This window comes from Dromiciops gliroides, chromosome 2, assembly GCF_019393635.1.
Source record: "Dromiciops gliroides isolate mDroGli1 chromosome 2, mDroGli1.pri, whole genome shotgun sequence".
Lineage (NCBI taxonomy): Eukaryota > Metazoa > Chordata > Mammalia > Microbiotheria > Microbiotheriidae > Dromiciops > Dromiciops gliroides.
In genome coordinates this window covers 287,291,724-287,435,902 of record NC_057862.1, presented here as the reverse complement: position 1 = coordinate 287,435,902, position 144,179 = coordinate 287,291,724, and the positions used below count along the sequence as shown (strand labels likewise).

The 144,179-nt window shown below is 43.4% G+C and overlaps 1 protein-coding gene across 2 annotated transcripts; it reads left to right on the top strand.

Moving 5' to 3' along the window:
• Positions 1-30,102: 30,102 nt before the first annotated feature.
• On the top strand, positions 30,103-140,175 carry CEP170B (centrosomal protein 170B). Of its 2 annotated transcripts, none has more exons than XM_043981574.1 (19): positions 30,103-30,423; positions 38,266-38,401; positions 70,771-70,860; positions 71,834-71,912; positions 81,996-82,054; positions 84,496-84,634; positions 89,232-89,345; positions 94,239-94,721; positions 98,671-99,428; positions 99,700-99,894; positions 102,554-102,689; positions 105,142-106,944; positions 110,184-110,322; positions 116,334-116,493; positions 119,499-119,642; positions 125,770-125,858; positions 128,277-128,370; positions 134,551-134,602; positions 136,025-140,175. In XM_043981574.1, exons 2-19 carry the CDS (start codon positions 38,297-38,299, stop codon positions 136,267-136,269), a joined length of 4,884 nt encoding a protein of 1,627 aa, XP_043837509.1. In that variant the 5' UTR covers positions 30,103-30,423; positions 38,266-38,296; the 3' UTR covers positions 136,270-140,175. The 2 variants fall into 2 exon arrangements, with proteins under 2 accessions (XP_043837509.1, XP_043837507.1); XM_043981572.1 differs by having other exon boundaries at positions 110,079-110,322.
• The last annotated feature ends 4,004 nt before the right edge of the window (positions 140,176-144,179 follow it).

The window sequence follows — 144,179 nt, the reverse complement described above, 5'->3', positions numbered from 1 at the left end:
CTTTCATAGTTAATTATCGTTACAATATTGCTGTTACTGTGTACAGTGTTCACTTTGCTTAAGGTCATATGTCTTCCCTGGTTTTTCTGAAACCATGGAGCTTGTCATTCCCAGAAGTCTCTCTAAATCAGAGTCTGTACTTCTTCACTCAATCTCCTTGAATCGAGGCTCATCTCAGACTGGGATAGGGGCTGGGGAGAGGGGAGAGAAAGAGGATAAAGTCATTGGGCTCAGGAAATATAGGTGGATAGTTATGTCTTTATTATGTATGTCTGTAAACTTCCAGTATTTATGAATGTTGACACCACCCTAAATGATGTGTATATTGACTTTTTTTTGGGGGGGGGCAATGAGGGTTAAGTGACTTGCCCAGGGTCACACAGATAGTAAGTGTCAAGTGTCTGAGGCTGGATTTGAACTCAGGTCCTTCTGAATCCAGGGCTGGTGCTTTATCTACTGTGCCACCTAGCTGCCCCCTATATTGACTTTTACATAGCAATACTCACTTTATCTATGACTTTGGAATCTCTTTTGATCTTTGTGGTATATGTAACATGGATTTTATTATTATTATTGATGTCTTCAACTCTACAGTTGTATTGAATATGCATATTAATTTAGTTTTGATGTCTTTATTATCTTTTACTTCTTGAATTCTTTATATTCATATAGAATTTCTATATCCTAATTTGGTAATTTCCCAATAGATGGACACCTACTTGATTTCTGGGTATTTTTGTTGTTGCTGTTATGCCTAAGAATATATTTGTACAGATAGGTCTTTTTTCCTGTCAATTGCATCCTTTGGGTATAGCCTTAGAAGTGGGATCACTAGGTCAAAATATAGGCATATTTGTAACTCATTATAAAATTCCATATAGCCAAAAAATTGGACCAAGCCACAACTTCACCAACAATGGAATAGTATACCTGCTTTATCAGAGTTGCCACTTGCCTGTATTTTGTCATCTTTTTATTATCCTTGACAACTTTTTTGGGTCAAATGAGGTGGGGGGGGAGTTGTTTTAATTTGCTTTTCTCTGATTTTGAGAACTTTTGAATTTTTTCCATGTGACTGTTGACAACTGATGTTTCTTCTTTTAAGAAATATCTTTTTATAACCTTTGACCACTTATCCAGTGGAGAGTGGAGCTTACTTTTAGTTTGTGTTCATATCTTGTAAATTTTGGATGTCTGAATTTGATCAGAAATGTTTGACACAAAAGATTTTCCCTTCCCCAAAAATTGTTTTGTTCCTTTTAATTCTGTAAGTATTGTTCTGGTTGTACAAAATTTATTTCATTTTTGTAAGTGGACAGATCTGATTGAGGATACCTCCATGATTAACCTTGAACTTCATCTCTTAAAAGACTGAACAGCTTTTAGTGCTCCTGGTTTAAAGGGCAAATACAAAGGTTTGGCATGGCTACAGATAAGGGGGCTGAAAGAGATAGGGAAGATGTGGTATTGGGAAGCCAGATTTCTAGACTGATACTGCAAGAAGAAGCTAGGAACTCCATGCTGCTTCTACATTGAGAAGCCAGCCACTGAGAGCCAGGGTGGCAGGGGTGGTGGTAAAGGCTAGAACAGGGAGGAATGATGGCAGAGGTAGCAACTGAGGCTAGCCTGTTGGGAGATCCCCTAGCACCTTCCACTAGTGACTAATACAGCTTTCTTTTGCTGTTTTGGAAGACCAAGGGCTTAAGAGGAGCAAGACTAATGTTCTCTGAAAAAACATATTTGGAGGGATGAATGACAGCCATTTGTGAATCAGTGCTAAAGCGTTAATACTTGATTTAATTCCATGTTATTGCCTGTACAGTTTCATTAAATATTTTCACTTTGAATTTATAGTCATCTGGTTTGGTTAAAAAAAAAACCCACACCGATGGGGGCTCATAAGTAGTGGTTTTAAATTACTGCCTACCTCAATAGTATCAGGATCTCATGGACATCTGGGAGAGGGAGGGCATAATTAAGAGGGATCATAAAGTTCTATTTTAATATAATGAAAATTATAAATTTTGTTTCATTTTCTTTCTAAACTAAGGCTTGTTAAGAATTTATTCACTTTCACTCATGATAAAACATACTATCTGCCTCCAGATTGAGAGGTAATGGACCCAGAGCACAGATGGAATCATATATTTATTTTTTGACAGGATTAATTGTAGGAATTTGGTTTGCTTGATTATAAGTATTTGTAATGGGTTTTGTTTTTCTTGATTTCTCAATGGGTAAGGGATCGGAAGATAGGAGGGAAAGAATTTGGAACTGAAAATAAAGTAAAATGGAAAAAAAAATATATATACATACATACACACATACATAAAGACGATTCCATTTCCACAGCTGAAAAATAGATAATAATTCCTTGCCCTCTAGTTGTTTTTATGGTTTAAAAAATATTGTGGGGGGCAGCTAGGTGGCACAGTGGATAGAGCACTGGCCCTGGAGTCAGGAGTACCTGAGTTCAAATCTGGCCTCAGACACTCAACACTTACTAGCTGTGTGACCCTGGGCAAGTCACTTAACCCCAATTGCCTCACTAAAAAAAATATTGTGGGGGGCAGCTAGGTGGTGCAGTGGATAAAGCACTGGCCCTGGATTCAGGAGGACCTGAGTTCAAATCTGACATTGGACACTTGACACTTACTAGCTGTGTGACCCTGGGCAAGTCACTTAACCCTCATTGCCCCACAAAAAACAAACAAACCAACAAACAAAAAAAGGGGCAGCTAGGTGGTGCAGTAGATAAAGCACTGGCCCTGAACTCAGGAGAACCTGAGTTCAAATCTGGATTCAGACACTTGACACCTACTAGCTGTGTGGCCCTGGGCAAGCCACTTAACCCTCACTGCCCCACAAAAAAACAAAACAAAAAAACCATTGTGATCAGTGACCCATTTGGAATTTAGTGTGCTGTATACTATGAGATTTGGGGTTGTTTCCATTTTTCATCAAACTGCAACCTAGTTTCCACAGCAATTTTTGTAGGATGAATAATTTGCCTAATGATTTGTGATTCCAGGTTTATAAAACAGACAATATTGTAAGCATATTGTTCTAGCTTGTTATTGATTAAGCTATTCAACTAGTCCATTTTCTATATTTTATCTATAACCACGTAGTTTTTATCCTTACTTCTTTGTTATATAATTTAAAGGGGAAGGAGAGAATAAGCCACACACTGTGCTAAGTACTTTATACTTTATACAAATGTAGCCTCATTTGCTCCTCATAACAATACTGTCAGGTTTTATTCTCCCCATTTTGCAATTGAGAAAACTGAGGCACTGAGGCAAACAGGTTAAATGACTTACCCAGGGTCACATAGGTAGTAAGTATTTAGGATTAGATTTTGGGGGGTGGGGTGGGGCAATGAGGGTTAAGTGACTTGCCCAGGGTCACACAGCTAGTAAGTGTCAAGTGTCTGAGGCAGGATTTAAACTCAGGTCCTCTTGAATCCAGGGCTAGTGCTTTATCTGAAGTTCTACCTAGCTGCCCCAAGGATTAGATTTGAACTCAGAGCTTCCTGACTACAGGCCCAGCACTCTATCCCATGCTACCAGTTGCCTCAAATTTGAGAGCTAGGAGTTCAAGCCTCCTTTCTTCCTTTTTCTTTTTCAAAATTCTCCTTGATATTCCTGACCTCTTATTTTAATTCTTTTTTGTTTGTTTGTTTGTTTTGTTTTGTTTTTGGTGAGGCAATTGGGGTTAAGAGACTTGTCCAGGGTCACAAAGCTAGTAAGTGTCAAGTGTCTGAGTTCGGATTTGAACTCAGGTACTCCTGAATCCAGGGCTGGTGCTTTATCCACTGCGCCACCTAGCTCCCCTGTCTATATGAATTCTATAGTTATTTTGTCTAATTTTATAAAATGTGCTATAGTATTTTGATCAGCATAGCTTTAAATGTATAAATTCCTTCAGAAACTATTGATAATGTTAACTTATCCTAATTATGAATATTGAACATCTTTCCAAATAGTTAGTTCTTCCTTTATTTCTTTAAAAATTGTTTTATACATGGGTAAGGCACATAAGTATAATTAGCACTATTATTTCATATAATGCTACATGATGGCTATAGATAAAAGACAAGAAAAAGAAACAGGGAAATTGAGGGACTTGACTAAGCATAGGCATAGAAGAGACAAAACCATCATTTCTTGCAGATAATTTGATGTTCTATTTAAAGAACCTTAAAGATTCAATGAAAAATGAATTGAAACAACAACTTCAGTAAGGTTGCAGGATACAAAATAAACCCATATCAATTATTAGATTTTCTCTGTACTACCAACAAAGTTCAGTAGGAAGAGATAGAGAAATACCATTGAAAATAACTATCGAAGGTATACAATATTTTGGAGTCCTCCTACCAAGATACATAAAAGAACTATAGCAATACAATTATAAAATACTCTTGATAGAAGTATATATACCTAAAGAATTGGAGGAAAATTGATCTTCATGATTAGGCTGTGCCAATATAATAAAATTACAATCCTGTCTAAATTAGCTTATTTAGGGGGGCAGCTAGGTGGCGCAGTGGATAAAGCACTGGCCCAGAATTGAGGAGGACCTGAGTTCAAATCTGACCTCAGACATTTGACACTAGCTAAGTGACCCTGGGCTTAACCCTCATTGCCCCGCCCCCTCAATTAGTTTACTTAGCCAGTGCCAAACCAATCAAATTTCATAGGATTGTTTTTTTAGAACTAGGAACTGCCCCACCCCTGCCATTTTTTTCTGTAGAAAGAAAAGGTCAAGGATTTCAAAGAAATTGAAAACATGGGAGGGCAAAGACAGGGGGCTAGTACTAGTAGGTCTCAAACTATACCACCAAGAAGTAATCATCAAATCTATTAGGTACTGGTTAAAAAATTGAAAAGTTGATCATAGGAATAGTTTGGCAAATTAACAGTGGCAGGTGAAAGATGAAATGACTGAGGAAACAAAGGTTTGAGCTTCCAAACGTTTCAATTTATTGAGTAATGCATGGCAATTATTCAACAAACTGGGACCAGGACCCCTCAGGTTGGACCCTGAATACAGGGGTAGACAGATGTTTAAACATTAAAAACTTTTAAAAAAAAATTTTAGTGAGGCAATTGGGGTTAAGTGACTTGCCCAGGGTCACACAGCTAGTAAGTGTCAAGCTTCTGTAACGATTGGAATGACACCACCTGCTGGAGACTTACTGTAGAAGAGTTCCACCCATGAAGCGAAGGTCTTTGAGGGCAAGACCAGGAGTCTTTTCTTTGGCGTCAGGAAGTGACGCGGGCTAGTGGGAGGAGGAAGGAAGAGACTGGCGCTCAGTCTCGCTCTCTTTCCTGAGGACTCTGGTGAAGGGAGCTAGAAATGTGCTCTTTCTTTAATAGATAGGAATCTAGGCCTTTCTTCTCTCTTTATCAAATTCTTATTCTCCTTAATAAATGCTTAAAAGTCTAACTCTTGCTAAAGCTTATAATTTATTGGCGACCACTCATTAAATAGTTTAGACAGTTTAGCTAGAATTTTAGCCCTTAACACTTCTGAGGCTGGATTTGAACTCAGATACTCCCGATTCCAGGGCCGGTGCTCTATCCACTGTGCCACCTAGCTGCCCTCATTAAAAACATTTAATCAAATAAGACCAATTAGTTAAAAGGAAACAATATAACATTAAGTAATATGATTTCTATTAAGAGGAAATATTAGGAACTTTCCAAGTTGAGAGGGAGAAAGTTCCCTGAATTCAGGAAAAGGGGTGTCCCACTCCTCCCAAGTGTCTGTAAACAATCAAAGGAACATTAGTATCAAAGAAACAATAACTGATTGATCATTATGGGGCCAGTTTTCAGATAAGAAATAAAGGTTGCTCGAGATTTACAATTGTGAGAAAACTCCTTGTATCACTCTTCAGATCTGACTGGTTTTCTAGGCAGCATAACCTAGACCCTTAGTTAAGGGTCCTCTAAGCAGCAGGTAGAGGTGGTCCAGTTTCCCAGCTACAGCAGTGTTAGGTTCAAACACTATAATAAGGTTTTCTCTCAGTTCCCACAATTGAATAAAGTTGTTTTTTGTGTTTGTTTTTTTTTACAGGACAGAAGTTGGACTAAACCCATAACTGAACAGAAAGGGAACTGAGCTAGCTCCAAAATTGAGTCACAAGAGGGAGTCAGTGTGATTCACTCAATCACTACAACTAACCACTTGCTGTCCTAATCTTTTCAGTTCCCTCACTGTAAACCCCAATACCCCAGCTATTGAGGGAACTGCTAGGGAAACTGGAAAGCAGTCTGGCAGTAATTAGGCTTAAATAAACATCTCACACCTTATATCAAGATAAGCTCCAAATGTATACAAACTGAAATGTAAAAGGTCATATAATAAACAAATTAGAGGAACAGGAAAGGAAATACCTTCCATGACTATGAATTGGTGAAGAATTAGTGACCAATTAATTGTTGGGTTTTTTTGTTTTTGTTTTTGTGGGGCAATGGGGGTTAAGCGACTTGTCCAGGGTCACACAGCTAGTAAGTGTTAAGTGTCTGAGGCCGGATTTGAACTCAGGTACTCCTGAATCCAGGGCCGGTGCTTTATCCACTGCGCCACCTAGGTGCCCCTAGTGACCAATTAATTAAAGAATTAAAGGATAGGATTGAAGAAGGGCTATTTTTGTTACATAAAATTGAAAAGTTTTTGTGTAAACAAAATCAGATAAAGTTAGAAGGGAACTAGTTAACTGGGAAAAAAGTCTTTGCAGTCAGTTTCTTTGACAAAGGTCTGACATCTAAGGTATGTAAAGAACTGAAGAGCTTCAAAAGTAACATATTGAATTTATTATATACTTTTTTTGTTGTTTTGTGTTTGTTTGTTTTTTGCAGGCAATGGGGGTTAAGTGACTTGCCCAGGGTCACACAGGTAGTAAGTGTCAAGTGTCTGAGGCCAGATTTGAACTCAGGTACTCCTGAATCCAGGGCCGGTGCTTTAACCACTGTGCCATCTAGCTGCCCCTCTATTATATACTTTTTTTTTTTAAAAAGCAAGCTGTACATCTGAGATTCACAGTTATATTTATACCTCATTAACTGTTTTATCCATTACCCCTAATTCTGCTCCCTGGGGGCCAGCATAATCACTCTTCCTCCCATAACATGATAGCCCTTCAAATATTTGAAGTCTGCTATTATGTTCCTCTGTCTTCTCTTCTCCAGGCTAAGCATCTCTGATTCCATCATCTGATCTACATATAGCATAATTTCAAGGCCCTTCCTAGTGGTGCAGTAGAAAGTGTCCTGGAATTAAAGTCAGGGGACTTGGTTTGAAATTCACCTCCTATTATACCTTTACTTACTCTCTGACCTCATGCAAGTGACTTTCTTCTCTGCCTCAGTTTCCTCATCTATAAGATGAGGGTGTTGTACTAGAGGATCTCAAAGATCCCTTTTAGCTCTAAATCTATGATCCCATGAACAACCTGGTTGCTCTCTCATGGGAAGTATCTAGCTTTTTAATGCTCTCCTTAAAATGTGTCATCCATGAGTGAACACCATACTCTAGTTGTGGTCTTACCAGGGCAGAGTACAGTGGGACTATCACCTCCCTTGGTCATGGTGTTATCCTCCTCTTCAGCCCAAGATCATATTAACTTTTTTTTTTTTTTTTTTTTTTTAGTGAGGTAATGGAGGTTAAGTGACTTGCCCAGGGTCACACAGCTAGTAAGTGTTTTAAGTGTCTGAGGCCGGATTTGAACTCAGGTACTCCTGAATCCAGGGCCGGTGCTCTATCCACTGCGCCATCTAGCTGCCCCTATATTAACTTTTTAAGCTGCTTATTGCTCATGTTGGGCTCATAGTTCACCAAAATCCATAGATCTTTTTTCAAACTGCCACTTAGCCACATCTCCCCGGTTTCTACATATGATGTATTTTTTTTTAAGTGAGGCAATTGGGGTTAAGTGACTTGCCCAGGGTCACACAGCTAGTAAGTGTTAAGTGTCTGAGGCTGGATTTGAACTCAGGTACTCCTGACTCCAGGACCGGTGCTCTATCCACTATGCTACCTAGCTGCCCTGATGTATTTTTTTTAATTCAGGTATCAGATTTTATCTTGATCGCTATTATATTTTCCTTGACTAGATTCAGCACAGTGTATTAGTCTGTAGAGATCTTTCTGGATCCTGTCATCTTGGCTATGCCTCCTGGCTTTGTGTTGCCTGCAAATTGCCATCTATGTCTGTTTTCAAGTCATTGACAAAAAAAAAAATTAAAGAGCATAGCACCAAACACAAATCCCTGGGACACTCCACCAGAGCTCTCCTCTGACACTGACTCAAACCTTTAATGACCCCTCTTTGGATCTGGCCACTCAGTTGGCTCCAAATCCAAGTAACTTTATTTAACTGTTTAGTTCACATCTTTCTAGCCTATCTGCAAGAATAGCATAAGGAACTTTGTGAAATGCTTCGGTGAAATCTAGGTCAACTATACCTACAGTAATCCTTTGATTTACTAGTATAGTAATGTTGTCAAAAAAGAAGTTGGGGGGGGCAGCTAGGAGGTGCAGTGGATAAAGCCCTGGCCCTGGATTCAGAAGGACCTGAGTTCAATCCGGCCTCAGACACTTGACACTAGCTGGGTGACCCTGGGCAAGTCACTTAACCCTCATTACCCCACAAAAACAAAACAAAATAAAAACCGAAAAAAGAAAAAAAGAGAAGGTGAGGCTAGTTGGAAGACTTCCATGAATTGATACTGAGTGAAATGAGCAGAACCAAGAGAACATTGTATACAGTATCAACGACATTTTGTGATGATCAACTGTGATGAACTTGGCTCTTCCCAGCAAAGTGATGATTCAAGACAATGCCAAAAGACTTATGGTGGAAAATGATCTCCACATTCAGAAAAAGAACTATGGAGTCTGAATGCAGACTGAAGCATACTATTTTCACTTTTGTTGTTGCTATTTTTTTATTGTTATTTATTTTTTCTTGTGTTTTTTCTTTCCTTTTGTTCTCATTAATGTGGAAATATGTTTAACATGACTGTAATGTATAACCTATATCAAATTGCTTACTGGCTTTGGGGGAAGGGAGGGGAGGGTGGGATAAACATTTGGAACTCGAAAAATATCTTTACATGTAATTGACAAAAATTAAAATAATTATATTTAAAAAAGGAAATGAGGTTAGTCTGGCATGACTTATTCATGAAGAAGCCATGATGGGTCTTTGTGATCCCTACTTCCTTTTCTAGATAAGTAGTTCTCAAAGTGTGGTCTGGAGACTCCTAGAGGTCCCTGAGACTCTTTCAGGGAGTCCACAAGGTGAAAACTATTTTCATAATAATATTAAGATGTCTTAATTTCTAATATGGTAAATACTGATAGATATAATTCACATAAACAAAAACTCTTTGGGTTTTCCCCTCATTAAAAAATTTTTTTTAAATTTTACTTTTTTTGTGAGGCAATTGGGGTTAAGTGACTTGCCCAGGGTCATACAGCTAGTAAGTGTCAAAAGTCTGAGGCCAGATTTGAACTCAGCTCCTCCTGAATCCAGGGCTGGTGCTCTATCCACTGTGCCACTTAGCTGCCCCCCTCCTCATTTTTAAGAGCATAAGATGGTCCTGAGACCAAAAAGTTTGAGAATAGCTGGTCTAGATATTTACTAACCATCCCCCTCAATGAAATAACCTCGGGGTACTACTATACTTTGGGGGTAGTGCTATGCCTCTGGAATATTTAATGTATGCCACATTTTAGTGTTGGGGGTTGCTAGGATAGACTGAAGCCCAGTGAAGTTGCAGATTCTGGAAAGTGGCAATGTCTAAACCCCTGTGGTCCTGTTTGCTTGTGCAGATGCAACCAGAAGACTTTCGAATGCTCTTTTAACAGTTAGAAGTTAAACATATGTATTCAAGCTTTATTTTTCTGGGAGCTGGAATATTTAGCAGCAGGTACTCTCCCAAGACCCAGACTGTGGATGAAGGAGACGGTGGTTGGGGGTGGTGGAGAAACAGGATTTTTCTCCCTTATTTGGGTTGGAATTGTGTATTGAAAGTCTCAGTATATGATGCCTGCTGTTATTGCTTTGATATTAACATACTTATGCTTATGTTACTGCTTTGATTAAAGTTTTTTTTAAAGTAATGATCTTGGTAGAGAGGATTCAATGAGGCACAGCTTGAAGGTAGGAGTGGGGCAAGGCTAGAAAGTGGGTACCACCAGCCAAGTGATTTGATTATCAGAGACACAAGCACATCCCTAAAACAAGAAGTTAACCCAGAACCACCCATACAAAGGACAGAGATATGGAGAGCTTTCCTAAGCTCCTGACTGGCAGGTTGGCTGAGACAGTATCCTTGGGTTCTAGGTAGTATCTAGGAACTGAAGTAAAATTTACTAGTCTATAGTTTGTAGAATACATCCCCTTAACTCTTTCTTCCTTCCTTCCTTCCTTCCTTCCTTCCTTCCTTCCTTCCTTCCTTCCTTCCTTCCTTCCTTCCTTCCTTCCTTCCTTCCTTCCTTCCTTCCTTCCTTCCTTCCTTTCTTTCTTTCTTTCTTTCTTTCTTTCTTTCTTTCTTTCTTTCTTTCTTTCTTTCTTTCATCCCCTTAACTTTTTGAAAACTCTTTACCTGTCTCCAGTCTTGTTGTACCTATTCTTTTTTAAAAAAAATTTTTGGGCGGGGCAATGAGGGTTAAGTGACCTGCCCAGAGTCACACAGTAAGTGTCAAGTGTCTGAGGTCAAATTTGAACTCAGGTCCTCCTGAATCCAGGGCTGGTGCTTTATCTACTGTGCCACCTAGCGGCCCGTCTATTCTATTCTTTATCAGTCTTTCCAATATCACTGAGAGTATCTCCCCAAAGATCTCCGCCAGTCCTTTCAGGACCCTGGGATTGAGTTCATCAGGGTTTGGGTAACAACTTTATCTTGGATGGCTAGGTGCCTTCTTATCTCCTTACTTAAATATTAGACTTTTCTCAGAGATATTTGATTCCAAGATTCTCTCCCTGCCCCAATTACTAGAATTACTAGCTTCTCTTCTTACTCTGTTCACATTGATTTTGTTCACGTGAACCCTTTTTGATGTTATAGAATTAGTCTTTTACAATCAGCTTTATACCTTATTTAGTTAAATCTATACTTAACTACAGGCCTGAAAGACACCTTCTTTCATTCCCCTTTAACTTTTCATAATGTAACCTTTTATATTTAGGTTGCTTATTCATTTGGACCTTATATGGTATAAAATAGTATGTGATTAGCTTTAAACTTTAGAGTCTAAAGGAAATTTCTGCTAAACTTCCTTTCTGTTTTCCCAACAGCTCTCGCCTAAGAGGGAGTCCTTCCTCCAGTACTTTATGTTCTTTCATTTATCAAACATTGGGCTACTGTTTTTGATTGCTTCTGGATCTTGCTTATCTAATCTGTTCCACTGATCTGTTTTTCTATTTTTAACTATTACCAAGTAACGTTGATAATTACTGCTTTGAAATTAGAGATCTAGTAATAGTAGAACTCCTTACTTCCTATTTCTTTGTGTTCAAGTTTCCCTCATAATTCTTAGTCTTTTATTTCTCTGAATGAGTTTTGTGATTATTTTGAACAATTGTATAAAAAGTAACTTCCTGGTAGTTTGATTTGCATAGCAGGAAACTTTTAAATTAATTTAAATAACATGATTATTTTTATTATATTAATTCAGCCTGGCCATGGACAACAAATCTATTTATTTTAATAACTTTGGTGTTAAAGCTATATTTGCATGTCTTGATCATATCTTGGTAGGTTAATGCCCAGATATTTTATGCATGTTTAGTCTGAATGAAATATAATCTACTGTTTTATCTTTCCAGGTTTTGTAATAATATATTGAAAATTTTTTTGGCAAAATATTATATATTCTGGGGCAGCTAGATGGTGCAGTGAATAGAGCACTGGCCCTGGATTCAGGAGTACTTGAGTTCAAATCTGGCCTCAGATGCTTGACACTTACTAGCTGTGTGACCCTGGGCAAGTCACTTAACCCCCATTGCCTCACTAAAAAAAAAAAAGAAAGAAAAAAATGATATATTCTGTTAATTTATTGAAGTGATGAATTGTTGTTGTTGTTTTTTTCTGGTGGTGTTAAGAGCTAAAATTCTAGCTAGTCTGTCTAAAATATCTAATGAGTGGTTGCCAATAAATTATAAGCTTTAGCAAGAGTTAGACTTTTAAGTATTTATTAAGGAGAATAAGAATTTGGTAAAGAGAGAGAGAGAGGCCTAGATTCCTATCTATTAAAGGGAGAGCACATTTCTAGCTCCGCTCTCCACCAGAGTCCAAAGGAAAGAGAGTGAGACCAAGCGCCAGTCTCTTCCTTCCTCCTTCTACTAGCCAGCGTCGCTTCCTGATGCCAAAGAAAAGACTCCTGGTCTTGCCCTCAAAGACCTTCGCTTCATGGGCGGAACTCTTCTACAGTAAGTCTCCAGCAGGTGGTGTCATTCCAATCGTTACAGTGGGGCAATGGGGGTTAAGTGACTTGCCCAGGGTCACACAGCTAGTAAGTAAGTGTCAAGTGTCTGAGGCCAGATTTGAACTCAGGTACTCCTGAATCCAGGGCTGGTGCTTCATCTACTGTGCCACCTAGCCACTCCACATGAAGTGATTAATTGTTTTAATTGAGTTTTTCATTGATTCTCTGAGGTTCCCTAAGTAAGTCATCATAGTGCCTACATATAAAAATAATTTTGTCTATCCTTACTTTCTTTTTCTTGTCTCATTATCATGAGGAAAATATACTTTAAGGTGATATTTAAGTTGAGTAATTACCATTATTACTATTTAGTCCAACCTCAATCTGATTGCATGTATTCCCCATTATATGAGAATTTTGTTAGTGATATTTTGGGTGATATTTCATCACTTTAGGGGGGCTCAATATGGAAATTCCTGTGTACTACCCTAATTATTGTTGTTGTTCTTTTGTTCTTCATTCCCAAAGAAGACCATGACACTGGGAGGTGATATCATGACTTGCAAGTGAATTGGATTTAAATGAAGCAGGACTGTGCAAAGTCACCAACCTTACTAATGTCCTCCAGAGCCATCACGGTCCAGTGGCAAGATATACAGCAGGATGACTGGAGATGGCCCCAGATGTTTGAAGCAATGGGAATTAAGTGACTTGCCCAGGGTTACACAGCTAGTAGTGTCAAGTGTCTGAGGTTGGATTTGAACTCAGATCTTCATGACTCCAGGTTCAGTGCTCTATCCACTGTGCTACCTAGTAGCCAAGGGCTTTCTGGTCCCAGTTCATACTGGCTCATAAGAATGAATTGTTAAATTTTCAGTGTGAACATTTACACCCCAGAAATCCATAAATGTTCCAAATCAGGGCTCAAGCTATTTTATTGATTGTCTAGATTTAAGAAAGCAAAGGATAAAATATGAATAATACAGATTAAACTTAAAAGTATGTCATGGGGGTATCTAGGTCACCCAGTGGATAGAGCACTGGCCCTGGAGTCAGGAGCACCTGAGTTCAAATCTGACCTCAAACACTTGACACTTACTAGCTGTGTGACCCTGGGCAAGTCACTTAACCCCAATTGCTTCACCAAAACCAAAAAAAGTATGTCATGTATCTATTTTCCCCACAGAGTTGATTGTTAAAAGCTTGAACATTACCAACAGGTGTTCATCTCTTTTCTCCATCAAACAAACAGTGATAGGGAGTTTACTTCCTCCCAAGACAACTCATTTAATTATGGAATCACTCTAATTATTAGGACACTCACTCTTCCTTATATGAAGCTGAAATCTGTCTCCTTATGATTCCTATACTTTGGTCCTACTTGCAGTCCCCAGGGGAAAAGTGGGATAAACTTTACTATTTAGTATATACAGTTTAATGCATGCGTATATATGTGTGCACACATATATATGGATGGGTGTGTGTATGTATATACACACATACAGACATATACATAATATATATACACATACACATATATTTAATGTTTCTTCTAATCTAGATGATAGCCCTTCAAAGCCATAGTATTTAAAGTTATTTGGAACTTAAAGATTGACCCATCCAATCCCTTCTATTTTGTGGGTAGAAAAATTAGATCCTGCAAAGGGAAGGAACTTATAAGGTCATTCAAGTTGTAAGTGAGAGATCTAAGAGTAGATTAGAGCTTCTGGCCTCTTAATCCAGGGTCCTTCCTTCTATACCATACTGTCTCTCAGCCCAGGGAGAAAAGTTGGATGGGAGGTCCTTTGAAGGCCTACTCACCTCTGGGAAACTGTGATTCTGTGGATAAAATAAAAATAGTTTTGCTGCTTCCTGAGATTAATCATCAGTCCCTAGGAAAATTCAGTGACTGAAACAAAGATTTTTATTATGTTAGATTTGCCTAAGGTTGGCCCTATTTGAGTTACTTTCTAATCTCCTTTCTCAAAGTAAAGCAATCAGGACTCAGTGTTCCCAAGGGTCACTGGTCTACTCTGAGTCTCCTCTGCCCAAAGACACTCACGGCAGATGGTAGCAGCATGTTTCTTAGGCAGTTAGGTGCTAAGCCTGGAGCCAGGAAGATCAGGTCTGAGTTCAAATCTTACCTCAGGTACTGACTAGCTGTATAACCCTGAGCAAGTCACAACCTCTGTCTGCCTCACTTTTCACAACTGTAGAATGGGGATTGGGTAGCTAGGTGTGGTATATTGGATAGAGTACTGAGCTTGGAGTGAGCAAGACTTATCTTCCTGAGTTCAAATCTGACCTCAAATACTAGCTGTGTGACTCTAGGCAAGTCACTTAACCTTGTCTGTCTCAGTTCCTCATCTGTAAAATGAGCTGGAGAAGAAAATGGCAAACCACTCCTGTATCTTTACCAGGAAAACCCCAAATGGGGTCACAAAAAGTTGGACATGATTCAACAACAACAACAACAGAAAGGGTTTAATAATAGCATCCATCTCCGAGGGTTATTGTGAGGATGAGATAATATTTGTAAAATGCTTAGCACTATGCCTGGCACATAGTGGGGGCGCTTAATAAATGTTTTTTTTTTCCTTTCTTCTATCCCATAGTCACAGAATGTTAGAGCTGGAAAGGCCTTGCATAATAACACTGGCTCCCTGGTCCCTGAACACCCTGAAGCTGACTCAACAATTTGGTGAGTTGCTGGTTGGGACCTCCATATGGTAATAAAGCACAGCCACAGTGCTTACTTTCCATTACAAGTTCCCCCTCAGGTCTGCCCCAGCATCAGCCTGGCCCTCTGGGCATGATATTCTACTTTAGCTGATTCTTTTTCTTCCTGTTCCAGTGATTCTGTACCATGGGTTGTCACTGTACAAACCTCATTCCATTTCCCCAGCCTGGGCTTTATGGGCTAGTTCAGGGAGTGGGACCAGCTCATACCAATGTGGACCAAACCACAAGTGAGGAGTGTCCTCAGACTAAATACAGGGAATTTTAACTGCACCCCAACAAACTAGTCAAATTGGGAAATTCTAGCATGCTGGGCGTGGCTTTACTTTAGGTAAACATTTATTGTTCTATAGGCCAGGGAGGAAAGTGCCAGGGAGGACCCACCCACCCTTGCCTCCACATACAACCTATGGCTACTCAATTTCGAGACTTCATGACTCCATTTGGGATTTTCTTGGTAAAGATACTGTTGTGGTTTGCCATTTCTTTCTCCAGCTCATTTTACAGATGAGGAAACTGAGGCAAGCAGGGGTAAGTGACTTACCCAGGGTCACACACCTAGTGTCTGAGGCCAGATTTGAACTCGGATTTGAAGATGAGTCTTCCTGACTCTAGACCCAGTACTCTATCCGCTTTGCCACCTAGCTGCCCTTGCCTGGCATATAAAGAAAGGTCTAGGGGCAGCTAGGTGGCGCAGTGGATAGAGCACCGGCCCTGGATTCAGATGTACTTGAGTTCAAATCCGGCCTCAGACATTTAACACTTACTAGCTGTGTGATCCTGGGCAAGTCACTTAACCCCAATTGCCCTGCTCAAAGAAAGAAAGAAAGAAAGAAAGAAAGAAAGAAAGAAAGAAAGAAAGAAAGAAAGTCTACTACAGTTTGCATATTGGAAATTTATATTATAGAATATATTTACTTTACCTTTATTATTATCATTGAGAAAATGTCAATCTTTTCTTTTTGCTTAAGCACCTTTTGAAGTACATTGGCACAAGAAAGCCCACATATTCTTTTACTTGATGACCTTATCAGTGGGTCTAATTTTCATCCTTTTGCAGGTCTAAATATCTGGCCCTGCTCTTTTTGTTTTTTGATGAGGCAATTGGGGTTAAGTGACCTGCCCAGGGTCACATAGCTAGTAAGTGTCAAGTGTCTGAGGCCAAATTTGAACTCAGGTCCTCCTGAATCCAGGGCCAGTGCTCTATCCACTGTGCCACCTAGCTGCCCCACTAGCCCTACTCTTTCTCCCAAGCTCCCATCTCACATTGCAGTCTCACTACTAGACATTTCAAACAAAGGAATCATCAGTAGATAGGAAACCATTAAATGTGTGTGTGTGTGTGTGTGTGTGTGTGTGTAAGAGATACGCAGGCATCTCAAAATCAACATGTCCAAAACAGAGCTCATTGTCTTTTCCCAAAATCTATTCTTACAGACTTCCCTTTGTCTGTTAAGGGCATCATCATCAGAGAGTTAATGGACTGGATATGCAGACTAAGACTATTTACGATTATGGGATATTTAGACCTGCAAAAGGATGAAAATTGGACCCATTGATAAGGTCATCAAGTGAAAGAATGCAGGAAGAAAAGAGGGCCCCGGGTAGAATTCCTTAAGGAACACCCATGGGGACATGCTTTGGCTGAACACATAGCAGAAAAGCACAAGGAGAATCAAAAGAGAGTTATGAAAACCCAAGGTGAATGTCCAGGCGAGGGTGGTCAATAGTGACAGATGTGACAAAGAAATCAATAAGGATGAAGAGTAAACAAAGGCCATCAGAGATGGCATTTAAGGGGTCACGGGTAACTCAGTGGAATGCTGAGGTCAGAAGCCAGACTGGGAAGAGTTTAGAAGAGAGTGAGAACCACCTCCTGATAGAGACATGCTGAACACAGTGTAGAGGGAGACATTTTTTGGACATGGCTAGTGCAGGAATTTTCTTAATTACACTTGTTTGTAATAGGGCTCTTGTTTTTCTTATTTTCTCCATGCTGGGCTTGTGGGGAAGAGAAGAAAGAGGGAGACAAAACAGATCTTTGAAAAAAATTAAAGAGAGAGAGAAGAGAAATTGGAACAATGAGCATAGACAGTTTTTCATGTTTAACTGAGAAAAGGAGGAAAGATATAGGCAGAAAGGCAGCATGGTATTATGGAAAGCACTAGTTCTGGAATCAGAAGCGGACTTGGGTTCAAATCCAGCCTCTGGTGTTTACTACATAAATGACCTTAAGAAAGTCACTTAACCTCTCTGGACCTCAGTCTGCTTATCTGTAAAATGATGGGGTTGGATTGTTGTTTTTGTCCATCATTTTTGAAAAGGACCATCACAGCAGGGTGATGTCATGACTTGCACTGAATTGGATTTTTTTTTAAAGTGAGGCAGGGCTGTGCAAGGTTACTAACCTCACTGTCTCCTCCAGAACCATCTGGGTCTAGTGGCAATATGTGTGTGTATGTATGTCCAAGGAGTCACAGATGTATGTGTATGTGTATATGTATATATCTCAGGATGACTGGAGATGGCTCTGGATATTTAAGGCAATTGGGGTTAAGTTACTTGCCCTGGGTCACACAGCTAATAAATGTCTGAGGTGATATTTGAACTCAGGTCCTCCTGACTTCAGGGCCAGTGCTCTATCCATTGTACCACCTGGCTGCCCTGGGGTTGGATTAGATGGCTGCTGAGGTCCTTTCCAGCACTAGATATATGTTCCTCTGATCTAGGGAGGATTTTTAAAAAAGGATTCAGAATACCTATGCATGTTTGTAGGTAGCAGGAAAGAAACCAGTATGTAGGAAGATATTAAATGATTAAATGTTAGGAGCAGCTAGGTGGCGCAGTGGATAGAGCACTGGCCCTGGATTCAGGAGGACCTGAGTTCAAATCCGACCTCAGACACTTGACACTTAACTAGCTGTGTGACCTTGGACAAGTCACTTAATCCCAATTGCCTCAAAAAAAATGATTAAATGTTCAATTGCTTGTGTGTGTGTGTGTGTGTGTGTGTGTGTGTATGTGTGTGTGTGTGTGTCACAGAGAGAGACCTAGGTTTTATTCTGGCATTTATCATTTGCAGAGTCCAATGTAGTTTTCCCACATTCTGCTATTTTCATTTTTAAAATACATCTATGGGGCAGCTAGGTGGTGCAGTAGATAAAGCACTGGCCCTGGATTCAGGAGGACCTGAGTTCAAATCCGGCATCAGACACTTGTCACTAGCTGTGTGACTCTGGGCAAGTCACTTAACCCTCACTGTCTCACAGAAAGAAAAAGAAAAGAAAAGAAAAGAAAGAAATAAAGGAAGGAAGGAAGGAAGGAAGGAAGGAAGGAAGGAAGGAAGAAAGGAAGAAAGGAAGAAAGGAAGAAAGAAAGGAAGGAAGAAAGGAAGAAAGGAAGAGAAAGAAAGAAAAAGCCCAGCCAAAAAGTAGAAGCAGTATGGTTCAATCTGCATTCAGAATCCAGTTTTGGTTTTTTTCTGGATGTGGAGAACAATTTTTTATCATGAGTTCTTTGAAATTGTTTTGGATCTTTGCACTGTTGAGAAGAGCCAAGTTTATCACAGTTGATCATCACACGATGTTGCTGTTACTGTGTACAATGTTCTGGTTCTGCTCATCTCGCTCAGCATCAGTTCATGTAAGTCCTTCCAGGTTTCTCTGAAATCCTCCTGCTCGTCGTTTCTTACAGCACAATAGTATTCTATTACATTCATATAGTACAACTTGTTAAGCCATTCCCCAATTGATGGACGTTCCCTCAATTTCCAATTCTTTGCCACCACAAAGAGAGCTGCTATAAATATTTTTTGTGATGTGGGTCCTTTTCCCTCTTCTATGATCTCTTTGGGATACAGACCTAGTAGTGGTATTACTGGGTCAAAGGGTATGCACAGTGCCATAGCCCTTTGGGCATAGTTCCAAATTGCTCTCCAGAATGGTTGGATCAGTTCACAGCTCCACCAACAATGCATTAGTGTTCCAATTTTTCCACAGCTTCTCCAACATTTATTATTTTCCTTTTTTTGGGTCATATTAGGCAATCTGATAGGTGTGAGGTGGTACCTCAGAGTTGTTTTAATTTGCATTTCTCTACTCTATAGTGATTTAGAACATTTTTTCACATGGCAATAGATAGCTTTGATTTCTCCATCTGAAAACTGCCTGTTCACATCCTTTGACCGTTTCTCAATTGGAGAATGACTTGCATTCTTATACATTTGATTTAGTTCCCTATATATTTTAGAAATGAGGCCTTTATCACAGACATTGGCTGTAAAAATTGTTTCCCAGCCTTCTGCCTCCCTTCTAATTTTGGATGCATTGCTTCTGTTTGTACAAAACCTTTTCAATTTAATGTAATAAAAATCATCCATTTTGCATTTCATAATATTCTCTATTTCTTGTTTGGACATAAATTGTTTTCCTCTTCATAGATCTGAGAGGTAAACTACTCCTTCCTCTCCAAATTTACCTATGGCATCACCCTTTATGTCTAAATCATGTACCCATTTTGACCTTATTTTGGTATACAGTATAAGATGTTGGTCTATGCCTAGTTTCTGCCATACTATCTTCCAGTTTTCCCAGCAGTTTTTGTCAAATACTGAGTTCCTATTCCAGAAGCTGGAGTCTTTGGGTTTATCAAACAGTAGATTACTATAGTCATTTATTACTGTGTCTCCTGTGCCTAACCTATTCCATTGATCCACCACTGTATTTCTCAGCCAGTACCAAATAGTTGTGATGACTGCTGCTTTATAGTATAGCTTCAGATTTGGTAAGGCTAGACCACTTTCCTGTGCATTTTTTTTCATTGGTTCCCTTGGTTTTCTTGACCTTTTGTTGTTGTTTTTTCTTTTTTTTTTTCAGGGCAATGAGAATTAAGTGACTTGCCCAGGGTCACACAGCTAGTAAGTGTCAAGTGTCTGAGGCCAGATTTGAACTCAGGTCCTCCTGAATCCAAGGCCAGTGCTCTATCCACTGTGCTATCTAGCTGCCCCTATAATACACTTTTAAGATGTCATTTTAATTTATTATATTTCATGTTATTTGTAGATAAAGCATCCATAAAAGCAAATATGGTGATAACAGTGAATCCTGATGATAAATATAGTGAAGTATATTTCTGGATTTGGGTTTTTTACTTTGCATTCCTGCATTTCTACTATATAAACTGTCATTTCTTTGTTTATATTAGTTTCAGCTGCTCCAATGGATTTTTCTCTTTAAACCAGTTACCTTTTATCAATGACCAAAGGATAGCATTTCACTTACAAATTAGGAACAAAAATTTAAGTATTAAATTGAATTGCCGAATATTTCAAATGATTATAACTATTGTTATTACATTTTGTAAAAACTGGAATTTAAAAAAATGAAATCAGCTTATTATAGTGTATCTAACAAAACAAATGGTATTGATGAATATAACAGATATTTTAAACTTATACAGGAAAATCAATTGATAAACATTAATTAATTGCCAACTGCCAAGGCACTGTGCTAAGTACTGGGGAATACCAAGAAAGATAAAAGACTATCTTTGTTTTCAAACACTTCACCATCTACTGGGAGAGATAATATGCAAACAACTATGTACAAACAAGTTATATACAAAATAAACTGTAAATAATCAACAAAGGCAATGAGCTAGAATTATTACTGTAAGAGTTTACCCATCACAGTTAAATTCAGTGAATGGTATAAGGCAACTTAATTCATCTCAGGCAGAATGAAGTGTTCATTCAAGAAGAGAAGACATGCTTTAAAATAAAAATAAAGAAGAAAAGGGATCTATAGAGGAAGTGAGGAGTCCTGACCTGTGTCAGAAGGTTGAAGAATGGGAGGAGACAAAGAAGACTATTGACACCTGGATCTTTCTGTAGATTGTTGGGGAGAGTAGTGTGGTTAGCCCAGGAGGGAATCATGGAAATCTGAAAAGCATTTTTTTTTTTTTTTTAGTGAAGCAATCGGGGTTAAGTGACTTGCCCAGGGTCACACAGCTAGTAAGTGTTAAGTGTCTGAGGCCGTATTTGAACTCAGGTACTCCTGAATCCAGGGCTGGTGCTCTATCCACTGCGCCACCCAGCTGCCCTCTGAAAAGCATTTTTTAAACCACCAGGTGGCACTGATATCTATTATCCTGATTCTGTTCAACAGAAAGGTTCTGAAGTTGGGGGGGGGTGGGATCCTCCCCTTGGGCTTAGTCCCTGAAGAAGTCCTGAGATCTCTGTTCTCAGATTGTAGATGACTTCTATCCCTCAGCTCCACGTTTTTCTTTGGTGCAGCAGTGCTGACTCCATATCCACAGGGTTTGGATCATTGTGGATCTACCCAATCAGAATTTGTTTTTGAGTCCCAGTTCCCCCCCCCCCCCCCCCCCCCCCCGCAAACCCCACCTCTTCTCCAGATTTGCTATGTTTCACAGAGCTCTAGCCTTGTAACCACAACTCACATGAACAGACAAAATATGCTGTAACTGTTTGGCTGCTGGGATGCCACATGGAGAAGGCTGTCACAGAGACAAGAGATTCTGCAGATGGTCGGTGGAGTTTGTCCAAGGAGTCACTAATTGGGTGACATCTTTTTTTAAAATCTTCATTAGCATTTTATTTTATTTTCCAATTACATGTAAACATTGCTTTCAACATTCATTTTTGTAAGATTTTGAGTTCCAAATTTTCCTCACTCCCTCTTCTCCCTGCCCCCTCCCCAAGATGGCAAGCAATCAGATTTCAGTTATAGACGTGTAATCAGTGACATCTTTTTAAAAAATGATTCTTATTGGTATCTATTTTTTATCACCACAATTTCTCCTAGTATCCTTCCCACTCCCCCCCCCAATAGCTGTCCCATATTAAAAATAATATTTTAGGTACCAATTTCTACATGATTTTTTTTGTGTGTGAGGCAATTGGGGTTAAGTGACTTGCCCAGGGTCACACAGCTAGTAAGTGTCAAGTGTCTGAGGCAGGATTTGAACTCAGGTTTTCCTGAATCCAGGGCCAGTGCTTTATCCACTGCACCACCTAGTTGCCCCTTATCATTTACTTTTTTTTTTTTAGTGAGGCGATTGGGGTTAAGCGACTTGCCCAGGGTCACACAGCTAGCTATTAAGTGTCTGAGGCTGGATTTGAACTCAGGTACTCCTGAATCCAGGGCCGGTGCTCTATCCACTGCGCCATCTAGCTGCCCCTATCATTTACTTTTAAGAACAGCTAGGTGGTACAGTAGATAGAGTACTTGATCCAGAGTTAGGAAGATTTATCTTCCTGAATTCAAATCTGACCTTAGATACTTAATAGCTGTGTGACCCTGGCCAATTCACTTCACCCTATTTTCCTTAGTTTCTCATCTGTAAAATGAGCTGGAGAAGGAAAGGGCAAACCAGTCTAGTATTTTTGCCAAGAAAATCCCCAAATGGGGCCATGAAAAATCTGACACAATGAACAACAAAATAATTCAATTTTTATTGTTTTGTGTTTGTCCTTTCCATTTATATTGTTGCATGTTGTTTTTCCTTGGCTCCATTTACTTCATTCTGGATCAGATTGTATAAATCTTTCCAGATTTCTCTATATTCATTCTATTAATAATTTCTTACAGCATAGGCATATTCCATTACATTCATGTAACACAATTTGTTTAGTCATTTCCCAGTCAAAAGTGTCAACTCAACTCCCCCATCTCTGCTATCACAAAAAATGCTGCTATAAAAATTTTAGTGTATATGGGGACTTTCTTCTTATCAATGACCCTCTTGGAATATAAGCCTAGTAGCAGAATCCCACAGACATACACAAACTGCAAAGGGGTACAGTCAGGAAGTAAATAATGTGAGTGCACTGGCTGCTTTTTGCTAACAATCATGAGGGACATGACTTAGTCTCTCCTTCCGTCTCTTCCTTCCCTGACTGACCAAGAATTGGGATGGGGTTGGTGAGGAACACCCCATGAGTTCTGAAGGCTGCCACCAACCTGCAGCCAAAGCTTAGCAGAATCTTGGGGGAAGCAAGGAAGGGAACAGAAATGCTGCTTCATTTTTTGTTTTGTTTTGTTTTTTGCAGGGCAATGAGGGTTAAGTGACTTGCCCAGGGTCACACAGCTAGTAAGTGCCATGTGTCTGAGGTCATATTTGAACTCAGGTCCTACTGAATCCAGGGCTGGTGCTTTATCCACTGCGCCACCTAGCTGCTCCTGGAAATGATGCTTCATTATCTGCCAGATTGATACAAACAAGAAAGACAAATTCTGGTATCTCTTTCCCACAAGACTCCAAGGGCCAATTAATAAAGACATCACCAAATTGGCAAACTCTGAGACAGAATCCATGTTCCATTTCTGGAGTATGTCTCTGTGGCAGTGTTCTCTAGGTGGTAGCCTGGGAGCCAAGGGTTTATGTTCCTAAGCTGAATTTTACTTTTGGGCATAGAGTCAGTAAAAGCAAATAAACAATCTGTAACAACAATAAAGCAACCAATAATTAAACATCTTCCAATCAGCCTCACTCCCACCACTGTCTAAAACCTTCTATGTTACCAAACTCCAAACTCAGGAGTTCAAAGAAATACATGTTTGAGTTTGCATTCCTGCTATAAGTGGGCAAGGGAGTGCATATAACCCAACCAGATTACACCTTTATCAAGAAGTCTCCCAGGTACCTCTCCCATCATGGACTGGGGTCTGGTGTGACCTAGAACTCCTGAAGGCTAGAGTTTCCTTAGTCGACATTCTGTCTCTAGGACCTATGATCAATTCTCCCTGTGACATTGAGAATCAGGGTGAGTAGACCTAATGCTTGGTTTCACTGAGGAAGCCTGCCCCCACCAACCATCTCTTTGACCAGATAATTTTATTCAAGCAAGCAATCTCAATCTCAATCTCTCTCTCTCTCTCTCTCTCTCTCTCTCTCTCTCTCTCTCTCCTGAATACTTTTCTCAGATACTCCCTCTGTCACACTCCCCAACCTGCTAAGGCACACCTACTGAGAGAATTGCTACACATTGAAAGGTGTCTCTGTAGGCAACTGACCTTAATTCACAAGGCCTAAAGTGGGGTGGTGGTGATGAAGCCTGGAACCTTCAACAGGCCCCAAGTTACCTTTTTTTGGAATGAAATGAACATTTATTAAGTTCCTACTATGTGACAAGGCACTGCGCTTTACAAATCTTATCTCATTTAATCCTCACAACATCTCTAGGTAGATGTGATGACTATTTGCATTTTACAGTTGAAGAAACTGAGGTGGAAAGGGGTTAAGTGGCTTGCCCTGGGTCACACAGTAGGTAAATGTCTGAGGCTGGATTTAAATTCGAGTCTTCCTGACTCCAGGCCCAGCAATCCATCTATTGCATCACCTAGCTGCCTTGATTTTAAACTACTCCCCAACAGGAATCCTTCCCTCTAATTAGGCTGGTATTCTTACTGAATACAGTAGGTTCCTTTCTGCTTTTGCTCCTCTGCTCAGCCTCATTGGAAATGCTCCCGTCCATCAAAATGCTATCCTTCCTTCAAGGCCCATTACCTTTAGGAAAACTCTTGGGATCAGTTCAGCCCACTCTTCCCTCTCCTTCCTCTGAACCCTCAAGGATTTCAGTCTGAACTATAGGATTGAGGCATAGGTCACAAGCTTTTTTGTTTGTTTTTTGAAATCTTGAGTGTGTGAATATAGTCTCCTTAACCAGAGTGTGAACACCCTTAGGACAGAACATGTGTCTACCCCTTCTCTTTCCTGTTTTTTTTTCATGGATTAAGAGGTGGAAGGTGTTTTTGGACATTCTTTAGTACAAACTTCCCTTTTTTTCCTGGGGCAATGAGGGTTAAGTGACTTGCCCAGGCTTATACAACTAGTAAGTGTCAAGTGTTTGAAGGCAGGTCCTCCTGAATCCAGGGCCAGTTCTTTATCTACTTCACCACCTAGTTGCCCCCTTAAACTTCCCTTTTGACAGGTGAAGAAATTGATATGTAGATAGAAGAGTCTTGCCCTAGCTCCATCTAGCTAGTAATTAACAGCAAAGATTTAAACCTACGTCCTCTTGGGCAGCCAGGTAGAGCAGTGCATAGAGTGCCAGGCCTGAAGTCAGGAAGACTCATCTTTCTGAGTTCAAAACTGGCCTCAGACACTTAGGAGCTGTGTGACCTAGGGCAAGTCACTTAACCCTTTCTGCCTCAGTTCCTCATGTGTAAAATGAGCCGGAGAAGGATATATCAAAACCACTCCGGTATCCTTGCCAAGAAACCTCCAAAATAGGTCATGAAGAGTCAGACATGACTAAAAAAATGACTGAACAATCTCCGACTTCAAATCCACTGCTCTTTCTACTATAATACATTCTACTATACTATATTACACTATAATACATTGTCTTTGAGACTGTAGGACCCAGATCTGCATCTTCTTTGTTTTCCCCAAAAGCTGTGTTTCCCTTATCATATGACTGAGCTCAGGACTGGCCACTGAGGAGCCCTAAGGAAAAAAATGAGCTGAATGAAAACCAAGCAAGATCTATAAAGATGTCATAGGCATAGATTAAGAAGCTCGGATATGAGGGTATTTACTCAGTTGCTCGTGCTTGAATGAAAACCCATCCTCAAGTTCCTATCCCTTTAAAAATCAGAGATGCAAATATTATTCTGGGTAGATTAGAACTAGCTCTCCCATCTTTGTTCTGGGGGTAGCCCCAGGCCTTTGATGTGGTTGCTCTCGGTGCCCTATCCCTGGGAATGAAGCCTCTCCTCCCCAGGGGCCCTTTTAAGATGCTGGTCAGGTCTTGGAACAATGCCTCATCTGGGATAAATAATTAAAGATCTCAAAGCACAGCTGCGTCTGGGCACACTACCTTCATCAAGCAAGGATAACCCCACAAGGTTCTATGAATTTCCCTCTTCCCTCCCGCAGCTGAGGTATTGTGGTAAGAATCTGGAGTTGTAGAGATCCTCTATCAAGGTTTGGAAAGGACTTTAGAGATCTCACAAGGATCTGAGTTCAAATCTCGACTCTGCTTCTTTTCACTTGTGTGACCTTAAGCAAGTCATTTCCCCCTCTGGGATTTTTTTCATCATCTGTAGAAGAGGTAATGTTTAAAGTCTCTTCTAGCTCTAAACCCTATGATCCTGGGTGAATGATGCTGAGCATCATGATGCAATATAAAGAGTCCTGGAGGTGGGGCCAGAAGCCTTGCTTTCTTATCCTGGCTTCAACACTGACAAGCTCTGTGATGTGGGCAAGTGACTTCATCTTTCTGAGACTCAGTTTCCTCTTCTCTAAAATACTATCTAGCACATAAATTTGTTGGATGGGAAGTTTTTTGTAAACCTTAATGTGTCAAAGAAATGAGAGCTATTATTATAATTCAGCTAGGAAAACAAACCCAACCCAGTCAGGGACAGAGACCCAGGCTTTTTTTTTTTTTTTCTGAGGCAATTGGGGTTAAGTGACTTGCCCAGGGTCATACAGCTGGTAAATATCTGAGGCCAGATTTTAACTTAGGTCCTCCTGACTCCAACACCTGTGCTCCATCCACTGCAACACCTAACAGCCCTAGACCTGGGCTCTTCTTGCAAAATAAAAATATCCTTAGATGTATAATATTTAATGTTTCCTTTCCCATGGATTGATTTTTTTCAGGTGCTCCTGGTGACTGCAGACCTGGATGGAGGAAAATAGAGCAATGAATTATTCTTTCCTCTCTCCAACAGCCACAGCATGATGGAGAACTAGGGTGCAAATCTTGCCTCTGACATTTACTACCTGGGTGTCCTTGATCAAATCACTTAACTTTTCTGGGCTGCATTTTCCTCATCCGTAAAATGGGATGTGGGGGAAGAAATGGACTAGATAGATAGCCTTTAAGGTTTCTTTCTTTCTTTTTTAAAGTGAGGCAATTGGGGTTAAATGACTTGCCCAGGGTCACATAGCTAGTAAGTGCTAAGTGTCTGAGGCCAGATTTGAACTCAGGCACTTCTGACTCCAGGGCTGGTGCTCTATCCGCTGCGCCACCTAGCTGCCCCTAAGGTTTCTTTCTAACTCCAGAGTTATAATGCTATGTATGACCAGTCACCCTGACCTCACATGATCAGAGTTGTAGCCACTCTTAGTTGATATTATCCTTCTGGGGAATGGCAGCATTGAAATGACTGGTTGGGAAATGTGCAAAGAACTCCACATTTGTGGAGCCATGTGATAAGTTACAGAGCAGAGAAAACTTGGAGGTTCAGAATGTGAGGCCTGGTTTTAGTCCCAGTCTCTGTCCCTGCATTGATATCATTTGTGGAAGAAGGCCAGGTCTTGAATTCTAGCCAACAACAGAAAACCCCAGTAGACCATTTGGATAAAAATCAAAGGCACCCAGGCCCTCTGAATCTGCTTACCATTTTTGCTGGCCAGACTATAAAATTCAGGAGCAAATTCAACAAACATCTATCGATCAATTCACAAGCATTTATAATATACTTATAATGTGTCAGAAGCTGGGGATACAAACACCAAAATAAAATGATCACTGGCCTCCAGACACTTATATTCTATTGGAGGAGATGACTCCTACAAGGTAAGGCAAAGATAAGCTTTAGAAGGAATTAGGGATTCTTAGAGGTTGAGAAATGAGGAGAGTTTATATTCAAGGAATGAGGGGTTTGTGTGTAAGATCTTGGGCTAAGGATCTTGTAGAAACTATCGGAGAGGCATAGGTTAGGAACCTAGAGCATCAGGGTTAGACATCATGATGTGGTGGAAAAACTACCAGTAGAGTACAAGCCAACTAGACTTGGATTCCCATCCTGGGTCTGCCCCCAACTAGCTAGGTGATTAGTTTAGAAAAATTTCTTCACTCTTATGAATCTGTTTCTCATCTTTGAAGTGAGGGAGGGGCTTAGATTAAATAATCTGCAAGGTCCCATTCAGTTCTAAATATTCTGATTCAACTCTAAAAAGTGAACTTTCTTCTTACATTAAATTTCTTACCCATTTTATTATATTTTTCTTTTCTTAATCTTTTTTTTCTGGGGAATCAGTGCTTTATATATGGGAATGAATTGTTTGGTAAAAATATACTATGATTTTTTGTGGGTAATTTTCTCTGACTGTGAACCTTTTCCCTTGTCCCACTTCAGTCCTAATTCTGGACTGCAGAGAATAAAGCCAAGTCAGTCCGAGTTTAGGTTAGTCAAGAAAAGGAAATGTGTCATAACTTGTCCTGCCACCTCCTCCTTGGAGTCCTCCCTGACTACTTCAGCTCAGTCTCTCCCTTTTTTGAACCCCTCTGGCACTTAACAATCTGAATTACACAGTCTAGCCCTGATTCCATTTAGTCTGGCATCATTCTCAGTTTCCTGTGAGTCAGATTTATCAGTGTCATTTGAGGGCAGAGCTTGTATTTTATATATATTTTGTTTCCCTCCCGGGCCTTCACAAGAGCCCGCCTACCAGCCTAGCACCCAGATCACTGCAGGGGCTCGGTGTAAATGCCTGATTGATGACGGCTGATCTTGTTCTAACCAATCTCTGCAGGAGCAGTGAGGACATCCATGTGGGAAAGCCTATACTGTCTTTGGAAGCCCGGCCCGGCCCAGGCCCAGTCAGAAGAGCTATTTGGGAGGTGCCGTAATGGGTGTGTGAGGCCCTTCTGGGTCCTAGCAGGATTAGGAATGAAGGAGGGGCGGGGCTTTGGGCTCCGTCTAAGCAATCAACCAGCAAAGAAATGGCTAGGTTTGCAGCCATTTAACAGACTTACTTTGAGCAGAGGCCAGAGAGCAACTAGAGTTAATAATAACCGGTCTAGGGCTGGCCCCGCAGAATCCTCGAACGTCAGAGCCTGGCAGGGCCTCTGGGAGAAGGGCAAGTCAAAACTCCATGTCTTATAACTGGGAAAACCGTGAAACTAGAGGCTCCAAGAAGTGAGGAGGCTTGCCCGCAGAGCCGGGGTTCAAACCGAGTCCAAATTCAAAGCTCCTTTTACTCCGCCACACTGGCTCTGCCCCACATGTTTTTTGCCCTTCTCCATTAGGAGACTGGGAGGGTGGAGAAGGGAAGGGCCAAATGCCTCAGGACACTCTCTGCACTGAGCAGAACACAGCTGGCACCCCGCCAGGCCCTGGGCCAAAGCTGGGGCTGAAGTACGGGGTGGAGGGGCCTTGGTTAAGCGTTAACCTGCTTCCCTTGGATAGGAGCCAGGGTCACCCTGAGCCCTATTAAATAGGGAGTCCTGTCCGAACCTCGGCCCCGGGCCCACTGAGAGGGTTCAAGGAGGGAGCGCACTGCACTGCTCTCTCTCGGGAGAAGATGGGGCAGGACGCACAGGGATGGGGCGACCGGGCACCCAGTCTCTCCTCATTCCATTTCGTTCCCTTTGGGACTTACTAGGACTCCTGGAGTTAGCGCAGCGTTCCCTTTTTGGAAGGGGGGTTGGGCCGTGGAGGGATCGGGGCGTCGCTAGACCTCATTTCACCTCTGCCACCAGCCCAGGGTCCCTAACCGTATCCCTTCAACTCTCTGCATTCTGGATTTGTGCGCTCCGGAGGTGGGGCTGGGCTGCAGACTGCGGGATGGAAGGAGGGGGCAGCCCCGGGTTTCATCTCAGGCCCTGAATCCGAGCTAAGACCTTCCCATCCCCATCCCCATCCCCATCCCCATCCCCATCCCCATCCCCATCCCCATCCCCATCCCCATCCCCATCCCCATCCTCTCAGCCTCAGCCTCTCAGCTTCAGCCTCTCAGCCTCAGCCTCTCAGCCTCAGCTTCTTTCCCATCCCCCTGGGCGCGAAGCGCACACCTGGCTCCCAGCTCCCTCCGTCCTAACCTGGATTTCCTGCTCTGGAAGAGGCGGGGGCGGAGAGAGGGAGGGAGAGAGGGAGGGGCTGGAGAGGGAGCCTGGAGGGGGCCGGGCCGCAGACAGAGGGAGGGGCGGGCCGGGCTGGAGCCTCCTGCAGACGTCAGGAACCTGCTTGGCGAGGGCCGCCAGCGGCGCTGCTGCTGCTGCTCCCCGGGCCACTGAGGTTGAGCCGGGGCCGGGGCCGGGGCTGGCTGGCGAGCCGGCCCCGCTCAGCCGGAGCCATGTCCTAGTCGCCGAGCCGCACCTCCACGCCGCGCCGAGCCGGGCGGGCCGGGCCGGGCAGGGCCCGGGCTCCCGCCGGCCCCGCTCCTGGAGTACAGGGAGGAGGAGGAGGTGGCGGCTGCGGCGGCGGAGCTGCTGGCAGGAGCCCGGGCCCTGGATTGGGGGACCCGAGGCCGGAGCAGGTGAGTGAGCCCCCCTCCCCCCTCCCCCGCGTCCGGTCTCCTCCCGCTGCCGGCCCCGGCCCGCCCCGCCCCTCACCTGCGTGGGCACCAGAGAACCTGGGCTGGGGAAGCCTGCTCACTCGGGCGGGGGGCGGCCCACCTGGGCGCGCGCTCCGCCCTCTCCCCAGCCAGACAAAGGCGCGCGCCCCTGGTGGCCCCAGGTGCGGGGCCGGGGCCAGACCCTCCACCCCACCCCCAGCCTGGACTGTCAGCGCAGCGCGGGCGCGGCGGGGCTGGGGGAGGGGAGTGGCTGTCATCCTGTCGCACTGTCCCACTGTCCCACTTTCAGACTTGGCCCGGGGTGGGGTGGGGTGGGGGGGCCGGTGTCCCCGGGGATTGGGAAGACGGACTAGGCTTGATGGCTCGGGGTGTGAGTGTCTCAGGCTGTCGTCTCTGAATCTCTGCGGGGCGGGGATGGCTCCTAAGGCCGCAGCCATTGCTGCGAGAGGGGTGAGCGCTGATTCAGGAGAAGGCCTCTTTTCCTCCCCTCCTCCCTCCTTCCCTATCCCTGCCTCTTCCTTCTTTTTCCTCCTTTCCCGTTCCTGCTCTCATCCCTTCTTCTTTCCTTCCTGCCTTCCCCTTCCCCTGTCCCTGTTATCTTCCCTTCTTTCCTCCCTGCCTCCCTCTTTCCTGTCCCTGTTATTTTCCTTTCATGTCCTCTCTGCTTTTCCTCTTCCCTTTTCCCCATTTTCCTTCTGTCTCTCCTCTTTCTTCCTCATCATTTATTTACCTGTCTCTTCTCCAGCCCTTGTCTCTGTCTTCCTCACTTCTGCTCCTATCTCTCCTCTCTGCCCTTGTGTCTCTGCTCCCCACCCTTTTGTTTCTCTGATTCTTCACCTCCCTATCTCTCTGTCTCTCTCTTCCCTGCTGTCTGTCTCTTTTCTCTCCCTGTTCTGTCTTTCTCTTCCCTACCTACTGTCTCTGCCTGCCTTCCCCTTTCTTGCTATCTCTTCTTTCTCTATCTGCCTTTTTCTCTCCCCCCACCCCCACCTTCCCTCGGCCAGTCAGCTTGCCTCTCTCAATCCTTGAATTTAGGGGTTCTGTAGTTTCTTCCAGTGGAGGCTCAGTTTTCTCTGAGGGAGGAGTTCATGATGTGGATTATTTTTCCTTCTACTAGCCAATGCCAGTGAAGGTCTGAAACCACAAGTGGGTGGGATGGGACTGGACAGGACAGGATTGCCTGCTGGGTAGTGAGAAGTAGCTCCCTGCTTTGGGTCAGCATTGTGTGTGTGTGTGTGTGTATATTGGGAGTACACCTTCATACCTTCCCTCTACAGCATCCCAGGCAGCCCAGGAGTTTGCCATTAGCTTTATCATCTTAGGCAAGTCACTTAATTTTTTTCAACTTCAGTGTCCTTAAGCTATAAAATGGGGATAATGATACTCAGGCTACCTACCTCACTGAGTTATTGTGAGGAATTCATGTTAAAGTTTAAAAAGTTCTACAGGAGTGTAAATTAGTATAATTATTATGTGGCTTCTTTGAATACTTCCAGGAACAGGGTGCTCACTACGTTATAAGGCAGACCATTGTGTTTTTGCACTGATTGTTAGGAAGTTCTTTATTTTAGATTGATGTTTTTCAATAACTTGTCTCACTGATCTTAGTTCTCTTTTGTTTTCCATTGGCTGCATTTTTTTTCCTACCAGATTTGATGTGAATGACCCCAATTTCAGGAGCAGTAGTGCTTGGGAAGACCCTCCTGCTCAGGGAGGGCTCTTGGGTTGTTCTAAGGAATGTGTTCTAGGACTCCAGGATTCTCCATGTGAAGGTAATAAGGAAAAGAGAGAAAAGTCCTGAATGAAAGGCAGAATCCAGAGCAGAACTAGAAGGTACCCTAGGGATCATCTCCCCCAGTAGTTTCATTTGACAGATATGATCTTCAGTCCTAGAAAGAAGTGACTTGTCCAAGGTCACAAAGCAAATTGGTATGAGGTCAAGGTTTTTCTTTTTTCTCCTATACCTCACTGGTAGAATTAAATGGAATAGACTGCCCCCAGAGGAATAGGTCTGGTTTCAAAAGTCTTATTTGCAAACATATTGGGGGTTGATTGGCAAGTACCTGAGAACAAGGAAGGGCCTTTGGAATAGGTATTCGAAGGAGGTGAAGGAGGGAGGTGCACAGTTACCCAGATGCCCAGAGGACAGAACTGGGGCCATCTGGAACAATCCTCCCTCTGACACTTGTTATTCCTGTGAAAGTTCCTTAACTTCAGTTTACTCATGTGAACTATGAACAGTTTGGACTAGATGACCTATGAGGTCCTCTTAGCACTAAACTTAGGACACTCAGGTGGAGTAATAAGATATAATCTTCCTAACTCTTAGAGCAGGACAAGAGGACAAAGATTGTCTCGTGAGACAGTAGATTTCTCTTTGTTTGAAGTCTTTGAGGAAGTTCCTGGACGACTGTGCAATAAAGAAGAGATTCCTGCTCAGGAAGGGGTTAGTTAGATCGATGCCTTTGTACAGCTTGGCCATTCTGAGATGCTATGGACTCCATACCCCACCAGGTGAACAGATTCGAGCAATATAAAAACTGAGCCATATAATACAATCTAACAAGTATTTGTTAAGCACCCAAATGTGTACTGTACAGCAAGACAAAAACAAAATGGTCTTGCCTCCCCTCCAGGAGACTACTTTCCGGAGTAGGATGCTTACATGTAATCTGAGGCAATAGTGCTAACAATTAACGGCTTCCTTAGGACTTCAGTTGTTCAGTCATTTTTCAGTTGTATCTGCCTCTGTTACCCCATTTGGTGTTTTCTTGGCAAAGATACTGAAATGGTTTGGCATTTCCTTCTCCAGTTCATTTTACAGATGAGAAAACTGAGGCAAACAAGGTTAAGTGACTTGCCCAGGGTCATGCAATTGAAAAGTGTTTGAGGCTGGATTTGCACTCAGGTCTTCCTGATTCCAGGTCTGGTGAGCTATCCACTGCGCCCCCTAGCTGCCCTTTCCTATAGGAGAGGGAACACAAATTGAGCCTTGAAGAAGTGAGGCCTGGGACAGCAAATCACCAGTTTGGCTGGAACATGGAATATGTAAGAGTACTGGAAAGGAGCCTGGAGACATATTGTGAAGAAAGAGGAAACCCAGGCCCTGTCCTCTGAGAGTTCATAGTGCATAGGGAGTAAGGAAAGAGCCCTTATCCTTTTTTTTTTTGTGTGTGTGAGGCAACTGGGGTTAAGTGACTTGCCCAGGGTCACATAGCTAGTAAGTGTGTAAAGTGTCTGAGGTCAGATTTGAACTCAGGTACTCCTGAATCCAGGGCCGGTGCTCTATCCACTGTGCCATGTAGCTGCTCCGAGAGACCCTATCCTGATTAAGGCCTGCTCTGAGTTGCTCTCCAACAAGCCCCTGAAATTTCATTGCCCGTTGTAAATCTATCCTTTAAGCTAACGTGCCTAGACTTACCAAGTCTGTCACATGGTATATTTTCCCATGTAGTATGATGCTTGGCATTTCTGTTATGCTTTGTGAATCACAAAAGAATCCAGGCCTCCTGGAGTAGTGGATATCGAGTCAGTCAGTCAATAAGCATTTATTGAGCACCCACTACAACCAGGAATTGTGTTAAGTACTGAGGATCCAAAAAGGAGGTCACAGCAAACAGAAATGTACAGACAGGCTGTATAAAGGATGAATAGGAAATAATTAACATAGGGAAGGTGCTGGAATTAAGAAGGGGCGGGAAAGGCTTCTTGCAGGAAGGAGCATTTTAGCTGGGACTTGGGAGCCCAGAGGCAGAGATAAGAAGGGAGAGCATTCCAGGCATGGGGAACAGCCAGAGAAAATGCCTGGAGCTGAGAGATGGAGCTCCTTGTTTTGGTTTAAGCTGGCCATAGAACCAAGCTCCACTTCTGACACACAGTGCCTGGGTGACTCTGGACAAGTCACCTAATGATGTAGGAGGCAAAAAAGGGTTAATGGAAAAACCCAAGACCCAACTCTAATTCACATATTAGCTCCAAAAGGGAGTTAGATCCCAATTAATGGATAACTTATGTTAGGTTCTCATACCCATAGTGATCAACATCCATAACGGACCAGAACGGGTCAGGTCAAAATAACAATAAAGGAAAAAGACAACCTATAGAAATTCTAATGAAAAATGGAGATGTTTTGAAACTAGCCATGAGAATCAGAAAGAGACATGTGCAGAAAAGGCCAAATTTGTCCCCAGATTCACCTTATGACGCGTAAACCCCCAAAACACACCTCCACTGAAAAAGGTACCCGCCTTGGGGGTTGGCTTAGGACCCCCAGGACCTCCAAATTAGGATAAACCCTCCCCTGAAACACCCATAGGTGGAGAATATTATAATGAGTAGGACAGGCCCTCCCCTGTACTTCCCCAAGGTGGAGATTATTATAATGAGACTGATGATCAAGTTATCCATACTATAAATATAACTGTCTTTCCTTTCCTTATTTGAGAGATACCTTTCCAATATTCTGGTTCTCTCCCTGTGGTCACCCACAGTATTGCAATAAAACTTAGGAAACTGAGTCACTGAGTCTTATAATTCTTTTGGGATGACTCACAAGCAATTTGACCCTAAATTCTAGCCCACATCACTAGGACATTCTCTAAATCTATAAGCTGAAGAGGTGGTGCTGGCCTGCGTAGCAGAGGGAGTTCCTCACCAAGGCTAGTGACATTACAAGTCCAATTCTCATTCTGCCCCCTTTGTAAATCAAAGCACTGTAGAAATGTCAGTTACCCCCATGATATAATCAAGTGATCTCTGGGTCCAGGCTGGCCTGGAGCCAGGGACTGGGAAGGTGTCATGTCACTGCCCTAGTGATGGAAAAGCTGCCTTGCTCTTAGGGCCAGGGTATTGGCCCCTTAGGAAGTGTGGGATGGGGTGGAAATTTTCCTGGGCCCTGAATGATAGGCAGCTGAATTGGCAGGCATCATAAGTCTGTTGTGATGACTTCAGTGCTTGCTCCCTTGCCTCTCCTGGCTTTCCCAGAGTGAATTATCAGATGGTATCAGTACTGGACTGCTCACGGTAAATAGGAAGGCCTGTATTCAATGAAGTTGTATTCTTGATAACCTCCAACCCACCCCCCCTCCTGGACAACCGGCCTGACCGCGCTTATCAGCCGATGTCCTGTGGCAGGAGCTAGTGTTACCCCAGCCCTTGGCTGGCTCCTGATGCTGGGTGTCTCTGAGGCTTGAGGCCCTTACCCAGGGTGTGTGGAGCGGAGAACAAGGTGGCACCAGGCTTAGGGGCCTTCAGGGAGGAGCACACCCCTCCCCAATGTGGAAGAACAGAGTTAGAGAGAACTCCCTGATTCCTTTAGCCAAAAAGAGGAAAGAAACCTGAGGCTGGTTTAAGGGTAGTAGTTGACTTTAACCAAGGTTTTAAGACAACTGTTTTCCTATGAATCACTTTCTTTTTTAAAATAAGTTTTTATTGATATTTTCTATTTCTTATATCACCACATAGCCTGTATCTTGCTGAATCATTTTCTAATATGCCTGAATGTGAGAGATGCAAAGGAAGAACCATGACCCATACATAACCCAGTCTGGTGTGTCAGGTACCAGATTGGACCTGGAGTGAAAGCTAGTGGTGTGTAACTGCAAAGTAGAAGAAAAACCTTAGCTTTGCATCTCTCTCTGCTATTTCCTGTGTGACCCGAGGCAATCATTATCTTCCTTGAGCCTTAGTTTAGCTACTTACTAAAGGAGGGGGCACGTGAGAAACTGTGGAAAGAAGCACTCAATTTTGCATCATTCAGGATCTGCTTCTTCATCTGTAAAATTTGGAAGCGACTCTAGATTGGGGGTTGGTAAACTACAACCTGAAGGAACTTTATTTAAAAATGTAAAAAAAGGGGCGGCTAGGTGGCACAGTGGATAAAGCACCGGCCCTGGATTCAGGAGTTCCTGAGTTCAAATCTGGCCTCAGACACTTGACACTTACTAGCTGTGTGACCCTGGGCAAGTCACTTAACCCCATTGCCCCGTTAAAAAAAAAATGTAAAAAACCCCCATTTTTAGCTTAAGTGTTTAAGAAAAACAAATGGTAGGATACAGCCTATTGGGGGTAGCTTATTACCCTGTTCTAGATGGCTTCTAAGAGTCCCTTCCAGGAATCTATGATTCTATGATTAGTTAATTTCTAGGGTCCCTTCCAGCTCTCAATCCCCTCTATCTACGATCCTATTACTGAATTAAGTTTGCCTGATCTCTTTATAATCCTCAAAATTAAGGAGACTCCTGTCCAAGGCATACGCCAGGCTAGAATGTGGTTTCCAAATCCTGACCTTCATTCAAGAACTAGCTCAATTCTCATTTCCTTTCAGAATTCTCCCCTGCTCCCCCCCCCACCTCAGTGCTCTTTCCTCTAACCCTCTATACAGTTAGAATTACAGGGTATACCTTCGCCCCTCCACTCATCATGAACTTGTCCGTTGATTAAGGTATTTTCTGAGGGTCAAACCCGGATCCTTAGTCACACTGAGACCACAGTCCCTGAGGGCAGAATTTCAGTCTCATGCTTCTCTCAAACCCCTCATACTCACAGAGTATGCTATCAGAGAACTCACAGCTTGGGACAGGGGAGTGTTTGGGTTGGGGTTTGAGAGAACCATGGAGTCCAGAGTAGAGGCCAGGGACCCTCAGACGTGTTACCCTATTCTCTGCTCTGTTATGAGACCTCTACTCTGTGGGGAGGTAAGCCCTGTGCAGTGGTTCTATATGAGTTTGTCTTGATCAAGGATACTTTTTTGGGTGCTATTAGAGAATAAGGTGTATTAAGGAGGGGAAAATTTCTCTTTAGATGGTAACTGCTGGTTCTCATCTTCTCTGCAGGCCTCAAGGTATAAATCTTCTAGCTATGAGCAGAAGTCCCACTCATTTCTGTTCCTATGCTGGTCTTTCTCCCTCCCCGGCAGGAAGCCTTCTTGGGTTATAGGAATCACATAAGATCACTATAAATGCACATATCATGTAAGATTGTGTATTAAAGTGATCAGGATTTGTTACTTTATGTCTCTACTAGACTGTGAGCTCTGTGAGGACAAGGATCCTTCCTTATTTAAACTTTGTATCTTTTTGAGCAAGAAGGATATGACTTTATATACAGCAGACGCTTAATAAATATTTGTTGAATGAATGAATTATAAGGTTTTGAGTTGGAGGGAACCTTAGAGATCATTTTAGGCCAGAGGTGTTAAACTAGGGCTATGAGAAAAGCAAGGGCAGAGCCAGGACTGCAAAATACACCTGCCATTGGGAATCAGATTAAAATAGAATTGGAAAATTTAACAAAATAAATAAAAATATAATATAACATGTTGTTGTTCAGTCATGTCTGACTCTTCGTGACTCCATTTAGGGTTTTCTTGGCAAAGATACTGGAGTGGTTTGCCATTTCTTTCTCCAGCTCATTTTATAGATGAGAAAACTGAGGCAAAAGGATCGAGTGATTTGCCCAGAGTCACACAGCTAGTAAGTGTATGAGGCCAGATTTGAACTCAGGGAGATGAGTGTTCTTGACTCCAGGCCCAGCACTCTATCCACTGTGCTACCTAGCTTCTCACAATACAACATAACTAATGTTAATTTGTCATTTTCTAATTCAATATGCAGTCTGTGTGAATCTATTCCTATTTGCGTTTGACACCACTGATTTAGGCTAATCTCCTTTTGCAGATGAAGAAACTGAGACTCAGGTTAAATGATTTTTCTCATGGTTTCACAGGTAGTAAGTGGGAAAAAAAACCAAGATTTGAACCCAGGTCTTAAGGTCCGATATCTTCCTTTTCTTTCCCCCACCCAGGAAGCTCAAAGAGGAAGTGACAGCTAACAAGATGAGTGTGACATCATGGTTTCTGGTGAGCAGCAGTGGCACACGCCACCGGCTGCCAAGAGAAATGATATTTGTTGGCCGGGATGACTGTGAACTGATGCTTCAGGTAAGTATGACTTGAGGGAAGGGCTGGTTTCCTGGACTGGTATGGACCTTTCATTGAAACCCCAGCCTTTGGATGCCTTCTTGTCAGGTGCCCCCTGAGAGTGCTGATCAGTGCGTTCCCATGTCTAAAAGAGGGGAGTGGGATGCTTCAGAATTTCCTTACCTTGGAGGACTTCACACAGAAGCTTTACCCTCATTTGTCTAGTGTGTTGTTGGGGGGATTTCTGATTTAGGGTTGGTTTGGGGTGGAATCTCTGAGGTCCCCTCCAGGCCTGAGATTTTGTGGTTTTGGTGCCTGCTGGTCCTAATTCTCAATCTTTCAGGTAATGTCAAAGGGTACAGTTACATACTGGCAATTCGAATAACCACCGCTGCCCACACAGAATAGGCACAGATGCATTTTCTAGAGGGGAGTTAGAAGCTGGGGCAAGAGAGAGACTGATTAATTTGGTGATCACTTATCCCTATTAGATTGTAAGGTTCATTGAAAAAGCTTCTAAAAGGGACTATCCTTCTAGTTCCTTTAGAGGCAATCTCAACTCCCTCATTTTATAGAGGAGGTAGGAGGTCAGACATTTAGTAAAGTTGTTCTAAAATGTCAGAGCTCAAAGAGACCCTGGAACAAAAATCATGGAATGTTAAAACTGGTGAGAACTTTAGAATATATAGGAGAATATATAGGAGATATATAGGAGAGACGTATATGACATACATCTCTCTCTCTCTCTCTCTCTCTCTCACACACACACACACACACACACATACAGGCTATCAGAAATGGGAAGGCTCTTAATAGAAAACAAAGAATGTCAGAAATAGAAGCCAATTTAGAACTTAAAATTAGACTTTCAAGGTTCTAATGAGGCTTAGAACAAAGAACACAGAAGGTTGGAGATGGAAAGGGTGTTTAGAACATAGAATATTAGAACATACTGAATATTAAAATAGGAAATAGCCTTAGAAACTATCTAGTGCAGCCTGACCCCTTCATTTCTATTTATTTTATTTTTTTATTTTTAGTGAGGCAATTGGGGTTAAGTGACTTGCCCAAGGTCACACAGCTAGTAAGTGTTAAGTGTCTGAGGCCGGATTTGAACTCAGGTACTCCTGACTCCAGGGCCGGTGCTCTATCCACTGCGCCACCTAGCTGCCGACCCCTTCATTTCTAGATGGAGGAACTGAGGTCCAGAGAGGGAAGGTGACTTGCCTAACGTTACACAGAGGTAGTGACAGAAATGAGATTAGAACCTAGGTCACTTCATTCTTAGACAGACATGTTTTGGGTTTTTTACCTGATTTCTGTCAGTCCCTGACTTTGGGCCTGGGTTAGATTTGCACAGTATCACCCAGCTCATGATTTTCCATTGTGTTTTACCTTGGCAGTTCATCCTTGTTTGGGGTTGGGAGTCTATGTTTGTGTTTTTCACAATGAGTCATACCAAGGTCCTGGCCTGCCCAGCTTGGCTCAGTATGCCTGAGGGAATGGGTGAAGCTTGGTGTGTTGCTTCTGGTTGTTAAGACCTGGGCATCAATTCAATTCTGTTCAAGACAATGAACACTTATTAATTACCTACTATGTGCAGGGAATACAAAGATAGAAGAAAAGACAAACATATTCCCTGCCCTCAGGGATCTTATAATCTGCTGGGGAAAGGGTGTGAGTGATAACTATGATACAAAGAAGAGAATAGAGACACTGGTGCTATCCAAGTAAAGTGTTCCAAGACATTTCAAGAAGGAAGAGCTCTGTTTCAGCATGGGGCAATGGTGCTTAATCTGGGCCTTGAAAGAAGAAAAAGATTTTGAAAGGAGTGTATTTTAGGTGATGGGGAGGGGGTGACATAAGCAAATGCTTGGAGGCAGGGAAAGGCAGGATGAGTTAAAGGAGTGGTGAGTAGGCTAGTTTGGTCGGAATGTAGGGTGTGTGAAGGTGAGGAATGTGATAGAAGGCTGGAAAGGTAAGTTGGAATCAAATTGTAGAGGACCTTGAATAGCAGGCTGAAGAAGTTTTTCCTTAGTTTTGGAGGTAATAGGGAGCCACTGAAAGTTGCTTTTATTTGTTTTTTAAAATTTTTTTTTCTAGGAGAATGATGAGATTAGAATGGGGGGGTTAAGAAAGATTGTTTTGTCAGCTATGTGAATGATATCCTGGAGAGGGGAGAGGCTAGAGGCAGGGAGACCAGGGAGGAGGCTATGATGATGCAAGTCTGAAGGAGGATGAGTTAGAATGACCAGTCAATCTGTAGAATATGTTCATTTGACAAATGTTGAAGTGCCTATGGTTTGCTCAGTGTCCCCTTGGGCACAATCAAAGTCATAGATTGATCAGACTAGAAGGGATTCCTAATTTTACAGATGAAACCCAGTGACTTACCTAGAGTCCTTGTAGGGCCAGGATCCAAACTTGGGTTCTTTGATGTCAACTTCAATTCTCCTTCTGTTATGAGATAGGCGACATCAAAACTCACCTTGGACGATTATTAACTGGGTGACTGTGGGCAAGTCACTTCATCTTTGTGAGCCCAAGTTTCTTCATTTGTAGAATGAGGATATTATAATTGTACTTACCTCTACAGGTTGTTGGGATGATAAAGTGAGATAGTATTTGTAAAGTGTTTAACAAGCTTTAAAGCCTTATATAAATGCTAGCTATTATCACTGTTATTACTATTACTCCTACTACCACTATCACCATTATTACCACCATCACAAACTGTTATATGATGCTATTGAATAAGGACAGTGGTCTGCTGGCAAATGATTAACAATCAGCTCTCTAAAAATGTACAACATGCTTTTTAGCTTAATGTGCATTTTTAGTATTTTGCTAATTTCCAAAGTTTCAACACTCATGGTAAAAATTTATCAAGCCAGCTCCAGGACCCCCCTGAATAAGGGGGCAGATCAAACATGGATATAGATGAATGTGATACCAATCAGAGTATGACATGTACACAAGAGGTTAAAATGCTATTGAGGCCAGAGGAGGGAGACATCAAGTCTCACTGGTAGGGCGAGGGAAGGCTTCTTGGAGCTTTTGATAATGTCTCTGGCCTGAGAATGGAATGAGTCACCACCTTTTCTCAGGGCATTTGGGCCCTGCCTGTGGAGATGGCCCAGTGCAGATCACACCAGGACAACCTAAGTGTACGGAGTCAGGACACAGATACAGATCCATAGCACATCTTCCAGCCCCTTGGAATGAAGACCCCCCCCCCACCTCAGCCCTGGAAGAGACCTCAGGGGGTTCAACCCATACCTTATTACAATATCCCTCACAGGTGGTGATCCGGCCTTCATGGTGATGGGAAACTCACCCTTCCGAATCAACCCATTCCATGCCTGGTTATCTCTGGTTGTAAGGAAATTTTTTCTTATATTTAGCTGACACTGCCTCCCTGTAACTTCTCCCCTCCCACACACAACATTATTTCTGGTTGTGCTCTGTGAGGCCCAAGCAAGCAAGCCTAAGCCTTCCCAGACGTGGTAGCCCTTCCACGTGCTGGGAGGCAGCTATTGGGCCCCTCTTTTCTTCTCCAGGCTAATTTCTAGCTGTCCTCAGCTCCTTTAACTGATCCTCATGTGGAATAATCTTCAGGTCCCTGCTGTCCTCCTCTGGATATAATGCAGCTTATAAATGCCATTTATTTAATTTTCTTTTTTTTTTTCTATTTAACTTTCAGTAAACATTTATTAAGCATTTGAGGCAGTGGATAGTGCTCTAGGCCTTGAGTCAAGAAGACCTGAGTTTAAATGTGTCCTTGGACACTTACTAGCTGTGTAACTCTGGGCAAGTCACTTAACCGGTTTGCCTCAGTTTCCTCATCTGTAAAATTTGGGATAACAATAGCACCTTCCTTTACAGGGCTGTTATGAGGATCAAATGAGATAATAATTGTAAAGTGCTTAGTGCAGTGCCTGGCACATAATAGGTGCTATATAAATGTTAGCTATTGATGAGGAGGATGATGATTATTGATGATGGCTGCTACTTCTTTAGGCAGATGAGACAGTCATAATGAATGCCCAAGGATAGAGATAATGAATGGATCTGTGATTTCATTGACCTAGGGAATTTTCAGATAAGGAAACTCTCTCTACTCCTGAGGGTCATCTTCTCTGCATCACTGTAGTTTTAGAGAATTTCTTAGAGCACCACAAGGTTGAGTGATCTGTCTCACAGCCAGTATGTGTCAGGGGAGGCACTAGAACCCAGCTCTTCCTGGATCTGAGGCCAGCTCTGTATTCACTAGTGAATCCAGAATTACTCACTGTATTATTTCTGCTGTTTCTGCAAAGGAGAATGATTTTTGACTAGAAAAGACAGACCAGAAATGGCCAATGGGGAATTGAAACCTTCAAAGAGAAGGGAGATAGTGAGAGTACCTGGCCGTTTTTGATAAGTTCCTATGACGAGACTCTAAGGGATCTCTCCTTATCTCTGTGATGTTTGGCACATTTATCTGTGGTTTAGATAAAGGCCTAGAGGGAAGATGGGAGAATATAAGGCCCAGGAGGTCAGAGACTGTTTAGATTTTGTCTTGTGTCACCAGAGCCTAGCTTGGTTTTTTGCACAGTGTAAACATTTAATAAATATTTGTTGAATTAAATTGGACCAAATTTGCAGATGACATAAGCCAGGAGGGTTTCGTTAACATGCTGGGTTGTAGGGTACAAAAAGAGCTCAACAGGATGCAACATTGGACTGGGCTCAGTAAGATGAAAATTAATGGGAATAAAGGGAAAGACATACTGAGAATAAAAAAAATCCAAGTTACAAGTACAAGCTGGGGGAAGTAAGACAGTACATGCACATGTAAGGATGTACAAAATGTATGAGAAAACAAATACAAGGTAATTTGTGGGGCACTAGCCCCTCATGGGAAGATCAGGAAAGTCCTCATCCTGGAGGTAGTATTTGAGCTGAACTTTTAAAGAAAGCTCACAAAAATCCCAACAGCATTTTTATAGCACTTCGAATATGTTATTTCACTGTATCCTCACAACAACCCTGTGAGGTATTGTTATTATTATCCCCATCCTACAGATGAGGAAACAGACTGAGAGATGTTAAGTGATTTGTTCAGGGTCACACACCTGGTTAGTGTGTCATTTAATCTCAGTTCTTCTTTACTCCATACCCAGTGCTTTATAAGTACCTAGCTCTTATAGAAGACTTTAAAGTTTTACAAATATTGTCTCACTTAATCCTCATAAGTACCCCTACTTTACATTTGAGGAAACTGAGGCAGGCAGAGGCTAGGTGACTTGCCCAAGAGTCAAATAGCAAATAAATGTCCGAGGTAAGATTTGAACTCAGGTCTTCCTGATTTTAGATCCAGGATGCTAACCACTTTACCACCTCAGTGCATCTAGCTGTCCTCATAGGTTTGGGGCTTTGTCTTTCAAACAAGTAGTCTGAGGCTTGGACACTACTTCTGGTGTCTGACAAGTTCCCAGTTGATTTTTTTTTTGGCTGGGGCAATAAGGGTTAAGCGACTTGCCCAGGATCACACAGCTAGTAAGTGTCAAGTGTCTGAGGCTGGATTTGAACTCAGGTCCACCTGAATCTAGGGCTGGTGTTTTATCCATTGCACCACCTAGCTGGCCACCCTGCCCCCCCAAGTTGATTTTAGACAAATCCCCTTCCGAGACCTGGCTGTTTCAGGCTACCCTGACATAGGAGAAGGGCGGACTCCCAGGGCACTCATAGCAACAAAATATCAGTACTAGAAGACAGTGTCAAAGCTCATCAAATCTTGGTCAAGGCCACATTTTGAATTAGTGGCAGATCTTGGCCAAGGGCCCATGGCTTCTGGGCTCAGCCACTGTGCCTCTTTGGGCTTCTACCTCATCTTTTGCATAGGGCTGTTAATCCCTGTAAGGAATCAACGTGTCTTAGGACTTAAGTTCATCTCTCAGATATGATTTATGGTTCAGGAGTCTCTCTAGATATCTCCCTGCCCCTTTTCTCCCCCTTTAAAAAACCCCAACAAACTTAAGTTGATTACTAATTTAAAACAGACATGACTATTAAGCACCTAATCTCAGCATTCAAAGGATGCTGATTGACATATATTAAGACATGACTGGGTGGCACAAATACCAATGAATACTCCAGGACTGTCTTTTTCCACAAATATGTGTCATTTTCCAGATACAACAATAACAAAAAAAGAAATGTGTAATTTTCTAATGAAATGCATTAGGCATAAAGCTCTAAAATTTATACCATCCAAGCTACCAAAAAAAGTTTTAAAAATATGACTCCTATTCTCCACATAAAATCATATATGTATATATATAAAATTTACTGATGATATAAAATCTTCAATAGGTCTGAGTATACCTGGGTCTAAAATATCTTAGCCTTCTAGGGAGGAGAAATCAAAATCCGTTATTTCTCCAACATGACAAAAATGGTGGTGTGTTCTACTCATTTAAAACAACCCAAATCCCAATGTTATCATTGGTACCACCACTGGTAATATATATATATATATATATATATATTTTTTTTTTTTTGGTGGGGCAATGGGGGTTAAGTGACTTGCCCAGGGTCACACAGCTAGTAAGCGTCAAGTGTCTGAGGCCAGATTTGAACTCAGGTCCTCCTGAATCCAGGGCCGGTGCTTTATTCACTGCACCACCTAACCGCCCCCACCACTGGTAATATATAAGGTAATATATAGTATTGGAGACACTCCCTGGGGTCATTATAATGATATTGTGGATGTTCTGGGCTTCCTCTGGTAGGGCTCTATACTTTGGTGAAGGGGAGCTGGGTTGACTTTGGCTGTCCTTGGGAGAGCTCCAGTGGGGCCACTGAGTCTTCATGGAAATCTCATAGCTCAGGCCAAACCACTAGCTAGGCTGTGTTTGGGAAAAGGCCTTAGGCTTCCCAGGTGAGGTTTGGAGGAGCTGGCAAGAGCAGGAGGTAGGGGTGCTGCCGGGCCTGGGGAATTCACACCCATTGTAAGAGGAGCCAGTATTTCTTGTTTCATGGTAAATTTGTGGTGGGGGAGACTGAAGGAGCAAACACATTGGCTCCAGTGGTGGGCGAGATCTCTTCTCCTCCTCTCTCCACACCCTTCCAGAGAACAGGACGATTATTTTCATCACAGGCACAGACACAGCCTTATGGAAAAATCCCCTCCTTTGTTCATTCTTTTGTTTAGCAATCATTTGTTAAGTGCCTACTGTGTGATATTCCAGGCTGGGAGTTTAGGATAATAGCTTTGTCATTGTGAGGGACCTCAGAGGTGATGCCTTACCAACCCCTGATTTTACAAATGAGAAAACTGAAGCCCAGATTTAAATGATTTTCCCAGGGTCACACAGGTAAAATAAGTGGCAGTCAGGATTTGGACCAAGGCCTTCTGAGGACACAAAGATGAGTTCTCAGGGAGCTCACTATCTGCTAGGAATAATAAAACTGTCTGCAGATCTGATCCACCTTGGGGTTGGGAGGAGGGAGACCAAATTTAGAGGAGGGACCACACGCTCTGGGCTTAAGGGATCAGGTTTCTTTGAGGAGGTCTTGTTTGCGCTGAGTATGGAAGGATGGGGAGAAATTGGATGAGAGGAACTTGAGGAAGGGAGACTATGGAGTTGGGAAAGCACAGGGTGGAGACAGAGGTTCAGGATGTCCAGTCCGGCTGGAGGTTAGAATTTTGGGGGACAGTAATAAGAAAAAACTGGGAAGTTAAGTGAGACCTAGATCCTGTATAGCCTCAAATGCCAGGCAGGATTTTATTCTGTAATTATCATATTAACAATAATGACGATGGTGATGATAATTTAAACATCTACAAATCTCTGAAGTGCTACTTTCATCACAGGCCTCTTAGGTAGATAGTGTAAGTATTAGTGTCCTCATTTTGCAGATGAAGAAACTGAGATATCAGGTGACAAGGTGATTTGCTGATGGTCCCCGGACTCAGAGCAGGTCTCTTGATTCTCAAGGACAGGGCTGTCCCCTTGCCTTAGTTTTGTAGCTTCTGTCCGTAGGCAGTAGAGAATAGATCTCTGCATGGAGTAATGACTGCGTCAGTATCGCATGTGAAGCGTTGAAGAAGTTGGAAAGCATGCTGCGTCTAGAATCAGAGGGCCTGGATTTGAATCCTGCCAGAATCCGCTACTATAACCCGGGCTATCAGGGTTAACCTTGTGAAGGAGAGGACTGCCCACCTCATCTCCTAAACCAGGCAGACACAATTGTGTGTTTTAGCCTGGCAGTTGGTTGATCTGAGAAGACGGTGGCTCAGTGGGAGCTATGTCCTGGTTCCTGGGGCCTGCCAGTGAGCAGACCTCCGGTGGATTGGGGGGTGTGTGGGGGCTGCCCCTCCTGTCCTCCTGGGCATGAGAGAGAGCTGCCTGGGTGGTGGTATTCATTCTTTCTCTGTGAGGCCATTCCTGTTGTCAGCCATCTGGCCGGCTGAGAGGTAGCATCTGCCAAAGTGCATACTGAGGGGTGTAATTTAATCTGCCCGGAAATCCTCAACATCTCTTTAGGAGATTAGCCACAGTGAAGGAGCTTAGGTGCTTCCTAAACAGGAGAAAGAGGTGCTGTTTCCACTGAGGCTCCTGGGTCCACTGTTTATCAGGCCTGTACAAAGAGCTCTCTTTGCTCTCAAGCCTCTGTGCTCAGGGACGAAGATGTGTAGAGTGTTAGAGCTGGAAGGGACCTTAGAACGTAGAATCTCAGAGAACTTGGAACATGGACTGGGAAAGCCCCAAGACACCTTAGGATGCGGCATGGCTGAGCTACATGGGACCTCAGGACACAGAATCACAGACGCAGAACTGGAAGGAATCTCAGAGGTTCTCTAGTAGAACCCCCTCATTGTTCAGATGAGGGAACAGAGGCCCAGAGAGGCTAAGGCCTGTCCAAAGTCACAAAGCTAGAAGTGTTAGAGTCAGGATTTGAACCCAGGCCCTCTGGTTCCAAATTCAGTGCCCTGCTTCTAATGTGGAGTGTCAGAGCAAAAAGGAACTTTAGAGGTCATCTCAACCTTTTTATTTTACAGGAGAAGGAATGGAAGCTTTAAAAACTAGAAGTGTGGGGAAGTTATTATTAATAAGCAGCTTGGGTTAACTAATTAACCTTAATTAATAAGGCAGATAGGTGGTGAAGGGGATAGAGCATTGGCCCTGCAGTCAGGAGGCCCTGAGTTCAAATCTGGCCTCAGCTAACTGTGTGACCCATGGCAAGTCACTTAAACCTGTTGGCCTTAAGTTCCTCATTTGTAAAATTATCTGGAGAAAGAAATGACAAACCACTCCACTTTTTTTGCCAAGAAAACCCCAGATGGGGTCACAAAGAGTCAGACATGACTGAAACAACTCAACAGCAGCTTGGGCAAATTCCTTTTCTCTAAGCCTCAGTTTACCCATTTGTTAAATGAGAGAGTTGGACTAAAGGGTCTCTCTAATGCTCTGGCTCTCTGCCCTCCACTCAGCACCAAAGTGATCTGTCTTCCTAACATGCAGCTCTGACTGTGGCACCCCATACTCAGTAAATTCCAGTAGCTCCCTCTCACCTCTAGGATCAAATATCAACTCCTTCATAGCCTCATCCCTACCTCCTTTCTGGTCTTCTTACACTTTAGAATCTCCCTCTACCCCATGTGTACTGTGTGATTCGGTGACCCTGGCCTCCTTCCTGTTTGTTCCCTGCACACGACATGCCATCCCCTGTCTCTGGGCATTTTCTCTGTCTGCGCCCCCATACCTAGAATGCTCTCTCTCCTCATCTCTGCCTCCTGGTTTCCTTCAAGTTCCAGCTGAAATCCTGCCTTCTACAGGAAGCCTGTTCCAAGCTACCTTAATGCTGACACCTTCCCTCTGTATTTTCTCCACTGCATCCTGTCTGTAGCTTGTTTGTGCACAGTTGTTTGCATGTTGTCTCTCGCATTAGACTGTGAGCTCCTTAAGGGCAGGGAGTGACTTATTGTGAATGAAGTAGAATATTAGGGACTAACCAAAGAGAACCAGCTTTGCAGATGCTTGCTCTACTCACAGCTAAGTGGCCGGAGCTAACAACAGTTCATGTGAAAAAGATCTGAGGGTTTTAATAATAATAGAAACAGGGCCCTGGGCCTATGACTTCAGTGGTATAGGGAACTCCCAGGTGAAGACACTATCTCTGCCTAGGCAGGTTGGCACCTTCTTTGTAATTTGTAGTTCTAGAAAGTTAGCTGGAGTGGGGGGGGGGAGGAGGAAGAGAGCACTCATTATTTATTTATTTATTCATTCATTTATTTATATATATATCTATTTATTTTTTGCAGGGCAATGAGGATTAAGTGACTTGCCCAATGTTGCACAGCTAGTAAGTGTCTGAGGCTGGATTTGAAATCAGGTCCTCCTGAATCCAAGGCCAGTGCTTTATCCACTGTGCCACCTAGCTGCCTCTGGAGAGCACTCATTTTTAAGTGTCTATTTTGTGCCAGACATGGTGCCAAACACTTTACAAATATCTCATGTAATCTTCACAGTGACCTTGGGAGATAGGTGCTATTATTATCCTCATTTTGCAGTTGAGGAAACTGAGGCAGGCAAAGGTTGGGCAGACGTTGAGTGACTTGTCCAAGGTCTTTCAGCTTGTATGTGTCTGATGCTGAATTTGAACTCGGGTCTTCTTGAGGGCAGACCCAGCACTTTGTACTGTGACACCAAGCTGCCTCATGAAAGCTTAGCTGCATTAGTGAGAAGTAAAAGCCCTGCTGCCTCTCTATCAAAGGGAGATAGATTTCAGCTCACTGTGAAGGTACAAAGGTCTCTTTGGAGCTGTCCAGCCCTGAATGGGTTGTTTTAGGAGGTGTATGATCTGACCATCACTGGGAGTCTTTAGGCATAGGTGGGATGGCCTCTTGCTGGGAATATTGTTCAGAACACTGCTGATCTTCAGGTTAGGTGAATGGCTTCTCACGTCTCAGCCAACACAGTGAGATTTGGTGGCACTGTGAATATTCTTAGTCCCAGTGAGACATAGGTGTGATGATGATGCTCTTGGTCTGCATCTTCCTTCCAGGGAGGGTGGTGATGGGTGGGTGTTCATAACAGACTGTTTCCTGGGTCCACATGATTTCTACACTTTCTACAGCACAATCACAGCCTCAGAGTTAGAAGAAACTCATCTAGGCCATCTGTTCTCATAGAAACAGTAGCAACTGCAAAAGTAATAATAGCCCACATTTATATACCGCTTTAAGGTTTGAAAAGCACCATAGATATTATCTTTCTGGCTTCTCACAACAATTCTTTGAGGTAGGTGCTAATACTAGCCCTATTTTTCAGATGAGGACAACTCAAAGATGTTAAGTGACTTACCTAGGGTCACACAGGAAATATCCAAGATGGAATTTGAACCCAGGTCTTCCACACTTCAAGTCCAGTGTTCTATCTCCTACATTTTATTGCTTCTAGGTTCATTTTACACCTTCCTTATGGGTTTGCTTCCTATGAATAAGAAGGGCATGTGAACCAGAAGCCTTTGGCTGTGGTTCTACTCACCTGTTGGCATCTTTGGGATTGGGCTCTCTTGGTTTTGTTTTGATTAGGCTCCCCTTGGTGCGGCAGTGACTAGACCTAAGAGATCTTGATACAGTTGCTGATGACTGGGTGGTGATGGCAGCTTTGATTGTTCTGGACCCTGGGGCCTCCTTGCTGATGATGGAAATACCTGTTTGTTTTGTCTCCTGCCCTGTAAGATGGGCAAAGGGACCCTGTGAAGGACAGGACAGAAGCAGTGACAAATGAGGCATGTTGTGGGAAAGGAATATTGGAAATACCTATGTGCGCTTTCCTCTAATTCAACTTTAGTTTTCTCTGTAGCTGCCTTTGACCTTCAGGTGAATACCCTTGTCCCTGTCCCTGTCCCTGTCCCTGTCCCTGTCCCTGTCCCTGCCGGCCTAATTTATGCCCTTCTTTTGGAAACCCAGACTCCCATGCATGTGGCGGTGGGCATTATTATATATATACACACATACATGGGCATACAGAGATGTATGAGTTGTATGTATGTAGAAGTTCAGATACTTAAAGATACACTGAAACACAGAGGAAAAGAGCCTGGGCTCTGGTATCAGAGGGCTTGAGATCAGATTGGCCCTTTAATACAAACTGACCTATCTGACCTTGGGCAGGGATTCTGATAGAGGATAAATGTTTTATATATAACAATATATATGAATATGTATATATGCACACACACAAATCATACACACATGTATAGGCATACACAGACACAGCAGGGAATGTATATATGCATGTACACATACATGTGTATGCACGTATATAACACACATAACATATATGTATATATACACACATATTCACATAAACACACATTTTGTTGTTTAGTCATTTCAGTCGTGTCCTACTCTTTGTGACCCCATTTGGGGTTTTGTTGGCAAAGATAGTGGTGTGGTTTGCCATTTCCTTCTCCAGCTCATTTTTCAGATGGGGAAACTGAGGCAAATAGGGTTAAGTGACTTACCCAGGGTCACACAGCTAGTAAGTGTCTGAGCCCAGATTTGAACTCAGGAAGATGAGTCTTCTTGACTTCAGGACTCTATCTACTACACCATCTAACTGTCAATAAATATATTTGCATCAATAGATGTATATACATGTATATAGGTGAGCATGGAGGAGACAGAACTGATTGATCCCTTTCTGTCTGAGGAGCCTCAGTCTCCTCATTGAAGAGGGGAGCGACTTGTTTGCTTTGAGGGATGAGGGAGAGAGACTAAGCCCAAATCCCTTCTGCAGGAGATCTTTTCAAGTCCTGCCCCACCAAACCCTTGCTAGCCCTCTGAGCTGACCTCATATTTGCACTGTGTGTATCTTTTATGTAGATAGTGGTTTGCATGATGTCTCTCCTGTTGGTCTGAAGTCCTTGAAGGCAGGGACTGTGTTTTTTCCTTTCTTTGTATCCCTAGTTCTTACTGAAGAGCCTGGGTGCATAGTATGCATGCAATAAATACTTGCTGAATGACTGACTATAAAGGTTTGAAAGTCACTGTGAGGAATGAGAGAGGGAGTAGGATTATTTATTGCACAGAATGGAGGACCTAGTTAATGTCTTCCATGATGAATTTATATGGGTGAAATTGGTGTGATCCTGGGACATTTTGTAATGAACCTCAGCTTCCCTGGAACAGGATCTGGAAGGTTGTGCTCATGATGGGATAAGATTTCTGGGGTCAGGAAGAAGGGGATGGAGTTTGGGAAGGGATACCTAGGGAGACATTCAGGTGGCAGGCCATGGGGGTCAAGACCAAGTACAGCAAGACAAGTGAAGTCAACTTGGAGAAGATGGACTGAGAGAGGAGTTGTTTTTTGTTCAGTTGTTTCAGTCGTGTCCGACTCTTCAGGACCCCATTTTTGTTTGTTTTGACAAAGATACTGGAGTGGTTTGCCATTTCCTTCTCTAGCTCATTTTACAGATGAGGAAACTGAGGCAAACAGGCTTAAGTGACTTGCCCAGGGTCACACAGCTAGTGTCTGAGGCCAGATTTGAACTCAGGAAGCCCAGTGCTCTATGGGGGCAACCAATAGGTCAACTGTGAGAAAGTGTAAGAGTTAGCATGGGACATTGGAACAAATGTTGGATCTGAAGTCATAGGAATTGGATTCAAATCCTAGCTGTCATTTACTGTCAATATGACCTTGACATCTCTTGTCCTTAGTTTCCTTGGTTAGACTAGTTCTCTTCCAGCTCTGAATCTATGGCCTTATGAAGTGAGGTGGTTGAAGATTAATAGGAGGTTGTGGTCAGGGAGAATTTCAAAGTTTAAGACCTTGGAGGTAGTATAGTTCTGGTGCTTGAACAACTGCATATGTGTACATGTATAATTCATAGATGTGTCTATATGTGTAGACATATACTCACTTGTGGTGATGTGTACATATACATACCTATGTATAGGTATGTGCTTTCACCTTTATTTGTGTGTGTATATATATGGTTGTGTACTCACCTGGCTCTATATATTAGTATATGTTGACTCACATGTATTTATCTGTCTCTTTATTTATAGTGTGCATAGGTATATGCTAGGTGGGAGGTTATGATTTACAGTTACCAGATGAAGATGGGGGTTACACCAGGAAAGCCTTTCTGGAGGAGGTGATTAGAAGTACAGAGTTTGAAAGGTGGGTAGAGAGACCTTTTGGCAGGGAGAAGCAAGGAGGAAATTTCTGGCTGGGATCTGTTTGTTAGAAGTGGAAGCTTGAAGTCAGGAGTATGCACAATGGGGACAGACAGTTTGTCAAAACAAATTGCCCATATTGGGATTTATGAGAAAACGATGGTTAGCTGGGGTAAAGGAATCTTTCCTAGGCTATACACTCCAAGAGGGCAGCCATTTGGTTTTGTTTATCCCTGATTCCCCTGCAGCATTCCCCAGAACAGAGTGCTGTATGTACATAGCAGTTACACGTTTGGTGGGATTGTGGGAAAGAAGGGTATTGTTAGACTTTGGATCATAGGATTTAGAGCTGGCAAACAATCTAGTTCAACCCCCTTATTTCACAGAGGAGGTAACTGAGGGCTTGTGAAGTTAAATGACATGCCTAAAGACATGCCACATTTTAGTGGCAGAGATGGAACTAGTCATCAGATCTTTAGACTCACTGTTCTAAGTCCTTTCCACTATACTATACTGTTTGTTTATCCAGCTTCAGCTGGTCTACCAGAGGATATTAAGAGGGCCCTGTGGGGGATCAGGGGAGTACATGGATTTGTGGTGGTGTTGTCTTTGAGGCAAACTGGAATTTGACGGGGTAGAGGTTTGTGAAGGAAGAGATCAGGACTTGTGGGGTTAAGAAATTTAAACGACATACAAAATTAGAGAGCTCTTATTTTTTAGTAAGGAGAGAAACTATTTGAATTGAAGTGATCAGACCTGTATGGATTTATCTGGAGAATAAGAGAGGTTATCTGCTGAGGTTTGTTTGGTTCCTGGAGGAGGAGAGTTTGTCAAATAGCTTTGGGGTTTTTTGGAGGTGGGGTTGTGGTGGTAGTGACTGCTTTGGGCCTTCATATAGTATACTTCTTCACTGCTAGAGGAAGGATTTTCTCTGTCATTTTTCTCTGACTTAAAATTTGACCTTACCGTAGCAGTTCTCTCTCATGGTCAGCTCTCATGTTGACCATCAACAATGAATAAATGATAAAGTATGTATTCATTCATTCATTCATCTATTTATTTATTGTTTTTGATAGAGTATTTATTAAGTACTTACCATGTACTGGGTACTGCATTAAGCACTGAGTATACAAAAACAAGCAAGCCAGATAGTCTCTGCCCTCAAGTAGCTTAAAATCTAATGGGGAAGAAACCACACAAAGGAGAGCTAGAAAGAGCTAGGGGATATTAAGCAGGGGTATGATGTGGAAATGGCTAAGAAGTGATGTGGAAGTCTGCTTCTGGGCAAGATAAAGCCAAAGTTTGTCTTTTGGATCCCAGCATCCCAAGGGCAGAGTCCAAGGTTCCAGTGGGAAGGGAAGCAGGAAGATGCAGAGCTGAGAGAATCTCACTTCCGGAAATCATGGGAAGCAAAGGGATTTTCGGTGGCCTTTGGAAAGGACAACATGTTTGTGTTTCTGCCAAGGAACTGTTGTGTATCCAAGGGCAGGTTGGTCTCTCTAGAAGAGGAGAAGTCAAAAGGATTGTAGGAAAACCTCTCTGCTCTCCCACTTATCAGGGAGGCTCAATTCTACTCTGAAGTAATAGAAGTAGGTTAAAAAAAAAAAAGAAAAGAAGAAAAGGGAACTGAGGAGGCATCAGGGAATCTTGACCCATGTCAGGAGGTTGGAAGGTGGAAGAAATGTGACATGGAAAAGTGAAGAAAAAACGTCTATTAAGCACCTACTATTTGCCAGGCAAATAGCGCTAAGCATTTTGGGAATATTGCCTCATTTGATACTCACAACAACCCTGGGAGGTAGGTGTTATTATTCCCATTTTGCAGTTGAGGAAATTGTGACATTTTAAACTCAATATGTTCAAAATGGAATTTGTTATCTCTCCTTTCAAACCCTCCCCACCTCCTATTTTCCCTATTACTTTATTTTTTTTTTATTTTAAAATTTTTTAGTGAGGCAACTGGAGTTAAGTGACTTGCCCAGGGTCACACGGCTAGTAAGTGTTAAGTGTCTGAGGCTGGATTTGAACTCAGGTACTCCTGACTCCAGGGCCGGTGCTCTATTCACTGTACCACCTAGCTGCCCCTTCCCTATTACTTTAGATGACCATAACACTGCTTCAGCTCCTCAGACTCACAAGCTAGGAGTCATGCTGGACTCCTCACTATCTCTCACCCCTCACATCCAAGCTGTTGACAAGGCCTGTTGATTTCACCTTTGCAGCATTTCTCAAATACACCCCCTTCTTCCCTCAGACACTACTGCCACTCACACCCTGATTATTTCAATAGCTTGATGGTGTGTCTGCCTGCCTCAAGTCTCTCCCCACTTCAATACATCTTTCATTCATCCACTAAAATGTTTTTCCTAGAACATAGGTCTGATCGTGTAACTGCTACTCCCCACCCCCAGCCCCCACTCAAACTCCAGTGGTTTCCTATTCCTTTCAGAATCAAATATAAAATGTTCTTTTGGGCATTGAGAGTCCTTCATAACTTAGGCCCCTCTTACCTTCCCAGTTTTTTTACTCCTTACTCCTTGGCATGTATTCTTTGATCCAGTGACATTGACCTCCTGGGTGTTCAGACACTCCATCTCCATTAGGTTTCTCTCTGGCTGTCCCTCATTCCTGTAACATTCTCCTTTCTCCTCTGACTACTGACTTCCCTGACTTTCTTTAATCCCTAATTAAAATCCCACCTTTTACAGAAGTCTTCCCCAGCTCCTCTTAATTCCATTGCCTTCTCTCTCTTAACTATTTCCTATTTATCCCATACATAGTTTGCTTTATATGAATTTGTTTGCACCTGATTTAAATTGTAAGCTCCTTAAGGGCAGGGGTTGTCTTTTACCCAGATTATCTTTTGCCCAGCATTTAGCACAGTGCCTGACACATTGTAGGTGCTTCATAAATACTGATTGATTAAGGAAGAGATTAAGTGAATTGCCCAGGGTCACACTGCTAGTAAGTGTCTGAGGTTTGATTCAAACTCATATTTCTGACTCCAGGCACCTCTTAACAAATTTGAAGAAAATTCAATGCTTCTATGCTCTCTCTCCCCACAAAAAAATTATGAAAGTAAGAACCGTGAAACCTACTGGAAAAGAAAAAAGGATTGTCTGGAGCTAAAGGACACTTTCATCACTTTAGCTGCCTTCACCAGTAGTTATCCTGGGCACCATTGCCAGTCATCCCATTTCCCTCCCCCACCCACTTGTCTATGCTTTCTCCTATCAATTAGTATATTCTGATGAAATTAAATTTCTCCTGTTCTATCTCAACCCCGGATCATCCCCAACTTTTCTTTTCTTTTCTTAGACTCCTCTGTTGCTAAATGTTACCAGGGAAAATCATGCCACCATGTTGGCCAGGTCTACTACACATTCATTGTACACAATCTCAATTGGGCTCTCACTCTTCCATGGAAATGTTTCTATTTCCTTGACTGATACTCCAGGATGCTTCCTGTAGGGGCCATTTTCACACATTCTCTTCAAGTACCCTGTGTTTGCCCCATCCCTCTCTTTGACAGAAAACATCTACTTTACTGAGAAAACAAAGGCCATTCAGTATGAACTCCCTTATCTCCCTTACCCTACACTTCAAATTCTTTCTACCACATCACCCATCCTCTTCTCCTTTCTTCTAGTCTCTGAGGAAGGGATGGCCTTCCTTCTTCCCAAGGCTAACCCTGCTACTTGTGCCTTTGGGTTACATCTTAGGAGGCCACAACTTCTTGTGCTCCATTAATGCATTCCTTCTGTAGTGGAAAGCATCCTGGATTTGCAGCCAGAGGACCTGGCTTTCCATCCCAACTTAAAATACTCACCGTGTGACCATGGAAAAATAACTTCATTCCTTTAGGCTTCAGTTTTTCCATGTTTTAAAAAGGGGGTTGGATTAGCTGCCCTATGAGATTCCTTCCATTTCTGCATATCAAGATCTATGATCCTATTCTCTTACTATGAATATTAATATCATAGCATCAGGAGGTGGTAAGAGATGAGTAGTGATGGTTGGTAACTGGCTCCCTGCTAAGCATACTGATGCAGCTCTTTGTCAGCCTGATGCTAATATTGGGGAGTTCTATCTTTCCAGGCCATATAGATCTATGCTCTGACAGAGAGTCTCCCAAGTCTTGACAGATATGACAAGCAGCACCCACTTTTGTCGATGTATTTGAGACCAAACAACAATACCACAAAGACCATAGAAATCATTCTAGGAATGATGAAATTCTGAGCAATACATCGAAGAGCTTAAGGAACCAGGTGATGCTTTAATCTTTGTTGCCAGTTGAAAGCAGGGGCTTTAGAAGAGCGATTAAGGTTTTGGGAGCAAACAGCTGGTTAAGAAGATGTTTATGAATGGTGAGACCTCTACTGAGAGCAAGAGGAAGATCACAGACAAAAGGCAGAGGTGTGGTTGACTGGTGAATGTCAGAGAGAGCAGAACTACTGGATAGAATAGAAAAAAGAACAGTTGAAACTCGAGAAGAGTAAGGAGATTAAGAAAGCTTTCAGCAATTTAATTGTCAAACACCTAAACTACAGCTTACTGAAAAAAGCAAACAAACTGGCAAATGTGATTGCTGAGAGGCTGCTGGCGATTTGGGAAAGATCTTGAAGAATGGAAGAGCTGTTGACGAAATGGACAAAGTCCAAATTTTCAATAAAGTAAGTCAATCAAGGGCAGCTAGGTGGCTCAGTGGATAGAGCACCGGCCCTGGAGTCAGGAGAACCTGAGTTCAAATCTGGTCCCAGACACTTGACACTAGCTGTGTGACCCTGGGTAAGTCACTTAACCCCAATTGCCTCACCAAAAAAAAAAAAAAAGGAAGTCAATCAGTGAGCTTGACTTTAATTTCTGGCACAATTCTATGACATATTTTCAAAGAGCATTTGTGTACGTTTAGAAAGGAAATCAATTGAGAACTAATATGGCTTCATTAAAAGCAAGTCTGCATTTTTTTGTTTTGGACAGTGCTGTTAGATCAGGAAAATGTGGAAGAAATTATATACTTATGTTTTAGAAGCCTTTGACAAAGTCTTTCATGCCATTCTTTTGGCCAAAGTCTAGAAATGTGGGCTAAATGATAGTTCAGTCAGGAAACTTGGAAGCAGTTGAACAAACAATCAAACCCTTTTAGGAATCATTAATGACTCGCTGTCAACTTGGAGGGAGGGAATAGGGCGAATACCTCTCCTTGGCCCTATGTTGTTTAACATTCTTAGCAGTGACTTGGGTAAAAGCATCAGTGGCATACTTATCAAATTTCCAGATATTGTGATTTTGGAAGGAATAGTTAATATCTGAATTCTAAAAGATCTTGATGGGCTAGAACAATGGGTCAAGTCTAGTAAGACAAAATTAAATAGAAATTGTGGTAGGAGCAGTATCTTAATCCCTCTGCCTGTGCAGGTTAGGCTAGTTTTCCCTTAAAATGTATTGGGACATTCCTGTAGACTTGGTGGGCTCAGGGGCTCTAAGGGCTCATACTATTGATGGCACTTCTTCATTGCCTAAATATAAAGCAGTTATGAGGATTTGAGGTGGGGGGTGGGGAGAGTCTCAGAGGTATTTTCTGGTTGGCCAATGTGGATAATTGCAATCAAGGAAGCCTTAGCTGAATCTCCTGGAGGTATTCTCAGTGCCTATCCTCTTTGTATATCTTCCAGCCTTGGCTAAGCAAAATCTCTTTTCATTAACTTCTGAATGACCTATAAGTGTCTCATTTTGTTCCAGTATTGTGTACCTAAACTGTTCAGGGTCTGGCCAGAGTCAGGCCCAGCCCAGAATAACTGACATTGTCTTGCTGGATTGGAACATAAAGAGTTTGTTGAAGTGGTCAATGGGCAGTGCAGAGGAGGTGGGATGGACTGGCCTTCCTGCTTCTGGTGTTACTTTTGATGATGCCTCTAGAAATGGTGGTCCCTTACTGTGAGATACACCCACTTCTAGGAAATTAGAGTGTAAACTGTGGCTGTTCAATAAGAAAAGAACAATGGATCTATTCTCTGTGTCCTTTAGAATTGTACCTTGAAGATAATTGTGCTAATTTAGCTGGTACCTGCCTCTGTCCTCCTGTACTGGGGGGGAAGACACAACACAAGAAGTCAGTGCCCCTCCAGGTCAGGCATGTGCCATATCTTCTATGTGGAAAGTGTAGACATTACGTTAGGGAAATCTACCTGGGACCCAATATCATGCTGTCTGGAAACTTGATAAGTAAGGCAACTATACTTTTACACAAATCACTGATAAGAATGTTGAACAACATTGAGTCAAGGACAAGCACTCCGACAATGCCCTCCTTCCGAGTCGCCAGTGAATCATTAATGGGTCTGATCCTTTCACTGGTTCCAAGTCTCCTGACAACTATAATTTAGCCCACATTTCTGCACTTTGGTTTGTACTCACCTAGCACAATTCTCTTTAAAGTACAGTTTCAAGGTCACAATTTTGTGAACCTTCAGCTCTCCTTTATGTTCTACTATCTCTTTGGAACTCAGGTTACCTTCCAAGAAGCCTGAAGGGAGTGAATATTTTGGGAAAGAGAAATATTATCCCTCATTAGAAAAAAGACAAACTTAGAAGAACTAGTTGTGTTCTGCCCTTGCTAAGACTGGATGCCTTTGTATAGCTAGTGGTCATCATCACCAAGTTGCCTTAGGAGAGGCTGCCTGTAAGAAAGACTTTGCCAGTTTGAAGGGAGTTAGATTTGTATAAGCTGTTGGGTTTTGAATGGCTTTTTGGAAATGACAATGCAGCTGAACTAGCAGTCCTTGTGTATGGGCATAGCCAGCCATTTGAGGGGTAGCATGAAGGATCCTAGTAGTGAAAAAATACAAACCAACACAAGCCCTGTAATTTTAGTAATGTATAACAACTGTGCTCACAAGACCATTGGAGTTTGATTCATTGTGAATGAACAGAGATTTTACTTATCCAAGGCTGGAAGATATGCAAAGTGGATAGGCATTGAGAATACCTTCAGGAGATTCAGCTAAGGCTTCCTTGATTGCAGTTATCCACATTTGTTCATTGTATTTTTTTGGGAGGGGTGAGGCAATTGGGGTTAAGTGACTTGCCCAGGGTCACACAGCTAGTAAGTGTCAAGTGTCTGAGGTCGGATTTGAACTCAGGTCCTCGTGACTCCAGGGCTGGTTCTCTATCCACTGCGCCACCTAGCTGCACCTATTGTATTTTTTAATTTGGAATTTAAGACACCAACCATAATTTAGGTATAAGGATCTGGTTGTGATTCTTTGGTGCAAGCCATTGGGGGAGGCACTTGACAAGACAATGCCAAATTCTCTCCCGGAGCCCAGAGATGTTTATGGTGATCTGGACACATGTGCCATTTGCACACTCTTTAATTAGCTGCTGACAGGCAAGGGCGCTTCATCTGTTGAAAGAGTTTCCACTTTCATCACTGAACTGTGAACTGTGGAATTTGAATTCTAATTCTCTTTCTGGAACTTTTCATTGAGGGGTCCCTGAAGAGCAGAGAACTCAGGTCCCTGGAGCAGTTCCTTACTCCCAGCATGAATGACTTCAGTTTCCACATGGGAGATAGAGCTCATAGCCTAGAGGAGGCTCTGGCTTTTTGCTTTTTGTGTTGTGTTGTGTTGTGTTTGTTGTGTTCTGTTATGTCTCCCCCCCTAGTATAGGAGAATAGTCAGCTACCAGCAGTAAGGGCACCTGAGTCCCAGCCAAACATGGGAAGGTGGTAACAATGAAAGCCTGAAGTAACCTTTTGCATGGGGTGGGGTGGGGGGGCCACTCAGGCCCGCCACAGTGGGGCCAGTCTGGCAGGGGTAGGGCAATTGTGCTTAGGCCTATAACAGTACTCTGTCCCAAATAGGGCTGAAGAGTTCAGGCCTCAGTTGTAGCAGTTGTCCTTCCCTGGAACTGGGAGCAGCAGTTGACAGAGTTAGCTGAAGGCAGAGCTATGGGTCCTGGCTAAGGCCAGTGAGCAATGGGCAGTGTCAGCAGTGGACATCAGACCAGCTTCTGGAAAGCAGCGATAGAGTGGTTACTGGCATATGTAGTACAAACAAAAGGCAAGCCCCCTGATTACTAAAGCGTAAAGCCAATGGACTCCACATCGCTGCTAATTCGATACTCAGTTATTGTATGATTACTTGGGCGGGGGGGGGTGGGGGTGCTTGAAGGTGACCAAAGGGTGACATTGTTGGGAAGGACCTGGTTTCATGGCTTCAAGGGAGAGGTAGAGGTGGCTAACCAGCCCCCACAGAAGAAGAGGGGCGGTCCTTCTCTTGGGAAAAAGATGTCTTAGTCTAAACCCCTAGGGAAGGGAAGGTCGTGTTGGGTGGGCCAGGGAACACTAAGTGGTTGGCAGTGTGCTGTTCACTGACTGATTGACGGGCGCAGAGCAATTGTCCTTGACCTTTGAAAAGGATTGGTGGCTGAAGAAAATGTCATCATCTTTGCTGTAGATGCTGCTCCTGTTTATGGTCATTTTTTTTTTTAAACCATTGAGAGACTCTCTTTGAACTTGAAAGATTTAGCATCACCCACCACATGGACCTGGTCATTTAGATCTGGGACTCAGTCCTTCTTGAGGCTCCCAGATTCAGTCACTCCTTCAGGCAACTGTTACATTGTTTTCATTAGTTTGCTAAGCATTTATTAAATGCATACTATTTGCATGCACCCTGTGAAGTCCCGAGGATACCAAGAAAAGCCAAAATCCTAAAAACCAAGCCCAGTTCCTGTTTTTAAGGAGCTCACAGTGTAGTAGGGGAAACAATAAACAAATAAGACTATGTACAAACAGGATAGAGACAGGATAAATTGGAGATAATCACGGGGGAAGGCACTTAGGGGGATCAGGAAAGGTCCCTTGCAGAAGGTGAGATTTTAGCTGGGATTTGAAGGAAGCAGAGAGATGAACAAGGAGAGTATTCTGGGATTGGGGGATGGTAGAGTCAGGAGGTAGAGTATCTTGTGGAAGAAATAGCAAAGAGGCTGGTATGTCTGGATCGTAGAATCTATGGAGGTGAGTAAGGTGTAAGAAGGGGCCAGGTTAGGAAGGGCTTTAAAAACCAAACAGAGGATTTTTTGTTTGGATCTGGTGATACTAATGGAAGCCCTGGAATTTATTGAATAGAGGGATAACAGTGAAACCTTCACTTTAGGAAGATTGTTTTGACTGATGTGGACTGGAGTGGGGAAACACCAGAGACAGGGTGACTGACCAACTTGCAGGATATTATAATAGTCATAAGTGTGAGGGAATGGGGTCTGCACTGAGGTTACGGCAGTATCAGAGGAGAGAATGATGTTCTGAAGATAGGATTGTCAGGGCCTGACAACTGATTGGATTTGGGGATCAGAGAGAGTGAGAAGTTGGGGATGACACCTGGATAAAGAGAGCCTTGTGACAGGAAGGATGGTGATACTTTCTGCAGTAATAGGGAAGGTAAGAAGAAAGGAGGGTATTTGGGGGAAGATGAGTTCAGTTTTGTACATGTTGGAGTTTATGATGTCTATAAGATATTCAGTTCAATATGTCTGAGACACCAGCTGAGTGACCCTGGGCAAGTCAATTAACTCTGTTTGCCTCAGTTTCCTCATCTGTAAAATGAACTGGAGATGAAAATGGCAAACCACTCCACTGTCTTTGCCAAGAAAACCCGAAATGGGGTCACAAAGAGTCCAGCATGACTGAAAAATCACTGAACAAGAGATATTTGGAGATGTGAATGTGGAGATCAAGAGAGAGGTTAGGGCTGGATAAATAGCTCTGAGAATCATATGTATAGAGATGATAACTGAGTTCACAGGAGCTGATGCAATCACCACATAAAATAGAGGTCATCTCGTCCAACCCCCTCATTTTATGGAGGAAGAAACTGAGGCCCATAGAGGTCAAATAACTTAGTCAAGGTGGTACGGGCAAGTGACTGAGTTGAGATTCAAAGCCAGAGCCTCCATATCACAAATTCATTATCCATTCCACTATTAGAAGATGACGATTTCCTCTTGACTTCTCAATTGCCCTATTGGGGAAAATAGAAAGGAAAAATCTAAGTATCATGTATTCATTCAGCTTGTCTTTCCTAAGTTCTCAGGTACTCCCAGCCTTGTTCTCAGCTGTGCTCTGGGGAGGACTGTGAAGGAGCAGATGGGGCCCAGTCATCAGTGAGCTCAGAATCTGGGGAGATAAAAAGAATAGAACAGGGGCAGCTAGGTGGCGCAGTGGATAGAGCACCGGCCCTGGATTCAGGAGGACCTGAGTTCAAATCTGGCCTCAGACACTTAACACTTACTAGCTGTGTGACCCTGGGCAAGTCACTTAACCCCCATTGCCTCACCAAAAAAAAAAAAAAAATAGAACAGATGAGATCTGTCCTCTTGGAGCTTGCCTGAGAGCAGGGGAGATAGGAGAGAACAAACCCTAGATGATCCCACTGGGAATTCATGATATAGAGAAAGAGGGTGGGGGGGATCAGACCCTGCTTGTCCTTGGGAGCTCATTGTAGAGCTCACAGGGAGAAGAGAGGAATAGCAGACCCCAGCCCTGCCCTCAACGGGGCACAGGAAGCCCACACAAGGAACAGACAATAAATATAGCGTATAATTAATTGTACAAATGAAAGATGGTGACTAAATAATAATAAGGATTCAGGGGATTGGTGCCAGTGGGGCTCAGGGAAGGCTTCTGGGGGAAGATGAGGTTGTAGCTGGATTTCCAAGGTGTTCATATTGCTATGGAAAGCTCAGGGTGTCTGAACTATGCATGTCCAAATTTTGTGGGAAAGAGCTGGGCTCTAAGCTTAGGATGTTCTCTCATCTCCTAGTTTCCCCTTTTTGGTTCCTGATTGTAGTGGAGTAGAAAGCCTTGAATTTGCATTCTGAGTACCTGGGTTTGAATCTGGACTCTGCTATTTGGCACATCACGTAGCTTCAGAGGCCACAGGGGTCTTCTCATCTGTAACTTGGTTGAACTAGATGAGCTTTTTCTCTCTTTGTTGTTGTTGTTGTTGTTGTTTTGCGGGGCAATGAGGGTTAAGTGACTTGCCCAGGGTCACACAGCTAGTAAGTGTCAAGTGTCTGAGGATGGATTTGAACTTAGGTTCTCCTGAATCCGAGGCCAGTGCTTTATCCACTATGCTACCCAGCTGCCCCCGAAGGTATATAATATGGAAATGAAAGAGCCAGAATTCGGGCCTAGCTCTGACTATAACAAATTCCATACTCTTCACATCTTGCTGCTGCCTGTGTTCATGAAATTCTGGGCTTGCTCACCAGCTGTTGAATACAAAAGGGTCAGTCGTTACATCAGTAACAAGATGTTCATGCAGATTCTTTTACTAAATTGTGCCCATGGCACGGATGTTTGCTGGACCTTTACAATGTGGCTCTTTATTCTGTGGTGTGATAAGCAGCCTTGCTTATCGAGGATGGGTCATGTGAGCTCACTAATCATACCATGGTTGAAGACTCAGAAATTTCAAATAGTACAGGTAGATTTTCAAGGGTTGCTGTAAGATAGAAGTTGTTTTTTGGAATACCAAAAACCTCAGAGGTGTGAGCAGAACAGAGTTCGGACCTAGAGGTCAGGAGACCCGAGTTCTAGTCCTGCCTCTGTTACTGATTCCCTTTATGTTGTTTAGCAAGGCCCTTCCCCATTCCAGGCCTTAATTAACCTCTTAAAAGTGGGTGGGAGGGGGCAGCTCGGTGGCACAGTGGATAAAGCACTGGCCATGGATTCAGGAGGACCTGAGCTCAAACCCGGCCTCAGACCCTTGACACTTACTAGCTGTGTGACCCTGGGCAAGTCACTTAACCCTCATTGTCCTGTCTCCCCCCCAAAAAAAAAGAAGTGGGTGGGAGGAAGAGGGAGGAAAGTTGGGCTTGGTGGTCTACAGGGGTCTCCTGAGCCCTCATGTTCTAGGAGTCTCTGAACAGTTCCCTTCTCACTATTGCTAGTGTCCTCAGGGATACAGGATCCAACCATAATAATGATGATCGCTAAGATTTATTTTGTTGAGGCAATTGGGGTTAAATGACTTGCCCAGGGTCACACAGCTAGTGTCAAGGATCTGAGGCCAGATTTGAACTCAGGTCCTCCTGAATCCAGGGCCGGTGCTCTATTCACTGTGCCACCTAGCTGCCCCCTTAGGCAAATCTTTAACCTCTCTGTGTCTCAGTTTCCTGATGTGAAAATGTGAGGGTCAGATCAGGAGGACTCTGAGGCAGCAAATCTGTGATCCTTTGAAATGAAATTGTTTCAGTTTTTATCTGTGCCAGGTCCCCGGAGATCCTTTCTCTGGAGTTTGTTAGCAAGCTTCTGGGCTCCTTCCTCTTACTGGCCTTTTGCTTTGATGACCAGTCAAAACAAACAGAATTAGAAGAGACTGGCTAACACCAACAAGCCAGCCGTGCCTTTTAAAATTCAAACAGCCCTGCCCTTAAGAGGATAGTTGTTGTTTAGCTCTACCTGTTTCCTGGGTGAGGAAACCCAAGCCCTAGTTGGAGAAGACAGTTTATATAATAAAGACCTTGAGTGAATTTGCCCGGTATGAGTCAACAGTGTGACATGGCAACCGAGAGAGCCGGCATGATCTTGATTGAATTCAATTTGTCACAAGCACCTATTACATGCAGAGCAGCTGCTGACCCATATTGGGGTCCCCTGTACTGATGGGATCATAGGTCTGGTCCAAAAAACAAGATGTTTTGCTATGATGTAAGGCATTATGGTAGATAAAGATAGAGGGCCTGCCTCAAAGTCAGGGAAATTGCTGGCTATTTGACCCTGGGAAAGTCACTTGAGGCCTCTTGGTACCCCAGCTGACTAATTCTCTAAGGAGCAGAGCAGTTACTAATCTGAGTATGTAGTGGGAGTTTTTACACTGGGATTTCCTTCTGTTAATGAAATTACAGTCCAGCCACTGCTTCTTCCTCTCCTTGCCCTCGAAGTATAGAATACTATAAGCATGCCCTAACCAGAATCAGGTCTTGAGTTCAAATCCAGTCTCAGACACTGACTATATGATTCTGGACAAGTCATCTGTTCTATCTGCCTCAGTTTCCTCAACTGTAAAATGGAAATAATAATAGCACCCACTACCCAGGTTTGATGTGCGGATCAAATGAGATAAAATTTGTAAAGTGATTCACATAGTGCCTGGCACATAGTAGGCATTTAATAAATGCTTGTCTCTCCCCCCACCAAAAAAAGGATCATTCTGGGGCATTTAGGTGGCTCAGTCAATAAAGCACCAGCCCTGGATTCAGGAGGACCTGAGTTCAAATCCGGTCTCAGACACTTGACACTAGCTGTGTGACCCTGGGCAAGTCATTTAACCCTCATTGCCCTACCCCTCCCCCCCAAAAAAAAGAATCATTCTACTTGGCATCAGGGATACAAAGAGAGAGAAAAATAATTCCTGCTCTCAAGGAACTTATATTCCAGCGACGGAGTATAAGTCAGTAGGTCAGTTAGCATTTATTCAGGGCTTCCTATGAGCTGTGCTGAGCTCTGTGGATACATAGAAAGGAAAGGAAGAAATAAAAGCCCAGTCCCTGTCCTTGATGAGCTCACATCCTAATGGAAGGAAGGTGTTTGTGCGTGGGGGTACGTAGTATCTGTACCGCTAGGTACTTGTAAAGACACACACATATATATGATGATTTGAGGGAAGAGCGAGTATTGTTAGCCATGGGGAGGGTGGGGAACTCAGCAAAGGCTTCTGGGAGGAGGTGGTTCACTAGGGGAACCTAAAATGAAACTGAGGCTTCTAGGAGTTTCAGAAGAGGAGGCAGTGCCGATGCCTGGAATATTAGGTAGCACAGTTTGGTTGGGGTGTAGTGTACTGGAAGGTAAGGAATGTACAGTCAACCTGGGAAGGTAGACTGAAACTACATTGTAAAGAGATTCAACTGCCAAGTTAGGAGTTTGGATTTTATCTGTCTTCAGACACTCAGATGACTGTGCAACCCTGGGCAAAGCTCTCTCACACTCTCTTCCTCTGTCTGCCTCAGTTTTTTCAACTGTAAAATGGGGATAATAACTGCACCTACCCCCACAGGGTGGTTGTGAGGACCAAATGAAGTGATATTTGTTTTTTTTAAAAAGTGTTTATCGGGGCAGCTAGATGGCGCAGTGGTTAAAGCACCGGCCCTGGATTCAGGAGTACCTGAGTTCAAATCCGGCCTCAGACACTTGACACTTACTAGCTGTGTGACCCTGGGCAAGTCACTTAACCCCAATTGCCTCACTTAAAAAAAAAAAGTGTTTATCAGAATTCCCTTCTCTCTCCCCCCCTCCCCCTTCCCTCTTCTCCCCCTCTCCCCCTTCCCCTGCCCACGTAAGGAGTTAGGAAAGGTTGAACAGTCACTGTTATCCTCAGAGTTGTACTTTAGGAAGATATTTTGGTAAGTCTTTGGAGGCTAGATTGGAAAAGAAATAGACTGGAAACTGAGAGTCCAATCAGAAATTATGGGATGAGAACTTGGACTAGGGCCTCAACTAGGCCATGTAAGTGGAGTGAAGGGGAGAAGTATGATCATGAAAGCACAAATTTAGAACCAGAAGAGACCTTAGAGGCCACCTAGCCCTCCCCCCTCATTTTACTGAGTCCCAGAGAGAGTAACTGACTTATCAAAGGTCACATAGGAGATACATGGCAGAACCCAGAATTGAATTTGGATCCTCTGTCATAGTCAATGTTTTTCCCATGGTCCCATTGCCACCTGCAGGGGGTAGATTAGACAAAACTTGGCCATTGATTGGATATTGGGGAGTGGGGGTGAAGGAAAAGGAAGAATGGCACAGAAGAATTCAAGGTTGTAAACCTTATATTGGGAAATTGGATCAAAGCTGGTTGTTCCCAAAAGAGAAAGAGGGAAATTTGAAGAAGGGGTAGTTGAGGGGGAAGGAAACAAGAGACAGTCAGAGAATCACCCTCTCCTTTCTAGAGACCTGGTTTCTCAGTGGAACTTGGGCAGTTTCTAGATCATATGAAGGAAATGAATTCTATTGTAGAGTGCGATGTTCCTATAGACATTTGTGTGATTGGAGACATCCACCAGGCAATTGGTGATGGGAGATAGAGGTTGGGGCTAGAGATTTTTTTAAGTCAGCTGCATGATAATTAAACCCATTGGAACTGAGGAGATGAAAAAGGAGCCGAGGACAGAATGTTGGGGGACATTTTTTTTTTTTTGGTGAGGCAATTGAGGTTAAATGACTTGTCCAGGGTCACATAGCTAATAAATGTTAAATGTCTGAGGCCAGATTTGAATTCAGGTTCTCCTGAATCCAGGGCATGTGCTCTATCCACTGCGCCACCTAGCTGCCCCTGTTGGGGGACATTTAACAGTAGGGTGGGAGATGGACGGTGATTCAACAAAGCCGAATGAGAGCGAGCAATCGGATAGGGAGAGGGCCAGGAAAAAATATCATCCAAGCCAAGGGAAGAGAGAATATCCAGGAAGAGGTCAATAATGTCAGAAACTTCAGAGAGGTACAAAAGGATAAGGATGAAGAAAGAGCCATTGGATCTAGCAATCGAGAGTCATCATTGACCTTGGATAGAGTGGATTCAGTCAAGAGGTGAAGTTGAGATAAAAAATTGCAAGGGATTGAGAAAGGCAGAGGATGTGAAGAAATGTAAGCAGTAGATGTAGATGGCTTTTTTCTAGGAGTTAGGCTGTGGACAAGAGAAGAAATACAAGGGTAGCTTGAGGGGATGAAGTTGAAAGAGTCAAGTAAAAAAACAATTTCTTTCAAGTAAAAATTTTTGAGGATGGTGGTGACCAGGTCATGTTTATAAGAGCTAATAGAAGAGGAGAGCTCTAACAGTCATTTTCTTTCTTATTTTCTTTTGGGAAATTGGAGGGAACGGAATCAAGAATACAAGAATATGAGTTGGGTTAGCAAGGTAAAGGTCACCTTCTTTCTGTGGTACTAGAGCAAATGTGGAGAGACTGAGGAATAATGTTCTGAAGTATAAAATTAAGATAAAAATAAGGGGGTTCTGAGGTATAAAATTAAGATATAAAAAGAGGAAGGACATCCTTCTCTTCCAAATAGCTAACATTTACAAAGTGCTTTAAGGTTTGCAAAGTGCTTTATATATATACACATGTATGTACAGGTATACACACACAGGTAATTTAATTCTCACAATAACCCTGGGAGGCATTGTTTTATTATTATCCCCATTTTATAGAAGAGGAAACTGAGGCTGGCAGTTATACTTGCCTAGGATCACATGGCTATTAGGTATCTGAAGCAGGAGTCAAACTTGTCATCCTGACCCCAAGTCCAACACTGCCTACCAAGCCACCTAGCCTCCACTTTCTCAGTAAAATATGAGGTGAGGGGGGCAGCTAGATGGCGCAGTGGATAGAGCACTGGCCCTGGAGTCAGGAGGACCTGAGTTCAAATCCGGCCTCAGACACTTAACACTTACTAGCTGTGTGACCCTGGGCAAGTCACTTAACCCCAATTGCCTCACTAAAAAAAAAAAATGAGGTGAGGGAAGAAATTTGGAACAGCCACCACTATGAGGAGTGTGATAAAGCATCAGTTAAGGAAGAATGAAGAAAGACTGCCAGGTGGCAGCGAAGATGTGGTTGAGATTAGATTATAAATAGCAGTCTATAGCAGACTCACTCAGCCAAGGTGCGAGGGGACCCAAGGTCCGAGTGCTGATGGGGGCAAGGCCTTGAGAGCAGAACAGATTGGGTGATGGGATTATATGATGTCCATTATAGGGGTAGGATTCAAAGGGAGGAAAGGTCTAGGGGCCCTGTTTTGTGAAGAACAGGTTGAAGCAGTGCTTCCCGGAGGGAAGAATAGGTCCCCTAGGCTGACACCCGAATGGAGGGGCCTGGAGTTGGGGAAGGATGGTGGGGCTACCTGCATGACCATGGCTGTGGCCGGCTCACCAGCATGGAGGATACTGTCAAGGTCGATAATGGAGCTGGCCCTGTAATTCTTTCCCTTAGCTCAAACCTGGAGGATCCTTACTAGGCCTGGGTTTGGGCTCCTTCTGTGTAATCTGCCTGGGGGAGTATCTTGGACTGAGTCTGATTTAGGGTAAGGGGACAAGGCTAGGAAACAGGTAGGTTTGGGCATGGCCAGGTTGGGAGCAATGAGCAGCAGAACAACTTTATGCTGGAGATTACAAAAGCCCCCCTTGGCAGGAGTGGCATCTTATCTTCTGGAGGAATTTCTAGAGCAAACCCCACCCGCCTTCCTCTTGAGTCTTAGGCTTATGGGAAACCCTCTGAGGTTAACCAGGTGGTGGGATACAGCCTTGGGAGCTTTGAAGCAAATATTGGTTCGATCCCAGTTATGCAGCCACACGGATGTCTGTGGTGGAGTGGACAGAGAACCAGTCAAGCAACCAGAATGGCCTGAGTTGAAGTCCAATCTGTGATACATACTAGCTATGTGACTCTGGGGAAGTCAGCTCTCCTTTCATTGTCCCCAGCAAATCTCCAAGGTCCTGTATCTCAGGGAAGTTGATGGTCTGTATTGATTATAGGAGCCAGCCTTTATAGTGTGCTTTGAGATTTGCACAGTGCTTTCCAAATATTAGCTCCATTTGGATTCTTGCAACAACCCTATGAGGCAGGTGCTAGCCATTATTCCCATTTTACAGACGAGGAAACTGAGGGTTCCACAGCTAGTAGGTGCCTGAGGCTCATAACACTTTCCACTTCATCACCGGCTGCATGGATATAGAGTTTCTTTTCAGGAGCTTCACTATGCCAGTGAAGTGGCAGGAGTGTTGGGGGCGGGGGGAGGAGTCAGGTCAGAACACAACATTTAAATATCTGTGGAAAGAGCCTTGGTTTGGAGGTAGAAGACATGGGTTCTAGTTTTGTTCCTTCTACCAGATTTCTTTGTGATGTTAAGTAAATCATTTGTCCTGTCTGGACCTCAATTTCCTCCTCTATAAATTAAGGAAATCCTGCCCTTAGTAATATTTTAGGTTCACCTCCACCCCTTTTAGAGATAATGGAGGAGGGTTGCTGCAGGGTTTTTGGTGTAATGTTCTGGGAAGAGCAATTTTCAGAGCAGAAAGGTAGGCTACTGAGTCCCTGCAGGAAGGTTGGAAGGTAAGAGGGGAAGGGTCTGCCTGGGGGAATGAATGGGGGAATAAATGGGTCTAACACACACTCTCTCTCTCTCTCTCTCTCTCTCTCCCCCCCCCCTTAGTCTCGAAGCGTGGACAAACAACATGCAGTAATCAACTATAACCAGGACAAAGATGAGCACTGGGTAAAGGACCTTGGCAGCTTAAATGGGGTGAGTTGACCTCTGGAGTCGCACTTTCCCTGAGGACTGAAGTCTGTGGTGCCTCCCAGTCCCTTGTTGGCCTAGCTGCTGAGGGGGATAAGTGCGGGGGAGAAGGAAGGGATATTTTTCCCAAATAATTCTTTCTTCAGGTGACTTTAATTCTTTTTTTTTTTTTTTTTGGTGAGGCAATTGGGGTTAAATGACTTGCCCAAGGTCACACAGCTAGTAAGTGTTAAGTGTCTGAGGCTGGCTTTGAACTCAGGTCCTCCTGACTCCAGGGCCAGTGCTCTATCCATTTGATGTATTTTTGAAAGTTTTTCATTCTGAGTAATTTAAAACAATTTAAAAAGTCTTGTTGATCAGAAAGATAAGCCTTCAGAACCCTGGGAAATTTTCACTGTGGCTCATGTCCCAAGGTTTCTGGAGAGTGGAGTGTTACTGTATAAAGTTTTGGGAACCGGCTCATGTTCTTTATATGGAATTTCCCAAGTGAATCCTGGGGCCAGTCTCTTATGGTGTAGTGGAAAGAGCATTACTGAACTTGGAGTCAGGAGAGACCTGGTTTCGAATCCTGACTGAGACATCTAAAACCTGTGTATCCTTGGACAAGTGACTTTCTATCTTTGAGCCTGTTTTCTCATCTCTTCAGTGGGGCCTCATATGCTGTGCTGTCTCCCAGAGCTAGGGTGAAGAAAGCACTTTGTAAATTTCAAGGTTCTGGAGAATGCCAGTCATTATTCAGATGATTTATCATGCTTGCCATGTACCTAGCCCTGGGCTCTGCCAACCAGCTTTAACACGTGTTTATTCCAGGAGATTAGGAATGGGGAAAGGGAGGATGGAGAGAGTTCAGCAGGGTCCCGGGAGGCATCACCTACCTACAGTTGGACATCTCTCTACCCATGATAATCCTTTGGGTAATAGAGTGTTAGCAACAAGGCCTCTGCTCCAGTCTAACCCCATTTTTCCTTTCTCTACACAGACGTTTGTGAATGACGTGCGCATCCCTGACCAGAAATATGTCACTCTGAAACTCAACGATGTAATCCGCTTTGGCTACGATATCCTTTTTTGGTTGTCTGGGTCTTCCTAGGGTTTTCCTACTTTCCCCTACCCACTTTTGTTTCTTCCTGTCTCTCATTTCTCTTGGAGCCAGACTTTTTTTGGTCCTTCAGAGGCAGACCCAACACGTCGCACTGTGAAGTCCGTCAGGTGACATTTGCTCATGTGGCAGCTGGATGGTGTGTTTCATAGCTCATAGGGAAGTGATAATGAGACCAAGATTATGTGTTTGTCTGTGTGCAGGGCATTCAGTCTCCTAGAGAGAGAAGAACTATTTCTGAATAAATATCTTTCATTGACCATTGGTCCCATGGGGCACCAGGTGAGGATGGTATAGGTAGCTTAGTATGTACATCCCTGGGGCTAGAAACTGTGGTTGACAAGTGGAGGGCTAGGAGGGTCACCACTGTATGAAGTTGTTATTTATTTATTTTTCCTTTTGGTTGTATTAGGATGACAGCAAGAAAATTTTCCATCCTTCCCTCTTTCTTCTTCTTCTTCTTCTTCTTCTTCTGCTTCTTCTTCTTCTTCTGCTTCTTCTTCTTCTTCTGCTTCTGCTTCTGCTTCTGCTTCTGGCAATTGGGGTTAAGTGACTTGCCCAGGGTCATACAGCCAGTAAGTGTTAAGTGTCTGAGGCTGGATTTGAACTCAGGTCCTCCTGAATCCAGGGCCAGTGCTCTATCCACTCCTCCCTCTCTTGACGCTATTAAAATACCCCTTTATTTATGTAAATAGTTGGTGAATACATTTAACAAGTGTTTTCTGATTCTTGCTCAGCCTTATGTTTGGCAGTTACTCTGGGAGAGACAGAGGAAGGAAGGAACACAATTCAGCTCATGATGTTGGGGAGGTAGATGGGGAGACTGAACCTTGTCTTCAGAAAGCTCATCATCTTGGAGGGTAACAGGGGAGGAGCAGACCAGGGCCTGGAGGGGGGAGTCGAGGGATGGAGATGTGAAATAGAGGAGGGTAGCTCATGTATTGGGTGATATTCAGGAGCCAAAAAGAACCTAAAGGGATTAAAATAATGGGTCAAATCTGATAAAGTGAAATGTTTCCTCCATCAGATCTAGAGTCCTCATTGATCTCAGCAGATGTTGAGAATGAATCCTGATCCATTATAAATCTTGTCAGGGTTGTCTCATAGATATTGAATGAATGAATGAAAAGCACTCACTAAGAACTTATGATGTTCAAAACGCCGTGCTAAGCCATGGGGATACACAAAGAAAAAGTCAAGCTAGAAGCAAGGATGGTGGGAGTGGGGAGGATTTGGGGGGATTGGAGGGGGGATGGCTTCCGGTGCCTTCACACTTACTTGTCCATCATTGGCAGCTGGTCAGCATTTGGTGATGGTTGGTGGTGGGGGAGATGGGCCCCTTCTTCATAAGCACTGCTCTCCTCTGTGATAGCTGTGGGAAAGATTGAAGGCAAAAGGAGAAGGGGACGGCAGAGGATGAGATGGGTAGATAGTGTCATGGAAGCAACAAACATGAGCTTGGACGGACTTGAGAGATAGTAGAGGATAGAAAGATCTGGTGTTCTGTGGTCTGTGGAGTCACTAAGAGTTGGGCAGGACTGAACAACAACCACCACAATGGATAGCTGTGGCTGACATCAGGGTCAGTAGCCTGGGGGACATTGCATTTCTCAGGGCCTTTGGACTCAGGGGACTTTCACCAGAGTTCCAGACAAGGAGGAGATTGAAGGGCTGGTGGTGATGTGACTTCTCTCGTCTCACTCTCAGGGTGTCTTGCTGCCATAGCTAGGCTGGCTTGCCAGCCCTAAAGGTGGCAGTTGTTTGGCAGTTGGCATTTATAGTGGGCAGGAATGGCAGGGCCCTTCCCCATAGGAGTTGTTCTCCTCCATGTATTTTTTTTGTTGTTGAGGCAATTGGGGTTAAGTGACTTGCCTAAGGTCACACAGCTAGTAATTGTTAAGTGTCTGAGGTCGAATTTGAACTCAGGTCCTCCTGACTCCAGGGCTGGTGCTCTACCCACTGCACCACCTAGCTGCCCCTCCCTCCCTGTATTCTGCAGAAGAGAACTTCCTTTAGGTCTGCTTACATCGTATTCTTATCTCTGTGGGACTTGGGCTGTTCACTGGTTCCCCCTTGTTCTCATGATCTGAGATAATGATCTTATGGGGAGACTAAATCAATGAGCACCCCAGATCCACTGAAGAAAACATTTAACTTTATTAGATTTAGCCTGTTATTTTATCCTTTTAGCTTCTTGGCTACCGAACATCATATGATACATGAGCCATCCTTTGATTCACATCTCCACCTACCACATCCCTACTCACAGGCTATGAACCCTGAAAACAAGGCCCTGCTACGTTCCTTGGTAGTCTTTTCTTTTTTTTTTGCAGGGCAATGAGGATTAAGTGACTTGCCCAAGGTCACACAACTAGTAAGTGTCAAGTGTCTAAGGTCAGATTTGAACTTGGAAGTCTTTTTGAGACCACCAATCATACGTTTCCTTAGCTATACCTTTTATATTACTTATATGTAGGTTATCATTAGGAATATGCAGATTCCTACTTTAGTCCACCATGTGTCTCTCCATTCCCCTCTGGGGCCCTCATAGCTTTGTTCAAAGACTGAGGTAGCCATGTAGCATACCGAGAAAACCATTTGAGTTAAAAGTTAGGCATTTGTGCCATAAAGCACTTTGAGATCACTTCTCAAACACTACTTCATTTTCCAAATGCAGTCTGGGGTCAGAGAACAGAGATACCTTTGTGGTGGTATTTATCAAGAAATCTTGTTTGATCATAGAAGGGGTAGGGACCAATGAGGCCATCTAGTCAAAACCCCCTCATTTTACATAGGAAGAAACTGAAGCCCAGGGAGGTTGTTACTTGCCCAGGGTAACACAGGTAGTAATTGCCAGAGGTGAGATTTGAACTCAGGTCTTGTGACTCCAGAACCAGTGCTTTTTCCCCTGACATACTCTGACCTTAAATATGCATAAGAAATATGTTGTTGGAGGAGAATTTTTAAAAAATTCTTTCTTTTTTTTCTTTTCTGTGTGTGTGTGTGTGTGTGTGTGTGTGTGTGTGGCAGTTGGGGTTAAGTGACTTGCCTAGGGTCACACAGCTAGTAATTGTTAAGTGTCTGAGGCCGGATTTGAACTCAGGTCCTCCTGAATCCAGGGCCAGTGCTCTATCCACTGTGCTATCTAGCTGCCCCTGGAGGAGAATTTGTAATGCTGTGTTCCACACTACCTAGCTATATGCTTTTTGATAATTAGCTACTAATAAACACAATGGGATCTTGTATTCTTTGTACCTTTTAGTCAATAAACACATGATCTCCAGTACATATCATTTTCTAAAAGTCTTCCTATTTCATTCTCATGTTTTTTATCTTGAATACCCTCAGAAAATGTGTAGATCATTCTCATAAAGCTTTGATCAAGATGAGAAAAGCAGATGGATTGGTAGTTATTGATGTCCTCTCAATCACATTTTTGGGCTAATAATACCATGCATGATTCCCTACCCCCCAGTCTTTTGGTATCTTTCCCTCCCTGGCCAGTCTTATAAAATGCTTCTTCCATGCTTTCAGAATTGTGTTAGCATGAACACCCATTCTCTAGGACTGTCCTTGCTCTGGTCTGGTCATTGTTCTAGACTTTGTCCTTAAATGCCATTTCTTGTTCCTAAGATAGCATATCAAGGGACTGAAATTTCAGGTTCTAACTGTGGTATTTCCTCTGTCATTCACGATGAAAATAGATAATAATTAGAAACATTGGCAAATCGTTTCCCTTTCTGTCTTTCTGCTCTCCTGCTGATTTCAGCTAATCATGCTCTCAGGATGATGCAGCTCAGTTGTGCTTCAAACCAAGCTTCCACTTCTCTTTTGTTTTAGGAGGTGATAGTGGTCATAACTTTCCCCTGTCCTGTTGTGTTATTTTGCAAATGAGTTTTCATTTTAAACTGGTGGTGCCCTTAACTGTCACATTGCTCTGCTGAGCAAGGAGATGAAGTGGTGTCTGGGCTCTGTGGGCCTACTTATTCTAGAGATTGCTTTGCATTATTTAAAACATTGCAGAAAAGTAATGATTAAAGGTGACACCTTTAATTTTTTATTTTTTTCATTTAGCATTTTTTTTCCAGCATCAGTGGCTTGTTTTGAATTGGTCAGGTTGAAATTGTCACATTTGTATTCAGCGTCTCCATGCTTTTATCCTTTCTTCTAATTTGATGTTCATTTTGACTTTTGGTTTAACTAATCAGTGATCTGACATGACTCCCATAGAGGATGGTATGTTGGAATCATCCTTATGAACCAATCATAGCAGGGCAGCTAGGTGGTACAGTGGATAGAGCACTGGCCCTGGATTCAGGAGGACTTGAGTTCAAATCCAGCCTGAGACATTTGACATTTACTAGCTGTGTGACCCTGGGCAAGTCACTTAACGCTCATTGCCCAGCCAAAGGGGAAAAAAAAAGAAAAAAAAGATTATTATATGAACAAACCATAGCTTAAGATCAAAGGTTTAGAGTTGGAAGGGACCTTAGAGATCATTTTTCAGATGAGGAGACTGAGGCCCAGAGAGGTTAAGTGACTTGTTTGTGGTCATACAACTAGTAAGGATCTGAACCTGGGTCATACTGACTCTAAATCCAGCAATCTATCCATTACAGTGTGCTGTTTCTCAGAAACCAGTTGTTTTCTACCTTCTAACATGTAATCAGGGCAGCTAGGTGATGCAATGGATAGAGGGCCAGCTCTGGAGTCAGGAAGACACCTCTTTTTGAAATCAAATCAGGCCTCAGACGCTTACTAGCTGTGTGACCTTGGGCAAGTCACTTAACACTGTTTGCCTCAGTTTCCTCATCTATAAAATGAGCTGGAGAAGGAAAGGGCAAACCACTCCACTATCTTTGCCAAGAACACCCCAAATGGAGTCATGAAGAGTTGGACAGGACTGAAATGACTGAAGAACAACAGCATATGATTAGTTTCTTTTTATTCTGGGAGTGGGGGGGATAATCTTTGCTGTTTACTATATTCAGCACCTTCTGGCCCTTTTCTAGATCATCTATAAACTTTTGACCTCTCTCCTTTCTCAAATCTGAACCATATTTTCCAACATACTGTTCACATTTCTCCCTTGTGCCTTCTGCCACACAAATCACTGAATATCAAAATGTTTGCAGACTCGATCTGGAGGATTGGGTCAAGTTGTTTAAAGAATTTCTGTACCTCATCCTCCTCTACAGCAGACGTTGGCACATCAGCTTCAGTTGTCTTCAGTGGCGGTCTTTTTTGCTTATGTTCCTCACAAGCTCGGCTCAAGACAAGATGACTTTGGGCAGACAGTGGAATCCACTTGGTCAATTCCTTTGTTTTCCTTTTCAAAGAAAACCTCTTAGTCATCGTTCCTTGTAGCTGAAACTTCCTTCTGACATTGGTTTTGCTTTGTTTTGTTTTGAGACTATTGATGTTGAGGTAATTTGAGTTCTCTGATCGTCTGTCAGTTTGTTGGACGTTGGATAAAGATCTCACATTTATTGGGCCAACAGTTGTTATTTTCATAGGCAGTCTAAAAACTGTGGTTCTTAGCACCTTCTGTCTTCCTTTTTCTGTTACTCTACCTCTGCAGAAGAGGGCCACGTAGAACTGAGGGCCTGGGCAAGTCACTTGACCTGTTTTGCCTCAATTTCTTCATCTGTGAAATGGGGATAATAATAGCACCTACCTCCCAAGGTTGTGAAGATGAAATAAGATAATAAATTATAAAACATTTAGGTGCCTGGCACATAATAAATGTTAGCTATTATACTTTTTAATTTTTCTTCGTGTCATGAATTACCATTGCCAAATAATGCATCAGTCAGAGTCTAACTTCTTTGTGAGGAGCTTCTTCATACTTAGCAAGTCTGGTTCTTGGATAAAAAAGTCACTTTTTGGCCAGGACTGTAGTCAAAGGCTTTTAAGCCTGGGAGAACCTGACAGAGCATATGCTCTGCTGAACTTGGTGTTACCTTTATGCTATGGTGAGGCATCAGAGGAAGACTTGGTGGAGGAAGATGAAATGTAATAGGGATAAATATAAAGTCTTTCATTTGAGTTCAATCCATTTTCCAAGTACAGGTGGAGAGAGGGGTGATTAGGCAAGTTTGTAGCTGAGAAGATTTTTTTTTTTGGCGAGGCATTTGGGATTAAGTGACTTGCCCAGGGTCACACAGCTAGCAAGTGTCAAGTGTCTGAGGCCAGATTTGAACTCAGGTCCTCCTGACTCCAGGGTCAGCGCTCCTGAGAAGATCTTTTAATGGAAAGCAAATGAGTCAACAATATGACGTTACATCCAAGAAATCTAATTCTTTCCTTGACTCTATAAGAAAGGCATAATAGATAGCATGAAAAAAGTGGCATTAAATACTCCCCTTTATCCCAGGATGTCCAGTTCCATGTACCATGTTTTAGGAAGGACCTTACCAAGTTTTATTCTGTCTAAAGGACACTGGCCTGAGCAGTGAGGAGACTAGAGAATGTGCAATATAAATATCAGTCGAAAAACCAGGGGTATTTGGCACCTTCCACAATTTTTTTTTTTTAGTGAGGCACTGGGGGTTAAGTGACTTGCCCAGGGTCACACAGCTAGTAAGTATTAAGTGTCTGAGGCCGGATTTGAACTCAGGTACTCCTGACTCCAGGGCCGGTGCTCTATCCACTGCACTACCTAGCTGCCGCACACCTTCCACAATTTGAAGGGGTGTGATGGAGAAAGAGGAATTAGTTTTGTTCTGCTTGGCCCCAGGAAGCAAAACCTGGAATAATGAAGGGAGTAGAAACTGCAGAGGAGACTCTTTGAGTTTGGTGTAAGGGAGAACTTCATAATGATTATAACTGTCCACAAGTAGAATGGGTGGCCTCCGGATGTCAGGCCCCTCTGCCCCTGGAACTTTTCACCTGGAGGATAGGTCACCACTTGCTGAAGATTTTGATGGGCGGTTCCCCAGGCCTTCAATATTCTCCCTCCTCTTTGTTTCCTTCAGAGTTCACCTTTGGGTACCCCTTCCTATGTGAAGCCTCTTCTGATTCTCCAGTTGACCCTCTCAAAAATCCCCACCTCTGTATTTATTTGGTATGTGTTGTCTCCCCTTATAGGACACAAGCTTCTTGAGAGAGCTTTGTGTCTTGGTATTTTCTTTGCCTGTGATGTCTGGAAGACAAGAAGGAGGTTTATAAAGGTTTCATTTTTTTCGGAAAGGCTGCAAACTAATGGGTTTGTAAGGTTTCTTCCAAATCTGAGAGTCTGTGATTCTATGGGAAGGGCGGAAGGGTGAAGTCTCCTCCCATCACTCCTACTTCTGCCTCAGGCTTGTGGTCTATCAGAGGCTGAAGAGATGAGACTATTCAGTATTTCTGCTTCTAGGGTCTTTGAGATGGCCAATGATGAAACCTCATGGAATTGTAGATTTGAGGTCAGAAGGGACCTTAGAGCCCATTGAGTCAGGGAAAACAAGTGATTTACCCAAAGTCATAGTTAACATAACATTCTGTAACAATAATTAAATCAATTGCACATGTATAGCCTGTATGTGATTGCTTACTGCCTCAGGGAAGAGTGAGGGGAGGGAGGAAAGGAGGGATAAAATTTGGAATTCAAAACTTTAAATAAAAATGTTTATTATTGGAGAATAAAACAATAATTCAATTGTTTTAAGGTTAGGGGCAATATGATGACTCATAAGGTCCATTTGGTTCAATTCTCTCCAGATTTGGGGAGTTTATTTTTATTATAAAAGTTTCTTATTATTTTTCAGTTCCACTTAAAGATAGTTTTCAATATTTGTTTTCATAAGATTTTTATTTCAAAATTTTTCTCCCTTCTTCCCTTCCTTCCCCTCTCCCCAAGATGGAAAGCAATCTGATATAGGTTATATATGTACAATCACATTAAACATATTTCTGCATTAGTCATATTGTGAAAGAAGAATCAGAACACAAGGGAAAAACCTCAAAAAAGAAGAATCAACAACCAAAAAGTAGAAGCAGTATGGTTCAATCTACATTCAGAATCCACAGTTCTTTTTTCTGGATGTGGAGAACATTTTCCATCATGAGTCCTTTGCAATTGTCTTAGATCATTGCCCTGCTGAGAAGAGTCAAGTCTATCACAGTTGATCATCACACAATGTTGCTGTTACTGTATACAATGTTTTCCTGGTTCTGTTCTTCTCAGTCAGCATCAGTTCATGTAAGTCCTTCCAGGTTTTTCTGAAATCCTGCTGCTCATTGTTTCTTACAGCACAATAGTATTCCATTACATTCATATGCCATAACTTGTTCAGCCATTCCCCAATTGATGGGCATTCCCTCGATCTCCAATTCTTTGTCACCACAAAGGGAGCTGCTATAAATATTTTTGTACATGCGGGTTGGGGATTTGATTTTAGACAAAAACTTCAGAATGGGCACAATCCCTCTGAGCCCCTAGTTTACTGCTTTTATTATTTTTAATGTTTTTTTTTTTTTGGTGAGGTAATTGGGGTTAAGTGACTTGCCCAGGGTCACACAGCTAGTAAGTGTTAAGTGTCTGAGGCTGGATTTGAACTCAGGTCCTCGTGACTCCAGGGCTGGTGCTCTATCCACTGCACCACCCAGCTGCCCCGAGCCCCTAGTTTAGAAAATTCCTCACATCTAGGCAGAGGTTGAGCTCTCTGCCCAGCATTACATTTGTATGCATCTCTAGTTAACCTCTGGCCTCTTTGTGGTTGAGGCAAAATTGAGTTTACTGGAACTTGTAAAACAAAGGGGTTGGACTAGACCGCCTCTGAAGTCTTCCAGCTTAAGATCTGCCATCCTCCCGCCACCTAACAATTCAATTAAAAAACCTATTAAGTGCAGTTATTTGGCATGGTTCTTTGCTTCAGACTGGGGATCCGCAGATGAAAAATGCTGTCTCTTGCGGGCAGCTCGGTGGCGCAGTGGATAAAGCACCGGCCCTGGAGTCAGGAGGACCTGAGTTCAAATCCTGCCTCAGACACTTTGACACTTACTAGCTGTGTGACCCTGGGCAAATCACTTAACCCCCATTGCCCTGCAAAAAAAAAAAAAAAATACTGTCTCTTCCTTCCAGGATCTTCTTGTCCAATGGAGTAGGGAAGTAAATACAATGTAAGGAGAAAGGCAGACGTGTGCTCTAGCAGAATGTGAGGAAGCAAAGGTCGTTTTCAGTAGGTGAATAGAGGGAGAAACAGGGAAGGCTTCAGAGAGGAAGTAGCATCTGAGCTGGGCTTTAAAAGGGAGAGTGTGATTGCATGAGATGATGATGAAAAGGGAACACATTCCAGGAAATGGGGATGCACTTGACTGAATGGAATTAGGAAGTAGAAGAGGGCAGGATGAGATCGAGCATTTGGCTGAATCAGAATCTATGAGGGCTTGTATGAAATAGGGCTGGAGAGAGGGGTCGGAGCCAAGTTGTGGAGGACCTTGAATGCCAGACTAAGGCAATGGGAAACTACTGTTGTGAGGAGATGGGTGGGGACCATTGGGTCTGAGCCCCGGTAGCTCCACTAAGCTAATGTTTTCTTTTTTTTTTCTTTTTTTTGGCGGGGCAATGGGGGTTAAGTGACTTGCCCAGGGTCACACAGCTAGCAAGTGTCAAGTGTCTGAGGCCGGATTTGAACTCAGGAACTCCTGAATCCAGGGCCAGTGCTTTATCCACTGTGCCACCTAGTTGCCCCTAATGTTGTTTCTTGAGAGGGTTTGCTGGCAGATGCTGTGGGGTAATGGAAGTAGGGTAGTGGGACTCGAGACCTGGGCCGCAATCTTGGTTGTGCTACTGTGTGACTCTGGGTGGGTTACTGCTCCTCTCTGGGTCTGTGGGGGAAAAAAAAAAGAATAACTAAGCTTGTTCTCCTCACCTCACAGGATGACTTGGAGGTGAAGAAAGCACTTTGCAACCCTTGATGTTCTGTAGTTCTGAGCTGTCTTTTCCCCTTCAGACCCTCACAGTGCCCAAAGCCCAGTCTGGTGCTTTGTCTCTGCACTTATAGGGCTGCCCCGGGACAGGCCCCTTCACCGCTGTACTTTCCTTAATGCCTTTGTCTACATTCTAACCTGTATGTGTTAGAACATGTCCAGCACAAGGTCCCCGAGGAGGCTCTGAAGGTAAGTCACCGGACAGCTTCTGGAGGGGAGGGCAGTGCCCAACGGCACTTGCAGCACAGGGCCAATACTCGCCTTTCTTTCAGTTCATTGACAGGAGACCAGGAAAGGCTTTCTTCTCATGCATGGGGCTCCTGGTTCTGTCACTGACTCACTATCTGACCCCTGGCAAGGTCCTCTCCCTAAATGGGTCTGTCTCCTCATCTATAAAATGAGGATAATAATAATCCCTGCTCTGCTTCTCTCCCAGGGCCCTGATGAGACAATAGGTAAGGAAGATTGTAGAGCCTGTCAAGCCCTTTACTCATGTTTCATTTATTTTAATATATAGGATTTAGATTTGAAAAGGACCTTAGCAACCATGTAATCCAACCCCCTTATTATATAGTTAGGTAATTGAAGCCCAGAGACGGAAAAGGGGTTTTCCCAAGCTCCTACTTCTAGTAAGTGGCTACCAAGATTTGTGTAAAGTAATGGGATTTTTTTTTTTACTTTTATTTTTTAAGTTTTGTTGAGGCAGTTGGGGTTAAGTGACTTGCCCAGGTTGACACAGCTAGTAAGTATCAAGTGTCTGAGGCTGGATTTGAACTCAGGTCCTCCTGACTCCAGGGCCGGTGCTCTATCCACTGCACCACCTAGCTGCCCCAAGTAATGGGATTTTGAACTGAAAAGAACCTCAGAGACCACCTAGCCCAACCCCTCTTTCCTCCATTTTACAGAGCAGGGAACCAAGACCCAGATAAGGAATGTGACCTGTCCATGATTATGTGGGTAGTTCACAACTGAGATCTGGAGCTGACTTCAAATTCAGTGGTTTTTCTACTACACTGGCCGTGAGGTATTGATTCTGGGCCTCAGTTTCACCATCTGTAAAATGAAGAGGTCAGACCAGTTGGTTTCTGCTACTTCTAAGTCCTGTGAAGCGGGAACAGATGAGAATGCCACCTCATTTCCTTGGGAGTTATGGGCTTCTTGTTCCTGGCTCTCATACCCTTTCCTCTTTCTGGGGTCAGCTTTTAAAATGTGGCTTTTTGAATGAGTGATGATGCATCCTTAGGGTTCTTCCTTAGCACCTTAAAAAAACCCACCAACAACTAAATGTATTTTCACTTCTGTTATTTTTAATCCTGGCAAAGTGCTAAGAATTAGGGGAGGGAAACTATTTCTTACCTCAGTGATCATAGGATTGAGATCTGGAAAGGGACCTTAGATATCATATAGTCCAATCTCCTCATTTTATAGTTGATGAAATTCAGGTAGAAAGACAGGGAAGTGACTTGCTTAAGGCAACATGGCCAAAAAAGTAGTAACTCCTCTGACTCTAAACATTAAGCTGCAGTTTGACAGTTGATAAATCTGAGAAAGCAGCATCATGGTGTGGTTGAAAATGTACTAGACTGGGTGTCAAGAGACCCATATTCTGGTCTTGGCTTTGTCAATGACCCAGTGTGACTCTGGGATAATGCCTTTCCTCCTCTGGGCCTCGGCTTTCCCTGATGTAAAATGGGACCAGGGATGGGATTTGGAATAGATAATCACTAAGGTTTCTGCCAGTTCTTGGCTAGACTAAAAATCACTTCATAGTGTTACTGCATTCTTCATTCATTCCAGATCACAAAACAGCCTATATCTCCAGTTCCTCTGCCCCTCTGCTTGGCAAAGGGTTCAGGGGAGGATTTGAAGGCTGGGCTTTTTTAAACCCTGGATTTGGGCTTGGTTGGGCTCAGATCTTGATTCCTGAGTATTGTGTCCAGGACAGAGTATAGAGGAAAGAGTTTTAGATTGGAAACCAAAGGACCTGGGTTTCATTCCTAATTCTGTGCTTTCAGACAAGTCGCATTACCCCTATGGTCCTTGGTTTCCTCATTGGGAATTTTCTTCATCTGAAAGAGCCCTGGGTTAAGGATCTGGAATTAGGAGATTAGTCCCTACCATTTATTGGTTGTGTGGTCTTGGACAGGCTCTTCCCATTTCTGAGCCTCAGTTTCCTCATCTGTAAAATGGAGATAAGAATTCTTGTCCCACTGACACTAGGATTGTTGTGAGGAAAGGGTTTTATGAAAAAAGAAATGACCTTAAAGTGCTTTATAAATATAAGTTATTTTTGAAAGTCAGTGCATTTTAGAAAAAAAGAAGCCCGGACTTGGGTTTAGGAGATCTGGGTCCAAATCCTGGTTTTTTCCTCTATAAAATAAGGGTAATCCTTATACTCTTTATCTCACAGTATTCTTTTGAGGGAAGTGCTTTGGAAAATTTAAAGCATTATAGAGTGGGAACTCTTATTAAGGTATTGGTGTTTCCTTTTCTCCCCCTCCCACTGCTCCCAGTCCTTCATAAATCACAAAGTACTACGTATAAAAATGAATTTTCTTTTCTTTTCATCATGGTAGGCATAGAATGGAGCTCATTTTCCTCACCTTTGCTTTCTGACTCTTGCCTTTCAGCATGAGAAGTACACCAGCCAGCTGCAGATGAATTTTAAGGGCACGGCTGTGAAGCGTGGGGACCCCCCACCAGATCTTGGTTCTTATTCTGAATCCCCACAGGCCAAACCAGAGAAGGGAGACCGGAGACCTGTCCCAGGTAAACTCCTCAGGGATGAGGTGTGGGGCGGGGGAGGGAGGAGCACACATGTCCCAGAGACCGGGACATCTTCATCCAGAAGCACACTTGACTCAGGTGCACACACAAGGCCCTGTCTCTGCCCACATGGATTTGCATTTGAGTCAAGTTTGTGAAAGGTAGATAGTCCCTGGGGGTGAGTAGGAGGGACAGGTGATTCAGGAGGGCTCTCTCCCCTCTCCTGTTTCTATCTCCTCCTTTCTCTTCAGGGCAGCTGGGCCAGTCTGGCCCTGGCAGGCATCCCGAAGCAGGAATCAACCAGTAAACATTACTTAAACACCCATTATATTCCAGGTACTGTGCTAGGCTTGGGTATTCAGACCAAAATGAAACAATCCCTGCTCTTAAGGAATTTACATTCTCATGGGGAAGATACATGTATACCAGCAATATGTACAAAATATCTGCTAGTAAATACTAGATAATTTTTTGGATGGGAGAGGCATTGGCAGTTGGGAGGATCGTAAAAGGCTTTATGGGGAGAGCTCAGCTTGAACTGAGCTTGGAAAAAAGGAATTCTAAAGAGGTGGAGGTAAAGAGGGATGGGGAACATGTCTTTTGCCTATGTGAAAGCATAGAGATGAGAGATGGGAAATTATATGTGAGGGAAAGCAAGGAGGCTTTAACACACTTTGCATAGTGGGTGAAGGGTAATGATGCCTGGAAAGGTAGGTTAGAGCCAGGTGCTAAAGGGTTTTTTTGTTGTTGGGCTTTTTTTTGCAGGGCAATGAGGGTTAAGTGACTTGCCCAGGGTCACACAGCTAGTAAGTATCAAGTGTCTGAGGCTGGATTTGAACTCAGGTCCCCCTGAGTCCAGGGCCAGTGCTTTATTCACTGTACCACCAGCTGTCCTGATAAAGGGTTTTAAATGCTAAGCAGAGGAGTTTGTATTTGTCCCCAGAAATAAAAGGGATTTGGGGCAGCGAGGTGCCACAGTGATAGAACACCAGTTGTGGAGTCAAGAGAACCTGAGTTCAAATCTGGCTTCAGCCACTTAACTAGCTGTGTGACCCTGGGCAAGTCACTCAACCCTGATTGCTTTAAAAAAAAAAAGAATAATAGGGATTGACTGGGACTTCTTGAGCTGGGAAGTAAATAAAAGAGTTGGAATGGTAGGAAACAGTTGAATATGACACGTATATTTATTAAAGCATCTACTTGGTGTAGGGGCCTTGTGCTTGGTGTTACAGAAGAACCTAAAATGGATAAGATATGCTTGGTCTTCAGGGGGCTTATCGTCTACGGGACACAGAAGAGGAACAAATCCAAGAACTATACTTGTAAAGACTTGTTACAGTAGGCAGCTAGGTGGCGCAGTGGCTAGAGCACCAGCCCTGGATTCAGGCGTACCTGAGTTCAAATCCGGCCTCAGACACTTGACATTTACTAGCTGTGTGACCCTGGGAAAGTCATTTAACCCTCATTGCCCAGCAAAAAAAAAAAAAAAAAAAAAAAAAAAAGACTTGTTACGAAGAATGACATAACAGGCAAAGAATTTATAAGGACTAAAATAAAAACAATAACAGCTACAATTTATATAAGTCTTAAAGGTTTGCCCCCTCAATTTCTCTGGAGAGGTAAAAACCCATTCAGCCCCTAGCCCTTGCCTCTTAGTTCAATTGCTTTGTCTGGTCACAGGCTCCTGGGTCACCAGAAAAGTTAGCAGCCTTAGGCTTCGGGGCTGTGGGCCCCACTGTATATTGTCCATCACTTAACCTCGGTCTCCTCATCTGTAAAATAAAGATAATAATGCTTGTAGTACCTATGTTACAGAATTATTGTGAGGACAAATGCTGTGTGAATCTGGAAATACTAGAGGCAACTTATACTAGAAGCTGCTAGACGGGTGGGCCACCTTTGGAGGGTGGCATGGCTCCATTCTCTGGAAGTATTTATTAAGTGCCTACTGTATACCAGGCACTGTACCAGATGCCGGGGGTACAAAAATGCAAAAGACGATTCCTACCCTTAAGGAACTCACTTGGGAGGTAGTACTATTATCACCCCCATTTTATAGATGAGGAAACAGGCAAATTGATTAAATAACTTACCCAGGGTTGTCTAGTTAATAATTATCTGAGGATTTGAACTCAGGGCTTCCTTACTCCAGCCTTCTATCTACTATGCCACCTCAATACCATAATTAATAGCTCCTATTTTTACAGTGGAGGACTTAGAATCATAAGAAGTCTGGTTTTTGTATTTCAGTCGTTTCAGTTGTGTCTGACTCTCTATGACCCTATTTGGGGTTTTCCTGGCAAAGACCCTGGAGTGGTTTGTCATTTCCTTCTCCAGCTCATTTTAAATATGAGGAAACAGAGGCAAAGAAGGTTAAATGACTTGACCAGGGTAACCCCAGTTAGTAAATGTCTGAGGTGGGATTTGAACTCAGTTCTTACTGATTCTAGACCTGGTGCTTTATCCACTATGCCACATAGCCACTACCACAATTAAGGATAATTGCTCCCGTTTCTGTAGTATTTAAACCTAACAAAGATTTTTTTCTCTCACAGTAATCTTGTGAATTAATGCAAATCATATCATCCCCATTTTGCAGATAAGGAAAGCTGAGGCAGGTGAAGTAACTTCTGCGAGGTCCATAGAGCTAGCACCAGAGCAAGGACTCGAATTCATAGCTTGTGCCTCCAAGTCCAGTTCTCTCATTACTGCACTTGAGGCTGTCTGTCTGCATGTGTTCATGAACAGTGTAGAAACTGTTTTTTTGGTGTTGGAGTGTGGAGATTTTGGGGAGGGATCTGTCAGATGGTGATGGATAAGGGAGGATGTCATGGTAGAGTTGAAAGAAGACAAGATCAGGAGTCCACTCAAATCCCAGCTCTGCCACTAATTACTTTTGTGACTTTGAGTCAATCACTTTCTGGATCTCGGTTTCCTCATCTGTGAAATGACTGGGTTCAGCCAGATCCTCTCTAAGGTCCCTTTCTAGGTGTTAAATCCTATGAAATGTATAAATGCTTCCTGGCCAGGGCGTGAGTTCTGAGGCAGGTGTTGAAGGTCAGGATTTGAATGTTATGGGTCCACAGTGCCCCCTAGTGGAAGATGTGAGGCTCATCTTTTGGCTAAGCACATCTGGATGGTAGCTCATTCATTTATTTTGTTTATTTATCAGCAATTTAATTTTTAAAATTTTAAATAAACATCGTGAGTTAGAGAGCATCTGGGACAACAAAATTAGTCTGCAAAAAATGACTGAATGAGCTTCAACTGATGTTACCAGATGCATCTTTAAAAATTCTCAATATTTATTGAAATTAAAATAGACATATGTAGTTATTCTGAATTTAGTAGTTATAAAATAAAATGGGAATTTTTATATACATAGTAGTACAGGGAAAGAGGAGTGTATGTGAAACTTCTAATCTCTATTATGTACAGCTTGCTTTTGTTTTGAAATATATAATATATATACAACCTGTAGCTTTCAAAGCTGTCCTGCACCAGGCATTTTTTTTTAAATGACATACTCTCTTTCTTTCTATCTCTCTCCTTCTCTTTTCCCATCCTTTTTTCTTCCTTCCTTTCGTTTTCTCTTTATTCCTTTTCTCCCTCTTTTCCTCCCTTCCTTACTTTCTTCTTTTTCTTCATTCTCTCCTTTTCTTCTTTCTTTTCTCTCTTTCTCCCCTTTTGCCTTCCCTGTCTTCTTTCCTTCCTCTTTCCCTCCTTTAGTCATCAAGATATTTCTACTTTCCTTTGTAGGATACTCTCTGGTCATTGACTTCCTCTAGTGTCTTGTAGCATCCATCAACTTTTTCATTATCAGATATATAAGGATCATATGCCATAGGTGACAGGAGGCAGGTTAGTGCAGTGGGAAGATACTGCATCAGAAAATCCGAGTTTGAGGCAGGTTTTTAGCACTTTGTAGCTATGTTGGATCCAGCCACCCATTCCTCCATTCTGCATTTGTCTCCTCCTAAAATCTATGCATAAGCAAACACAAGATGAGAGGCTAGAGAGCCAGCTCTGGAATCAGGTAGACCTGAGGTCGGGTCCTTCCTCTGACATAGGCAGGCCTTGGGACTTTGGGAAAGTCACTTAAAATTTCAGTGCTCCAGGCAACTCTGCAGGACTAGAGAACAAAGACAGTAGTGCCTCTCTGGGGTCCCAGTTTCTTTAATTGGAAAATGAATGGTTTGAACCATTCATTCAAGAATTGTAAATTATCTGCAGTTTTTGTATCCTATGTCACCATTCTTATCTAGCAGAATGGCTCTAAGATATCCCACTGCATCAACTTCAGACTCTTCTGCTTAGCATCCAAGGACATTCACAACCTGGCTTCCAGCCCCCCTATCCCCAACATCAACTCCCTCTCATTTTCATCAGTCAGAGGGGTCTTTTCACATGCCAGCCACAGTGCGTGACTGGACACACTAATCTTCAAAGGACTTTTAAAGTTCCTTTTAGATCTCCATCTAGGATCCCATGAACTGGACTTCTTTCAGGAAACGTCACCTTCCATCATGGGGAGGTCGCTGGCCTTGCTTTTGGAACTGAGCTATTGAGGAGACAAAAATTTCTTCTTTTCTCTTTCCAGAGCCATTGACCTACCGCACTCCACTATATGGGCAGCCCTCATGGTGGGGGGAGGATGACGGCAACAACAAATTGGACAGGCCAGATGACCAGCATCAGGAAGACCATTATCCAGGTAAGGGTCCAGGCCAGGAACCAGTGCCCAGGACTGGCCTTGTCTGAGGCCAGCCCTAGACCAAATCTACAGAACTGACACTAGAATACCATTCACCCTTGGTTCTAGGGTTGACTCTGGTTGTATGGGGAGATAGGACCCCTGACTTCAGGAATCTCAAAAGTCTGGGTTAGGTTCCTATTCTTAACAAGCTCATTCATGGCTAGAGGGAAACAAAAGAGGAGAAACTCCAGCCCTATTCTGGGAGTATTCCCAGTCTCATGATGACCCCAGTGAAATCTCAGGTTTGGTCCCAAAAAAGTGCCCAGAGAAGCAACATAAGGTTTATAGACAACAAATGCTTCAAAAAAACCAAACCCAGACCCTGTACCCATTAATAGTCCTGGAGTCTGGGGTGGGGGGATCCCCACTAACACATATGGGACAGTTTCCTTGGTAAGAAAGTGTCATCCAGCACTGAACTGAGTTAAACCTAGCACAATTTTGCTTGTAGGAACTTAAAGACAAGAGAAATCAGTGAGGGAGAGAGGGAACAAACTTTTTTTAATTAAAATTTTTTTGGATGGCTGACTTTATTTTTTAAAATAATAAACATTTTTATTTATAGTTTTGAGTTCCAAATTTTATCCCTCCTTCCCTTCCTCCCCTCTATTCTCCCTGAGGAGGTAAACAATCAGATTTGGGTTATACATGTATAATTATGTAAAACATTACTATATTAGTCATTTTGTACAAGAAAACTTGAATAAAAGAAAAAATGAAAGAAAGTGAAAAACAGGATGCCTCAGTCTGTGTTTAATCAATATCAGTTCTTTCTTTGGAGGTGGATAGTATCTTTCATCATTAGTCCTTTGGGATTACCTTGGATCATTGTATTGCTGAGCATAGTTGTCATTCACAGACAAACATTTATTAAGCACCTACTGTGTACCAGGAACTATACTAAGCACTTTACAAATATCTCATTTGATCCTCACAACAACCCTAGGAGGTAGGTGCTATTATTATGCCCATTTTATAGTTGAGGAAACTGAGGTGACCAGGTAAAGTGATTTGCTCAGGGTCACATAGCTAATAAATGGGAGAGCATAGACTCTTTTTAAAAAACATTATTTTATTTTTTTGCGGGGCAATGAGGGTTAAGTGACTTTCCCAGGGTCACACAACTAGTAAGTGTCACGTGTCTGAGGCCGGATTTAAACTCAGGTCCTCCTGAATCCAGGGCCGGTGCTTTATCCACTCTGCCACCTAGCTGTCCCAAGAGCATAGACTCTTAATCCAAGTCAGAGAATTATCCACAAATAACACGGCTGGATTAGTGTGTCCAGTCACACACTGTGGCTGGCATGTGAAGAGACCCCTCTGACTGATGAAAATGAGGGGGAGTTGATACTAGAGATAGGGGGCTGGAAGCCAGGTTGTAAATGTCCTTGGATGCCAAGCAGAAGAGTCTAAAGTTGATGCAGTGGGATGTCTTAGAGCCATTCTGCTAGATAAGAATGGTGACATAGGATACAAAAATTGCAGATAATTTACAATTCCTGAAACTGGGCCACTCATCTCAGCCTCTATTAATAGAGGCTTAGTGTTCAGGGCTAGGGAGGGATGGTCCTGCTGTTCTCTGCCCTGCTCAGACCCCAGCTGGGGTATTGTACTTAATTGTGGGACCACATTTAGGGCAAATATTTCCTTTTTGGGGGTTTGCTTTTTGTTTTTGTTTTTCTGCTCTCAAGAAGCTCAATTCTATTTAGAATTTTATTTTCCCCAATTACATGTAAAAATACTTTTAAACATCCATTTTTAAAATCTTATGCTCCAAATTCTCTTCCTTCCTCTTTTCCCCCCTTTCTCCTCCTGCTTTGAGAAGGCAAGCAATTCAGTATAAGTTATACATGGGTAGTCATGCAAAACATTTCCATATTAGGTTGTGAAAGGAAACAGACAAAAAAATCTCAAGAAAAATGAAGTAAAAAATTATGCTTCAATCTGTATTCAAATACCATCAGTTCTTTCTCTGGGGATGGATAGATAGCGTTTTTCATCATAAGTCCTTCAGAGTTGTCTTGGATCATTGTATTGCTGAGAATAGCTAAGTCATTCACAGCTGATCATCTCACAATATTGCTGTTACTTTGTACACAGTACCTTTCACTTTGTATTAACTTATGTAAGTTTTTCCAGGTTTTTTCTGAGAGCATCCTGCTCATCATTTCTTTTTTTTGTTTTGTTTTGTTTTTTGCGGGGCAATGGGGGTTAAGTGACTTGCCCAGGGTCACACAGCTGGTAAGTGTTATCCACTGCGCCACCTAGCCGCCCCCCTGCTCATCATTTCTTATAGCACAATAGTAGGGCAAATATTTTCAAGCTGGAGCACATCCAGGCCAGAGGAGAATTGTTTGAATAACTGAACCTTTCCTACGGAGAATAGGAAACATAGCAGGAGGTGGGGCATGTTAGCTGTCTGCAAGTATTTGGCTATGGAGTGAAGAAAGTTTGGATTTGTCCTGCTTTGTCCCATATTGCAGAACTGAGAGCAGTGCATGAAGGTGGCAGTCATCGGGGCTGATAGAGGGCTCATGTAGGAGAAAACCTCCTAACAATTAGAACTTTCCAGCAGTGGAGTGGCCTGCCTTAGTAGGGGTGGAGAGAGGTAGTGAGTTCTCCGTCTCTGGAAGTCTAAAAGTAGAGGCTGTAGGAGCACTTGTTGAGCACATTGTAGATAGGATTCCTGCCAAGGTTTAGGCTGGATTGGATTGCTCCTAAGGTTCCTTTTCAGGCCTGAAATTCTGTGGTTCCTATTAGGTGGTGCAATGGATGGAGCTCGGAAGACCCAAGTTCAAATCTTGTCATAGATACTCAGTAGTTTTGTAACCCCTGAGCAACCTCTCTCAACCTCAGTTTCCTCATCTGTAAAATGATGGGTTTGGATTCATTGGCCTCTAAGGTCCCTTCTAGCCCTAAATCTTGGATCTTAATTTGATTAATAGCAATAACAAGCACTGGGAAGCTCAGAAAGCACTTTCTTCACAACATCTCCATGAGCTGCTGTCAGATGTCATCATGCCCATTTTACATATGAGGAAACTGAGGCTTAACTAGGCAAAGTTGTTTATTCGGGACCATAGAGCTAGTAAATGGCTGAGTCAGGACTCAAACTCTGGGATTTTATTCCAAGACATGTGCTGCTTTTACTATGCAAGATTATTATGAAAAGTCCATTTGGTTTTAAGGCTTATTGGATGTGTGTGTGTGTGTGTGTGTGTGTGTGTGTGTGTGTGTGTGTGTGTGTGTAGGGGGGGACATATGGTTTTAGGGTTATCATTGGCTCAGGCTGGCACTAAAAGTAGTTTTTTGTGTTTTTTTTAGTGAGGCAATGGGGGTTAAGTGACTTGCCCAGGGTCACACAGCTAGTAAGTGTTAAGTGTCTGAGGCCAGATTTGAACCCAGGTACTCCTGACTCCAGGGCCGGTGCTCTATCCACTGCGCCACCTAACTGCCCCCTAAAAGTAGTTTTAAATGAAAGCCTATTGCCCGGGCAAAGATTTGGAGGAGAGTCGAATAGATAGTCCTGAATAGATGGGCTGAAAACCATGTCCCAAAGGGTGAAAAATTTATTGTGGATGATATACCTGTGGGCAACTGAGACTTGACTGCTTGTGACAGAAAGACCCTAGGGCTGTGACTGAGGTGACCTCTATTCTAGTTCTGACTCTTCAATACATTTGTTACATGACTTTGAAGAAGTCTGTTCTCTTTTCTGGGGCTCAGTTTCTTTTTCTGTAAAATGGGGGAAATAATCCCTGCTCTGCTTTCCTCCCAGGGTCCTTCATGGAATCTGTCATGAGGATTAAATGAGGGGTTGTTATTAAAGTGCTTTCAAAGCTTTAAGTGGCATTCAAATTGGAAGGTTGAATATTTGGTGGGGAAATGGGTGAATGCATGTGATTCCAAGTATTGACTAGGGGTTATCCCAACTGGGGACTGAGAAGAATTGCAGTAGAAGAGAGTCATAGCAATTCCAGTGCTTTGGGGCAGCTAGGTGGTGCAGTGAATAAAGCACTGGCCCTGGATTCAGGAGGACCTGAGTTCAAATCTGGCCTCAGACACTTGACACTTACTAGCTGTGTGATCCTGGGCAACTCACTTAACCCTCATTGCCCTGCAAAAATAAATAAATAGATAGATAGATAAATAAAAAAAGAGGAGAGTTGTAGCAAGGCAGTATAGTACAGGGCCAGTCCTTGAATCCCAACTTCAGCTCTTGCTAGATGAGTGACCCTGGTCAAGTCACTTTACTTATCTGACCCTCAGTTTCTTTATTTGAAAAGTAGAGATAATAATACTCATACTACCTACCTCACATCTACTTGTCTTCCTTTGATACCCAATCATTGTGTGGAGATGATTGGGATGTACAAAGGCTCTACCCCAGGAGTGCTCCTTCCCTCCTCTCCCTTCTCCCCAAGATGACAAGCAATCTGATAGAGGATATACATATGCAATCTTTTAAAACGTATTTCCACATTATTCATGTTGTGAAAGAAGAAACAGAACAAAAAGAACACACAAAACAAACAAAGAAAGCAAATATAGTATTCTTCAATCTGCATTCAGACTCCATCAGTTCTTTCCCTGGATGTGGATAGCATTTTCCATTATGAGTCTTTTGAAATTGTCTTGGATCATTGCACACCTTACAATTCCTAAAGTACTTTACACATTGGGAGATTCTGACCCTTGAGTAAAGAACAGATCCTTGAAATATGAAAGTGGATTCCCACTCACAAGGTTGTTGTGATCCTTAATGCTGGGTAGATGTGGGAGTTGCTGTTATCCTTATTATTGCAGAAGCCTGGTGAACAGTAAGATTAACTCATTTTCTTTTTCCGCTAGAGAGGACCAAGGAAATTCCCCAGCATGAGGAGGTCAATGGAAACATTCCAAGCTACAGGGATGGGCAGGAACCATCAGCATTCACCTTCCGGAGGGAACCGAGTTATTTTGAGATCCCCACGAAAGAGTTTCAACCCGTCTCCAAGTCTGTGGAGGAACAGGTTCATGAAGTCCCCACGAAGGATGTGGAGCCGGCAGGGGGTGGGGCACCCCCAGTGGTGCAAAGCCATGCCTCCTTCACCATTGAATTTGATGACTGTAGCCCTGGCAAGGTGAAGATCAAGGATCACGTCACCAAGTTCTCCCTGCGACCTCGGCGGCCCCTTGTGAAGGACCCAGCGCCTGCTGACATGGTGTCTGCCCAGAGCAAGGTAGCGCATTGGTTAGTCCAGAATGATCCTAGCTTGATACGAAGGCCAGGACCTGGGGAGGATGGATACAGCACCAAGAGTGACCTGCCTGTTCATGTACGGACACTGAAGGGTGAGTAGGACCTACAGACAAGGCAGTGTGACTTGGGGTGTGGGGAGGGGAAAGGGAAGATTTGTGTGTCTATGCAAGAGTCTGTGTGAGACTGTAATTCTCTGTTTGCATGTGACAGGAAATAGGACACCAGGGTAGGAGTGGCGTTGACCTTTTAGCCTTACTCATGATCCTGAGCTTATCTTTCCCTTATGCCCCACACTCTTCATGGCTGGCCCCCAGAGCTGTTAGGGTCACACCCCTCCCCCCTCTGTCTTATAATAGACTCTCAGAGCTGGAAGGGATCTCACAGGGCATCTTCCAAGCCACACTTGAGCAGAAATCCCCTCTACAAAAGTCCAGAGAAGAGGTCAGCCTCTAGGAATGGGAAGCTCGCTCATTGTTCCTTGAGGTAAGACTTTTGACTAGTTGCAATGGGCAGGAAATTTCCCTTAGGTAGAGCTGAAACCGTCACTGCAACTCCTCCTCAGTGCTCCTGGTCCTGTCCTCTGAGACCACGCAGACCCAATCTTATCCCATCTTTGTCCCATCACATCCCTTCAGGGACTTGAAAGCCACTATAATGTCCTCTCTAAGTCTTCTGGACTATAAGCAAATGTATTTATCAAACTAGTCATCCCACTCTGGACACCACTGAGCTTGTCAATAGCCTTTCAATGTGAGCTCCACAACTGCATGTCACTCCATATGTAGTCTGACCAGGCAGAGGTTGACAGGGCTCATCCAGCCTTTTTCTGCAGGCAGCCTAAGATTCCATAGATTTTGGGAGTGATGGCGGACATCCCAAGTGGGATTGTCAAAGACTTCCAGGAATAGGTGGCATTTTGGTGGTATCATACTTTTGACTGATGTTGACATTGCAGTTCACTAAAATCTTTTTTTTTTTTTAAGTGAGGCAATTGGGGTTAAGTGACTTGCCCAGGGTCACACAGCTAGTAAGTGTTAAGTGTCTGAGGCCGGATTTGAACTCAGGTACTCCTGACTCCAGGGCCGGTACTCTATCCACTATGCCACCTAGCTACCCCTCACTAAAATCTTAAGATCTTTTCCATATGAACTTTCATCTTGCCACTTTCTCCATCGTATACTTTTAAAAAATGTTTATTTTAAAATTTTTCTTTACTTTTTCTCCATCCTATACTTGTACAGATAGTTTTTTGAGCCTAGGTGTAGAATTTTATATTTATCCCTGTTTTTATCATAATAGATTTAGCAAAATTTTTCTCAAAAAGGTTTTTCTGGAATTTGAAGGAAGGATAATGAAGTATATGTGTGTATGTAGATAGATAGATAGATAGATAGATAGATAGATAGATAGATAGATAGATAGATAGGGCAGGGCAATGAGGGTTAAGTGACTTGCCCAGGGTCACACAGCTAGTAAATGTCAAGTGTCTGAGGCTGGATTTGAACTCAGGTTCTCCTGAATCCAGGGCTGGTGCTTTATCCACTGTGCCACTTAGCTGCACCAATAGAGTATAAATTTACAGAGCATGAAATTTTTAGGACAGGGAACATAGGAATCTTGTGATAAGTATCCTGAGATATATGACCCTATCTTTGACCAGTAAGCTTGTGCCTCCATTCCACAGCCTCCCTTCCCATTTAGCCACTGACTGGCCTGGCTGCCCCATAGCCCCTTGAAAGAGGGTTCTTCCCAGTGCCATCAACTTCTGTTTCTTCTCTTTTGACCTTTCCACCCACATCAGGGCCATTTCATCCTTGCCACCATCAACCTCTACCACATTAATGAGCTTCTGTCCAGATTGATGGAATCACAGAATCAATCACCAAGCTGGAAGGGACCCCAGAAATCTCGACTCTAATCCATTCCTGTGCAGGATCCTCTCTCAGACATCCCCGACAAGTAGTTATTCAGCTTATACTCAAAGACAATCAGTGACAGGAAACTCACTACCTGCCAAATCACCCCCTTCAGTTATTGGACAGGTCTAAAACATTGTTTTCCATTATTGACTGTAGCAATATATGGTCATCTCATCTCTACCAGAATTCTTCTGAGCTAAGATAGGTGGTGATGTCTGTGTATGACTGTGTATGAGTGCCTGAGGATGTGTGAATTCCTCCTTTCTCTTCTCTACCCTCATTGGAATGCTGTGGGCTATATTCCAGAAAAGAAATTCAAATTCAACAAACATTTCTTAAGTACCTACCATTTGAAAAGGCCCGTGCTAGGTGATGGGGAAAACAAAAACATTTAGAGAAGATGCAGGTTCTCTAGCATGGGACTCACAGTCTAGTGAGAGAATGAGAAACAAGATGGATCATTAAAGTATAAAACCCGATGAAGTTTTAGGGTGCTGGTGGGCAGTAAAAGAGAGGGATTAGCAAACACTTACTGGAGGAGGTGCCATGTGTTTTGGGCTTTAAAAAGGTACATAAGAATTCAGATGGTGAAGAGGAGGAGAAAGGACATTTGAAGCCTCGAGAACAATATGAATTCAGACAACAGACTTAAGGAGAGCGCAGAGAGTGCTTGGGGACAATCTAGTGTGTTTGCAGTATAGAATACGTGGGAGGGAGTGGAAGGAGATAAGGCTGGAAAGCCAGAGAGGTACCAGATTGTAGAAGACTTGAATGCCAGATGTAAGAGTTGGATTTTATTTTTGTAACCATTAAAGAGTTCTGTGCAGAGGAATGGCATAACCAGATATTTGCTTTAGGGACAATAGGATTGTAGACCCAACACTGGAAGGGACCCAGTGGCCATCTCAGCCAATCCTCTTATTTTGTTTTTTTTTTTAAAGAGGCTTGGAGGGGCAGCTAGGTGGCGCTGTGGATAAAGCAGCAGCCCTGGATTCAGGAGGACCTGAGTTCAAATCTGGCCTCAGACACTTGACACTTACTAACTGTGTGACCCTGGGCAAGTCACTTAACCCTCATTGCCCACCCCCCCAAAAAAAGAGGCTTAGGGAGATATGGTGACTTGCCCATGTTATAAGTAACATGTAGCAGAGTCATGATTTAACCCAGTCCCTCTGATCAGTGTCTTTTCTTGCACCAGGATGCATCCTTAATTAGGAAGGTTAGTCAGGTGACAGTATGAAGGATGGAATGTGCAGGGGGCCATGGGGAAAGTGAGGAGAGTGGAGGTGGGAAGGAGTTATGGTAAAAACGTTCTGGAGGGCCGGGACAGTGTCACACGTGAAACAACAGATATAATCCCACTAATGTCCTGGATCTAAGATTATATTCTATTGTACTTGTCCAGTCTTTGGGTGGGTAACTTTGGTTTCAGTTTTACCCGTCATTACTTCTCCCTTTCTCTAAGTGCAGAGTCCTTTATTCCACTAGGGGCAAAATTTCTCCACTGCCTGTCTTTTCCACTAGAGAAGACAAAAGGGGAAATAAGGAATGTCGGGCCCTTCTTCCTGGAGCTCACAGGTTGGGTGGAAATCAGACTCTTAGAGAGTTTTAGGTGGGAGAAGTAGACAAAAAAACCAAAGAATGTAATGATACAGATCTGTCCTTAGATCAGCTGGAATCCATGCTGGATATTTCAGCTTGGAGAGGTAGATGAAGTCAAACCCCAAAGGTTTTGGTAGACTCCAGGACTTAGGACAGAAGAAATGCCATCCAGAAGCCATGGGAGGCAATGCAGTATAGAATTGCTTTGGGTTTGAAGTCAGATCCCATATTTGGGATTAAATCCCAACTCAGCTACTTACTACCTGTGTGACTTTAGTCAGTGTTCCAAGTCTCATTTTCTCCTTCCTTAAAATGAGGAAGTTGGGCTAAATCTTCTAAGTTCTCTTCCAGCTCTAAGGTTTTTGATCCATTCTTAGCACAATAAGTTCCTTTTTAAAAAAATTTTTTTAAAATAAGTTCTTAATGACTAACTGATCCTATGAGTGAGTCAGCTTCTGATGGGTGAGGGCAGCAGGGCTGACATTGGACCATTCTCACTGCCCACTTCCCTAACTCTTAGGCCACCGGCATGAGGATGGCACACAGAGTGACACAGAGGATCCAACGGCAGCCTCTTCTCTAAAGGCAGAAAAAGAGGCTTCCCCAGTACCTGTGGCAGAGCCCCCCACGGGGGAACAGGTCCGACTGCAGCGGCAGATCAAGCGGGACCCCCAGGAAATGTTGCACAACCAGCAGGCCTTTGTCATCGAATTCTTTGAGGATACACCCCGTAAAAAGCGTTCTCAGTCCTTCACCCATGTACCAGCTGACCCCAAAGCAGACAAGCGCCGAGTGCCAGGGCCCACTGCTGTCTGTGGGGGAATGGCTGCCGTCCCAGGTCCTGCCTCAGGCCGAGCATCTGGAAACCCTTCGGGCCCCCAGAGGGCCAGTTCACTCAAGCGAGAGAAGACGGAGGATCGGATGGGTTCATCCTCAACACCTCCCCGCCCAACACATCGACTCTATGGGAGTGTGGGGCGCAGGTCCCGGATGGCTCAGGATTTTGCTGCTGAGTACCTGCGGGAGACTGCTACAGCAGGGAGGCCAGGCCCAGAAAAGCAACCACCAGGCTTGCCCACGCCCCTAGCTCCCCGTGTGGTCATCTCAACAGCTCCCCCAGTGCCCCCATCCTCCCCAGCTCCGGTGGTCTCTGACCCCCAGCTGGCCAAGTCCCGGAAGCAGGAAGAGGATGACAGTTTAAGTGATGCTGGCACCTACACCATTGAGACAGAGACTCAAGATAAGGAAGTTGAGGAGGCACGGAAAATGATTGACCAGGTAGGGACCAATGGCAGGCGGAGGTGGAAAGACCATGGACTCAGAGTAAGAAGCCTCAAAAGACTTGTTCTGGTCCTGGCTCTACCACTTCCCACTTGGGCGAGTCCTTTACCCTATGAGGGATGGTGGATTTGTCTCTAGAAGGGGGCTGGGGGGTGTGAGATGAGTGTAAATGGGCCTTGTCATTGTCAGCAGCTGCTCCAGGGTGGGGTGCGAGATCAGCAGGGTATCCCTCTTAAACCAAGTCTGTTTCTTTCTGTCTCCCTTCCAGGTTTTCGGGGTGTTTGAGTCCTCTGACTTTTCCAAGATGACCTCAGCTACCTTCCGCCCAGTTATCCGTGGAGAGAAGGATGAAGCAGGCTCCTCCCCACCCCCTGTGGCAGAAGCAGGGGTGGCTCAGCGGCTCGCTCTGCTGCAAGAGTTTGCCTCCAGGACCTCAGGCCTATCTCCTCCAGGCGAACCCCAGGTACAGTGGCCAAAGAGGGAGGAGGACAGGCTTGGTTGCATATATGCTCCTCACTCCCCCTCCCTCCCTCTTTCTCTCCCTCTCCCATCCCACTCTCTCTCATTCTCTCTTTCCTTCTCTCTGTCTTTTTCTCTGTCTCTTCCTCTCCCCTTTCTCCCCCCTCCCCTTCTCCCTTTCTCCCTCTCCCTTACCACTCTATTTCTTTTTACCTTTTTTTTTTTTTTTTTTGCGAGGCCATTGGGGTTAAGTGACTTGCCCAGGGTCACACAGCTAGTAAGTGTCAAGTGTCTGAGGCCGGATTTGAATTCAGGTCCTCCTGAATCCAGGGCCAGTGCTCTATCCACTGTGCCACCTAGCTGCCCCCTTACCACTCTCTTTCATTCTCTTGTTCTTTCTTTGTTTCTTCCTCTTTCTTTCCCCCCTCTCTGTTTCTCTCTGTCTCTCTCTCTCCTCTCTCCCTCCCCCCATCTCTCCCTCTCTCTCATTCTCTCTTTCTCTCTGTCTTTTCCTCTCTCTTCCTCTTTCTCTCTGACTTCCCCCCGCGTCTCTCTGTCTCTGTCTGTCTCTGTCTCTGTCTCTCTCTCTCTCTCTCTCACACACACACACACACACACACACACACTCCCCTTTCCCAAGTGGCAAGCCAGGGCCCTGGTTCCAGAGGAATAGGGCACAATAGGCAGGAAGCAGGAGAATAATAGGAAAAAATTCCAGCATAGCACAGGGTCGGAACTGGATCAACAGCCAAATCATACGGAATCATAGGATTGGGAAGTGAAAGACACCTAACTAATCATCTTGTTCAGTTGCCTCATTTTTCAGATTAAAAAAAAAAATGAAGCCCAGAGAAAGGAAGTAAGATGCCCACATAAGTGGTAGAGAGCAGTGTATCTGAGATTCGAACTTGGGTTCTCTGAGTCCTTATGCAGTGTTCTTTCCATCACACATAATAATAGGATCACTTAAAATACTTCAAGGCTTTAGGATTTTTATCTTTGTGGGTACTTTTCCGTACTCCACCCCCTCCCCATGGCCCCATTGAAAGTAATAAGCTCACTGAGGGCAGAGATGATTTTCCCTTTTGTCTTTGTATCCTTAATAGCCTGTCCGATGCCTTGTACTTGTTGTTCAGTCATTTCAGTCATGTCTTATTTTGTGATTCTGTGGACCTCTGTTCAAGGGGTTTTCTTGGTGTGGTTTGCTATTTCCTTCTCCAGTGGCAGAGGTTAAGAGGTTAAGCCCAAGATTACACAGCCAGGAAGTTTCTAAGGCTGGATTTGAACTCCAGTCTTCCTGATTCCAAGCCCAGAACTCTATCCATTGCACCACCTAGCTGCCTAAGTGCCTTGTACTTAGTAAGTGCTTAATGAATGTAGATCATAGCCCCTCTATTCCTTACTAGGTGGTCTTGAATGAATGAATAAGTGAGTGAGGAGTCAAACAATTGATCTCTCTGTGGCTAAATTGTTCATGAGTCCCTGAGCTTAGAGAGACTGGACAAATTCTTATAAAATAAACACATGACTCATCATGTACTGCTAGCTGTCAAAGGGCAAAGCATTTCAAGCTTGGGTTTGCAGAGCTCATGCTCAGTTTGCATAGTATTCTACGACTCCAGGATCACCTCCAAAACCAAATGAGTCATTTCAGTGGGACGTGAGTGGAGGAAATGAAATAATAATAGTAATTATAATGCTATTAGCAAAAGGGACTAAACCTTTGGTTTCATTGGAATGGGAACTACCCAGATGAGGACACTCCCTTTTCTAGTGCAGATTAGCACCCTCTCTGCAACTCAGACTCTTAAAGAATTGTCAATAGACCTGAGATATTCCATTTTCTTATTACCTACAGAATCAAGTCCAACTCTTCAGCTTGCTATTTAAGGCCCTCCAACCATCCAGCTCTACCTCCAACTCTCCATTTTCCTTCTTTCCTCCCAAACATATTTTCTTCCCCTTCCTCTCCAACCAAGGTAGGATAGTTTCCCAGGCACTCAAAGCCATACAGGCAAGATTTGAACTGAGGTTTTCCTGGCTTTTCAAGGTCACTTCTCTATCTAGTAGGCCACGCTGCCTTTCAATAATACTGTTGTGATTAATAATGATAATGGTGATTCTGTAGCATTTAAGGTTCACAAAACCCTTTCCTCACAACAGCCCTGTGATGTGTCAGGCAGTGCACAAGTTGTTACCTTCCAGCATTGCTACTCACTCCCTGTACATCCCAGAATTAGCCCCTCTCCCTCTCCAAGCCCCAGTCTAAGGAAATAAGGTCCCTTCTTGATTTGTATTTATGATTCTGTGAGCTACAAAATGAGGAAGTTGGGCTGAGAGGCACAGAATAAAGGGTCTTACTCACAGTCATAGAGCTAGTGAGTCCCCTGAGTCCAGATCCATTGTTCTTTCTGACTCAGACTCAGAGTCCATCAGAGAGTGGAGTGGGTGGGAAGTGATCTCAGGTAGGGATTTTAGAGGGAGGCAGGAACACAGGGAGTTGGGAGATCATTGTATTTAGGGGCATGTGGGTACTTGGGTTTCAAATGCCCCTTTGCCCAAATGATTGGATACAATGAGCTGGCCAGGCCCCTTCCCCCTCCCTCTACAGTCACATCAGTGGGTGCCTTGGGTCACAAATGGGCATTTATTTCTCTTTGTAGGTCCTGCCAATGTCAGGCTCTCCAGGGAGTCAGAAATGGGTATCCCGTTGGGCCAGTCTGGCTGATAGCTACTTGGATCCAGGACCAGGGCCTTTGCTCCCTGAGTCAAACCCCTCTGGCCTGGACTCTGAGACGGGTAAGTCCCTATTTGACTGGAGAAGCAGATTAATAACAATAATAACTAAAGTTTCTCTAGTTGTTTAAGGTTTGCAAAGCCTTTTCTTACAACAATCTTGTGAGGTAAGTATTGAAGTACTATAGGGGCAGTGGATAAAGCACTGGCCCTGGATTCAGGAGGACCCGAGTTCAAATATAGCCTCAGACACTTAACACTTACTAGCTGTGTGACCCTGGGCAAGTCACTTAACCCTCATTGCCCTGAAAGAAAGAAAAAATAAAAGAAGTATTATAGCCATTTTACAGATGAACAACTGAGGCTGAGAGACAAAAAAGACTTAATCACAGCCGCATAATTAGAAAATTACATTGTTGGAATTTGAACCAAGATCCTGTGATTCTTAATTCACTTCTTTCCCCAACATTATGCTACCTCAACCCTTTGACTTTGTGCTAGGGCTGAGTGGGATATAGGCCTGGAGGAATTATCAGACCCAGATTGGGGGTGGGTGGTCAGATTTTGGGTAGACTCCTGCAGTTTCCCTCTGGGAAACAGACATGTGGATACTATCTCCCCCAGTCTTCATCAATTCAACATGCATTTGCTGAGAGCCTTAATGTTTACTGAGTATTAGATGTGGAGGATCTAAAGATAAAGTTAAATCAGGTGCTACCCTCAAGGAGCTTATGTTTTTTTTTTTGTTTTTTTGGGGGGGTGGCAATGAGGGTTAAGTGACTTGCCCAAGGTCACACAACTATAAGTGTCAAGTGTCCAAGGCTGGATTTGAACTCAGGTCCTCCTGAATCCTGTGCCACCTAGCTGCCCCAGGAGCTTATGTTCTAATAGAAGAGGGTTACAGAATGGCTTCTAGTTTTCTTGTCCAGCCCTAGCATTTTCCTCTGATTCATAGCCCTCAGCAACTCTACTGCTGAAACTCAAGATTCTATCCCTATCCCTCCCTAGACACAAGCACCAAGGAAGTCCCATGCAAAGTAGAGTTGGGACAGAGAAGGGTCTGTTATGAGGCCCTCGACTTGGCCTCCCTGTGGCACATGGCATGATTTTCATGTTTTTATGTGACCTTAGGTAAACCATAAAGTCCTGGAGACCAGAGTAGACAACTATAGTGGCAGCATCCGGTCGTCCCTTTAACTGGAGTGGGAACTTCAGCCTGGAGAAGGGACTGGTTCTTACAGTTTTACCTGAGCCTGAGCCTGCTTGGAATTTCCTTCCCTTTTTACCCTCAGACCTCCTGTCTCCTTTCTTGCCAGTTTCCCAAAGGGGTTGACTCTCTGTCTCTCTCCCATTCCCGTTAGCTCATGCCTAGGCTCTCCAGTTTCCTTGGATTGTTCTGTTCTTGGTGTGTAGAGGCTACCTTCATCACTCTTTGACCCCTGACACATGGATGGAGTTTAAAAAAGATCTTTATCAATTTTTTTTTTGTGGGACAATGGGGGTTAAGTGACTTGCCCAGGGTCACACAGCCTGAGGCCAGATTTGAACTCAGGTACTCCTGAATCCAGGACCAGTGCTTTATCCACTGCACCACCTCGCCGCCCCGATCTTTATCATTTATAAGGAAGGAAGTAAAAGAGAAGAGACTTAACAGAGCACAGAATGGTCCTGTCATACAAGGCAAAGAGTCTTATCCTAAGATGCCCCTCACCTGTCCATAGACAAGAGGAGGAGATTCAGGCACTGCCCTTGCGGAGCTCAAAGCCTGGGAGATCTCGACATTCTGTCCTAGAGGCTCCTAGTCAGGCTGGAGAGATAAGAAGTGAGACCAGAACAATATAGGACCACATGTGACCTTGGACTAAAGTATGTGGATTGGTTTCCCAGGAAGGTGGTGCAGTCACAGAGAACTTCCTGGAGGAGGGGGCAGATTTGGAGCATGAAGGAAAGAAAAGGTTTAGATGTAGGCACAAGAGGAAAGGTTGGTGAGGAGACCAGCTTCCCTGGGATTGAAGGGGAAGGAAAAAGGGACGTGTTTGGGAGGAGAAAAGGAAAATTTAGAGAGCTGAAGGTATGGCTGGATTGCAAAGAGCTTTAAAGAGTGTCTGGATTTTATCTTATTGGCAGGAGAGATCCAGAAAGATCTTCCCTGGGGAATGCAAGCTATTCATTAATTTGGGAAAGGAGCCCCAGTCCTCAGACATGGGAGAAGGCTCTCCTGGGGCCTTGTCTATCCTATTTCCTTTAAGCCATTTTTCCAACAGGAACTAACCTGGGGTTGGGGGTTTTTGGGTAGCCTACAGTGCTAGTTCCACCTTGTGGATATGCCGGGTGAGTGATAGAGAATCCTGGATTCTGTACACTCCTTTGGGGGTGAGGGAAGGTTGGTGATTTGGAAGGGGTACGATAAAACCCTGCTACATTGTCATAACCTAATTGTGCTCCTGAGGGGGAGGCAGGATGTGAAATTGGGACAAATTTTTCTTTAATGGATCTGTCACTTCTGTCCTCACAGATATCACCAACCACAAAGTTGGGGAGTTGGAGCCAGCCTTGCCTTCCAGAACACGGAGACTACTCCCCCAGCTACCCCCAAGTGATAAAGCAGAAAGTCCTGTGTTGACTGGATTAATGGGGCCAGATCCCTACCCTGAAGTCAGTAAGAGAAATGCAGCCAAACAATCAGCCTCAGAGTCCTACGAGAACCCAGTAGACCACTTGTTCATCCAAGAGGATCTGGACCCAGACAGTCTTAGTGATGGAAGCCAATCAGATGATGGTCTTGGGCCCAGGGAGAGAAAGAGTGAGAGTGCCCAGGGCCCCGAGTGGCCTCGGGGCCAGCAGCATTCACCTGTGACAGAACTCCAGCATAACAAAGCCAAGACAGCAGGGGAGCCGGCCCCCATGTCCTTCTATATTGGAGATGATAACAAGGAGCCCAGCTTTCCCTCCAAACTCTCCCGAAGCCCCCCAACCCCCCGAGCCAACAAGGAGCCTGTGGATCGGGCATCATCCCCCTTGCGGCCAGTCAGCAGCTCCCCTTCCTTGAGGTCCAGAGCCAAGGAGGAGAATGGCACATATATCAGCATGACGGGGAAGATGACTATTTCCCTGCAGACCAACCAGTCCCCAGAACAAGATAGTTCGGCAGTGGTGGCAAAGGAGGCCCTATCCTTCGTCCGTCAAGAGAGCTTTACCAAAGAGCGGGCAAGCAGTGGCATTGCCCCCAACAGGCTCCCCCACATATCCAGCCATCCCCTCCTGAAGGACTTGGAGGCTGCCCGGGCTACCCGCATGGACTACCATACTCAGGATACGCACTTAATCCTGAAGGAGACAGAGACGGCTCTTGCGGCTTTGGAAGCCAAGATCCTCGCCAAGTCCCCCGGGGAGGATGCCAGGAACAACCCTACACAGCCAGAGGATTCCTTATCAGGCGATTCTGATGTAGACACGTCCAGCACTGTTAGCCTTCTCAGTGGGAAGAATGGCTCCAGCCAGACCCAGAAGGTCAAGGTGGTGGTGGGCAATGGGTCACAGAAAGAGCGGCCATCGTCTGCACCTTCAATACAGGATTCCAGCAATGGTGGTCTTGTGCCCAGTGCCCGAGAGCGGCTCTCTGAGAAGCAGCGTCGCCCGGGGCCAGCCCCAGAGGGAACTCGGCGCTTCCAGGTTAAACGTAACAATGGAACCCGTGGATCTCTGGACTTCACAGATGATGAGCGGGGGTCTGGTCACCCCTACACACCCAGTCCAGATGCCGTCACATCAGAGCCTGAACATCAGCCAGCAGCAACGGTCAGACCCACACCCCGGAGGAAGCCCACGGCCCCGCCTCCTTCTCCTTCTACCACCAAGGAAGAACATGGCCGGGTCTCTGCCAACGTGCAGAAGGTACAGCAAATTCTCACAAGGTCCAATAGCCTGTCCACCCCACGGCCCACTCGGGCCTCCAAGCTTAGGCGGGCGAGGCTTGGGGAGACCTCAGACAATGAGGGTGCTGAGAATGAAAGGGCCACCGCGTCCAATCCTGAGGCCACGGCCAAGCAGAACACGGAGGGCAAGAAGCTGTCCCGCCTGGACATTCTGGCCATGCCCCGAAAAAGGGCTGGTTCGTTTACGGTGCCCAGTGATTTGGAGTCAGCCCCAGCCCGGACAGGCTTCTCTGGAAGGAGCGTTGAGTCCTACTACTCAAGCCGAAAGCCGACCATGTCAGAAGCTCGAGCAGCCGCCAGGAAAACAGCAGCAGCTGTGGCTGCCGCAAAGCAGCCTTTCAACCGGGCTCGCTCGGGCAGCGCCCGGTATTCTTCCTCCTCTAGTAAGTCTCTGGCTCTGGCAGGGCCAATAGTTGAGCAGGTCAACAGTGTCCCATTCTGTAGACACCAAATAAAGATGGTGGGCATTAGAAAAGATAGGGTTTTGATGCCTTTTGAGCCCCTAAAATCTTTCCCAAAATTAGGGGTTCTTAACTTGGGACTCATGAACTTATTTTTAAATATTTTGATGTGTTTAAGTATAATTGGCTTCCTTTGTAATCCTGTGTATTTTATTTTGTGCATTGAAAACCATTATTCTAAGAAGGGGTTCATGGGCTTTACCAGACTGTCAAAGGGGCCTATGATACAAAAATGGTTAAGAAATCCTGGGGGGCAGCTGGGTGGCACAGTGGATAAAGCACCAGCCCTGGATTCAGGAGTACCTGAGTTCAAATCTGGCCTCAGACACTTGACACTTACTAGCTGTGTGATCCTGGGCAAGTCACTTAACCCCCATTGCTCTGCCAAAAAAAAAAAAGAAATCCTGTCCAGGGGCAGCTAGGTGGTGCAGTGGATAAAGCACAGGCTTTGGATTCAGGCGGACCTGAGTTCAAATCCGGCCTCAGACACTTGACACTAGCTGTGTGACCCTGGGCAAGTCACTTAACCCTCATTGCCATGCAAAAAAAAAAAAAAAAGAACTCCTGTCCTAGAAGCGATCTCAGTCACTGAGATGGACTGAGTTACCTACTGGGTGCTTAGGGCTTGGCACTGGAAGACAGAAGGAAGGTGAGATGTGGCCATACCCTTAGAGAGCTCTAGTGTGAGGAAGACATAGGTCCCCTGTGTTATCTATAACCCTTGACTCAGGGCTGAGTTTCTCTTGTGACTCACTGGGGGACAAGAGGTCATTTCTTCCCTGAGGGTGTCCTGAAGGTCAGAGGGGCTTCTGAGATGGTGGGGGGTGGATATAAAAGGTGGGGATGGGCTCTAAGGAAGGAAGGAGGGGAGGAGAAGGAGCAGTATCAGAGGGGGTCTGGGGAAGGGCATCAGAGGTGGTCCGAGGGTCTGGTTGTGTGTCTGCATCACTTCTGCTGTTTTATCTCTGAAAACAATGCCTTCCTCTTCTGTGTTCAGCCATGTGTTTACCACATTGCAATTCTTCTCTGAAGATGATAAATATTCTAAACTCCATGGGGCTGTCTTTGCTCATCCCTGTACCTAAAGGGAAAAGCGAGGGCCCTTGAAGGCCGATGCCCCTTGCCTTTATTTTAAATTGTTAATGAAGCTGGTCACTGCTAATGACATCCACCTCTGGGATATCCAAGACTGGCCGGCTCTTCATGCTGGCTGGGGCTCAGCCACAGATCATCCATTAAACTCCAGAAAAGAGCTCGAGCTTTGATCTTATTCCAAATGAATTGGTTTTTGGTTTACAAGGCCCTGGGGGCTCCAGGCAAGGATTTTTGGTTTTTGTCTTTTCTCTCCTCTTCCCTGCCAGCTGTTAGCAGCTCCTTGCTAACCAGACTCTCCTTCTGCCTCACTGTCAGCTTCTACTAACCACATCTCTGGTTGTGTCTGTGGTGAATTGGCTTGGGATTTTCCTCTCTCCCTCCTTTGTACCTCCCTGAAAAAGGTGGCCTTGCTCAGCGTGAGCCCTGGAGAGTGGTAGTTTTACCGGGTCCCAGGCTGGAGGCCTTTTCTAGCCAGGGAGAGAGGCTGCCAAAGTGCAGAAGCTTATACACTGACTGGGCCAGACTTGTCTTTACCTTCTGGGACAATTTACTGTTTCAGTAGGAAATCTCTTCTCTAGGTGTTGCATGAGAGGTAGCCCCTTGGGGAGGAGGGGGCAGTAGGTGAGACAGCCTGACTTTCTTGGGGGAAGGAGAGACCAAACAAGAAGACAGGCTACAGAGTCTCCGTGCCTTCCCCCTCCTGGACTTCTGGGTGAATACGGCCCCTCCTGCTGCTGCCGCTGCTGCTGGAATTAAAGTCTTTAAGAAATAGGCAGCTTATGGAACCTCAGAATCTTAGAGCTGATGGGACCTTAGACACTGTCTTGTCCAGTTCTTTCATTTTACAATTCAACTCAGTATCTCTACTGATCCCCGGTATACCTAGCCCTGTGATTGGCAGGAGGAGCAGAGCAGGTCCCTGTCCTCAGGCAGCCCACAATTTATTGAGGGGATGGAGAAGAGGAGATCCGAGCCTTGTCCTTTGGGACACACAGGACTCACAAACAGGGAATGATTACCTATCAGGACAAAATACAGAATTCTTCAACAGACAGAGCCTCTCTACTTTGGGGATGGTTCTTCTACCTTCTTCTTGACCAACTTTCAGTAGTACTATACCTGCCTTGTCCCACATAGGGCCAGTTTCCTCTATTAGATGGTCCATAGACCAGGGCAGCAGCTTGGTTGGGTTGGCCTGGGAGAATCCAGCACGTGGACCAAGGGCAGCCCACACCTGCCTGCATGAAGCATGGGGGAGAGTGTCACTTGCCCCTCCTTGGGGAGCCTAACTTTCTTCCATCTCTCCCAGGAGGGCCAACTTTCCCTCCCTTTCTGGATGACATGGGGTGGCTTTGGGCTGTGTTTTTAATTTCTTGGTTTGGTTTAATCACCCTGGTTTGGGTGTCCATGGAACTTCCCCGGGAAGATAGGGGACCCATTGTGGACAAGACACTTCCCTTCCTGATGATGGTGACTTTGGGGATATCCGAGCAGCTCCAGGAGTAGCTCTGTAAAGAAGGGCCGATGAGACAGACTTCACTTGTGTCCATCTCCCAGGCCCTCCACAGGCCAGCTCTGCTTCCATTATAGGCAATTCAGCTCATTAGTGTGGGAAAATCATAGGGTGTTGTAATTGAAAAGTACCTTCAATTTCATCTACTTCAATGCCCTCATTTCATTTTTGGGAAAACTGCATAAGGGCACACAGATGGCTCTTGAAGTTGAGTCTACTAACTCTAAGCCCATTCATTGCCATATCTACTCGGTCCGGGGAGCTCATGACACCCAAACCTTTTCCCTCTTTTTAGGGCCCCTGAGAGGTTCTAAGTGGCTCCCTCTCCTACTTTGTTTTGCCCTTTGTTTTTGGTTTATTCCAATTTGGTTTGGCCTTGGCTGCCTGGGCTCTGAATTCCTTTCTGTTTTTGTTCTCCTTGTGTCTGAAACCAATTCATTTGCCTAAGACTCCCGGCGGAGGCAGCAGGGTTCAGACTGCACATCCACCTCGGAGGAGGAATACGGCTCTACCCACAGTTCTCCCAAACACAAACGCTCCCATGCCTCAACAGCCACTCAGACCCTGAGGGCCACTGGCCAGAGCCGGCCCAGGTCCTACAATGGGCGGGACACGGATGAGGATGATGAGGATGACGAGCCTGAGCACTACAACTTCATTGTACAGACAGCAGAAATCGCTGAGATTGCCAGGTGAGTAGGAGGACTCTGGGAAGCCCCTAGAAGCAGAAAGTGTTTCCAAAATAACCCTGATAATTGGATTTATATCCCATCTTTGCCACTTATTTGCTGTGTTACCCTAGGCAAGTCACTTAACCTATCTGGGTCAGAGTTTCTGCCTCTATAAACTGACTGGACTAGTTATTGCTGTGTTACCCTAGGCAAGTCACCTAATCTATTTGGGTCTGTTTCTTCCTCTGTAAACACAGTGGGTGGACTAGATCATCTCTCAGGTCCCTCCCAGCTCTAAATCTCATATGACTTCCAAACATGAATTGATGGGAAACATTACCTATGTGGAAGGGAAAGATTTGAAGGTTTTGGGGAGAGGGATCCTTTATTTAATGTTTGTCAAAATTTGATGTGCTCATTTCCACTCATTTCTCCGTTTTCTGAATGTGAACCTTCCACTTGGTTGTAGGTCCTAGAGTTTTCCCTAGCTCTGTAAACATACTCAGACCCTCTTTCTAATGTTATTTATTGTGAGTCCTAAGGATATGGACTTACTGTGGCTACAGGGTAATATAAACAATCAGAGCTTTTCCCCTGCCCCTTCACAATTTTCCTCTGACAGTCTAGTATCCAATCCAAAAGACCTTGAATTTTGTTTTTTTTTGTTGTTGTTGTTGTTTTGGTTTTGTTTTTTTTGTTTGTTTTTGGGTTTTTTGGTGAGGCACTTGGGGTTAAGTGACTTGCCCAGGGTCACACAGCTAGTAAGTGTCAAGTGTCTGAGGCTAGACTTGAACTTGGATCCTCCTGAATCCAGGGCCAGTGCTCTATCCACTTCGCCATCTAGCTGCCCCTAAGACCTTGAATTTTGGATTCTTTGCTATTTGGGGTTTTCTTTGCCTAGATAAGGGAAGGCTATATGGAGAAGGTAGCTGGGCTTTGGAGGAAAGTCGGTATGCAACATGTGTGGTGAAAATTGGCTTAGAATTAAAAGATCTAACATTGACTAGCCTCTTTGCCACTAGGAACCTCAGTGTCCTCATCTGTAAAAAGAAGAGAATAATTCATGCACCACCTGCTACCTAGGGCTGTTGGGAGGAAAGTGCTTTGTAAAACTTGAAGTTCTACTGCTGTGTTTACTAATAGCATCAATAACAACCAGTGGAGATAGTGGGGAGGGTAGGACATATTGAGGGAGGAGGAAAAAGCAAGTTATCCAACCTAATTAGTGTTTAAATACATGAAAAGAAGTGGCATTAGGCAAAATTAGGAAGGTAGGTTGGTCCTCACACTGGAAACAACCTCCTGGGTTTAAAAGCCTAGCTCCATTGGAATACCCAAACATGGGCTTCGAAGAGCCATTGTCACAGATTATCTTCAATAGTTAAATGTTTCTAGGATTGTAGGATTATAGATCAAGAGCTAGAATTCCCAGATCTACTTATCTAGCCCTAACCTCTTTCCAGCTCCTATCTCAAGTCTACAGCTGCCTATTGGACATCTCAAACTGGATGTCCCAAAGACATGATAAACTTAATATATCCAAACCTAAACTCACTATATTTTCCCCCAAACTCCCCCCACTTCATAATTTTCCTATTGTAGTCAAGGGCTCCCAGGCACCCTCACTCTCAACCCTGTCATATTCAATCAGTTAGGCAGTAACGAATAGACTGCCAGGCCTGGAGTTAGAAGACCTGAGTTAAAATCCTGCCTCAGACACTTAATTGCCCTGTGATCCTAGGCAAGTCACTTAATCAATCTCTCTCTATCTCAGTTTCCTCAACTATAAAATTAAATAAATGCAATAAACAATTTTTTTTCTCAATCTTAATAGTATTTTATTTTTTCCACTTACATGTAAAGATAGTTTCCAACATTTGTTTTTATATTTCCTTTCTTAATTAGTTGCAAATTCCTGTCAATTCCACCTTTCTAGCATTTCTTATATAAGCATCCCTTTCTGTCTTCTGACATTGCCACCACCTTGTACAGGTGCTCATTTTCCCATGCCTAGACTATTGCAGTAGCTTGCTGGTTGGTCTCCCTTCCTCAGGTCTCTCCTCATTCTATTCTGTCTTCCACTCAGCTGTCAAATTCATCTTAAAATACAGATCCCCCGGGGCAGCTAGGTGGCGCACTGGCCCTGGAGTCAGGAGTACCTGAGTTCAAATCCGGCCTTAGACACTTAACACTTACTAGCTGTGTGACCCTGGGCAAATCACTTAACCCCAATTGCCTCACTAAAAAAAAAAAAAAACAAAAACAAAACCAGATCCCCCTACTCGATGAACTCTAATGGTTTCCTATTGCCATTCCTATGGCTCTTTATATCCTAGCTCCCTCTTCCCTTTCCAGTCTTTTTACATTTTACATTCCCTGCTCCCCTTCCCCCTTTCCCTCCCAACAATACTTTGTGATCCCCTGGCCTTGGCCTCCTTGCTGTTCCTAGAAGAAGATGCTCTATCTCTAGACTCTGTGCATTTTCTTTTTTTTTTGGTTGGGCAATGAGTGTTAAGTGACTTGCCCAAGGTCACACAGCTAGCAAGTGTCTGAGGTTGGATTTGAACTCAGGTCCTCCTGACTCCAAGCCTGGTACCTACTAATACACAACTCAAAACAGTGTCCTACTGGCAGCTAGGTGGTACAGTGTATAGAATGTTGGGCCTGGAGTCAGGAAGACCTGAGTTCAAATCCAGCCTCAGAAACTTACTGACTCTGTGACCCTGGGCAAGTCACTTAACTTTTGTCTTCCTCACCTATAAAATGGGGATAATAATAGCATCTATCTTCCAGGGTTGTTATGAGGATGAAATGTTATGACTTTTGTTACTGCCTGACATTTAATAAATGCTTTTTTAATTCCTATTCCCTGAATACAAGTAAGTATGAAACAAGGTCCGATAGTGACAAAAGGGATCTAGACAGCGTGTTCTAAGAAAATTTGACGAAAGAGGGAAATACTTCTAGTTGTGGAAATCAGGGGAGTCTTCATGGTGGTGGGGAGACAAACATTTGAGCTCAACTTAGATGGGAAGAGGAAGATGCCATCAAGCAGAGATGAAATAGAGTGAATTCTAGGATGGGGGTTGGCTCATACAAATATGTGATGGTGGGAGAAGAATGGCTAGGAGTCTGACTTGCTTGGAATATTGTAGTTGGGAAGGTAAGAGCTTAATTGTAGAAGGCCTTGAATCCTGAGATCAGGAAATGATCTTTTTTATCCTGTAGGCAATAGAGTCCTTCTAAATGTTTTCGAGTAGGACAATGACTTAATCACTTAGGATTTTAGCAGTGGTCTCAAGGGAGAATGGAGATGTTTGGGGACCGGTTTGGGGGAAATCAACAGGTATTCCTTAAATCAGCTCCTATTTCTCAGATGGATAATAATGGTCTGTGGATATCCAGTGGTTAGAGGACTGTTCTTGTTTTAAATTTATAAGGCTGATTTTGCTCATGGCATCATAGATAGGATTTAGAAGTAGAAGGGACCTAACCCAATCATTTTACAGATGAGGAAACTGAGACCAAGAGATGTTAAGTGACTTGCTTGAGGTCACAAATGGTAGTAAGAATGGCTGGATGTGAGGCCTTCCTACTTCAAAACCAGTGGTCTTTGTATACATCATCACTGTGACTTCTGTTCTTTGGGGGAAAGATTCTCTTCTTTGGACATCTGTCTAATTATTGGCAAACTCAGAGGATAAACCATTTGATCAGCAAGCATTTATTAAGAGTCTACTACTGGGGGGCAGCTAGATGGCGCAGTGGATAGAGCACCGGCCCTGGAGTCAGGAGTACCTGAGTTCAAATCCGGCCTCAGACACTTAACACTTACTAGCTGTGTGACCCTGGGCAAGTCACTTAACCCCAATTGCCTCACTAAAAAAAATTTAAAAAAAAATAGTCTACTACTGATGCTCTAAGTCCTAAGCATAGATACAAAGACAACAACATGGGAGATGACATTTACATATATAAGAAACAATAAAATATATTCAAATTAACTACAAGGTAGTTGTTGGAGGGAGGCACTTGCAGCTGTGGGGGGAGGGGAGGGATTGGGAAAGGCCTTATATATGGAAGGTGACAATTGAGTTGAGCTTTTAAACTAGGAAACTAAAAATAAAGGAATCGAATCTGAAACCGGGAATCCTAAGAGGTGCATGTAAAAAGGGAACAAAATCTAGGCATAAGAGATAAATGGTACAAAAGCCAAGATAAGAGATGGAAAAAGGGTCAGTTCAGCTAAATTGAAGAGTACTGAAAGGGGAGTAATGAACTATAGTCCTGGAAAGGGACTGATCATGAAGAGATTTAAATGCCAGAAAGAAGATAATTTGTATTTGGTGCTTGATCAAATAGAGAGGTAATAGGAAGCCACTGATGCTTATGGAGCAGGGAGTGATACAGTAAGACCTGTGCCTTAGAACTTATCACTTTGACAGCTGGAGAGGAGATGAGGCAGGGGGCCTCCTTATTGATAAGAAGGCTATTACAGTAGTCCAGGTAAGAGGGTGGTAGCTCTGAGATAAGAATAAGATAAGATAGATTAGGAGATATATCGTTGGGAGTGGAAATGACAAGACTTGGAACCTTAATGGAGTCTAGGACGACTTTGAGGTTGTACATGTGGATGACTGGAAAGATGGTAGGGTCTTTAAAAGAAATCTGCGGGGTAGCTAGGTGGTGCAGTAGATAAAGCACTAGCCCTGGATTCAGGAGGACCTGAGTTCAAATCCAGCCTCAAACACTGGACACTTACTAGCTGTGTGATCCTGGACAAGTCACTTAACCCCCATTGCCCCACCAAAAAGAAAGAAAGAAAGAAAGAAATGGGGGGGGGGCAGCTAGGTAGTGCAGTGGATAGAGCACTGGCCCTGGATTCAGGAGGACCTGAGTTCAAATCCAGCCTCAAACACTTGACACTTACTAGCTGTGTGACCCTGGGCAAGTCACTTAACCCTCATTGCCCCACAAAAAAGTAAAATAAAATGAAATAAAAAATAGGGAAGTCCAGAAAAGATGGTGGGTTTTGGGGAAAAGGTAATGACATGTTGACATGTTGGAAATTGAAGTAGAGGCCTGGAGTTCAGGAGGAATACTAGGGTTGGATATGTAGATTGGTGAGTCTTCTTTGTAGACAATAATTGAATCCTTGGGAATTGTTGAGAACACCAAGAGACAGTGTAGAGAAGAGAAGAGGATCCAGGACAGAGAGATCCTTGAGGTACCCTCATGGTTGGAGGGTATAATATGGACAACAATCTAGGAGGAAAAATGGAGGTGTGTTCACATGTTGGTGGAGAACCTAAATAGAGTGTGTCATTAAAACTTAGAAGAGAACAACCAGGACAATAGAGGGGTCCACAGTGTCAAATGCTGCAGAGAGGTCAGAATAAGGCTGAGAATAGAGAAAAGACCATCAGAGATAAGGGATTTCTAGAGAGGACAGTTTCAGTGGAATGATGGGGTCAGAAGCTAGATTACAAGGGGTTAGGAAGGGAGTAAGGGGAGAGGAAGTAGAGGCAAGGAGCATAAAGAATTTGAAGACCTTGTGAAGACTTTAAGGATGAGGAATATCCAGGCATGACTGTTTGCAGCAGGAAATCAGGTAGATCTGTGCTTCAGAGTTTGGTGCACCATGAATAGAAAGAAATCATCTCTTAGGGATTTGCCCTACAAGTTATATAGGGCAGCACTGGGCCCAACTCTACTGAGATTATGGTATTTCAGGCCCAATGATAGGCTGGTGGAGTGTGACTTCAGTGGCCTAGCTGGCACCCCTCAAATTGCCTACTTATTCTGGGAATGGGTAAGGCTGGTCCTGTTACCAGGGTTCAGGCCACTGCTATGTCTATCCCTTATTCCAGCTCTTTCACCCTCCCCACTGGAGGATAAATAGGGTAGCTTCTTGTAGGTCAGAGTCCTTTCCCAATGAAGCCCATCCTGTCCCCCAAGCTGGGCTATTTTGGCCTTCTGGGGGTTTGGGGATATTCTGAACTGGCCTTGCCTATCTTTTTTTTTTACTGTAGGTTAAGCCAGACTCTGGTGAAAGATGTTGCTATCTTGGCAAGAGAGATCCAGGATGTGGCCGGGGATGGAGACTCCCAGAGCTCCTCAGGAACTGGCCGTGGCACCTCACTCAGCTCTGTCCCCAGCACCCCAGCATCCACTATCTCTGCCAGAGAGGAGGTGAGTTTCTCCAATGGGAGTGGCTACCACTAGTTACCAATATATGACCCTAGCCTTGGATAAATCCCGATAGGGAGGCCATGAGCTGACTCTTGAGGTTTCTGTGTCTCCTTAATTAATGAAAAGTATTAATGGGGAGGTAGTGTGGCTCAGTGGATTAGGTCACCTTGAGGAGACATGAGCAATGTCAACATCGCTTAGCACTGACTTGCTATGTGACCTTGAACAAGTCCCTTCCCTTCTCTGGGTCTCAGTTTTTCCAGTTATAAAATGAAGATGTTGGACTAGATGATATCTAAGGTGCTGTCCAGTTCTCAAAAAAATGCAAAATTCTATGATGCTATGCTAGTTTGGTCAAGCCTCACTGAGCCTCAGTCAACTCATCAATAAGCATTTCTATTTCTAAAAACATCTTTATTGCTATCTTTTGCCATTTCCAAATAAATACCACCTTACTCTGCTATCTAGCAAATCATCCCTTATAACACAGAGTAAAAAGAAATGCAATTCAGCAAAACCAACCAACATATCTACTGTGTTCAAAGCATATGCAATATTCCATCTCCCCACCTCTAAAAATCGGATGCTTCTGTGACTGAGCTATGGTTGGTGTCTCAGGACCATGGGTCGTGGAGTCTTGAAATGGGATCTTCCCAGAGGAGGAAAGCTGTGCCCTAGAGGACCAGCTATGTGGCCTTGGGCAATTGACTTCATTTTTCCAAGCCACACTGTTTCCTGGACTGTTTTTGTCCTCACTGTGGAAGAGGGAGAGACTCCTAAATGCATGCCGTCAGGGCGTAGCCAAGGGTATGGCATATTTTTCAGTCGTTTCAGTCATGCCTGACTATTTATGACCCCATTTGAGGTTTTCTTAGCAAAGATACTGGAGTGGTTTGCCATTTCCTTCTCCAGCTCATTTTACAGATGAGAAAACTGAGGCAAACAGGGTTAAATGACTTGCCTAGGGTCACACAGCTAGTTAAGTGTTTGAGGACAGATTTGAAATCAGGGTCTTTCTGATTCCAGGCCCGGCACTCTATCCACTGTGCTACCTAGCCACCCTGGCACATAGTAAGTGATCATTAAATGCTCATTGATTGATCAGTTGAATGGAAACTTTACCCCACTTTCTTGGAAGTCACAAGGCTTCCTCCTCTTCTTTGAGCCTCTGAGCCAATCACAACCCCTCTGGGGTAGGCTGTGGCTGGAGATAGAACAGAGCTCTGTGTGTGAGCCTGTTGTTTATCTCCCTGTGATGGAACTGGGAATTTCTTACCTGGGATTCTATTTTTGGAGGAGGAGCCATGAGTCTCAGAACTAGAGGGAACCTCAGGGGGCATCTAGTCCACACCCTGTATTGAGTGCGAATCACCTTTCCACCATCCCCGAAAGCGTGTTAAGGGAGAATCTAACACCCGTTAGTCCAAGTTCAATTTTGGGACAAAATGAGGCACTTGTGAGTTATTGAACAGTTAACAAAAGGTGGACTGTGTCCTACCGCAGCAAGGGCTTGTAACAAAGGTACAATGGAGCTTTCCTTCCATACTTGCAGTCTTGCCTTTTCTCCAATTAGAAATGCCAGTGGAGGCAATCTGGTTAGCAGGGCAGAGTGTGGTGACTCATAGTCTTCAGACATCCACAAAGTTGGAGAGGCTCCAACTCTGAGTGAGTGGGACTTCGGTGATGAGGAAGCTGCATTGGTGGAATCAGGGGCCAGTTGTGTTCCAGGGACAGCTTTCTCGTATTTTTAGGGAAAGGTAATCCCCGTTATGGGAAAACGGGGAACCCTGGTCCCATTACAAAGAAGCTTGAGATTCCATTGGAGGCCCTCCATTGATGGGGAACTCATTACCTACTGAGACACCCTATTTTACTTTTAGACAGTTTTGATCAACATTTATTAAGCACCAACTATTTGCCCGGCACTGTGCTAAACACTGGGAGTTTCTCCGTGTAAAGGGCTGAAATCTATCTCCTTCTTCATTCTGCCCTCCAGAGCTGTGCAGAACGAGTCTGATTAATCTTCCTCATGGCAGCCCTTCAGGTAGTTGAAGAAAGCTGTTGCCTTCCTCTAAGCCTTTTCCAGGCCAGTTCCTTCAAGTGATCCTGGATCCTGAGCCTGATCTCCTATCCTCTTGACAGCCTGGTCTCTTCTCTAGACGTGCCCTAGCTTATCAGTGTCCTGTCTAGAAGTAGACATAACAGTCAGATCTGTAAAAAGGGTCTGACTAGACCAAAACATAGCAGGACTATCATCTCCCTTATTCGAACACTGTTCCCTCTTAATACAATCTAAGGCAGAACTAGCTGTGGGTTTTTGGGGGGGTTGTTTTTGGTGGGGGTTTTTTTGCTTCTCTAACTTTCTCATACAAAATGTTCTGAAGTTACAGGATTATAAGGTTTAAAGCTTGAAAGAGACCTTGAAGATCATTTAATCAAGACCCATCATTTTATAGACAAGAAAACAGATTTTGAGAAAGAGATTTTCTCAGGGTCACATAAATAATAGGTAATAGGACCAGGATTTGAACCCAGGTCTTCACCCCCCATTTCAGTTATCTTTCCACTATTCCTCATGTCATTTAACCTCTCTGTATTTCTTAACTCATCTCCCAAGTAAGAATAGCAATAGCAGCTCTGCCTACCTCATAGGGTGTCGGGGATGAGTGAGGCAATGTCTGGAAAATTATTTTGGAAAGCATAAAGAGCACTACAAATGCCAGAGACAGATTGGAAATGCCTAAAGATTTGGAGAGAGTTGTGGGAGTGTGTGTGTGTGTGTGTGTGTGTGTGTGTGTGTGTGTGTGTGTGTGAGAGTGAGAGTGAGAGAGAGAGAGAGAGAGAGAGAGAGAGAGAGAGAGAGAGAGAGAGAGAGAAGGAAGGCTGGAATTTCAGTGCTTTCAGGACAGGGTGTTGGCTGTCAGATCTGTGGCCTCTAGTCATTTTCCTTGGCTCCCAGAGAACTTCTCTCTCTCTCTCTCTCTCTGTGCCCTTTCTCATTGCAGCTGGTACAGCACATCCCAGAAGCCAGCCTCAACTTCCAAAAGGTGCCACCTGGTGCCATGGGTTTGAAGGACTTTGACCAGAACATGAATGACAATCGGGATGACAATTATGCTTGGAGGACACGGCCCAGGAACCGAGAAGAGGCACGTTTCTTTGTTGTTGTTGTTTTTTTAATTATTTATTTCATTAAATATTTGCCAATTACATGTAAAAATTTTTTAAATTTATTAACATTTTGAGTTCCGATCTCTCTATCTTCCTTTCACCCCTCCTCTCTCCTTGAGAATGTAAGCAATTTTATACATGTGATCTCATGCAAAACACATTTCCATATTAGCTGTGTTGCAAAAGAAAACACATGGGGCAGCTAGGTGATGCAGTGCATAAAGCACCAGCCCTGGATTCAAGAGGACTTGAGTTCAAATCCAGCTTCAGACACTTGACACTTACTAGCTGTGTGGCCCTGGGCAAGTCACTTAACCCGAATTGTCCCGCAAAAAAAAAAAAACAAGAAAAAAAACACACACACACACACATACATATACAAAGAAAGTAAAAAAGTATCCTTCAATCTACATTAGAGTTTATCAGTTCTATCTCTGTATGTGGATAGCTGATTTTTTTTTAAATCATGGATCCTTTGGAATTCTTTTAGATCATTAGCTACATTAGAGTAGCTGAGTTTTTCACAGCTGATAGCCTTATAATATTGCTATTACTGTGTAAAATGTTCTCCTGGCCCTGCTCACTTCACTCTGCATGAGTTCATACAGAAATTTCCAGACCTTTCTGAAATCCTGCTTGTCATTTCTTATAGCACAATAGTATTCCATTACAATCATATACCACAACTTGTTCAGCCATTCCCCAATTGATGGGCAATCCCTTGATGTCCAATTCTTTGCCACCACAAAAAAGAGCTGCAAGAAATCTTTTTTTTTTTTTGTGGGTCATTGAGGGGTTAAGTGACTTGCCCAGGGTCACACAGCTAGTAAGTGTCAAGTGTCTGAGGCCGAATTTGAACTCAGGTCCTTCTGAATCCAGGGCCGGTGCTTTATCCACTATGCCACCTACCTGCCCCCTGCAATAAATAATTTTTTTTTTTTTTTAGTGAGGCAATTGGGGTTAAGTGACTTGCCCAGGGTCACACAGGTAGTAAATATTAAGTGTCTGAGGCCGGATTTGAACTCAGGTACTCCTGACTCCAGGGCTGGTGCTCTATCCACTGCGCCACCTAGCTGCCCAATAAATAATTTTTATACAAATAGGTCCTTTTCTCTTTTCTTTGATCTCTTTGGTATACAGACCTAATAGTGGTATTGCTGGTCAAAGGGTCAAAGGGTATGTACAATTTTTATAGGCCTATGGGCATAGTTCCATATTGTTCTCAACAATGGTTGAACTAATTCACAACTCCACCAACAATGCATTAGTGTCCCATTTTTTCCACATTCCCTCCAGCATTTGTAATTTTCCTTTTCTGTCATGTTAGCCAACCTGATAAGTAGGAAGTACTACCTCAGAGTTCTTTTAATTTGCATTTCTCCATTTAGCACCGATTTAGAGCATTTTTTCATGTGACTATTGATAACTTTATTTCTTCTTCTGAAAATTGCCTGGTCATATTATCTAGTGAATAGCTCTTATAGATTTACCTTAGTTCCCTATATATTTGAAAAATAAGGCCTTTGTCAGAGAAACTTACTGTAAATTTTCCCCCAGTTTCCTGTTTTCCTTATAATTTTGGCTGCATTAGTTTTGCTAGTGCAAAAGTTTTTTAATTTCATGTAGTCAAAATTATATACTTTGCTTCATTTAGTTCTTTCAGTCTCTTGTTTTGTCATAAACTTTTCCCTTATCCATAGATCTGACAGGTACATTTTTTCAGGCTCCCCTAATTTACTTATGATATGACCTTTTATGGCTAAAGTATTTATCCATTTTGATCTTATCTTAGTATATGGTGTGAGATGTTCTATGCCTAGTTTCTGCCAGACTGCTTTCCAGTTTTCCCAGCAAATATTACAAATATTCTCTCATTTGATCCTCACAACAATCCTGGGAGGTAGGTGCTATTATTAGCTTCGTTTTATAGTTGAGGAAACTGAGGCAGACAAGTTAGTTGACTTGTCCAGGGCCACACAGCTAGTAAGTATGTGAGGCAAGATTTGAACTCAAGGGGCAGCTAGGTGGTGCGGTGGATAGAGCACTGGCCCTGGAGTCAGGAGTACCTGAGTTCAAATCCGGCCTCAGACACTTAATACTTACTAGCTGTGTGACCCTGGGCAAGTCACTTAATCCCAATTGCCTAACTAAAAAAAAAAAAAAAAAGATTTGAACCTTAGGTCTTGTATCCAGTGTTCTAACCATCTAGTGACTTAACTACCTCTACAAATAAAAAGTCAACGAATATGTATTAAGCCCATACTATGTGCCTTGCACTGTACTATGGATACAAAGAAAGGCAAAAATAGTCCCTACCCTCAAGGAGCTCACAATCTAATTGGGGTGACAACATGCAAACAACTATGTTCAAATAGGATATAGACAGGAACAACTGGAGATAATCTCAGAAGGAAGGCTAGTATTAAGGATTAATATTAAGAGTGACTAAGAAAAGCAGAATATGGGATTTTAATTGAGATTTAAAGTAAGTCAAATGGGGCAGCTAGGTGGTGCAGTGGATAGAGCACCGGCCCTGGAGTCAGGAGTACCTGAGTTCAAATCCAGCCTCAGACACTTAACACTTACTAGCTGTGTGACCCTGGGCAAGTCACTTAACTCCAACTGCCTCACTAAAAAAACAAACAAACAATAAAGTAAGTCAAGAGTTGGAGATAAGGAGAAACAATATTCCAGACATGAGGAGACAGCTAGTAAAAATGCAGCATTGGAGGGGGCAGCTAGGTGGTGCAGTGGATAAAGCACTGGCCCTGGATTCAGGAGGACCTGAGTTCAAATCCAGCCTCAGACACTTGACACTTACTAGCTGTGTGATGCTGGGCAAGTCACTTAACCCCATTGCCCTGCCAAAAAAAAAATGCAGCATTGGGAGAGGGAGCATCTTGTGCAAGCAACAACAAGGTAGCCAGTGTCACTGGATCATGGGATATGGTCATGGAAGGGAATAAAGTGTAAGAAGACTAGAAAAGTAGGAGGGGGCCAGTTTATGAAGGGCTTTAAAAGCCAAATGAAGGATTTTATATTTGTTTATGAAGGTCATAGGGAGCCACTGCAATTAATTGAATAAGGGGGTGATCAGATCTGTGCTTTAGGAAGATCACTTTGAGGCAGGGAGACTAACCAGAAGGTTATTGCAATAGTCCAAGTGTGAGGTTGATGTACCAGAGTAGCAGTAGTTTCAGAGGAAGGAAAGGGGGCAAATATGAGATTTGGGAAAGGTAGAACCAACAGGACCTGGCAATTGATTAAATATGGGGGGATGAGAGAGTGAGGAGTTGAGGAGGACACCTACATTGCAAACCTTGGTTGACTGGGAGGGTGGTGGCATTTTGGACAGCAATATGAAGTTAGGAAGAGGGGAGAGTTTGGGGAGAAAGATAATGAGTTTCATTTTGGGCATGTTGAGTCTAAGATGTCTATAGGAATATTGTAAAAATAATCAACTATGAAAGACTTAGAAATTCTGATCAATACAGTCACCCAGCACAATTCCAAAGTATTCATGATATCAAATGCTATTCACTTTCAGATAGAGAACTGATGGACTCAGAGTATAAATTGAAACATGTTTTTCCTTTATTTTTCTTGCTTTTTGTGGGGAGAGGGAGGAGAACATGACTCATGTGGAAATAGGTTATGCATGACTTCATATGTTTAATAGGTATTACATTTCTTGCTTTCTCATTGGGTCGGGGAGGGAGAGAATTTGGAACTGAAAATGGAATAAAAAATATGTCTACAGGACATTAAGTTTCAAATGTCCAATAGGTATTCGGAGATGGGAGACTAGACTTCAGGAGCGAGGATAAATAGGTCGGAGAATCATCAACATAGAGGTGATATTTGAATCACGGGGGCTGATGAGATACACTAAGTGAAATGCTATAAAGAGGGAAGAGAAAAAGGCCTAGGACAGAGCCTTGGGAACACCCCCTTTATCAGACATGGTGTGGATGATCCAACAAAATACATGTGGGAGGAGAACCAGGAGGGAGCAGTGTCATTGAAACCTAGAGAAAAAGAGAGTTATTCAGAAGAGGGTGATCAACGATGTCAAAAGTTGCAAAGAGATCAAGAAAGATGAGCATTGAGAAAAGGCCTTTGGAATTAGCAATTAAGAAATAATTGGTAACTTTGGGGAGAGAAGCCATACTATAGGGGCTTAATAAGAGAGTGAGAAGAAAGGAAGCAGAAGCACCAATCGTAGACAGCTTTGTCAGGGAGTTCTTTGTTGGAAAGGAAGAGAAATATAGAACAATAGCCAGTGGGGATAGACAGATCAAGTAAGGGGGGGTTTTAAGGATGGAGGAGAGATTAGTATGTTCGTAGGAAATAGGCAGGGGAGTCAGTAGGCAGGAAGAGATTAAAGATTAGTTAGAGAGTGGGGATGATGGAGGGACAGTCTTCTGGAGAGGACAGGGATGGAATGGCATCACTTGGCAAGGAGACAGGCCACGTCTTCATGTGAGACAGAAGTGAAGGAGGACATAGTGGCAGAAGGCATCTGAGTAATATCAGATGGAAGGAGCTCTTGGAGAATGGTCTCAAGTTTTTCAGTGAAATATGAGGCCAGGTTCCTTGCTGAGAGGATGGGGGAAGGAGAGCCATGATAGGTTTCAGAAGAGAAGAAAGGGATTGGAAAAAAAAAACTGCTTTGATGATTGGAGCAATAAATTGATAAAGAAGGCGTAAAAGAATTGCTTTGTTACAGTGGGGAACCAAATGAGATTAACATAAAATTTTAGTGGACCCAGTCAGCACAGTTCTGTGATTTTTTTCCCCCCTCCATTTTTGTTCCGCAGTATGGGAATAAGCACAAATTGGTGGGAGTAAATCCAGGGCAAGATAAGCACATAGGAGTAAGAGTAGGAAATAGTGTAGCATTGAACTAGTTCAACCAAGGGGTCAAGATGGGGAAGGAGGGGGAAGCCAGTGCAAGGGCAATGAATGGCCTGGGAAAGAACCGAGGGATACAGGGAGTGAAGGTCACAGTAAAGTCAAAGAATTAGATAAGGGATTGGAAGGTGAGGGAAAGACTGAATCACCACAGATCAGAAGGAGATGAAGGAATTTCAGAGCTTATGAACATTTGTGGGTGATGGCAAGGTCAAGGATATGCCATGTTTGTGTGTAATGGGCTCCCATAAATAGGTCATGGGAAATGAATAAATTGAGGAACTGGGAAGTTAGGGTGTTTGAAGGAGCAACTTAGTTTTCTTCCCCTTAGAGAAGACAAAAATGCACCTCCTCTTAAAATGAATATGGAGCTTGTTATACACAGTGTGTACTTAACACATTTGTTGACTGAGTCTCAGAATGGCAGCAGCCCTCTAGTTTGGGGTGGGATTCGGGGGGCCAAGGACAAGAAGACTTTGTGGATGCAGTGCTGCATTGGGAGTCAGGAAGGCCTGAGTTTGAATCCTGCCTTCTACTAGTTCTATGACCCTGGACAATTTTTTTTTTTTTGGTGGGGCAATGAGTGTTAAGTGACTTGCCCAGGGTCACATAGCTAGTAAGTGTTAAGTGTCTGAGGCCAGATTTGAACTCAGGTCCTCCTGAATCCAGGGCTGATGCTTTATCCACTGCACCACCTAGCTGCACCCCCCCGGAACAAGTTATTTAACCTAGTCTCTTAGTCTCAGTTCCCTCATGTGTAAAATGGGGATAATAAATAATAAAATCTACCTCATAGGATTTTTGTGAGGATCAAGTGAGATAATATATGTAAAGTGCTTTGTAAACCTTAAAGTGCTATCTAAATGCTAATTATTGTCGTTGACATTAGCATATAATTATTAAATGCCTTCTGAATACAGGGTACTGTGCTAGATGCTAGGCAGGGTGGAAGAAGGCAAAAATAAATGTACACATCACATCCCTCTTATTAGAAGGTAAGCTCTGTGAGGGCAGGTGTTTGCCAAGTGTCATCTTGATAGTATCTAGCATAGAGCCTTTTCTATAATAAATACTTAATAAGTGTCTCTTGAACTATAAGGTCACAGTCTATCCTGAGAGTTGATATTGACCCCCTGGACCAGAAGTTCCCCACCCTTTCCAGGTTGACCCTGTCATGCTAACTCCTTGCAGGTGATCTTTGATAACCTGATGCTGAATCCTGTTTCCCAGCTATCGCACACAATCCGGGAGAACACGGAAAACCTTGCAGAGAAAATGAAGTGAGTTTCCTGCCATACATCCATGGGGGGAGGGACTGTTCTTGCTTTGTCTCAGTTGGATGGGGGCAGAGGAGTGGCAGACTAAAGGAGGAGGACATCTGGAGGCCAGGGAGGGAGCAATGTTCCTGGTAATTGAGCCTCTTGTCCAGCAGAGTGTGGGGCCTGGCCTTTCCTTCTAGCAGGAAGCTCACTCGACTTTCCTTATGCCAGGAAACCCTCAGGACCCTGCTCTGGGATCATGGGATTTAGAGCTGAAATGGCCCTTGGAGATCATCTAGACTAGAGGTTCTCAAACTTTTTTGGTCTCAGGATTCCTTTATTATCTTAAAAATTATTGAGGGCCCAAAGGAGTTTTTGGTTTATATGGGTTCTATCTATTGATACTTAAAGAACTGCTGATCTAGTCCAATCTCTTCATTTTATTGAGGGTGAAGCTCAATCTCGAAGGTGGTGACTTGCCCAGGATCATTCAGGCAGTTAGGATTAAAACTGTTAATCAAACACAGGACTCATGACTCCAAAACACAGTACTTCTCTACAAGCCCTTCTCAAGGCTGTGCTGAAGCCATTGTGAATGAGCTCACGAGAGCCAATTGTTAAATTTTCAGTGTGAGCATTTACATCTTGGAAATAGGTAAACACTTCCAATCAGGGCTTGATTGTCTAGACTTAAGAAAGTGATTTAAAAAAAAAAGAAAGTGATGGAGGAAAATGTGAGGAATGCAGTTTAAACTTGAAAGTCTGTCATGCAAACATTGGTCTTTTTTTTCCTTAGAGCTGTTGTTAAACATTATGACAAGGGCTAGAGCCTCTGGGTCCTTGGCATCCTTTTGGCCATAGCAGGGGGAGCCTGACTATATCCTGGACTGAGGACCTGAAGAGCTCATAGAGCTCGAAGTAGCCTTAGATATTATCTAGTCTATCTCCCTCATTTTACAGAGGAAGAAACTGAGAGAGAGAGAGAAAAGTGACATGCCCAAAGTCTCTCAGGCTGTGGCTGAGCCAAGATTTAACCTCATTTCTTCTAACTCTAATAGGACCAGCATCCTTTTTGGGAACTTAGAATTTAAGGGTCTTAAGGCAATAGAATACGGGCTAAGAGGGAGGTGTATGTGAGTCCTGAGGAGGTGGAGAAATTGTCTAGGGCTCCTATGGGGTCAAATCTGGGGTGGGGGGATGGAGCCGAAGAAGGAGAAGAAGGCTGGAGAGTTGGGGCTCCAGCTCCATCCCCCACCCCATGTATCCACGCATGATGGTGTAATATCTATGTAAATGTCCACTTCTACACAAGGACACATAGAAACCCTTATTCACATGTGGTCACAAACATAAACAATCACAATGTCACATTTACCTGCTACTTTTTATCATTTCAAAACTCTTATGAAGTAGAGAGAACACATATTACCCACATTGTATAGAGGAGGGAGGTCAGATTCATTGAGGTGAACTGCCTTGGCCGGGGTTACATGACCAGTCAGTATCCACAGTTCAGCTGGTCACCATGAGTGACTGATAAGAGCCACAGTTCAAATATAGGCCTTCTGATTGTGAATCCCAGTGCACATTAAATATATACATAGACACATACATGTGTGTGAACACATTTATTTTCAGAGACAGTTCTGAAGGCACTGACAGTAGCTAGCTGGTCCTCAAGTCTGCATTAGGGGCTGATAGGCCTCTGTAGGTATGGTTAGTACATCCAAAGAATATCTCCAAACCACAGGTTCCTCTGAAGGCATAGACTTCAGGACCAGCTATCTCCCTGTCAGTGCCTTTAGAACTGTCCCTGAGGTTTTCACTGAAGGAAACAAGTAAGGAAGGAAGAAAACGGAAGGAAGGAGGGAGGAAGGAAGACAAACATTTATTAAGCACCTGCTATGTGTCAGATACTATAAGAGCTTTATAATTATTATTTCGTTTGATCCTCACAACAGCCCTGGGAAGTAGATACTATTATTATCCTCATTTTATAATTGAGGAAACTGAGGCAGACAGAGGTCAAGTGACTTGCCTAGGGTCACACAGCCAGTAAGAGTCTGATGCTAGATTTTAAGTCAGGTCTTTCTGATTCCAGGCTCAGCACTCTACCCATTGTATCACCTAAACAGCCTCTAAAATACCTCAACTTATATGTTTTATACATCTTCCCTTATATTCCGGTCTGTGCAGACCTTTAATATAATAAGGTTAAGTGACTCATCCAATGAGAAAAAACTAGGATGTGGGGGAGTCAAGTCTTGAAGCCAGGGCTCCTTATACAGTGCCATGGCCATACATACTGATCCACATACTCATGCTCACTTGTTGGTGTTCCATAACTGGAGAATTCCCCCAAAGTAGAGAGAGGTTATCAGGGTGGGTTTTAGACCAGCCTCTGCCTTTTCTCAGAGCTAAGCAGCAATGTGTCCACAGGATTCTCTTCCAGAACACAGAGAAGACCTGGGAAGACATGGAGGCCAAGATCAACTCAGAAAATGAAGTGCCCATCCTGAAGACATCCAACAAGGTGAGTGAACAGTAAGGTTTGTAGCCTGGCTTTGGCCTGGGCTCCTGGTAGGGGAAACAAAGGGGACAAGTGCTGAGCAAGCACTTCATAACTATCGTCTCATTTGATCCTCACAATAGGTGCTATTGTCCCCATTTTACAGTTGAGAAAACCAAGACAAACAGAAGTTAAATGACTTATGAAGGGTCACACAGCTAGTAAGTGACTCAGGCCAGATTTGAACTCAGAATTCTATGATTCCAGGCCCAGCATTCTATTCCTTTGTTGTTAAGTTGTTTAGTTGTGTCTGACTGTGACCCAGTATAGCATTTTCTTGACAAAGATGCTGGAATAGTTTGCCATTGGATTAAGGCAAACAGATGTTAAGTGACTTACCCAAGGTCAAACAGCTGAGTGCCTGAGGCTGGATTTGAACTCAAATCTTTTTATTGTAACAGGATCCAAGTACTGTGCTAAGATCTTTCAAAATAAAAAATAATTTTGTTTTGTAAAAAAATAAAGGTGCAGCATTTTTCTACCAGTGAAAAAAATACAAACACTGGTCTGATTTCACCATTTTGGTAAAATACTACATAACAAAATCTAGAAGCTATAGATGCAAAAAAATTGGACAAATAAGAAGGTATTTGTTTCTTTAACTAGAATTCTCACTGACATTAGGAGGGCTGGATTGATTTAGAAGTTTTATATGGGAGATTTTTAAAAATAGTTGTGACAGTAGAAACAATACAATCAAAATCTAGTGGAGTGAGAGGAAACAATAGAATCTAGCTCTCTTCTCCCTTCCTCAACAAAATCTAGAGAGTGCATCAAATTGGGTGGCAGCTAGGTGGCGCAGTGGATAAAGTACCAGCCCTGGATTCAGGAAGACCTGAGTTCAAATCTCGCCTCAGACACTTGACACTTACTAGCTGTGTGACCCTGGGCAAGTCACTTAACCCTCAAAAATTCAATTTGGTGCACTCTCTCTCTCTCTCTCTCTTTTTTTTTTTTTTGGTGGGGCAATGACGGTTAAGTGACTTGCCCAGGGTCACACAGCTAGTAAGTGTCAAGTGTCTGAGGCGAGATTTGAACTCAGGTCCTCCTGAATCCAGGGTCAGTACTTTATCCACTGCGCCACCTAGCTGCCCCACCAAATTGAATTATTTATTTATTTATTTGAATTTTTTTTTTTGGTGAGGCAATTGGGGTTAAGTGACTTGCCCAAGGTCACACAGCTAGTAAGTGTTAAGTGTCTGAGGCTGGATTTGAACTCAGGTACTCGTGACTCCAGGGCCGGTGCTCTATCCACTGTGCCATCTAGCTGCCCCCCCAAATTGAATTATAATGGGGAAAGCCAAGAAAAAGTCACAATAAGTTGTTTTTTTGAGCCAGAGGTGGCCTAGGGAGCTAGATACACTGGGGTAGGTGAGGTGAAATCTAGCCAGGAGTGGGATCTGGGGGCAACACCCAGGTCTTGAGAGAGAGAGAGATAACTGGGATAAGGCCCCAGAAAGAGAACCCAGAGGATACCTGAGTGGGGGCCCTCTTATAACTTTGTGACTCAGTTTTGGGTCACAGATCTAGGGTAGGGTTGGCCCTAGGAACAACTTTCAGGAAACAAAGAGTAATTGTGTGGCTCCCATCTCTGGGGCAGAGCACAGTATCCTAGACCAAAGAAGAGTTGATAGTTCAGGTGCTCCAAACCCACAGAACCTTCCTGCAGCCCAATAGCGGATGAATCAAACAGCAGCCTGCTGAAAATTTCATCCACAAACAAGCTGATAGAAAAAAAGTTGGGCTAGGAACTTGTGTAACTGAGACCAGGAGGCAGTAAACAGACCTTCCTTTATATCACATCACTTTGAAAGTACTGAAAGCCTGCAGATCCCCATGAGCTGTGAAAGCAATAAAAGGACATAAGAAGGCAGAAGCTTAGACCAGACATCTCCCAGGAAGTTTTCAGAGCTCAGCATTAATACAAAGTCAAGACTTGAACTGGAAAGATAAGCAAACAAATAAAAAAAACTGATAACAAAGGATTATTATGGTGACAAGGAAGCTCAGGACACAAAGACAGAAGAAGACAATGGCTTGAAAACACCTACAAGAAAAACCCTGAAGAAAAATGTGGATTGGTCCAAGCCCAACAAGAATTCCTAGAATAGCTAAAGCAAGAGTTAAAGAAGAAGCTAAACAATGATTTTAAAAAACTAGTTGAGAGAAGTAGAGGAAGGAATGAGAAAAGTCAAGAATTGGGAAGAAAAATATGAATCAACAGCTTAGAAAAAGAGGTATGAAACTTTATTGAAGAAAATAATTTCTTGAAAATTAGAATAAACCATATAGAAGCTAATGATTTAAGAAATAATAAAACAAAGTCAAAAGTCTGAAAAAATAGAAGAGAATAGAAAATATCTCAGGAAAAACAGCTGACCTGAAAAACAGGTCAAGGAGAGGTAATTTAAGAATAATTGAACTACTTAAAAACTATCCAAAACAGCAACAACGAGAATCTAGACATATTTCAAGAAATTATAAAACTGTCCAGCTATCTTAGAACCAGAAGCCAAAGTAGAAATCAAAAGAATCCACCACTCACCTCCTGAAAGAAACCCCAAAATGAAAATTCTCAGGAATAGTATAGCCAAAACCCAGAGCTCCCATGTCAAGAAAAAAAAAATAACTGCAAGCAGCCAGAAAGAAATAATTTAAATAGCAAGTATCCACAGTCAGGATCACAAAAAGATTTAGCTACCACCCCTCTAAAGGATTGAAAGACTGATATGATATTCCAGAAGGTAAAGGATCCAGGCTTACAACCAGGTATAAACCTACTCAGAAAAACAGTATAATCCTATAGGGGACAAAAAAATGGATCTTTAATAGAGGACTTCTAAGAAATCCTGATGAAAAGACGAGAACTGAGCAGAAAATCTGACATACATTCATAGGAATCAATAGAGGCATAAAAAGATAAACATGAGTGAGACATCATAAGGAACTAAACAGGGGGTTAAACTGTTTACATTCTTCTATGGGAAGATGATACATGCAACCCATCCGAACTTGATCATCACTAGGAGTCACAGAAGGAATGTAATTGAATAGAGGGCCTGGGTGTGATTCTGTTATGTTTGGATGATCTCAAAAGAAGAATAGAAATGGGGCTGTGTGTGGACAGAGTGTACTGAGAGGGGGGAGAAGGGAGAGGAACAATGGGAAAATGATGTTACATAACTAGGATGTGGAAAGAGGAGTTTATGTAACAAGGAAGAAACAGTGGGAATGGGGAGCAGACAATATCTGAACCTCATTCTCATCTGAACTAGTTAAAGGAAGGAAGAATACATGTACACAAAATACCTTACCCAGCCAGAAATAGGAAGGAAAGGGCTTAAAGGAAAAGGGGGAAATAAGAAGGATAGAATAAAGGAGTCATTAGAAGCAAAACAGACACTTAAAAAAGGAGCAGGAAAAAAGAGGGTAAGTATAAAAGAAGAAGATGGAAGGAGACACATCATTAGCAGTCATAACTGAATGAATGGGATGAATTCACCCACAGAATGGAAGAGGATAGCAAACTGCATTAGAAAACAGAATCAAATAATTTGTGGTTTACAAATTACTTGAAGCAGAAAGATACACACAGTTAAAACAAAGGGCTGGAGCAGAATCTATTATGCTTCAGCTGAAGGAAAAGGACAGGAGTAGCAATCATCTCAGACAAAGCAAAGGCAAAAATAGACCTACATAAAAGACATAAACAGATAAACTACATTTTGCTAAAAGGTACCAGGGATGATGAATTAATATCAATAATAAACCTACATAAACAAAATGACATAGCATCTAAATTTTTCAATTAAAAGTTAAATGAAGGGGCAGCTAGGTGGCACAGTGGATAGAGCACTGGCCCTGGATTCAGGAGGACCTGAGTTCAAATCCGGCCTCAGACACTTAACACCTAACTAGCTGTGTGACCCTGGGCAAGTCACTTAACCCCAATTGCCTCAAAAATAAGATAAAATTAAAAGTTAAATGAATTACAGGAAGAAATAGATAGTAAAACTCTTAATAGTGGGGGCTGTCAATTTATCTCTCTCAGACCTAGATAAATTGAACCCAGAAATAAACAAGTTAAGGGACTGCATAGAATTTTAGAAAAAGTCAGATATGACAGCTTTCTGGAGAATATTGAATGAGAATAGAAAGGAGTATACTTATTCTTAGTTGTACATGACACCTTCATATAAACTTACCTCATATTAGGGCACAAATACTTCACAAATAGATGCAGAAAAGCAGAAATGTTAAATGCATCTTTTACTGACCATAATGCAATATAAATTGCATTCAATGAAAGGCCTTTGAGACATATATTAAAAATTAATTGGAGGGCAGCTAGGTGGCGCAGTGGATAGAGCACCGGCCCTGGAGTCAGGAGTACCTGAGTTCAAATCCGGCCTCAGACACTTAACACTTACTAGCTGTGTGACCCTTGGCAAGTCACTTAACCCCAATTGCCTCACTAAAAAAAAATTTTTTTTTAAATTAATTGGAAACTGAATAACAAGCCTAATGAATGCATGGTGTCAATGAACAAATTATAGAAACATGCAATAATTTTATTAAAGATGATGATAGCAATGGGACAAAATACCCAAATTATCCAGTTTAACAAAATAGGAAATAGAATATTTAAATAACCCTAGCTTAGAAAAAAAAATAAACAAATCATAAATTAACTCCCAAAGAAAAAAAGCCCCAGGACCAGATGGATTTATAAATGGATTTTACAAAATATTTATAAATAATTCCAATACTACAGAAAGTGTTTGGGAAAAAAACAGGTAAAAGTGGAAAGTAGTCTGGTGAAAACAAGGCACCAATTAACATCTCATACTGTATATCAAGATAAGCCCAAAAGGGGTACGTGATTTAGATGTAAAAGGTGATGTAAGCAAATTAGTGTAGCAATTACCTGACAGAGCTATGGATAAGAGAAGGGTTCATGTCCAAATGAAATGGAGACATTCACAGGAGGTAAAATTCTGGTTTCATAAAATTACACAGTTGTGTTTTTTACACAAACAAAACCAATGTAGCTAAAATTATGAGAAAAGCAGGGATTTGGGGAGAAAATCTTCATGGCAAGTTTTTCTGATAAAGGTCTCATTTCTAAAATATAGGGAATGGAGTTAAATTTACATGAATAAGAATCATTCCCCTGACTGACAAATGTTTAAGAGATAAGAATAGGCAGTTTTCAGAGGAACAAATCCAAGCTAATAGTCATATAAACATTCACTAAATCACTAATTAGAGAAATGTAAATTAAAACAATTCTGAGGTACCACTTCATACCCAACTGTGATTTACTAAAATGACAAAAAGGGAAAATGACAAATGCTAGAGACTATGGGAAAATAGGTATACTATGGCACTCTTATTGGAGCTATGAACTGGTCCAATCATTCTTGAAAGCACTTTGGAACTATAGCCTTCAAAATTATTAAACTGTTTATACCTTTGATCCAATAATACTGCTATTACAAGATGTTTATACCCTCAAAGAGATCAAAGATAGAAGAAAAGGACCCATGTATACAAAGATATTTATAGCATCTTTCTGCGACAACAAAGAATTAGAAACTGAGGGGAGGGGATGCCCATCAACTGGGCAATGGGTGAACAAGTTATAGTATATAAATGTGATGGAATATTATTGTGTAGTAAGAAATATAAGAAAAATGGGATCATTTCAGAAAAACCTGGGAAGACTTATATGACTTATTGCAAAGTAGAGTGAGGAGAACGAGAAGTTTATACAATAACAACAATATTGTTAAGATAATAAATTTTGAAAGACTTAGTAACTCTGACCAGTATAACGAGCCCCACAGTTCCAAAATACTCAAGATAAGAAATAGTGTCTGATGGACTCAGAGAGCAAATTGAATTTTTTTCCTTTTTACATATGTGTGCGTATACATACATTGGACTTGGCTAATGTTGGAATTTGTTTTGGGTTTTGTTTTTCTTGCTTTCTCAGTGGGTGGAAGAAGAGGTGGAAGAAGAGAGAGAATTTAGAGTTGAAAATAAAATTGAACCAAAATCATTTAAAAGGAAATAAAATTAATAAATTATACTAGACCTCTAAGAGTCTTTCAAGCTTTGATGTGCCTTTCTCTTCCCTAGGAGATCAGCTCCATTCTGAAGGAACTAAGGAGAGTCCAGAAACAGCTAGAAGGTTAGTGACGTCAGATATTCTGTTCATGGAGATCCAGGGTTGGGAACCCTACCCTAATATGCCCTAGCATAGCTGCTCAGACATAGCTTACCTGCAATGGAGTGGAACGTCGGGCTGGGCGTACAGTGGGAAAGAATTTGTGGTTAGAAATAGATTTTTGGGGATAGTATATACACTGAAATTTGCATCCACCAGCAGCACCATCAGCGTTCAGTCCTTGGGTTTACATGAAAAGGAGGCTCACGAAGACAAGCGTAGCTTTAAAAAAAAATATGAGTCCTGCTGGACTCTGCTTTGGCTAGTCCACCTCTGGTTTATTGCATTTACTTCTGTACTTGGGGGCTTAAGGAGGACAGCGATAAGCTAGAGAGGGTCCAAAAGAGAGCAGTGAGGAAGATGAAGGGCCTTGAGCTTACAGTATATGAGGATTACATAAAGGGACAGAGGATGTGTAGCAAGGAGAAGAGAAGACTCAAGCAACACAAGGTGGCAGTCTTCCAGTGTTTAAAGACCTGTTGTTAGGAAGAGGTCTTAGAATTGTTCTGGTTGATCCCAACAGCTTTGGCTAGAGGCTACAAAGAGCTAAAATGAGGCTTGGAGTCAGGAAAAACTTGCTGACAATTAGAGCTGTCCAAAAGTGGTAGGTTGTCCCTCACTGGAGGTCTTTAGGTGGAGGCTAGATGCCCACTCGTTGGATGGATTATTGTGAGGGTTCCTTTTGGTTGCAAATTAGGTTAGACAGCTGCTGAAATCCTTTCTAAGTCTCAAATTCTGTAATTTTAAAACTCTTCACTTTATTTTTTTTTATTTTTAAATTTTTTTTTGCGGGGCAATGAAGGTTAAGTGACTTGCCCAGGGTCACACAGCTAGTAGGTGTCAAGTGTCTGAAGTCAGATTTGAACTCAGGTCCTCCTCATTCCAGGGCTGGTGCTTTATCTACTGCTCCACCTAGCTGCCCCTTCACTTTAATTCTATAAATATCCTTTTAAGCCCCAATTTTAACCTGTTCCTGTGCTCACCTCTGCTGTGGCGAGGACAGGAAGGAGAAGATATTTAGGCATTGCCAGTTTTAGGGAGAACATAGTAACAGTAAATGAAGCTTTCTGTCTTGTTGGGGAGATGGGACTCATACTTGGGAAGCAACTAAATAACCAAAAGGTGGTAAGCATTCAGTGAGGATTTTAGATAGGTCTGGAGGGACTCAAAAAAGGGAAAGATCAGTGTTCCCTGGGTTGAGGTTCTAGAAAGTCTGACTTGTGCTGAACTTATAAGGTTGGGAAAAGTTTAAATAGATTAGTTAATAATAGATGAGATGCCCTGTGAGGATGGGGTGAGTAGAGGATCCTCTCTTTGTTATGATTTGTGAATGTTTACCATTCCTGTCTGCATTTAATAACCCCTTCTTTCTGGTCTCCCTTTCAGTTATCAATGCAATCATTGACCCCACTGGGAACTTGGACATCATGACTGGCAATAGGCTGTCTTCGGGGTCAACGCTAAGGCCAGCCAGTAAGGTCAGGACTGCTAATAGCCCAGCCCCTCCTACTGAGGAAGTGGTGGGCTCCCTGACACCATCCATGAAAAACCACACTCAGAACTCCACCTGCAGCTCAACCCGACTCCAGGACGCCACCTTCCTTCCTGAGACAGAGAAGTTTGTGATATGAAGCCGTGTCCCGCGTCATTGCCGCTGGCCACCAGCCACCTGTGATTCCAGTGGTGTGGTAGTGTTGTATGTGTGTATGTGTGGTTGTGGGCTGTTGTGTCAGTCATTGGCACTTTGTACAAAGAAATTGAGCCGATTGGGCCTCTACGGCGGTTGTTAGACAACTAGCCACATCAGATATCCCACATGTGCCAAAACTATAGCCCAGCTGTGCACCTCTTCTGGGCTCCTCTGCCCTGCCCTAGTCTAGTAATCACACCCTTCTCTTTCACTCGTCGTCCATGGCTATAAGGTCTTGGCCTTGATGATGTGTTCCATCCCTTCCCAGAGCCATGGACACCCCCTAATGTTGGGTCTGAATAGAACAGGTCATGAGTTTGTGGATCAGATCCAGTGGCATGGGATGGGTATCCCAGTCCCTTGATGAGCATGCCCTATATCTTTGTATTAGCACCAGGCTCTAAGATTCTACCCAAAGGGGGACACCAGATAAGCTTAAGTGGCATTAAGGTTCTTCTAGATCTGCCTTTGGACTGACCGTGGCATCAGCTAGGCCTAGAGTCACTCTCTGGTCAAATCCTTGTCCTTTTAGCTCAATTTGAGTCTTGTCTTAGCCACAGGTTTTTCCTTACCTTTTACAAAGAAGGAAAAAAGTTTGCTCTTAGGAAGCCGGTGTCCCTTAAGGGCTAAAAAGTCATCTGCATGTGGTTCTTCAGGGAACAGGTGCCCTTCCCATAGGCTTTGGCCAGATTACACAAGGAATGAGCCCTCCTGGATCTAGCCCCCACAGCAACTTAAAGGATACCAGCACAATTGGGTCAAACAGTCAGCAGCAGCAGCAGCAGCTATTCAGTGAATTCTTACTCAGTGTGCCATGCCCTGTGCTCTTGTTCTGACAAGGGGACAACAGTGAAAGGAAACCCCCTTCTCTCAAGGAGCACACAATCTGGGGGTGGGGGGAGACAGGAGATAGAAGCCCAGGCCCTGATCCAAAGGAGTTCGATCTCTGGGAGAGACTTACGTATGGGGGACCATTAGGGAATCACCCAGGATGGAGGAGGAGTGCTGCCCATAAATGTGGGAGCTGTTCAGTGGAAGGAGAAGTTGGTGACATGTGGGGTAGTCAGAAGTTTCAGCCTCCTGGAAGATGTATACATATGGACACATGTGGTCCTTCATTGTTTGGCTTCATTTGGAGGAGACCGTTAGTGGTTACAGGGCCAGATACCCCCTTATCCGTCTCCCCCCAACAATCCTATCCTGGTGAGGGAGACCAGGCTGAGCATGGGGCTGGGAGCATCATGCTCCCTTGTGGTGCCTATGTTAGTCAGACAGTACTGGTGGCTCCCCCGTCATACCAGGAGCTGGTCAGTCCCAGTACTAAGAGATCAGGAGACAAAAAATTATAGTTGTTCACAGCAAAAAAAACCCACCCTTTGTAGCCATTCACCCTGCCAAATTGCCAGGCATTCAGGAGAGACCCAGTGCCCCTTGCTCTGCACACTCCTTAGATGGCCTTCCTTTGTCCCGGCAACTCTAAGATGAGCAGACAAGGTGATACATAGGTACCTGTCCAGAATGCAGTCACATGTTCACCCAGACATGCATATGTATTCACAAGGGCACAATGCACTTACATATAACATGCATGTATAAGGCACGCACAAAAGTATACTGCACATAGGAGCGCAGACATGTGCATGTACAAACATATGTAATTGTAGACACACATCTGGTCTGGTTTTTCTGGGTTTACTGCAGAATCTTCTCTCCAGACTTAGTAGTGGTGGTTCTGCCTGGTCACAATGAGAATGCTGGCAGGTAGGCTGATTGCCTGGGGGTCTCATCTGGCCTGGGAGGAGAGGTAACCCGGGCTCCACTGAAAGCCAAAGTGAGCCACTTCCCTGAGTTGAGTCATCAATAAATGGGAATGTCAGATTGTGGTTCCTGAGGCTGGAGTCCTTGCCTATCCCCATATTCTCCTATACCTCAGGGGAAAACAGGGCTGCTCTGTTCCACCTGTTTCCTGGCCTGACCCCCAGCCCCAGACTCGGGACACCCCCTTGCCCATAAACCTGCCCTAGAGTCTGGCTGGCTGAACTTGGGGAAATATCAACATTGGGACCCTGATTTTACTAAGCAGGGCCAGGCCACTAGCGGGCAGCCTTATGGTCAGCCAAGGTCAGAGTCAATACCCCTCCCAGTTCTGGGGTTGAGGCACCTTGGAGTCTGTAGTTGGGAGAGAATGATGTAGAGGACGTAATCCCTTTTTTTCATCTCTTTCTTCCCTTGCCCAGGTCCTTCCTCAAATAGCTTTCTTCAAATCTCCCCCAGAGGGACACAATGAAGAGCATTCTTCACTGTGAGCCCTGCTCCTTCCCCATCCTCTGCTGCTTTCTGAATTTTCAGGAATTATATACCATCATCATGACTGCCAAAAAGTGATGGCATGGAAGTTTGAGCTGTAGGAAGTGGGGAGGATGGGAGGGCAGAGTGCACACCACCATTTCCTGTATGACCTTGGGCAAATTGCTTGGCCTCTCTGGGCTTGGGTTGGGCTCTCCATCCTGTAGCATGGGGAGAATGACTCCAGCCCCTCCTTTCAACCTCACAGCGGTGCTATGAGGATGAACCAGGTGCCTGGGAGTGCTTGGCAAATCTCTATAGACGTCAAATGGGCCGTTTGAATCTGAACCCAAAAACTTGGATTGGAGTGTGGAGACATTTTTACAGCATGAATATTTCCATAGGTTTTTTTCCAGGCTCTTCTCAGATTCCTTGCCAACAGGGCACATGCTAACTTAGTTGGGTCTGTTACACACTTTTTCTCCCTCAGTTTCCCAACCCAGCAAGCCAAAGAGCTAGCCCAATCTCATCCTTTCTTGGCTTTCCTTCCCCTACCCAGACCCAGGTGAGACCAGGACACGGACTCTGGGTGTGTGTTCCCCCCTTCTCCGTTCACCAGGCATCCTGAAGGTCAGGCCTCAGAGGAGAGCAGAGTTTGCCAGCAGAGACTTGGCTGGATGGTGTTGGATGGCCCCCTTAACCCCCTCCTTCATTAATCTAGTCTAGGATGATTAGCTATATTGATGAGTGCTTGAGGACAAAGTCCTCCTAATGGTGCAGATACTCTGAGAAGGTCCAAGTGGCCTGGCAGAGTGTGAGTCTGATGGTATCCAATGATCTGAGGGTTTTTGAGCCTATGGCCAGCTCAGGAGTGTTTCTATGTTTACATGCAGCTGTTTAAGAGCTCTGTCTGTTTTCAAACTTTTTTTAAAAGACTAAAAACAGAAGAAAGTGTAGACAGATAAGTATATGGCTTCTCCTGGTTCCTTTCTCTGCTTCCTAATTCAGCCTTGGCAGCACCCCTGGAATATGCTCATATTCCTCTGTGGCCCCCTCCATGACTGGATAGACTGAAGCATGCCTGTGGTGAGGGAGGGGTCTTGCTCTCTGCTGCCTGGTGCTTCCTCATTGCTGACCCAGCCACTGGGTGTATATATATAATGAGAGAGATGGCTATACCCTCTGTCTTGGGCCAGCCATATGCATGAGTGTGTCTGTGTACCTTAAAATGATCAATGTCCATCTCTCCTCACTCACTGACTTGCTCTGCCACTGGTTGATTCTCTGGTTTTCCACCCTACTCCCTCTCCTCCATGATAGTTGTATAATTTTTTGTTTGTTTGTTTTTTGGAGGGGAGGAATTTACAAGCTCACACCTTTCTCTCCGGTTTGGTTTGTTTCCCCTTCCCCTTTCCGCTGAATGGTAATTTATTTTGTCTGGATTGGAGGCAGTATCTGTACATTTGATTCCCAGGTGATACTGTAGATGTCTTTAAGAAAATGGGTTATTTTATATAATTTTATCATAGATTGTTCAAATAAATCATTCTTTTGTCACACAGCTGTGTGTTGCCTCCTTGCTCTGTTAAAGGGTTGTGTCTCCAAGCAGAAGCTGAAGGCTGGGCTGGGTGAGTCCCTGGTGTCTTTGCCAAACTCAGTTCAACAAATATGGATAAAAAACAAGACTCGGAGTTTTGATGAGGGGCCGCTCCTGCCCTTGTAGCTAGTCTAATAGGGAGTTAGGACCACCTAAGGGAAGATGAGCTGCTTTCTCAGGTAGTGAGTATCCCATTCCTAGAGATCTTGAAGCAGTGGCTACATGACCACTTGTTGGGAATATTGTTGGGGAGATTTCCACAAAGCTGCGTATTGGACTGGAAGCCTCTTAGTTTGCTTTTAACTTCATCAGACTGAGATAAGAGAGGCACACAAATGTCTCAAATCAAAGTGTACATATAAGCATGTTTATGTAGAGGTGGTGTCCTCTTGGACACTGGACACTCAGTTCAAATCCCACCCATTCTAGCTGAGGTACCCTGGACAATACACAACCTCCAAGTGTCCGAGGGGAAGCTCCTTCTTCACAAATGAAATCACAGGTGAAATGAAATTAAATCATGTGCCCCTGAGTATATTTAAGTGCTTCAGAGAGTTGCAAAATATTCTGTGAAGTCTCTGGGGAGAGTGAAGGGCAGGGGAGGAGGGTTGGATTTTGGTAATTATTTAATGACCATTATTATACGTGAAGCGGGACTTAGCTAAGGCTTCTCAGAAGTAGTTTTCTTGGATCAGAAGTGTGGTAGCCTAGCCCACTCTGCATGAGGCTAGGAGTCTGGTCAAGTTTGCTTCTGACACTGGGTCTTTCCTAACTATGGGTTTTGTAGAACAAACTTTCCAGTAATGGTTGTGCCTGAGCCGGATGTTGGAATGATGACAATTACTTGGCAGAGAGAAAGAAGATGAAAGTTATTGAATAGGGTCCTGGGAACATGGTGGCAGGAAAGTCTTACACCTTTAGTGGATCTGAGTCCATTGATTGGCCAATACAACTTTTGTTGTGTGTATAGTTTTTTTTATTTTTATAAAAGCTATAGTTCTCTCTTTCCCATGTCCACAGTGAGAATAAAGATCATTCTCAGCATTTCTCTGAGGGGCTAAATAGTTATTCTGAAAGGCTCAAGTAGAACCCTGCAAAGGGGTTTCAGACCATATCATTCTTGAAGTCAATGTCAAATATATTGATGTCGCTTTGGAGAGAAGTGAAAAAAGCCCCAGGTACTCCCCTTTTCAGAACCAGATAAATCTGATGACAAAATAAACAAGAAAGAAGTTAAAGAGGTGAATAGAATTTTAGAAAAGTTAGATATGATAGACGTCTGGAGAAAATTGAATGGGGATAGAAAGGAATATACCTTTTTTCTTAGCAATCCATGGTACCTACACAAAAACTGACCATGTAGTAGTGCATTTTTAAAAAGCACCAGATTGACAAGTAGTGGGGAAAGGACCCATGACAGTTTGTACACTGTATTTATGACCAGACTCTATCCCAGGCTTCTGGTACAAATGAAGGTCTGTATATATAAGATTCCCCACCAGTTACTTTTCAGAAAAATGACCCCAGGGACTGTTGGTTAAGATGGTGATTTGAAATGTCAGAGAGGAGCCCAGCTCTCATACAAATTTTCCTGCAAAGATCTGGAATTCCTAGATGACAAGTTCATTATGAGTCGGTAGTAGGCCCAAAAGGGGAAAGTAACCTTACAACTACACTAATTACAAGTCCAATGCCCAGAGAAAGGGAGATTATGCATTTTAGGGAGGGTGCTAACAAAAAGTGGTATATGCAGAAGAGTGTGACCCAGGATTATGAAGGGACCAGAGACCATGTCATACAAGGAGCAATTAAAGCCTGGGAAGAGGGGGAGGGGTAGTATTTGAAGGGCTGTCCTGTGGAGTAGCAATTAGACATTCTTCTTGGTCATAGAATAGAACTAAGAGCATTGGGTGCAAGTCCCAGGTAGGTACATTTCAGGTCAATATAAGGGAGAATTTCCTAACAATCTGAGCTGTCCCAAAGTGGGCATGTGGCTAGATGAGAGGGTTGGCCAGATGATCTCTGAGGTCCCTTTCCAATGTTGAGTCAGTCTTTGGCTTGATGAAGTTATCATTGAGACATACTGCCACCAGCTGGTCATGAATGCCTCAGTCACAAAGTCCAAAATGCCTGGCTTCCATTACAGAAGGTGGGGGGAGGGAGGGAGGGAGACAGACAAAGATAGACTGGGAGAGAGGATGGCGGGGGTGGGGGTGGGAGGGCAAGAGAAGGAGGGGGGAGAGGGAAGGAGGAAGGAAGACAGAGGAAAAGAAAAAGACACAGGGAAAGACAGGGAGGGGAGGGAGAAGGGACAGAGAGGAGAGGGGGAGAGATGAGAAGAGGGAGGGAGGGAAGAGGGCAAGTGTTAGAGATTTTCTTTAAAAAAATAAGACTGAGGGGGTGTCTAGGTGGTGCAGTGGATAAAGCACCGGCCCTGGATTCAGGAGTACTTGAGTTCAAATCTGGCCTCAGACACTTGACACTTACTAGTTGTGTGACGCTGGGCAAGTCACTTAACCCTCATTACACTGTCAAAAAAATTAATAAATAAGACCGAAAGAACTAAACAAAGGAACATTAATGGACACTAAGTAACCATTATTTTCTTGTGACTAATCTCACTTTTCTCAGCCCTGATTAGCCCTTATCTTACAGTATTGTGCTCAGGACCTTGATTTTTTGGAAAGCATTCTGAGGAGGGCAGCCAGGACAGGGAGGTGCCTGGAGACCATGCCATATTAGGTATTGGTGGAAGGAACTGGGGCTGTTCATCTTGGGGAAAATAGATGTGAAGGTGTGGCCACTGTCTTCAAATATTTAAAAGGCTTTCAGGAAGGAGGGGGATTAGAATTATTTTGCTTGGCCCAAAGGGGTAGAACTATTAGCAATGGGTGGAATTGGAGTCAGGCAGTGATAAGGCTTGAGGTAAGGATAAACTTCCTAACTAACAGAGGTATTAAAAAGTTCAATGGGGGGCAGCTAGGTGGCACAGTAGATAAAGCTCTGGCCCTGGATTTAGGAGAACCTGAGTTCAAATCCGGCCTCAGACACTTGACACTTACTAGCTGTGTGACCCTGGGCAAGTCACTCAACCCTCATTGCACTGCAAAAAAAAAAATTTTTTTTTAAGTGAAATGGGTTGTCAGAGGTATTGGGCTCCCTCTTACTAGAGCAAAGATTAGATGATTACTTATCAGGTATGTGTGTTATTGAGTGGATTCTTGCTTTGGTACAGCAATAGATGATAGAAGATATCTGAGGTCCCTTCTGACTCAGAGTCTGCAATTTCATGTTTTTAAACGATGTGCAAATAAGATTTAAAAATAGACACAGGTTTAATTTTACAGATTTCTCACTATGCTTTAATGATTTTTAAATGGATTTTTCCTCCATTTCTTGTTTTTATAGCATTTATATTTCCCTCTTTATCTCTCTTCCTCCTCACCCTCGGAGAGACATTTCTTAGCACAAAGAATTTGTTTTGGGGCAGCTAGGTGGTGCAGTGGATAAAGCACCAGCCCTGGATTCAGAAGGACTTGAGCTCAAATCCGGCCTCAGACACTTGACACGTACTAGCTGTGTGACCCTGGGCAAGTCACTTAACTCTAATTGCCCTACCAAAAAAAAGAATTTGTTTTAAATGGGGGAGAAGAGAGAGAAATTCATCAAAACTAGTCACTTTTTTTAAAAGTCTGGAATTATATGCACTGTTCCATTGCCATTTAAAAAATGATTTTAATTATCAAGGATTTCTCTCTCACCCACAGGAAGAAAAATAATAAACAAATAAATATAGTCAAAGAAAATAAATTCCCATATTGGCCATGTTTGTTCTGCATATTTAGTCCATCTCCTTTTAGTCAGGAGGTGGGTAGCATGCTTCATTACTGGTCCTCTGGAATCTTTGCTTTTGATCATTGCATTAATTGACATTCTTAAGACTTTCAAAATTGTTCTGTTTATGGCCC

Coding starts and splice junctions, on each gene's coding strand:
- CEP170B (XM_043981572.1), top strand. CDS start 38,297: ATGAGTGTGACATCATGGTTTCTGGTGAGCAGCAGTGGCACACGCCAC. Junction 71,913..81,995: donor TGTAATCCGCTTTGGCTACG/ATATCCTTTTTT, acceptor GCCTTTGTCTAC/ATTCTAACCTGTATGTGTTA. Junction 99,895..102,553: donor CTCCTCCAGGCGAACCCCAG/GTACAGTGGCCA, acceptor TTCTCTTTGTAG/GTCCTGCCAATGTCAGGCTC.